This window comes from Salvia splendens, chromosome 15 (genome assembly GCF_004379255.2).
Source record: "Salvia splendens isolate huo1 chromosome 15, SspV2, whole genome shotgun sequence".
Taxonomy (NCBI): Eukaryota; Viridiplantae; Streptophyta; class Magnoliopsida; order Lamiales; family Lamiaceae; genus Salvia; species Salvia splendens.
Window position 1 is genome coordinate 8,402,287 of NC_056046.1, and position 143,210 is coordinate 8,545,496.

At 36.7% G+C, this 143,210-nt stretch overlaps 13 protein-coding genes and 1 long non-coding RNA gene across 36 annotated transcripts; 6 read left to right on the forward strand and 8 right to left on the reverse strand.

Annotated features, from left to right (window-relative positions):
• Nucleotides 1-2,046: 2,046 nt before the first annotated feature.
• LOC121766312 (RING-H2 finger protein ATL47-like) lies at nt 2,047-4,110 on the reverse strand. The gene has a single exon (XM_042162566.1). The coding sequence runs from the start codon at nt 3,732-3,734 to the stop codon at nt 2,766-2,768; it is 969 nt and encodes a 322-aa protein (XP_042018500.1). The 5' UTR covers nt 3,735-4,110; the 3' UTR covers nt 2,047-2,765.
• An 8,481-nt stretch (nt 4,111-12,591) lies between these two features.
• Nucleotides 12,592-12,998, reverse strand: LOC121768269. The gene is made up of 2 exons (XR_006043337.1): nt 12,946-12,998; nt 12,592-12,827 (listed from the first exon to the last, which is right to left on the reverse strand). It is a non-coding gene; the product is annotated as an uncharacterized LOC121768269 (long non-coding RNA).
• A 17,560-nt stretch (nt 12,999-30,558) lies between these two features.
• Nucleotides 30,559-34,279, forward strand: LOC121769428. 7 transcript variants are annotated; one of them, XR_006043555.1, is made up of 3 exons: nt 30,559-32,859; nt 33,723-33,861; nt 34,023-34,279. XR_006043555.1 is itself a non-coding variant. In XM_042166228.1 (2 exons), exons 1-2 carry the CDS (start codon nt 30,564-30,566, stop codon nt 32,820-32,822), a joined length of 468 nt encoding a protein of 155 aa, XP_042022162.1. In that variant the 5' UTR covers nt 30,559-30,563; the 3' UTR covers nt 32,823-34,279. The 7 variants fall into 7 exon arrangements, 1 of the variants encoding a protein (XP_042022162.1); XR_006043556.1 differs by having other exon boundaries at nt 33,723-33,826; XR_006043554.1 differs by having other exon boundaries at nt 30,559-32,536; nt 32,687-32,859; nt 33,723-34,279.
• Nucleotides 34,280-35,761: 1,482 nt separating this feature from the next.
• Nucleotides 35,762-39,753, forward strand: LOC121769496 (WAT1-related protein At1g70260-like). Its single transcript, XM_042166322.1, has 7 exons — nt 35,762-36,121; nt 36,236-36,298; nt 36,378-36,494; nt 38,294-38,540; nt 38,656-38,814; nt 38,891-39,042; nt 39,330-39,753. The coding sequence occupies exons 1-7, from the start codon at nt 35,913-35,915 to the stop codon at nt 39,484-39,486; spliced, it is 1,104 nt and encodes a 367-aa protein (XP_042022256.1). The 5' UTR covers nt 35,762-35,912; the 3' UTR covers nt 39,487-39,753.
• Nucleotides 39,754-39,877: 124 nt separating this feature from the next.
• Nucleotides 39,878-40,968, reverse strand: LOC121769497 (MLP-like protein 423). The gene is made up of 2 exons (XM_042166323.1): nt 40,704-40,968; nt 39,878-40,602 (listed from the first exon to the last, which is right to left on the reverse strand). The coding sequence occupies exons 1-2, from the start codon at nt 40,888-40,890 to the stop codon at nt 40,319-40,321; spliced, it is 471 nt and encodes a 156-aa protein (XP_042022257.1). The 5' UTR covers nt 40,891-40,968; the 3' UTR covers nt 39,878-40,318.
• Nucleotides 40,969-44,367: 3,399 nt separating this feature from the next.
• Nucleotides 44,368-47,269, forward strand: LOC121769436. The gene is made up of 6 exons (XM_042166237.1): nt 44,368-44,628; nt 44,750-44,915; nt 45,080-45,160; nt 46,193-46,316; nt 46,424-46,543; nt 46,831-47,269. Exons 1-5 carry the CDS (start codon nt 44,502-44,504, stop codon nt 46,469-46,471), a joined length of 546 nt encoding a protein of 181 aa, XP_042022171.1. The 5' UTR covers nt 44,368-44,501; the 3' UTR covers nt 46,472-46,543; nt 46,831-47,269.
• Nucleotides 47,270-53,205: 5,936 nt separating this feature from the next.
• Nucleotides 53,206-54,405, forward strand: LOC121766544. The gene is made up of 3 exons (XM_042162803.1): nt 53,206-53,679; nt 53,766-53,914; nt 54,108-54,405. Exons 1-3 carry the CDS (start codon nt 53,418-53,420, stop codon nt 54,216-54,218), a joined length of 522 nt encoding a protein of 173 aa, XP_042018737.1. The 5' UTR covers nt 53,206-53,417; the 3' UTR covers nt 54,219-54,405.
• Nucleotides 54,406-54,459: 54 nt separating this feature from the next.
• Nucleotides 54,460-55,530, reverse strand: LOC121766545 (protein PLASTID REDOX INSENSITIVE 2, chloroplastic-like). Its single transcript, XM_042162804.1, has 3 exons — nt 55,314-55,530; nt 55,086-55,184; nt 54,460-54,655 (listed from the first exon to the last, which is right to left on the reverse strand). Exons 1-3 carry the CDS (start codon nt 55,524-55,526, stop codon nt 54,461-54,463), a joined length of 507 nt encoding a protein of 168 aa, XP_042018738.1. The 5' UTR covers nt 55,527-55,530; the 3' UTR covers nt 54,460.
• Nucleotides 55,531-61,201: 5,671 nt separating this feature from the next.
• On the reverse strand, nt 61,202-64,740 carry LOC121767494 (cyclin-D1-1-like). 6 transcript variants are annotated; one of them, XR_006043127.1, is made up of 7 exons: nt 64,312-64,740; nt 63,981-64,070; nt 63,021-63,119; nt 62,558-62,759; nt 62,336-62,444; nt 62,185-62,256; nt 61,202-61,283 (listed from the first exon to the last, which is right to left on the reverse strand). XR_006043127.1 is itself a non-coding variant. In XM_042163771.1 (7 exons), the coding sequence occupies exons 1-7, from the start codon at nt 64,567-64,569 to the stop codon at nt 61,266-61,268; spliced, it is 870 nt and encodes a 289-aa protein (XP_042019705.1). In that variant the 5' UTR covers nt 64,570-64,740; the 3' UTR covers nt 61,202-61,265. The 6 variants fall into 6 exon arrangements, 4 of the variants coding, with proteins under 4 accessions (XP_042019705.1, XP_042019704.1, XP_042019703.1 ...); XM_042163771.1 differs by having other exon boundaries at nt 62,336-62,466; XM_042163770.1 differs by lacking the exon at nt 61,202-61,283 and adding an exon at nt 61,342-61,968 and having other exon boundaries at nt 62,336-62,466.
• Nucleotides 64,741-71,824: 7,084 nt separating this feature from the next.
• LOC121767143 lies at nt 71,825-74,786 on the forward strand. 9 transcript variants are annotated; one of them, XM_042163341.1, is made up of 10 exons: nt 71,825-71,914; nt 72,116-72,312; nt 72,402-72,763; nt 72,986-73,144; nt 73,378-73,461; nt 73,700-73,837; nt 73,913-74,056; nt 74,120-74,227; nt 74,313-74,364; nt 74,441-74,786. In XM_042163341.1, exons 2-10 carry the CDS (start codon nt 72,306-72,308, stop codon nt 74,467-74,469), a joined length of 1,083 nt encoding a protein of 360 aa, XP_042019275.1. In that variant the 5' UTR covers nt 71,825-71,914; nt 72,116-72,305; the 3' UTR covers nt 74,470-74,786. The 9 variants fall into 9 exon arrangements, with proteins under 9 accessions (XP_042019275.1, XP_042019279.1, XP_042019277.1 ...); XM_042163343.1 differs by having other exon boundaries at nt 71,837-71,914; nt 72,144-72,312; XM_042163344.1 differs by having other exon boundaries at nt 71,846-71,914; nt 72,144-72,271.
• A 2,691-nt stretch (nt 74,787-77,477) lies between these two features.
• LOC121766348 (uncharacterized protein At4g28440-like) lies at nt 77,478-79,552 on the reverse strand. 2 transcript variants are annotated; one of them, XM_042162618.1, is made up of 3 exons: nt 79,380-79,552; nt 78,557-78,805; nt 77,478-77,801 (listed from the first exon to the last, which is right to left on the reverse strand). In XM_042162618.1, the coding sequence occupies exons 2-3, from the start codon at nt 78,744-78,746 to the stop codon at nt 77,614-77,616; spliced, it is 378 nt and encodes a 125-aa protein (XP_042018552.1). In that variant the 5' UTR covers nt 78,747-78,805; nt 79,380-79,552; the 3' UTR covers nt 77,478-77,613. The 2 variants fall into 2 exon arrangements, with proteins under 2 accessions (XP_042018552.1, XP_042018551.1); XM_042162617.1 differs by having other exon boundaries at nt 78,557-78,785; nt 79,380-79,548.
• Nucleotides 79,553-94,579: 15,027 nt separating this feature from the next.
• On the reverse strand, nt 94,580-99,846 carry LOC121767867 (protein JINGUBANG-like). Its single transcript, XM_042164196.1, has 4 exons — nt 99,365-99,846; nt 99,247-99,304; nt 99,041; nt 94,580-95,254 (listed from the first exon to the last, which is right to left on the reverse strand). The coding sequence occupies exons 1-4, from the start codon at nt 99,780-99,782 to the stop codon at nt 94,580-94,582; spliced, it is 1,152 nt and encodes a 383-aa protein (XP_042020130.1). The 5' UTR covers nt 99,783-99,846.
• Nucleotides 99,847-109,713: 9,867 nt separating this feature from the next.
• LOC121769443 (two-component response regulator ARR3-like) lies at nt 109,714-111,229 on the forward strand. Its single transcript, XM_042166246.1, has 5 exons — nt 109,714-110,096; nt 110,182-110,258; nt 110,336-110,413; nt 110,584-110,654; nt 111,037-111,229. The coding sequence occupies exons 1-5, from the start codon at nt 109,973-109,975 to the stop codon at nt 111,122-111,124; spliced, it is 438 nt and encodes a 145-aa protein (XP_042022180.1). The 5' UTR covers nt 109,714-109,972; the 3' UTR covers nt 111,125-111,229.
• Nucleotides 111,230-111,530: 301 nt separating this feature from the next.
• On the reverse strand, nt 111,531-115,168 carry LOC121769441 (protein WVD2-like 7). Of its 3 annotated transcripts, none has more exons than XM_042166245.1 (9): nt 115,032-115,168; nt 114,406-114,550; nt 113,340-114,005; nt 112,897-113,250; nt 112,678-112,802; nt 112,495-112,600; nt 112,333-112,404; nt 112,086-112,190; nt 111,531-111,871 (listed from the first exon to the last, which is right to left on the reverse strand). In XM_042166245.1, the coding sequence occupies exons 2-9, from the start codon at nt 114,445-114,447 to the stop codon at nt 111,845-111,847; spliced, it is 1,497 nt and encodes a 498-aa protein (XP_042022179.1). In that variant the 5' UTR covers nt 114,448-114,550; nt 115,032-115,168; the 3' UTR covers nt 111,531-111,844. The 3 variants fall into 3 exon arrangements, with proteins under 3 accessions (XP_042022179.1, XP_042022177.1, XP_042022178.1); XM_042166243.1 differs by having other exon boundaries at nt 112,333-112,413; XM_042166244.1 differs by lacking the exon at nt 115,032-115,168 and adding an exon at nt 114,727-114,989 and having other exon boundaries at nt 112,333-112,413.
• Nucleotides 115,169-143,210: the final 28,042 nt, after the last annotated feature.

A 143,210-nucleotide genomic window follows, 5' to 3' on the forward strand; every position in this document is an offset into this window, starting at 1 on the left:
CATGTTCTCCCAATCGCCGAATGAGTTGAGATCCCACCCGCCGGAGCCGGAGCCGCCATAGTTGCCCTCGCCGTCGCCGGACATCTTGAGTTGGGTTATGAAAATTTCAGCGAAAATTTGAGAGAAAATTTAGATGATATGAAGAATAGATGTGTAGTTGTGTGTAAATGAGGATGGGTTTAGGAGTATTTATAGAGTAAAAAATTTAATAAAAAACAAAAAAAATATAAAAAAAAAACAAAAAAACGGCAATAATACCGTTACAAAAATTTTTTTATTTATTTAAATTCGATTTTTTTTTAAAAAAAAATATTTATTGCGTCAGCACGTGACGACGCCCACTCGCGGGCCGGCGAGTGGGCGTCACGCACGACGCCGGGCTGCGCCACGTCGCCGAGGCGCGTGGCGAGCCAGCTCGTCTCCTGGCTCGGCGAGACGAGTCGCGCGACGAGACGGGACGAGATGGAGGCTGCAACGCGTCTCGCCGGGGTCTCGTCTCGCTGAGACGAGACGCGAGACGCCGGCGAGTCCCGTTGTGGATGGTCTAAGAATGTAGTTGTTGAAAAAAATGGGGTACACCATTTCACATGTGTCTTCATATAATCGACCTCTCTAAAGACTACATTATTACATCCGTAGGTAGGTATCCCTTGTTTTCAGGCAATGCATTATTTAAGTAAGTTCTAGAATAACTTTTTCACGTAATTTCATCATTCAGATCTAGGATTACTAATTTGTTGTATGTGTAACTTCAGCAATATTGTCACATCACATACATATATTATAGACTATATTGTAATACTCCCTCCGTCCCGGACTACTTGCACTTATTTCCTTTATGGGCGTCCCAAGTTATTTGCATTCTTTCCATTTTTAGTAAAAATTATCACCTACAGCCGCAATTGTTGACTTTGCTATACACTCATTCCTTAATCTCCGTGCCGAAAAGGAAATGTGTGAGTAATCCGGGACGGAGGGAGTATAATCAAAAGACACAGAATTTGATTTATAATGAATAGATGCGCACGTGGTGCTTAGAAATTTGTGGAGTGTGACAATTCATCACAACCTTAGAAATGCTATGATTGCAAAAAGCTGCAACATAATTATGATTTACTTCTCTTAGTGAAATTATAGTTGTTCAATTTCACTTCATTTCCACCATCATTCACGCATGTAAACCTCTCTCTTTCTTCAGTTTCTCCAAGTTATTCTTTTTAAGGATAGTCGATTTTGTCTATTATCTGAATGTTTATTTAAAATTATCCCACTATTTAGCTAATTAATCATTTTGAACTCAGTATTTCGTTTTTAAGAATGCAATATCTCAAACAAAATTCGTCAATCAGAATATCGACGCGCAATAGCTGAAATTACACATCTATTACCCAATCAAGGTTTAATTTTTCGAATATTGCATTGATATTCTGATCGTCAGAAAGATTTTACGAAAAATTTTATTCTAAAAAATGGAAAAATGAGTACTACTACTCGTAACTTAAACGATTAAAACATTTTTAGTGAAATCACAAACAATGAGATAAAATCAATCAATTACTCTTCTTTTTATTCAAGAAATAAACACAATTAATTTAATCGAAACGCGATTTTAATAGCATGAAACACATCATATATTTTTTTACCTAGTTTGAGAACAAGATTATTCAGCAAAACTAGCGATAAAAATGCCGCCGTATTTTCATAAATCTCTATCGCTTTTTTTTCCTTCATTTTTTTTGTTTGGAAAAAGGAAGCCTTCATCTTTGGATGTTATTGAAGGAACCTTTGATATATCATGAATTTTGGTAAATCCCATTTTCACCTTACTCGTACCAATTACAATCATTTGACGCGGCAAATCGAATCATATTTCAATTCCAACAAATTTCAACTTAATGATGATGTTTGTGAATTATTAGCAAGCTCCAAATTTAATATTCAGATTTTGAGTACCAAAGCAATAAACTTTGAATAAAGACTGAATTTTTAATAGCCAAAACAGAAGAATGAAGATCTTGGAAGGACTACCAATTATGTTGGACCTACTACCGCAACTAACATCAAGATTTCTCACTAAAATATCTATTTACATCAATAAAAAACTTAATCCCACCAGTCAGTTTCAGTGCTAGACAAGAGCCAAGAACATGGGCTGCAAAATTAAATCTGATAAGGAGAGCGAGAAAAAAAATAGGGAGACCCCATCATGTTTGAGTCCCTTAAGTCAACTTTTCCAATCAAGGTTTCTAATCATCACTAGAGTGCTTTCCTACACCTTTTATTGATCCCACCACTATCAATCCTATCCCATATCACAATTTGGCAAAACACTAATGTGCCAAAGTTTCATTTCTAACAAGAAATTTCCAAGTAGCTAATGTCTATGTACCACAATCACTTCACTAATTCAGACATCTATCTTGGTACTAATCTTCACTATATATCGATTTGTGGCCGAGGATAAACTAGTAATTTCATCTTATGGTCACACTCACACAATCAACTTAGAAATGGATAGTCATCCAAAGAAAGGAGAAGTGAGCTACAAAAGACAATGTATGATGTGGAAAACAAGCATTATTCAACCTTAAATTGCATTAAAAAGAAACCAAAAACAAAAACAAAAGGCAAACACCTAAACAAGAATGCTCTGAATCTGACATACTAATCACAAATTACAGAAAGCCACAACACACTTCTCATACTCTATCTACATTAGTATTAACTAATTACCTCCCGCAAAATCAAATAAAAATCCTTTTCTTTCATGGTAAAATTGCATTAACATCATTGGAATAATGTGAATTAGGGAATTTACCTTTTTTGGACCACAGCCAAATCTTGGAAACGGAAAAGCTCTCACCTTTAACCCTACTGTTAATCTTCTTCCCATCCTCACCATCTCCTTCCCCTGCAAAATTCCAATTCTGTCCCTCTCTCCCTCTCCCCCTCCCTGCTCTCATCACATCACCAACGTTCCAATCAAGCTGTCTCCCTCTCTCTCCCCCACTAGGGCAGAAAGCAACCTGCAGCTCTGAATCAGCCACCACATACTGAAATGATCCCATTGAATAACACCTCCTCCCATCAAGATTGCTGCAGCTGGTTTCCCCCAATTCATGATTTTGATTCTCTTGCACCACAGCTCCATTACCATTACTACACCTCAATTTCCCAAGCCTTACTGAAAAAACCCTCCTACCACTCAAAGCAGAGCTACTCTCATCCCCACCCCCCTTCACATCCTCCACCTCCTTCGAATCATCAAACACGAACACCGGGTTCTCAAACGAGAACCCGGGGCTCAAGATCACACCCCTGCAGAGGGGGCATGAGGAATTAGACAGCAGCCATGTATCAATGCAGTCAATGTGGAAGGCATGGCTGCAGAGAGGAAGCAATCTCAGTTTATCCAATTCGGAAAATTCGCATAAGCATACGGCACAATCGAAGGGCTCCTTCAATCCCATTATCTCCTTGTACAAGAAGACTGGGAGGGCGTCGATTTGGAACTGATCCAAGCCGGAATCGTGGAGGTGGAAAAGCTGCTGCAGCTGCCTCTGGAAAGCGCCGGAGCCCGGAATCTCGGGGGCCTGCGGGGATCTCTGCTTGACGAGGAAGCGGATGAGGAGGTGGAGGACGGCGGCGATGAAGAAAATCACGGCGAGGAGTACGATTATGAAGAGGATTATTGGGCTGATTTTGGTCCCAAAAGCTGATTGGATCCAGGACATTGTGGATTTTGTTTCACCGCATCTGAACTGAAGCGGAGATTGGACTGAGTTTGAGTTGAAATTTGAAGTAAAAATCGAGTCTTTAAGCGGAATTGGAGATCAAATCGTCGAACAGTTGGTGGGGGGAATGGTGGGAGCCCTTTTTGAGATGCTGCGCAAATGTGATCACGAGGATGAGAGTTTGTCTGAGTTAATGATAGAGAGGAGAGAGAGAGAGAGAGTTGGTATTTGGGATTTTGTTTTGAAACTGGTGGGGAAAAGCAGTGGGGATGAAGAATTTGACACTCAAAACCATGAGGCTGCCATCTTTTTTCAGCTTCCTAGCTTTGTCGACTGCTGCTTCATACACACTGATTTTTTTAACAATGCTAATAAAAAAGAAAAATTGTGGATTCCAACGTATATATAGTTACTGGGTATAACTCGCTCGCATTTTAAAAAAGAATAATGCTATGCGGCCACGTTATGGCCAGCCATAAATTAATTAAATAATAAAAAAAATTGATTTTTTTTTCAAATTTTTGATTTAATACTACTTGATTTTACTTTTATATCATCTTCATTACATGTTGTTGCTCAACATGTTAGTATTGCTCTTTCGTAGTTTTTGCTCAACTTATTACTACTGTCATTTCTTGATTGTTGCTCAACGTATACAGTAATTCGTGATATTAATGTGTTTTACGTAATGGAATTCAAAGATAAGTATCAACTCACAAGTCCATTCACACACATATAAGTTTATATCGGTAATTCTAATTTTTTTATACATGTAAATGGACTAAATTAACTCTTTATGGCCGGCCACATTATGGCCATTTAGGCATCACTCTTTAAAAAATACTCCCTCCGTCCGACTCTACCTTCCTTTTTGGAACGTCCCAATCATTTCCTTTTTTGGTATTCTCTCTTACTATTTCTCTCTACTTTGTTAAGTCTCTTGCTTTATTCACTTTTTACTTAACTAACAAAACTCCATTTCCTTAAATCATGTGCCGAAAAGTTTGTGCTCACTTATCTTGGGACGGAGAGAGTATGTATAGATAGAAAATATTCGTGAAAGGTGAATTTCACTAATTTTATACTCCCTCCGTGACTCCGTCGCACTCTCTCTATTTCTTAAAATTAGAAATACAACTTTCTCTATTTTTTCTCTCTCTTATCTTATTATCTCTCCATCACTACATAAAATTATACGCCGAAATACAAATGCTCCAGAGGGACGGAGGAAGTATATAATGTTCTTTTTGTACTATAAATTTCTTTCATATATATCAAGCTTTTTATAAAATACTTATGTTGTCTCGACCTAAGTGAGACGTTTATATTTTGGTAAAAAAAAGAGAATGACCGGAGAGAAATTAGAGACTAGTGGTAAATGATGCATTGACGAAACACCAGAATATGTGATAAAGATAAAATAAACAAAAAGGAGTTGTTCTTTGATGGAGTAAGTATTATTTAAAGAAATGGTTGTTCATAGCATTAATAAAGTCTTGAACACGTAAAGAAGTGGATAAAAGTATGCCCTCCTTAAGTTTTGAGTGTGCCATTAATATAGCTCTTTCTAGTGAATCGTACTTACTACTATAATAAATTGGTAAATTTAAAATTCTAACAATAATGCAAAATATTCAATTTGTTTGATAAAGCTAGCTAATCACACGTGAATTCGCTTATCTGAAAACTCAAAGTATTATTGTTCAATTACTGTAAATATTCCATCTAAATATTCACCAAATATCAGTCGCTAAAACGTGCCTAATCTTAATTGGGCCTTTACCCCAGACTCAATAGCCCATTCTTCTCGGCCGCGCCCATCTCCCTTCATCGATTTCGAAGTTTTACTTTTTGATAAGTGAATTAGTATAATAATTTTTATTTTCAAATAGTATCGAGTATTTATTTTTTATTAGACAATTGGATTTGTATTTCTATTTAAACAAATTAGGGTTCGTACGATGAAGGAACATCTCTCGAGTTAGCTTTATGATATAACTTTCAAAAAATAGAAATAAACGGTTAAGGGACGGATTAGAGACTCAGAAAAATCGAGAATGTAGCTTTATCCTCTACAAAAGTAACGCAATGTATGAGATGAATAACGCAGCGAATGTAGAGGTGGATGGAAGAGCTACTTCTGCTTCACCAAACACGCTTTTATCTGCTTCCTGTAGCAGCATGCGAAGCCGAAGACGATGGCTAAGAGCAATGAACGCATATCGGGGACGAACGTACAGGCATTTTAGAGAGAGATATCTATTCGACTGAGTTTTTTTTTATTTGGTTTGATTTCATTCCATCTATTTTCTTTAAATATGTTTATGTAGGAAAATGATTAATACCAAATCCAGACCAAGTCTTGTCTTGTCCATGAGATTTGACAATCTAACACCATATCCAACAGTACTGCAAAACCTAAAATGCAGTAGAATAATACCTCCGACTGCAAAACCAATCTCATTATAGGTTTTTGAAGAAAAAATACCTATCTTTAGGTTTGCACTAAAAGTATACCAAAAACACTTTTCAAAGTTTGAATTATTGCATTCAAGTCCAAATCAATTCATATTTATCAAAGTAGAAGAAGAGAAGGAAGAGAAATTAAAATATAGAGATAGGAAAACTTACAGAAGCAGGCGGCGTGGAGTGGAGAAGAAGAAGATGTGAAAAAATAACCTAATTTAATTTTATTAATATTTGATTAGTTATTAAATAGTGCTCTAGCCCATATTAGTATTATAGGAGTATTATTCAACACAATTGGAAAATAATAATCTATTACTACTATACAAAGAGAGCCGTTATTTTATTCCAAAATACAAAATCCAATTTTATTACATAGATTAATAACTCATTGTACATATCATATTGAGTTATATTAATTAATAAATCTCATTATATTATTTAATTTAATTTAATTTAAGATATTGACAAAGTGTTATGAGGTTAGTGTATAATTTAGATAAAATATATAGGTACGATTGAAAAGTATAAAAAGTTAGTGGGTGAGGAATATTCTTTTGAGTTTGAGTTTAGTGTAAATGGTTGGAGCAAAATCAATATTTAGTGTGACATTTACACTAAAATAGGCTTGGGTTTAGTGTAATGGTTGGAGATGCTTTAATGATCAATAATTAAACAAAAATACGGAGTATCATTGTAAAGCAGTTTTATATTATATTATAAATTTTAGATTTAAGGTCACGTTATGATCATTTTATGTCATCCTTACTATAATGACCTAAAAAAAGGCTAAAATGACTTCCGTATGCTTTTTCTGTAATTTTGTATTAAGAATGAGTTTTGCATAGATCAAAACCCTATTTATGTATATCACAAATTTTTAAACGTAGCAAATGAGCATCAAAGTTTTCATTCCAACTTTATTCTTACTATTTTTTGTCATTTAATTACTGAGTAAATGCCAAAATTGGTCAGGAACATATGTTCATTTTACGATTTTGGTTCTAGACATTATCTTTTGAATTTTTGCCTCTCAAACATTTCAACTCGGATCACAATCGGTCCAAATTTAACTGTTCTGTTAAATTTTAATAGTCAACGCTTTTAATCTCGATTTTGACCAAATTAAGCTATCAAGTAAGATTTTTAATTATTTTGAAATTGAAATCTTATATTCTAAATTATTTATTCTAAATAAATGAAACAAAACACACTCCTTTGGTGCAGAATGATTTTCTTCTACCTCCTTGCAGGCGAGCTCGCCGGTTTCCCCATTAAACCTCACACACTCTTCCTTTTATATATCCACACACACAAACGCACACTACCCATGGCTATTCAGAAATTCCACAACGCCACCGGAAAAATGACTCAGCTCTACCCGAAAATCATCCACGTCAACCTCCGGTGGAGCATCGCCGAGAAAGTCACCGTCCTCCGCCGCTTCTTCCGCTTCGTCTGGGAGAGAGTCCTCGTCTGCTTCGTCAGGATGCCTAATTCTTGATACCGCTGCTTCTCCACCAGAAGAGTCCCCTCCTCTTCTTCTCCTCCAGCGCCTCCTCTCGATTCCGCCGCTACTACGTCGTCTAGCGGCGGATACGACAGCGACGGCGACGATTCCGATTTAGTCTCGTTGAAAATCAGTATACTGAGGGATTGCGAGATTGGGAAAACTAGTTTTGTGGTGAATACTCAATTAATTAAGCTCTTGTTTCTATCGATTTGTTAGCTGCTTATCGGATCACAATTTCAATTAATTTGGTTAAAATCTGGATTAAAAACGTTGATTGTTAAAATTTAACGGAACAGTTAATTTTAGACCTATTGTAATCCGAATTGAAATGTTTGGGATATAAAAATTCAAAATATAATGTCTATGATCAAAATCGTAAAATGTGCATATGTTCAGCACCAATTTTGGCTTTTATTCTTAATTATTCTAATGTTATTGTATTGAAATTTTATATACTTTCTTATGTAAATGACAATATTAATTACTAAAACTAATCATAAATATTGATTTAAAAATTAGAAAAAACGAACACAATAAAGATAATAATTCTTTCCTTTCAAAATAAAAACTCAAGATAAAAAGGTGGAACTACTATAGAACAATTAAATAATTAGAAGAATGCGAAAATAAGATAAATATTAATACTAGTAGCTAGAACTTCTTTCATCAAAAAAATTGCAACAATTATTTTCTTCTGTCCGTCAATAACAATTTAGTTACTTTAGTCACTTTTATTATGGAACGAACCGAAATAACAACACATATCAGTTCTTAACTGAATATTAGAAATTAATATGTTTTGTAACATCGATTGATATTGATGTGTAAGTGAAATGATGTGATTTTAGTTCTCAGAATTTTGACTGGAACCACCACCATATATTTCCAAATTTATAACCAAATATTTTAACCATATATCTTTGTATATTACGTTAATGTATAGTTCATTTTTTTATTTAATCAAGATCCAAATTAATTTGTTTTGGCATTCGACCCCATTTTAGATTAATTTATTGTAAATGTTATGCTATATAGTATGATGCTTTATGTAAGTATACTATATGCGAGCTCCGTACTCGTTTCATGTTAGTATTATTTATTTTATTCATTTAATTTGATTCTAATACTTTAAAAATTATTATTGATGTCATTAGTTACATAAAAATTAAAGCTTTAATTTTCTCTATAACTTCGACAAATGAATAGAAGAATAAATTGACCTTTAATTTTCATGTCATTTGGAAATTAATGACCTTTGAATATTATCACATAGTACAAAATATCCTCATGCATTGCGTGGGTGATATGCTAGTTAAAAGGACGAATAACACCAGCACCACTCATATCTCAAATATAAACAAAGAAAGAGATAATACCCCAATTATCATACCTTTTTCCTTTTAAAAGTACAAAAAAGAAAGAAGAGCGAAAACACTAAAATATCTCATAACTCATCGTTACAATATACATACATCTTAGTTATTCCAATTTAGGATGAAATAAAACAACATACGGAGTAATATTTAAAGTAATAATACCAACACCACTCATATCTCAAATACAACCAAAGAAAGGAGTTCTTTCTTTTTTTGTTAAAGCATATTAATTGAATTCCATTTTAATGAAGAAGATTAGATTTATTCCGAATAAGGGAGTGACGCACAAGGGTTATGCGTCGTTCAACGACGCATAAGGGTTATGCGTCTTACCCTAATGACGCATAACCCTTGTGCGTCACACTGGTTAGTATTCCCGCCTATCACGCGGGTGACCTAGGTTCGATCCCCGGCAACGGCGCATTTTTTAAGTGATTAGTATTTGATAAAAATGAGTTATTCTAAACATTTTTTTTTGGCAAATACATATTACTTTTTGCAATCATCAAATCAATATATATATATATATATATAGGGTAGTGATCAATATATAACTAATCTTAAGTGTATAACTAGAGAACAAATCTCAGCCACACATCTCAATACTCCAAATTAATCTCATGGCTTAGCTATTTTTACATGTTTTAAATAAAAAGTAATTAACAAGGGTATTTTGGGAAATCATATTCAACTCCAACCATCTCCTTCAATTTTCCAACTCCAATTCACACTCCATTATTTAATTCTGGCGGAGTACGGGGAGCTGGCAGACACGGCGGTGCACGGGTGGTGGTGATTGGGAGGAGTGCGATCTCCTGCAGGGGGCTTTTTTGGGTGCTGAAGCTGGTCTCGGAGCTGGGGATTAGCCGGGAGAGGAGAGCGGCGCTGGAGCGGCTGATTGGAGGGATGCTCGATCAGGCGAAGCTGGATGACCTTCTGGTGTCCGGCGGCGGAGGAGGGGTGTATGATGTGAATTTGGTGGTGAGGGTGATCAGATTGTTTGTGTATCACTCAATTTTTCCAACTCCAATTCAATTCGGAAACCATATTTGGAGTTTCTGAAAGATTAGGATAATTTCTATATACATCTATTTAATTTTTTTAATCACCTGATTTTTTTTCGTTCTTTTACAATTAATTGTGTTAATTATTCATATGAAATTAGTTGTGGTGATAATTATTCAACAAACCTAAGTCCAATGCATTCGAAGTCCACCCAACACAAACAGTGGGAATAATTGTGTTAACTCCAACAAACCCGTCTTAACCCATCTATAAAAAATATTACTCTTAATGAAATCAATTACATATTCATGTGACTGCCGGAGTAGTTTACTGAAATGGCCGGACAAGAGTAATGATTCATTAATTAATTAATTGATGTAATTAGTTGATTTATAGGTTAAATGTAATTATTTAAATGTAGTGTTTTTAATTCACTGTTGTTTACAAAACACATCACTCTTATTATGATTTTACTTCACTCTTGTTTACAAAACACATCACTCTTAGCATGATTTTACTTCACTCTTGTTTACAAAACACATCACTCTTATTATGATTTTACTTCACTCTTGTTTACAAAACACATCACTCTTAGCATGATTTTACTTCACTCTTGTTTACAAAACACATCACTCTTATTATGATTTTACTTCACTGTTGTTAACAAAACACATTACTCTTAGCATGATTTTACACCACTCTTGTTTACAAAACACATCACTCTTAGCATGATTTTACTTCACTCTTGTTTACAAAACACATCACTCTTAGCATGATTTTACTTCACTGTTGTTTACAAAACACATCACTCTTAGCATGATTTTACTTCACTATTGTTAACAAAACACATCACTCTTAGCATGATTTTACTTCACTCTTGTTTACAAAACACATCACTCTTATTATGATTTTACTTCACTCTTGTTTGCAAAACACATCACTCTTAGCATGATTTTACTTCACTCTTGTTTACAAAACACATCACTCTTAGCATGATTTTACTTCACTCTTGTTTACAAAACACATCACTCTTAGCATGATTTTACTTCACTCTTGTTTACGAATCACATCACTCTTATTACGATTTTACTTCACTGTTATTTACAAAACACATCACTCTTATTATGATTTTACTTCACTCTTGTTTACAAAACACATCACTCTTATTATGATTTTACTTCACTCTTGTTTGCAAAACACATCACTCTTATTATGATTTTACTTCACTCTTGTTTAACAAAACACATCAGTATACCACTTCTCTCATAACATCAGTGATACAATTAAATTCAAAAGTAGGAATTGGGACCTTAGGTTTATGCGGAAGATTATCAAATTAAAATTTGTATGCGTCACAAATTATTTCACTTAACTTGTATATATAAGATGTAAGTCCATGAATTTGGTCTGTAAAAGAGAAATTATATCATCTAACTTGCACAACTTGTTTAATTAATTTTGCCGTCCATCAATTTGCTAATTTATTATGCATTACTTGACTTTCTGTACTCAAAATCTCCACTTGAAGCTTTTTAAAGGAAACACATCCAATGAAATGATTAGATCTAACTTTACTATATCTTCGACTTCGAATCTGTAATTATTGATTGAATTCAACTACTCCGCCGCGTCAGAGCTGCCGTGCAGAAAACATCCGAGTTTGTCATCGGTGGGGATATGCGCTCACTGCCTCAAGGACAGGCTGGTGAAGCTGGTCTGCTCGGAATGCGGCGAGCAGCGTCTCTCTTCCTGCTCCTGCTCCGACGTCTCCTCCTCGCAACGCAACTCCTGCAGCACCATGGAGGTCGACAGCGTCGGGAGAGTCTCGTTTCTAATCGAGAACGACAAGACCGATCAGCCTCCCAAGCCTGCACGAGAGGAGAGATCGGAGCAGGTCATATTCCAGCGGTGGAGCGCCAGCAGCTGCGTCGAGGTGAAGAAGACGAACGGATTTTGGATTGAGTTTGCAATGACATAACCTAATTTTGGCTGCCAATGACCAAAATACCCTTGCTTTGTTATTATGGAGTAAATTTGTGATTGAGGGAACTAATATCTCATTAAATTTGAAAATTAATACTAGCCCTTGATTTTCTTAATCTTGTGGATGTGATTTGTTCTCTAGTTATTTGGTTAAGGGGTGTTTGCCATAGATCACTACCATATATATATACTATAACTTTTCTTGCTCAAATCAATATACTAACTTGTCTTGCTAGGCTAAGATTTTGACTTAGTAAATTTTGTACGTATTTTTTGGATTATAACTTGAGTCTAAGTCTACACACACAATCGTGAAATTACGTGAGAGACGCAAAGAGAGAGAGAGGTGAATTATTGAGGGATGAGACTATAGAATATGTGTAACACCCCTTACGCGGTTAGTTTTAACCGAGTAAGTGACGTCACCTTTCGGTACGATCGACAAACAAAACATGCCTATTTTTTTTTTCAAACACTAAAAAAACAACACTATCATAAAAGTAACTAAACCTGATAACGCAACTATTTACTACTATACATAACAAAATATCGATAACCTGTTTCGATACATATATATATACAACTCCATTAGCAAAAAGAAGGTTATAACCTTACATTTCCAACTAACTACAAACAACCAAAAGTTAGCCTAAGCATGCCACGTGAGAACTCCAACTTTACCAGCAAAAAGGGAGGGTAGTGACTTGACACGTGCTGCTGCCAACTAGCGAGCTCACTCGCTTCTATACTCTGCAAGAGGGAGAAGAAAGGGGGGTGAGCTTCGAAAAGCTCGTAGTGTAATCGCATTCCAGAATAAAACCTCTACAACTTCAATCCATATCACTATCACAAGTAAACACTTTATTACCTGGAATGTCGTACAACACATATTCCGTGGTGGAGTGATCGGAGCTGTCACGGTGGCTGATCGGAGGGAGTAGAGACTGTTGAATATTTTTACAGAGAGGAAGAGAGTGGCGTGGAGAGAGCACGAAAGAAAGAGAGGAGAAGGGTGAGTTTTTTTTTATTTTGCTTCTAATTCTTAAATCCCTTTTCTTTCCCCCTTTTCCCCAACACTACACGTATCACACCTTTCTTTTTCTTTTTCTTTTTCTTTCTCTTTTCTTTATCCTATCTTCTCTTCTATTTTCAATTTTTTTTTCTATATTATTTGAATTTTTAGTCTAATTAATAAAACATGTATAAACTACTAATTAAAAATCTAATTTCTAACTCTAAACTTCTATAAGATTGGGATATTACAATATGTGTTAATAAAAATTATGGAATTATACTGTTCCTATTAAAAGGGTGTTTATATATAGGTGGCTTTCATATTAAAATAAACATCCGATAAATTACGACAAGTATGCGATGCACACTTCATGATTGGCAATTTGAAAGTTCATATATTTAATATTTTTATTTTATTTTTACATTTTATAAATTGTGACAAGAAATACGATTGGTCTGCTAAATGATTTACAAAAACCAAACCTTTTCAACAAAGAAAAATGATAGATATAATCGTCGTTGTGCAAACAATATGCGTTCATATAAATATTTGTCAAATTGATTATCAATTATCATTGAACTATGCATGCAATTATACATATATGAAAGGTTCAATTCAGATAAAAAGAGTGGAATTTTTTTTAAAAAAATAATAGGAACTCTCCTACTTTTATATTGTGGGCATTAATTTGATAGGGCTAAAGATAAATTTTAATTATATTTATAATATGGATTGATGCATTTAATTATTTATTGAATTTAATTTTTTAAAGTTTGTGTTGATTTTAAAGTAATCGAGGGTGATAAACATAGACAATAAGAGTAATATGTATTTGCCAAAAACAAATGTTTAGAATAACTCATTTTTATCAAATACTAATCACTTAAAAAAATGCACCATTGCCGGGGATCGAACCCAGGTCACCCGCGTGATAGGCAGGAATACTAACCAGTGTGACGCACAAGGGTTATGCGTCATTAGAGTAAGACGCATAACCCTTATGCGTCGTTAAACGACGCATAACCCTTGTGCGTCATTAACCAAAGACGCATAAGGGTTGTGCGTTTCATTAATAACGACCCATAACCCTTGTGCGTCACTCCCCATTCGGAATAAATCTAATCTTCTTCATTAAAATGGAATTCAATTAACATGTTTTACTAAAAAAAAGAAAGAACTCCCAAAGAAAGTGATAAATTAAACCCCATTTATAATAGGAGTACCTTTTTCCTTTTAAAAGATGAAGAAGAAGAAGACATAAAACCCTAAATATCTCATAAATATTTTTCGTTACAACATACATACATCTTAGTAATTCCAATTAACAATCAACATAGTAATATCCAAAGTAATTATAGTAGAACAGAGTAAATTAGGTACGTTGAAGCAACATCTCTGGATAACAAAAGTAAGGCAATGTATGAGATGAATGAAGCAGTGAATGTATGAGGTATATGAAAGCAGCGATAACGGCCAAGCCACCGAGTCCGACGATAGCTGCAACGATTATGTGAACTAGTAATTTAATCTCAATAGGTGTCACAATATGCATTTTTTATTTGTTTTTCTGAATACTGAATTGAAGAGGGAGAGAGAATGACTGAGTTTTTGTTGAATGAAGTAAAATATAGTGTTTTGAAACAAGTGGGATAGTAGTTTCCATGAAAGTTTGGTTTTCTTAATTTCTTAGATAGTAGTACTAATGTTTTGGTTCAATAATCAGAAAAATAGATAGTGATGTTACCACCATTTTTGTTGGATTTTAGTGATGGTTAGCTATCAAGAGAAGGAGCCGGGTCATTCCTCGTATACCGGTTGGAAGACAAAAGACTTTTCTGCAACCAAACAATGTGAGAGTTCTTGGAACTCAACTTTTTCTACTCTATTCCATCCTTTTCTTTATTGTTTTTTAAAGAATATTTGAGTGTTAAAATAGATTTCACATAGCATATATTAAAATTATTCTAAGGAATATTTGTGTATAGTAATTTTTTATTTTAAATCAACAAAATCAGTTTAAAAATTATGTTAGTAATTAGGGTAGTGATAAAATGCAAACTCTATACATGTACAAACTCCAAACTATGATTTGGATTGCTAGAAAATGTCAACAAATGACAAAATAACAACAACAACAAATGTCAACCCATTGTCAATAGAGCATAACTGGTGACACTATGTTGACATTTTTTGTTGCTGTTATTTTGTCATCTATTGATAATTTTAATGGTTCAGATCATAGTTTGAAGACGTACAATATTTAGAGTTTACATTTGATTACATCCCTTTATTAGTTTTATATTATTTTTAAATTTTAATTTGAAGAAAATAATGAGATCTCTCAAATAACCTATATTTTTTATTTTATTTATCAACAATTAGTTATGCTTAAGAATATAATGAGATCTCCCAAATAACAATATACTCCCTCCGTCCGGCATTAGGAGTCCCGGTTGACCATTTTCATCCGTCCGGCATTAGGAGTCCCGGTTAGACATTTCCATAAAAAAGTGAAATAAAATATTATAAAATAAAACACTAAAAAGTACAAGTAAAAACACATCCAAAGAATAAAGCAAATAATAATATAAATGGGTCTCACATTCCATTATCACATACTCCAATTATTACACTCTCAAACATTTCTTAAAACCCGCACCCAACTCAACCGGCCGGACTCCTAATGCCGGACGGAGGGAGTATATTTTTTTGAAATTATTTAGTATATGAAAAATGAAAATGATAAAAATAAACCACAGGCCATTCTTATAGTATTATTATTAAATTGTTGTATATTTTTAAAAAATGAGAATTATTTAATTTCACCAAATTAAATCAGAATTGGGCCTTTAGCCCATCATTCTTGCCAGCTCGGCTCCTTCATTTTCAAGTATTATTAATATATTAGTACTAGTATTTAAACTATTTTTTCCTTTACACTATATGGACGAATTGTTTTAGACCCAGAGCCGACCCGTATCCGACCTACTCAAGTTTATTAATAACCACAATTAGTTTTAGTTATAATTATTGTTATATTTTTTAGAATAATAATTTTTATTGGAATCGTGTCTTGGCACGCTAATAGAGTTTGAATCTCAAATAAAAACTCTCGTAATAATGTTTCTAAAAGTAGTGCGTTATAATTATTTTCCTAAATAGAGTACTTAATTAACTCATACTGAGCAACATCCAAATAAATCAGGACTCCAAATCAAAAGCCAAAATCGATATAATTGTTTTAGACCTGGTATTATAAGAAAATCGTGTTTTGCCAGTTAAGTAATTATGAGATATTACTCAGTTTGCGAGAAAATAATGTATGAGTGAAAAAAAAATCGTTTAATTAAAGTAAGTTAACTCAACGTGCGTTTTATATATAATTATTCTTCCATATACGAAGACACACTAACATTGAGCATCCAATTAAATCAGAACTACAAACCACATGGAATATTTTTTAGGAGAAAGAATAAACAAATTAGAAGGTGTAATATCACCTGCATTAATTCAAATCTCATAGACAAACAAAGAAAGTGATAAAACCCTAAAATTTCTCAAAATTCATCGTCATTATAATTTATAACATACAACTTAGAAATTCAATTAATATTGCAATATCATAACCTAAGTACTATACTACTAGTAGAAATTAATAAAAATCACAAAGAAAAAAAATACAGGGACTAATTAACGTCCTCCACAAAACTAATCAACGAGACTGCATATATAATAACTCTTGTTTGTATATATATAAAAAGCAAAATATATATAAATAAAAAAGAGCGCATGAAATCAATGAAGAGAAATACTCATGGAGTATGCAACTTGGAAAGAATCTGCAAAACACTAATCTTGAGCTTGAGAAGCAATATATAATCCGCCGTTCTAACAAAAAGCTCGTCCGAATCCAACCCTTCGCCACCGGGAATGATTTTCTGCAGCTTCTTCACCTTCATTAGCAGCGCCACGCCTTCCATTTTCCGACCACCACTTCTTTTACTCGATGATGAACTCAATATTCCTCGTCCACGTCTCATGATTCTGCAAAAAAGATGAAAATCAATATGAGAATGAAAATATTGGAGGAAATTTGAGGTATAAATGAGTGTGGAGTTGGGGGGTGGGAGGGGGGAGGGGTCATGTGAGCTTATCCAAATTTGGTTATGTGACTTTTCGAACACTTGAACTGTTTCAGTTGATAAACCATTTTGTCGTTTAAATTAGGACTATTTTATTTATATTTGTTTTGAATATTTATAATACTCCATTTGTATAGTCATGGTGTCTATCTGACAGCTATATTTGTGGGATGACAACGATGTCTTAAACTGCAACTAGTTTCGGCTGTTGTAAAGCTCTGAACATGGCTGCAGCTGTTCAGATCAGCCGACGTTACAATCAGTTTCAATAGTGTCCCACACTTTAATTTCGTCGGCAATATAAACAATCAAATTTAGTGCGATTTTAAATAAAATATTAAATCATGAATTTCAATTTTTTTAAAATTATTTTACTCCATATGTATATTATGTAACCAATGTATTTAATGACGCTCAGTACAATACTAGTTGTTTAATTCAAATAAATATTTATGTCAATGAAACAACGTTGTTTTGAATATTATCAAAAAATATTCAATGAACTGAGAACAATGAAAGTTCTTGATTTAATATTCTATTTTTCAAAATTTATGGAACTAACCATAATCTAACTAAATCAAATTAAGTGATTTAAGTAGCTACTAGTATTATTCTTATAGTATGCGCATACTTTAAGGAGTATTAAATTCAAGATTGGTCATTATAAACCAATCCAGTAAATTATAAAACTATGAAAACATTATACTCACTCCGTCCCATAGAAATAGAGCATTTGGGGTTGATACGAGTTTTAATGCGTAATTGGTAAAGTAAGAGATAATGAGAAAAACTAGTTGAAATTGTGTACTGGATGATGGGCCCATAAATGATAAAGTAAAAGAGAAGGGAAAAAAAGTTAACATAAATGGATATGAGTTATCTATATGGGACAAAAGAAAAAAGAAATATGACCTATTTCTATGGACGGAGGGAGTATGATTTTATCAATCTATATTGTTAACCTATACAGATGAAATAATAGACAAACTTTTCTTTTTGAAATATTAGAATATCATCGTAAAAAAACGAGAAAAACAATTATCGGCAAGAGTGTTTATGCATTTGTCCCCTGATAAATATTGTGCGTGTGTATCATTAATATACTACTCCATATAATTTACCATCGATGCAAAGCAATAGATAGCGTTTATACAGGGGTATTCGGTTTGCAAGATTGTATCCCGTGATTAAATATGTAGTGTGTTTGGTTCATGAGATTCAATTTCATAATTCAATCATAGATGAATAATCATAGGATAATTAGTCATAGCTAACCATCTGCAACTAAATTAATCTCACAACTTAATCCTAGATTGTATGTTGGTACTATTTTATCCAGGATCGGACACCACCATAATGAACTAAATTAGAATACTAAAATTGAAAGTTAGACGACACCTTAATTTCAATAAAACATAGTCGATTTTGACTAAAAAGGCACAAAAATTTCTTAAATTTTACTCATCGATCCATTTTCAAATCACTCCTCTTTATATAGAGTGCATCGATTTGAATATACTATACCAGTTCTAAAAATGTAAAGGCAATTTTATTCCCAATACATAATTTTATTGAAAGTAAGTTGGTGGCTGATTTTCAATGTTTTAAATTGTTCCAAGAGAGATAGGGCCAATGATTTAATGTAGGTGGCCAAACCACATGTCAAAGCTAAGAGCTATGTGCGTAACAAATTTGTAATGCTATTTTTATTCTGTTTTTCAAAAGATCACATTTCTATATCACTAAGATTAATGTAGCAAATCTTGCAAATTAGCTGGCATACAAATTCGAGCTCCGAAATCCAAAATCTTGGTATATTAATCAGCAACTATTTAAATTGCACTAGATATTGCTTCTTCTTTTTTTATATATATCGAACATTAATTAGTATAGGCGCTTTAAGTAAATAGAGCAATAATACCACGTTGGCCCGTTTGTTTGCCAAGAAAGTAAAGTTGATAGGTAAAATTATTCTTGGGAATATGAATTCTGAGAATATGATTTCTGATAACTTTACTCTCCTGCTTTTGGAAACATGATAATATTTTGAATTTTAGATTTTAGTTTAAAAATAAAATTAAAAAATATAATAGTTAATTTATTATAAATATATGTTATAAATATATATTATTGACATTATTATCATGAAATTAGTTTTTATTATACGATTCTTTTGATAATGTGCTAGCATGTACAAGAAAATAACAACTTGCTCATCAACAGTTAGATTACTAGTAGGCCTTAGCAAACATGTGCACACAAACTCTATAAAATTGAAGAAGCATACTGATAGTTTTGATACCATAGCTTGACAGAAAAATTTAACCCAGAAAAAAGATGCAAGAATGAAAATATGAAATATGCCTAGCCCATACTTGACATCCAAAGCAAATATAAAAAACTGGTTTCGCAATTTGCACAACAAATAATTACAGAAAAAGAAAGGGAAAGGGAAAAGGAAAAGAAAACCAAAGCAAGAATTAATGCATCAATATGAGTAGCCACGTCAAGAAGCAGACATTCAATCAACCAAAAAAACAATTCAATAAAAAATGAACCAACCAATTACAGGTTATTACAAAAATATTTTCTTGGTGACAATATACGCACAAAGACGTGGGTGTGTGTGCTTTTTGAGTTTTTGATAGCATCAATTACAGTCAATTACACAAACTATACATTTACACATGACAATTTATACGCAGACAACTAATAATAGATCACATACACGATATTTATGAATTGAAAAAAAAATCTATGGACAACTTACTTGATAATGGAAATAACCATGAAATTGAAAGATTTAAAAGGAAAAGATAACTCGGTAGAGCTGAGAAATCGACAGAGATGAGATACGGTAGAAGAGAAATCGGCAAGAATAAGAGAGATCATATTTTTATCGTATTTTTGGGCCATTATTTTTAAAATCCTCAAATCAGGGAAAAAGAATAATAGCTTAAGGCTGAGGAATAAGAATCCTCATTTTTTCACTAACTTTCCTTGATTTTAGGAATATGATTATTTTCCTTGTTTTTTTTATTATTGTAACAAACACTGGATTTTAAAATTCCAGGAATTAAATTACTTCCTGGTTAGAATCCTGGCAAACAAACGGGGCCGTCGTGTATTCTTAAATTTTCTTATATAATTCTCTATAATCTTTTTACAACAATTTAAACATTTAATCTATATGGAGTACTATTTTTTACCTTTTTTAATAAGAAAACTTCTTATCTTAATGCGTAAGAAGCATTAACGTAAAAGAAAGTAGAGAAGTATGGTTCGTAGTTTAGTTAGTAACATAGTAATTACCCCAAGGACAATTAGAATGTTTCAACATGATGACTCATTACTGAATAAATATTGTGAGAATGAGAATAATTATTTTGTTATGGTTGATTTCCTTAATAGGCGAAAACCCTATTTTTTTAGTGCAATACGAATGCAATAACTTTATACGTATATATTCAGTATCCTAAGGTCGGATATACGAAAGAGATTAATTGCATGAATGGGAAGATGTTATGAAAGCGATGAACAACGTGGAGTGATAATAAGGAAAGAGATTGGTGATAGAGTTATGTGAGCATGTGCATGCATTGCATTGTGTGGTGAAAAATGAGAAGAAAAAGAATCAAAGATCCCCACACCAAAGAGTTGCTAGACATTCCAACACAATCCCATGTGACTCTTCATTTCAGGTTTTCATAGTTGGTCCAGCCTGTTAAGAATAATTTAATTCCATCGACTCATATAAATTCTATAAATTCACTAATGTGTACCTCATTAACACCTTAATTTTAAACTCATATACAGATAATTAAAGGTCACATGATTTTTCGAATTTTTTTATTGTACGTGTCTCTTTCCAAAAATGAAATGTCATAAAAAAAATATTGATAAATAAGTAGTGGAATATTGATGAAAGTAGGACATTTATAAAGAGTTAGGGCAAACACATTAAATGGTAACAATAGGAAAGTAGTGCGTCCATGCGTGCGTGTTTTCTATCTTAATAATTGATAAAAGCGCACCCCTCGTGAACACGTTTAATGCGTAGCGGTGACATTAATCAACACCACCACCTCATCCCAAAATAATTGGTTTATGTTTCATCCAAAATAAGAAAAAATAGTAGTTCTATATTTCAAATCACATAAAATTTTATTTATTTATATTTTCTAAGCTGGTCAAATACCGATATTTAATTGTTGATCATCATTCTTGATGTTCATAGCAATATACTATTAACTCTTAAATTGCTATACAATTAGCTCGATAAAATAAGTTAAATTTACTTAAATTTCACATACCATGATAACTATAAATTTAAAAGGAATCATATTGAAGAATGATAAGGAGTATTTGAGAAAAAAACCCTTAGCTAGACATAGGTAGTAAATAGTTTATAGTATTGAATTATTTTATTGCTTGAATCAATCACTATTATTTTTGGGATGGATTATTTGTGGGTCACAGTTTCCGCATTGCACGCACACACACTAGTTCTACTCTACTCTATATAGTGGTTATATTGATCAAACCATGTCAATTCAAATCTTGCACTAGTATATTTTATAACTCAAGATAATATAAGAAAGAGGTGCAAAGACTTCAATCTTGATTCTTGATTGATATTACAATTATGATAAATCCCTTAAAAAATTAGCCCATGCACGAACAATAATTCCTCTTCACAACTATGTATTGATTGAAGCATTTCGGAGCCGTAAGTTTGAGGTTATAAAATTTTATGTGATAGTTTCAGTCCATACAATTTTAAAGAATTCATAGTCATGACATTAATTATTCTAATTAAGGAGTTCACATTCTAATTTGTTTGTTGCTGAATTTGAATTCACTCTTTTCTTTGCATTGACCCACTATTCAATTATGTTGATTTACACCCGTCAGCCCATACCCAAGCATGTGGTATGCCAACTATCTCATCATCATACTTAAGTTCCTCAATACCAATATTTTTATACTTTGGTCCTTCAAATATAGAAATTTTTGAAACGACGAGTTTTAATACACAATCGGTAAAATAAGAGAGAGGAAAAGAAAATTGGATAAAATAAGAGAGATGAAGATAAAAAGTAGTGGTGTTAATGGATTGTGGGATCCACGTCCTAAAATATAAAGATTCAAAAGTTTCTATATTTAAGGGATGACCCAAAATGGAAATAGTTTCTACTTTTAAGGGCCGGAGGTAGTATAAATGAATCCACATAGATATTATTGAAAAGAAAATAATCCATCCGTCTCGGCTAAGGTGACACATTTTTATAGTCAAGACGAGATTTTAAAAATTGTTGGTTAATATAGTTAATTGAAGAGAGAAAAGGTGGGTGTAACTATTAAATGAAAAGAGAAAGAGAGTTGAATATTTGATTAAGAGAGAATAAGAAAAAAGAGAGTCAAAAATAAATTATATATGGTCAAAGTTGCCCTTTAACACTGCAAAATTGTAAAATGGGACATAAAGAGTCCTCAAAAATGAAAATATACTTCAAATGAATTAAAATCTTAGGCCAGAGAAAACTGATGCAATTTATTTTCATAAAATGCCATAAATATGATTGTATTTTGTTCAATAAATAACAAATTTGCATTTCACTCTTTTAACTATTGTAGTCCCCATTTTTTTTAGCAGCTATGATAATTTACATACATACATAAGGGTTTTATAACGTATGGGCCACTGCAAGATATGGTTCGCCTGTGACTAATGGGCCAATCGGTTCTATATTTTTTTTAGTTGATAGGAATTTCTGTTGCTTCATTTTTTTGTGGTATCTATAACGTCTTGATAGACAGCAACAAAAAATTAATGAACATTTGGGCCCTCGTTCATTTTTTTTTCGAATTTTGTAACCCGCAATTCTCTACTAATTTCTATATCAATTTTGTAAAAGGTAAAAAGAAATTTGATATTTGGAGTATGTTATTTTAAATAAGGCTGCAAAATGGCTGACTGCATGTCGCATCTTATATTTTTATTTATTTTTGATGCATTATTTATCTATAAATACCCATATTCTTCCTCTTATTTTACCATCTTCATTTTTATTTCTCTCGTTTTTTCTTGCTACCTTTCTCTCCCAAATGAGTTCTCTGACGGGAACAACTCTCCTTTCGTTTCGATTTCAAAAGCGAAAGAGGAATACTTGGAAAATTATATTTGGAATTATTGCAAAAGAAAAACAGAAGAGCTGTATAAGCAAATCCATCTTCTTGTGTGTGCACAAAGAGCATATTGTTGCAACCACGATATCTTTTTTATGCATTGCAAACACGTTTGCCGAACATGATTATTTTCAGGAATGGTCCGACTATTCCGAAAGGATTGGGATTGTGGAGGCGCTCCATAACCATAACCATAACCATAACCATAACCATAACCATAACCCATACTATTGAAGCCCAATCACTAATGCATTTGCATAAGAGGCGTACCACTGGTGATGCCGAATAAATCTAGGGTGTGTTCGTTTTGTCAGTTTTGGGAATTGAAAGTTACTCCCTCCGTAGGCAAATAAGAGTTCCGTTTTTCATTTTGGTACGTCCGCGAATAAGAGTTCCGGTTCATAATTACTATAAATTGTAAAGAGGCCACACATTCCACTAACTCATTCCACTTGCATACTCCCTCTGTCCCTGAAGAGTTTGTATGCACTATTTCCTTTTTCGTCCGTCCCCAAAGAGTATGAACATTCTAATTTTAGAAATCTCTTCTCTCTAATGAAGTAAGACTCATTCTCCACTATCAGTACTTAAAAAACTTTATTTATCTATCTCTCTCTTACTTTACTAATAATGCATTTAAACTCATGTCAAACATAAAGTTCAACTCTTTGGGGACACAGGGAGTATCATTTAAAACTAATCTAAGAGCATTAGCAGTGGGGCGCCCTAAAGCCCGCCTTATGCACCGCCACGTCAGCATTTTATCCTCCTACCCTTCCACCTGCAGTAGGGCGCCCTATAAGCAGCCCTAAAGGCCGCCCTATATGTTTCACTATTGTTTTATTAATTAATTTAAATGTTTTCAAATATGTCAATGCAAAATGATTAAAAAATACCACGATGGAAAGTGAATTAAAAAATTCAGCGGAATCCATTTTATAGTGTAATTTGAGTGTGGAAAGATGAATGGAAAGGTTACAAATGAAGGTGGGGTAGGAGGTATTTATATAAATAAATTTTTCAGAATTAAAAAATTAAAAATAAAAACGCGTTGCATCGTCCGCGTCGCCCACAGTGGGCGGACGATGGCGCGCCCGAGGCATTGGGCGGCCTATCATCCGCCCCATTGCGGATGCTCTAAACAAGTGAGACTCATATTCCACTAACTTTCTTTTAACCGCATTAATTAATATTTCTTAAAATTTGTGACGGAAAGAAATGAGACTCATATTCGTAGACGGAGAGAATATATAACTGGGGGCAGTTTAGAAGTGGTGAGGGCCACCACTGAGAATTCAAAGTAATCGTTTAGTAGCAATGTTTTAAAAACCGGACCGGACCGGCCGGTTCGACCGGGCGGACCGCGAACCGGTAGGTAGTCCGGTCCGGTTCACCCCTTTAAACCACCACTGCATTGAACCGCCGTGAACCGGTGGAACCGGCTGGTTGGACCGTGAACCGGAAACCGATTTTTTATTTTTTTAATTTTTTTTTTAAAATTTGTTGTTGGTAGAGGTTGAACTCATGACCTCTCTTCTAGTTAAGAAGACCTCTACCACTCTACCACATGGGCTCATTGAATAATTTGAACATTAAATATTTTTATACATTAACCATTAATTTTATCTATAAAACTAATAATTCATTTTAATTTTATTATTCTTTAATATAATTGTTAATTATAATATAGATAATTATCATCCTTTATATTTTAATGATGCTCTACTTACCACCTATATTATTATTAGTACCATATAAGATTCATTATTTACTATAAATAAATTTTTTATATTACATACTTAATTTATATACCCTAGCTATTGACATTAATGAATAATCTTATCTAAACTAATTAATAAGTATTTAATTCGTATTTAATTATATATTATTTTATGAAATAAATTTTCTTAAATTAATATAAACATTATCTATTTTAATACATGAAATATTAAAGTTTTTATCTAGACTAACTAATATTAAATATATATATCTGAATATATTTACTAAATTTTAATATTACTTATATTTATACATCACTAATTATCTGTAAGGTTTAATGTTTTGTGATATATTATTAATTGTAAATCATTTACAAAATTTAATATATTTTTATATATATTTGCAACAGTAAAACGGTTAGACCGGTGGTTCGACCGGTTGGACCGGTTGAACCGTGAACCAGTAAAGTCGCCGGTTCGCTTGTCAGTCCGGTTTTTAAAACGTTAGTAGGCAAGATTTGGGTTGAATTTGGTGAAGCTGATATTTCCACTTTTAGGTTAATGGACCAAAACACCCCTCCATCTTTTCTACATTTGGGGGAAATGAATTTAGGGGGGCAATTTTGTAAAAGACCACATCAAGTCCTGGTCAACAATTGAATGCAGATTTGAAAACCACGATCTTGGGAGATTTAATTCTTACCAAATGAGTGATGAATAGTGCGGACCTCACCTATTATTTTGGGACAACATGATTTGAATTTGGGACAATGAACAACAGATATAGCAAAGAATTAAGCCCAAATCATGGTATATCAAAAGAATTAAGCCGAAATCATGGTATATCATGGAAGGTGAACACATTCTTAGATTTATTTCAAAAAAAAATCAAAAATTACTAAGGGCTTTTTCAAGTTCTTTGCTATGAAAAAGTAACAAATAAATCTAGATGGGTTTTGGGCCTGTAGGGTCTACATATATGTCATCCATATCAAGGTGTTCAATGTTGCAAATATAGCTATTGAAGTAATCAATTTTGTATTTTATATAATATGTTTATAGGGGTCTAAAAATCATTGTGACCAAAATATCCACACTAAGACGTCTGATTTTGGGGAGAAACAAATTAGGGAGGGATAAAATTGTCAATTCATTTTCATTTCTTGGTGTGGACTTCAATGCAGCTCCATTTACCACCAAATGACTAAGAATTGATTTATGCACATATCATAGAGGAACAGTGTGGGCCTAGAATTCTAACTAAGGCTCTCCACATTAGAGACATGGAACTTGAACACTAGAATTGTGGCAGAATTGAACTCATATCTAGGTATAACATAAAACTTGAACAAGCCCTAATAACAAAACGTTAGTAAAGCTAATGTCGACTAAGACTCGATTCTACTTCTACGCATTGAAATAGATAAAATTACTACTCCCTCCGTCCCAAAAGAAGTATGAACTATTTCTTTTTTTGTCCATCCCTGAAAAGTAAGAACTTTCTAGTTTTAGAACATTTAAACAATATATTACCCAGTACATTATTTTACTTACAACTCATATCATTACCATTAACAACTTATACTATTACAATAGTGTGGACCCCACTCCCCACTAACATTATTTACACTACCGTTTCTTTCTCACTCTTATTTTTCCCCTTATTTATTAAAACTTTGGCCAAACCCATTGTTCATATTCTTTGGGAACGGAGGGAGTACTAAAAAAACTAGTACTCCTTCCCTCTTAGTTAAGATGAACCCTTTTCTTTCACATAAATTGAGAGAAAGTAGAGGAAGAGAAAAAATAATATAGAGGATACTGTAGAGGTGTTCAAATCGAACCAAATCGGCGGTTAACCACCGATTCCGATTACAAACCGTCACAACAGTTCCCTCGGTTCGGTTCAGGTTGGTAATCTATCAATATATAAAGCGAGAGTTTTTGATAGGTGATTTTGGCGGGAAAATGGTAAGGAAGAAGAAATTCGGTTGTATTCTTTTGAGATGATCCATCATTCTCTGTAAAGCTGCAAAAGTTAAAAGGGCTACTACAACTACAATGAGAGAGCTGCGTGTATAGAATTACTTGTGTTAACAAGTTTCTCTCTTCTTTTACTACAAATTTCATTTCTACTTAATGGAGAACGACAGGAACTCTCCCGACACGAGCGAGTCGCAGACTCCGCCGTTTCCCGCCGAACTGGAGGGAAACTCTAGCGGAAATGCGACAACGGTTCCGACAATGTCGGGGATTGGTGGAATGGGTAGGATGGGTGGTATGGGTGGGATGAGTGGGATGAGTGGTATGATGTCCCCTTACTGCAATATGTACAATTGAATGGGTGAGATGGGTGGTATGATGCCCAGGGCAACGGGGATGGGGGGCATGACCCCAAATATGATGGGGACGGGGATGGGGATGGGGATGGGGGGCATGACCCCAAATATGATGGGGATGGGTGGGATGATGCCGGGGATGATGCAGACCATGCCTGGGGGAGGGGGTGGCAGTGGGCCTGAACCACTAGCGGACGATGTCTATCGGCCGGTTATCGATATGTTGTCTACTGATACCCCCTCCAGTTTTGTTCCGCAGACTCAGTTCACCGGCGTGGAAACTTTCTCTTTTGAGGAGTTGGGGCTATCTCCAGTCCGGGAGACTCCCGATGATGTGGGGACAGCGGCAAGTGGCAGGGGCAAGGGCCGTGGCAGGGGCAAGGGCAAGGGGAAAGCCACGGGCTCTTCCTCGCGAACGGTGGCTGAGGATGAGGATGATGAGGAGACGGGAAAGAGGACGGTCTGGAGCGTGTGGGAAAACGTCGCGCTTTCGAAGGCTTGGGTTTCAATAGTCGAGGATCCCTATGTCGGTGCTAACCAGCATATTGACAGACTGTGGCATCGCGTCGCTGATGCCTACCTCACACACAAACCAGCTGGGGCGAAGTGTCGCGTTCCCGAACAATGCCGGAAACAGTGGGAGCGGTTGAGGCCTAAGCTTAGTCGATTTACCCGCCTCTACCAAAACAATCTCCGCCAGGCAACCAGCGGTATGTCCGAGGAGGATGTGAAGAACCGTGCCCTGGCGCAGTACCCCGACAGATCTTTGAAGTTCAAAGATTTCGACAAGTGGGAGTCCTATCTCGTGGTGAAAGATTCCCAAAAGTTTTGTGGGGGTGTCGAATCGGGCTGGCAGAAGCGGACGAAGATCAACGTTTCCGGTGAATACACCAGCAGTGCTGCTTCGCACGAGCTCCCAGAAGCCGATGAAGTGTCCCCGCTACCTCAATCAGACTCCCGCCGGCGTCGTCGCCCGATTGGGCAAAAGGCTGCGCAACGGAAGGCTAGGGGAAGCAGCAGCGGGTGGTTCGAGGTCCAATCGGAGGCCCCTGCTCCCCCAGAAGAGTTCGACCGTCTCGCCCGCGCGCAGATAACGACTAGCTTGGTCCGGACCATGCATAGGTGGCATAGCACGACAGATCCTGTGTACAAAAGGATGTTGAAAGATGTCATTGATGGATATCGGCGCGATTTGGGGATGCCACCCATTGGAGATGATGGCGCCGAGATTAGCGGCGGGGACGACGAGGGCGGCACGGGCGACGGCGAGGGCGGCACGGACGACGAGGAGTGAGCCGAGTCAAAAATTTTATTATGTAATTTTTTCTTTTTTATTATATAAATTTTTTTTATTTTTATGTAATTTTTTTTAATGAAGCATTTGCAATTTTCCCGTATTCCGTGTCAAAATTATAATTCCGTTACGTATATTTGTGAATTTGTGATTTTTTTTATTGCGGGAAGTCCTAGTGGGAAGGGCGATGGGAAGGGCGGATTGTGAAGGGGATGTCCTAGTGACATGGCAGTGAGATGGGAAGTCCTAGTGACGTGGCAGGAGGTATTTTTGGGAAGTCCTAGTGGATGTCCGAGTGAGACATCCGCCCATTGGAGATGCTCTTAGGTATCGAAAGTGGGTTGTAATGGCGATGAGGTGTAATTGGGATGCTAATGAGGTAACTTCCACCCCTTTTTTTGACTATTTGCTATAATTTTAACTAAAGCTGGGATTTTTACATTTCAGATTTTGTTTGAATTTAATTAAATAAAATTGTTGTATTTCATTGATTCTTACTTATTGAACATAAAGAATCACGTAGAAAAAAAATAACAGATTGACCATAGGAGCAAATCCCCAATTCTAAACCACTGTACTAACTCTCAATTAGATACCAACAAAGTCTGTTTGATCAGATTTTAATATGCGAGCAAATTCGTGAACCACGTTCTCCATTAACATACTTTTATAAGTTATGTTGGCTATCTCTTCTACTAACAGTTATGTAGTAAAATTCATACCGTCTCAAATATTTTTATTTTTATGGGACGGGTAGAGTATTATTATTAATATTATGTACCACTTTCTCCCTTAAAATATATATTTTGATATGTACCTTAAAAATTAGAAATTTTCTAAATTTCCTATTTTACGACGTAGATCTTACAATTCACTAACGCTACTTCTACTACTTTTTTCTTCTTCTCTCTTACTTATCAATTATGCTTTAAAATTATGCAATTCAAATGTTTATATTTTTCAAGGATGGAGGTAATGTATATTAGTAGTACTTTATCATACATATATTAATAGTTTTGTTTTTTAAGGGTCCCTTTATGTTCATGTTTTTTATATACTCTCTTTGTTTCATAAAGATGTCTCACTTTTATTTTGAGTTTGTCTCATTTATATTTTGTCGAAGAATAATTGTTCTGTTTGAAATAAGTATACATAATTGTTCTAATCATTTTATACTTTGAGTTTGTCTCATTTACACTCTGTAAGTACTTTATCATACATATATATATTAATAGTATTTGATTTTTACCGGTTGCTTTATGTTCATGTTTTTATATAGTCTCTTCGTTCAATAAAGATGTCTCGCTTTTCTTTTGAGTTTGTTTCACTTACATTTTATGGAAGCATAATTGTTATGTTTGAAATAAGTATACATACTTGTTCTAATCAACATATGTATCGTTGTCTGATCAACATATGTATGCATGTAATATTTGTGGTTTTTATTATTTCTCATTTATGTTGATTTGTTGAGAATATGTAATCAGTACGTAAAAGTTATTTGGCATGTGCATAGCACGGGTGTTAATACTAGTTTAAAGAAACCGAAACTATCGGTTCGCCGGTTCAAAGTAGGTTTCAGGCTAAGGTGTATGATTTTCAGGCATTGCAGGTATAGGGTTGCAGAAAACCGGCGGTTCAGGCCTGTTCGTACCGGTTCCGGCAGGTGAGAGGCATAAGGGAGAGTATCTTCTACATTATTCTCTCTTTTACTTTATTTTATCTTAATTTTAACTATTTATTGTCATTTAAAAAAAAAAAAAAGGAGTGCTAATAATGTTCACGTTGTATGAATGGAGTCAACGCGAGTCAACAGCAGCAGATAGTATGGCTCGCAGTCAAAATTCCGGCAGTGGAGAGCGGAGGCGCCGGAGCATTCCGTGGCGCCGTATTGGGGAATGTTGCTGGCTTCAACGGCGCAACTCTAGCTTCCGGAATGACTAATTACATCTTCGTAGCTTACTCCAATGCCCTAGCCGCCCTTATCCTTCTTCATTTATCTCTCCTCGTTCACAGTTACCTCTCTCTCTCTCAAATGCTCAGTTCTTTTATTCAGGGCTGGGTGAAAAAGGGACTTTTTTGCAGGTCATCGAATCGCCCACCGCTGACATTTGATTTTCTGTGGGTATCTTGTTAGGAGCTCTTGCATAAGTTTATTGATCCCTTATTCGCCTTAATTTGAATAAACTGATAATTCAATGAATTTATGAAGTAAGGATTGTATCTTTGATAGATTTTCTTCAAAATAGATGCATGCAGAGAGAGATTCTAGTTCAAGACTTCCATGAGTCCATCCAATTGGGAAAGAATGATGTTGTAATGAGGCTTTTGGTTTTGCATATCTCTGTTTTCAGATGACATTGTGTGTTATTTCTTGATGTGGATTGAGGTTCTAGTTTAGCGTTGTATACTTGTATTTAATTTTGATTAATTGAATTTGGGGGAAAATCTTGATTTGTGTTTATTTGTTGTGTTTTAAATAACAATGTCTAGTTTTGTTCAGCTGACTGGAAAACACTGTAATCAGTTACACTTTTGCTGAATTTTTATCAGCCGTGCTTAATCTCATTCCCGGATTTGCCTTCGTGTTTGCTGTCGTTTTCAGGCTCTTGATTATGCCAAATGTCGTGCTTAAATTGATCAGTGGCTTCTCTTTCATAAGAAGGAAATGGCAATTGCTTAAACTTTGATTGTGCGGTGTTTCGAATGGCATTGCTAAACTGTAGGAATTCAAAAACATTAGGAACGTTGGTCTTCATTTCTGGCGCGTTTGTTGCCACTCTCTACAAAGGTCCCGAGAGCCTGACTAATCTGTTGTCTCCTAAGTTGCATTATGCGTATATTGGTGTAGTAGCAGGCAAGTTGGATTTTGGGAGGGTTATTCCTTGCTGCAAACTGTGTCGTTGCTTCAGCCTACATAATCGGACAGATATAACTCCACTTAGAGAAATGAAGAGTAATTAGACAAGTTAGGAGTGTAATCTTTTCATATTTATATTCTTTTTGCAACTGTTGTTGATTCTCTAGAAATACCCAGCAGAGCTGGTTATAGTATTCTTTTACTGCTTCTCTGCTGCCATTCTGTCCAAATTCGTGTCTGTGATTTCTGATTGTAACCTTAGTGTTTGGTCGTTGCAACCTAATGCCCGACTGATTGTTGTTCTGTATTCGGTAGGTGATAGACGAGCTGTTTCATATCTAAAGTCGCAATTGATACTGAACTTCTATTTCAATGCTAGACAATGGTTGGATCAATACCAGTTTGTTACGTTGAAAACCCAGCAGAGCTGGTTATAGTATTCTTTTACGGCTTCTCTGCTGCCATTCTGTCCAAATTCGTATCTGTGATTTCTGATTGTAACCTTAGTGTTTGGTCGTTGCAACCTAATGCCCGACTGATTGTTGTTCTGTATTCGGTAGGTGATAGACGAGCTGTTTCATATCTAAAGTCGCAATTGATACTGAACTTCTATTTCAATGCTAGACAATGGCTGGATCAATACCAGTTTGTTACGTTGAAAACAATGTTTGGAAAATCACCTTACCCATATTTGGCTGTATAATTTGCACAGCTTCTCTTCTTATAGGAAGTAAATGGTTCTGCATTCCAAGTTAGTGTAACTGCATGGTGCCTGCACAAAAGGTCCCCTTTTCGTTGGAATGTTTCATCCATTGGGGATCATGATATCTGCTGTGCTTGGTATTATCTTCTTGGGCAATATTCTGTATCTTGGAAGATGGGGTGCGTTCACTTTGTTTGAAGTTAGTCAATTGAAAATGAGTTATTTCTATCACTAATTATGTCATAGCTATGACTAAAATTTTGAGGTTGCACAAAAGCTTGGATACTTTTATAGCTGTTATTATTCTTATGGTATTTGTTTGTTGTTCATAGATTTGAATGTTGTGCAGTTTGCTAGGGTCAATTAATATCGTTGTCGGGTTCTACTCAGTGATGTGGGGAAAGGCAAAAGAAGTTAAGGTGATTGAGAAAAGCAACAACCGACTCCTCTGCTGCCCATTGAGGATGAGCAGACTGTGCCGTTAGACAGAGCATGACGCCATTCACTTGCTAATATAAGGAGGTTTGTCGCTTTCTTTTGAGATAGAAGTCAATAAAAATATATTTTCTAGGTTCAAGAGCTACTACGTCTATTCAACTCCCGCCCACTACGCTGCTCAAAGATCATATTCCTATCTATTTTCTTCAATTTGTTTATTTTGCCTGGCTCTTTTATTTGACTTCCCGCTACAATTAAACTAACTGGTGCTGATAAATGTTCAATAGATGCTAAAAAACCGTTGACGCTTAGCGCATAACTTATTATCATCTGAAAAAGTCAGTCATATTTGGCTCAAGGAATGATGACCCAAGACCTATGATAGTAACTTCTAGCAAGAATTCTTTGCATATACTTTGTAGGAATCGAAAGGGCAACAATGTTCTTTGTATATTTTTATGTCTGCAAGCTTAGGCAAAACATAGAATGACCAGAATTTATAATTATGGTAGTAAATGGAAAAACAAAGTTTGTTTCTGAGACAAGTTGATAAAATTTTTGTCGTCACGATGATGATTACACAGCATACTTCGTATTGTTTCTATTGTTCTCTACATTACTTAATCCTCTATTATCGTAGTTTCCTTGTTATTATTGTGATGTTTTCTTAAATTGAGCTCAAGAAAATGTCTGAAACATTAACATTAGATGCCACAATCCTCTACTCTTAAGATCATCAAAGAGTGGTATATAATTTAATTCGACTTTTATCCTCATCAATGCCATAACTAAGACAATGAAATTAGTGTTCTTAAGGTATAATAAGATTTCCACTTTCTTCCCTTGAGAGAGGATACAATATGGTTAGAAATTAGAATATATGAAGAAATTTAGCTTCAAAGTTTGGCCTCTGGAATTTTGATTTGAAGATGAAGTTGTTCTTTTAGGCACCTCGGAAGCCACATCCATTTTCTGGCCTTTCTTGTAGAGGTCAACAGTCCAATGCTGGAAAGGGTCGACGTCTCTTTGAAGGAGGAGACATGTTTGACAAGTATCTTCCTTCCTATCCTTTCACACACATGAAGTGTACATGCCTCCTCATCCTATACTATATGTTTTTTTCTTGTACAATGTCAAATCTCACTCATTCTTTCTCTTGATTATCCGTTGACACTCGTGCATGAACTGCATCCTGTTTTATACAATATGACTATTTTTGGTGAATAGCTGACCAGTCTTGGCTGCAGGTGGAAGAAGTCAGAATAGTGAGGCATTGTCTAAACATGGGAGGCATGACCTTCAAATTCTTAGTTTTGAATGGATTCAAATGTTGTATATTATTCTTATTTTGTAAAAGACAGCACAGAAACTACTGCTGAATTTTACACACGCATATGTTATTACGTTCAAGAATACCTATGACTCTGAAAATTAAGCATTTTTGTTGATGAGAAGTTTTATCACTTCAAATGTGTGTAATGATTGGATTTTCCATCCTCTGAAATATATGTATTGTTATTGCCTGGGGCATTTTTCTTAGTTGTTTTGACTGTTCTTTTTGACAGATGGTGTTTTGTTTTTTGATATTTCACTGCAAGAGATGTCTTGTAATGGCTTGATTTACTTTATTAAGCCAGATTAGAGTGTCTGAAAATTGTGGTGAACTTTGTTGAAGAATGCCAGATCAGAATTGGAGTACATTTAATTGTTCAATTTTTATACAGTTTTCACTATTATTGAATATTTGACCAGTCACCAGTGTATTGGATGACATATGTGACATAAATTGGTTGAATGAAAACAAAATTAGAAAACATTTTAAAGCACTCTAAAATTGTAATCTATACTTACATTAGACGAAGAGCTTTAATTTGTTTTACAAAATTTAGATTTTTCTATTAGACACTTTTCAGTTTTCTAGGATCGTTTTAGTAATTAGAGATATGTGTGTGTGTGTGTGTATTATAATTTGATTCTACAAGATAAAAATGATAAGAACTACATCTTATTTTGACAGACAAATTAATTACCTAAGTGGAATACTATACGTGCGTTCTCACGTATCTTGAAAATTTAAATTCTAGACAAAATTGTGTTTAATTCGCTTAATATAAGTCTAAAGAGAGTGACTAATGAGGATATAAAGTATAATAATACTTGACGTAATTTACCAAACATGATCAAACTTTTCTTCATTAATTAAAATATTCTCCCCGTTCTATCTACAGTACTTATTATAAAAGGAATCCAAGAAAAAAGACAAAAGATTAGATCATCAAACAAACATTAAATTAAACAAAAAAACATTAAATTAAACAAAAATCCACGTACTTACTCTAACCTGATCGCCAGCCAAGGACGTGACAGGAACCAATTCTGCTGATGCAAAACAAAACAAAACAAAACAAAACAAAACAAACGGCCATAAGACTAATTAACTAATTAATTAATCAGCACTAATTAAGTCTTAAGAATTTTATTAACTAAACAATCAGATTACCAATCAAGAGGCAGAAACAAATTGCGATTGCGTACTTAGTTATTTAATTAGACACTAGATTACCCATACATGGTTGAAATTAATTAACAGTAGGAAGTTGCAATTTGTGAGACACATAATCATAATTAGAGGGACCCTTAGTATTAATTATGGTTGATGGTGGGGCCTCAATTAATATAAACCACGAAGTTGAACATCAGATTGCTCTAACGTCATTATTCATGAAAATATCTTTTTTTTATAAATATACTTACATATTTAAAAAAAAGATATTTTTACGAATAATGACGTTTATGTATGTATATACGAACAAACCCTATTTGTACTTAACATAAAAACTACCCTAGTGGGCCACACATACAAAATATTTATGACTTATAACGCATCATGTAAATATAAATGTATAGTATTTATTAAAAACATAAATAAAATGTGAATATATGTATGCATGGGGCAGCACTCGAGTTGCTTAGTCCACTATAAGTAGCTTCACACTTTCTTGAAAGGTTACGCTCCATTTTTTCTTCTCTCCCATCCTATCATTAGAAACACCAAATTTTCAATAATAAATATACAGGAATAGATCAAAAGAGACCAAAATTAATCACAAAACTATCTACAAGAGAGAGAGAGAGAGATGGGCGGCAATGGAAGCATGAAGGCGGCGATGGTGGAGGCGGCTCCTTGTGCCGCCATGGTGTTGGTGGAGGGTTCGATTATAGGATTGACGATAATGGCTAGCACCGCGATGGCTAGAGGAATGAGCCCTTTTGTGTTTGTAGTCTACACCAATATTCTTGGATCAATTCTCCTCCTCCCTTATTGCTTCTTCTATCAAAGAGAAAGGTTTCTATTTTTCATGTTCACACCAACATATGAGTTTTTTTTTTTTTTTGTAATGGCGACATTAAATTTAAAAACTGTGCCACGAAATACTGATGCTATGATTTTTTTTGGTAGATCGGAAGATGCGGTGTTTACCTTGAAGTTTATGGTGCGAGTGTTCTTGCTTGGTTTGATAGGGTTTGTTTTCTTTCTTGTGATTGTGATTATCAAAATCTCATAAATTTTCTGTAGTAATATTTATTGGTGTAATTTGCAGGATAACTATAGCTCAGAATCTAGCATTTGTTGGATTGAGTTACAGTTCTCCAATAGTGGCTTGTGGAATGGCAAACCAGATTCCTGCTTTCTCTTTCATTCTAGGAATCATCCTGAGGTTCTCTTGATTCTTCTCTCTCTCTCTCTCTCTCTCTAAAATTATAAACTTGAGATTCTTGATTTTTTCATATTATAATAATTTAAGAGTTTAGTTTTTGTTATCTTAGTCATCCCACTTGCACCAAATATATGTAGCCAGCCAACATGACAGTATGACTCAAAATGTTAAATAAATATGTATGAAATGAAATTAAAGTCCAACCAATTCATCTATGATTCATTCATTGATTCTCTATGCTTGAAATGACATATACATTATACACACTTATATTCGAAGTTTATTATTTTTGTTAATTGTATATATAAACTGATCGTCAGCTAGTGTTAAAAAATAACCAGATCTTAATGCATAATCAAGTAATCAAACATGGAGGTTATTTTTATATACTCCAGTATAGGTCAATTTTATATCATTTTACGGGTTCATAGCCCTTGTATAAATTAAAACGGTTTTAAAATGACCTTTGTGTTTTAATCGCATCCTTCCATTTTTGTCTTAATGGTTGAGAGTTGATTTCTAGTTATGCAGTTATTTTTTATCCCTACCCTAAACTCATACCTATTAAGTTTTTTAACCAATTAAATTTTTGTGTATATTATTTTCCATCTAATAAAAGGAATTAGGATCTGTAGAGTAACTTGAAGCACAAGAGGGAATCAATTTGTTATAACTCCAAATTAATTGTGTGCCACACATAAATTCTTGGGCCATGTTAGGTTGGAATCTGGTCCACTCGTATCTATTGGATCTTGGGTTTTGTATTTATTTTTAAATAAATGAATAGTACACAGCTAATATATTATATTAACGGTCCTATTTCGAACATCGGCACGTCTTAAAAATGTGAAATAGAAAATTTTTTAATTTACCACAATTCCAATATTCTACTGTTTTTGGGCTATTTCTGTAATGAGGAGCCACTAGTTGAATAATACTACTACGAATTGATTTCCAAAGGGTCCACATAATTTGATTGCAAGTTGAAAAATCTATATCTATCTTGGTTGTGGCTGCTTTTGTTTTCTTAACGTCATTACTTTTTTTAGATTTATTATACTCGACATAAATATGTGATCTGAATTGTAACGCTATTTGATTTGTTGTCACTTTCACTACGCCTGCCTCTATTAATAATTTCAATGTATGAGTTGGATATTTTTCACATAATTCATTGATGCTTGACGATTCATGTATTATTATTCCAGTATAGTAGATGTTAAAAACCCTCAGGTTTATCTGTTGTCTATTTTGTTTGGTTTACGGCTTACGCAGTTAAATTTTCTAGTTAAAAGAAGAAGAAGATAGATCGATCCTCTTTCTTTTAAGAAGTTATATCTCAAAATTAGTTATAACTCGACCAATTATTTTTATTAAAAAATTATCTTACTAAAATTAGGCTACTAAACAATCATGGATTCAGAATTAAAGGTCGTTTGACTAAGTAAATAGATTTGTATGGTGTCGGTGAGTGCGTGTGTGGAGTGGGTGTAAGAAATAAAAAATTAATTAATTTAAATATAATTATAAATGATTTGATATAGTACATTGTTTCCATCTTAAAACGGCCAGTTCTCCTTTTTCTAGACTTATATGAACTATTCTTGGAATCTTATTTTATGTCATCAATTAAATCCTTCTTCTCCTTATAAATCTGCTTTCTTGACTTCAACGTTTACTAAATGTGAAGTAGGTTTCCATTTCTATTAAAGAGAGCCAATTTACAAATTATTTCAATCCAAAACTTTTCATTGATTGATCACTTTATACTAATATGTTACTAATAAATATTTGTTCAGGACAATAAAATTCGATTGGAAAAGGTCAGGCAGCCAAGCAAGAGTAATAGGCACCTTGATATCTTTCGCCGGAGCAATTTCCGTCACTCTCTATAGGGGGCCCACCATCAGAAGCCACTCCTCCCCTTCTCTTTCGGCCGCGCCGCCGCGTCTATTCGTGTTCTTAGCACCACATGAAAACTGGGTTCTTGGCTGCGTGCTATTTGCAGCTTCTTCTTTCACTCTTGCCATTTGGAACATCCTTCAGGTACCAATATTTACTTACAAAATTATTAGGACTATTAATTTGTAAGTACTATTTTATTAAATATATATATATTGAATATTCTTTTATTTGTATTGTTATTCTATTGTTGAGTCAGGTGGGAACAGTGAAAATGTGCTCAAACGTTATGAAAATAATCTCTTTTTATAGCTTATTTGGGACGATGCAATCAGCTGTGGTTGCCCTTTTCTTCGAGAAAAATCCAAGTGCGTGGAGGCTCGACCTCAATTTTGAACTCTTAGTCATCGTGCTCACGGTAAATTTATTTATAAAATCACAAATTTTGTTATTTTGTAGTGTACACTGATAATAAATGTGTTTAAATTACATAGGCAATTTTCAGCAGTTTGATACGTACAAAAGTATTGATATGGTGCACGAGATGGAAGGGCCCTTATTTTGTGCCCGCATTCAAACCATTTGGAATTCCGTATGCAAGTACCTTCGGTTGTTTGCTCTTTGCCGACACTTTCCATATTGGGAGGTACGTTTCTCGATCCTATTTTATAATGAAATTAACTATTTACTATATCGGTACGTCAAATAAAAATTCATCATCTTTTCATTATTTCTTTTGTTTTTGACAATTTTTTTTGCCAATAAATGAACAAAAATTTAAAGGATTCAATTTTTTTTTTAAATCTTAATAAAAGGCGCCGCCTAATGGAGGGTGATTATTTATTTGTCTATTGACTCTATCTATTAACAGTAACTATATAATGCGATTTAATTGGGGGAAGTAATTGAAATTGCGGTAACTAATTAATGTAGCATGATGGGAGCATTCGTGTGTGGTATGGGGTATTACACCGTTTTATGGGGAGAGATCAAAGAGGGTGAAGCACAGCGGTTGGATGATAGACGCAATGACTCATCAACGGCCGAAAAGGTTCCTCTTCTTCAAGATAAAGATTCCGGCCAAGTATGAGAACTTTTATTCTTTTCCTTTATTTGTGAATTAATTTTCGCATAACTTTCTGTGATTGGATTGAGAAGGATTAGTTTTTTAGGATCCTCCATATTTTTATATGAAATCCTTTTGTATTGTTTTGTATGTGTATAATATCCTATCGTAAGTCTTGTTGTAGTGCTTGAAATTAATTTTTCAATCACAAGTTGTATATAGAGCTATTGTAACAAATCAGATCGACTATTTTACTTTTGAATAATATACTAAATCATTGTGAGTTGCAAAGTTATTTCATACCACTATTATATCATTATTATTATTATTATTATTATTATTATTATTATTATTATTATTATTATTATTATTATTATTATTATTATTATTATTATTATTATATCCACACATGAGAGAGAAAAACATGACAAATCTAGCAAGATTGTCCTCTACTCTTATATTATTTTCCGAAAATTCTTGTAACACAATAGCAAGGTTAATTGTCCAACACAAATTATTACTATTTCCTTTATTTTAGTAAAGCAATACATATATGGAGTGATGGGCTACACCACAATCATAAACATCTATATTGAGATAAGTAATCTACATTGGCAATTTTTAATTTAATTTTTTCTCTCTTAAATCTCATAACTTATGACCGGATCACCAAACTTACAAAATTAAAGTCTTTTTTCTCCCTCATTAATTCAAAGAGAGGAATTAAAAAGCTATAGAATAGAGTTTGATTGTAAAATTGGTGATTCTGGTCACATAATCAATGAGACAAAAGAAAAAAAAATACCAACATAAACTATATATCAACAATAGATGCTTAGCCTTAATCTTGAAGAAATCATACCTTGAGAAGATAAGCATCAACAGCCATGTAAAGTTTAACAACAAAAGCCTTGTAGATATCAAGATCAACAACCACATTTTCATTTGCCTTGTTAAACTCAGCTGTATATTTAACCAAAGCACCATCACTTTTAGGGTTGCTGCCAACATATATTACCACCTTGAAATTCTTGTAATATTCCAAGATATCACTTTCCAGGATACTATAACCCAGTATCTTCTTCTTGTCGTCAACAACCTCAATCCTCTCCTTGATGATCGAAACCACGGGGCTCATCTCTACATATAGAGGAAATCAAATAAACGACGTCGTTGATAGGGTAATTAGTTACAAAATAAGTGAACTAATAGAGTGGAGCTAGGTTGAGCTTTTTATATACCTGTGGGCTTCGAAGTAGACACATAGACTGTTCCGACCGATCTTCCATCGCCCTCGATCACATCGACCCTTTCGATTACATCGGGCATGGCTTTGGGAAAGAGTGTGACGTATTCTTTTAGGTTTCTCCATAGCTTTTCTGGAGATGTTTTCAACTCAATTTCTACCTCAAACTTGTTAGTAGCCATTGTTGCAATGCTTAATGTGATGTTTGTTGGTCATGTAGAAACATTTATACAAAGGCCAATAATCGAGTTTGGGAATTGATGAAAAATAGGTAGATGTAGATTGTTTTTATTTTCTAGCAGTACTATTTATTAATTGTTAGGTTAGACAGCTCTAACCTATTTCTAGTGCTGGCAACTTAAATTTTTTTTATTTGATCATATATAGGTGTCCCGAATCCATTTTTGGCGGAATCCGACTAATTGTGCTCGACCGGATTTGCGGATTAAGGCCGAAAGTCTCTCAGCGGGTGGCGGGGTTTGAACCTGTGACCTCAAGTCACCAGAGCTCTGCACTACCAACTACACTACAACTCTAGTTGATTTGGTAATTACTCCCTCCGTCCCCGATTAATTGTCACTCTTTGACCGGGCACGGGTTTTAAGAAATGTAAAGAAAAGTTGGTTGAAAAAGTTAGTGGAATGTGAGATCCACTTTTTTATATTGGTTTTATAATAAAATGTGAGTGAAGTGGGTTAGTAGAATGTGAGACCTACTTACCATTTATGTTAAAATGAAGTGTGACAATTATTGAGGGACGGACCGAAATGAAAAAGAATGACCATTAATCAGGGACGGAGGGAGTAATTAATAGAGATGACATCCAAAAATCCAAACTAACCCTCTCTTGTCCTAACCCTAATCCTACCCTCCTCCATCCTCTCAAACCCAAACCAACTTCCTCATTCAATGCTTCTAGAAACTTCTCCCCTACCCTAAAGGCATACCGCATTGAACTTGCCAAATCACATCCATTTCACTCTCTATCCATTATAGTCTCAAACGCAGTCTTAAATGTTTTATAGCATAATTGTGGCAATATTGACAACTCCGAACGACTTCGTTTAGTAATAAATCGCCTGAGTGTAAGAGCATCCGCAATAGTGATCTTCGCAGCGGGGTGGGTCACCGATGGATGTTGTTGTAGTGAGTTCATCGTAGAGGGCCGCCCTCCGCGGAGGACTTGTACCGGCCTAGCGGGACACGCGCCTGGGGTGACGTGGCACTCCCCAGCGCGGTGACGCCCCACTGCCCCCACCCCTCTCCTGAGTGAGCGCCGTTTTGACCATTGGGAATTTTGATTTTTCATTTTTTTAAAAAATAAAAAGAAATTGAAATAAATATAAAAAAATAAATTTTCACACTTCCTCAAATATTGCCATTTTATTACCTTTTTTTTACTTATTAATTATTTTTTATCTTCCAATTCATCCATAAATCATCTATAAATACCTCATTCATCCTCTTTTGTTACTTTAGAAAAACTATCCCACTCATTAATTCTTCTCTCCCAAAATATTTATTTAGTACTATTTCAATTATGTAATTTTGATTGTCATTTTAATCTTATGTTTAATAGTTTAATGTTATTTTTAAAATTAGTTACCTTTTTATAATTTTGAATATAATATTTAGTTGAAATTAAATTGATTGAGAAATAAAATAAAATTAAATGTGTAGGTGATTGGGTTTGTATCGGTCAAGGTTCCAGTTAAAGTAATCGCGAGATAGTTAGCTTTCCCAGCGAGTCGTTGAGTATACATTCAGCGAGTCGTTGGGACTCTTCTATATTCCATTTCGTCTTGTACATCTTCTCATCTCATTTTTCACCTATTTAAGCTTATTTTCTACACATCTCAAAAATGATATAATGACTCTACTTATTTTAACACAAGTGATACCCGCAAGTGTACGGGGCTAGTGTAGCAATTAGCAAGCAAGAGTATCGTATCCCACATAGACAAATTTATATCAACTTAACTACCACGAACAAATATTACTCCCTCCGTCCCAGATAATTCGTCTCACTTTGACCGGGCACGTGTTTTTAAGAAATGTAATGAAAAGTGAGTTAAAAAAGTTAGTGTGCGAGTCCTACTTTTAGATATTAGTTTTATAATAAAATGTGAGTAGGAATGAGTTAGTGGAATATGAGGTCCACTACCAAAAATGATAAAAAAGTGAAATGGGATAAACTATGTTGGACGGACCGAAATGGAAAAATGGGACAAATTATCTAGGACGGAAGAAGTAACTACTATCTAGACAATCGGGAAAAGTTTGGTTTGTTCTAACAATACTGAAAGCATATAAAAAGCAAGTAAACAAATAAAAATAAGTAAACACAAGTGAAGAGATAATATGGAGAAAATTGTAGAATTCAAGGATCCGATGCACAATTCCAAGCTCTTATCCAATTAAATTGTCTTGCCTTTTGGTGTCACCTAGAGTTATTAAGTCGACCACAAAAATAGATTAAACCCCCTCCCGAGGTGAGAAACCTGCAGATTAGGTGCTATGATTGAAGTCCCCTTCTAATCCTAAACCCCTAACTCCCAAAAGCTCGATATGATCGAAGACCTCACTCAAAACCTTAACTCTCTCGAGTTCTATTGTATTAAGGTGTGATTTATTCTTATTTCCAGATTAATTATTTCATCTCTCGATTAATCTTATTAACCCTACACAATCAAGTGGTGATCAAGCAATTAAAAGGAATAAACCCAAGAATAATCAAATAACTACAAGAGTAAGGTAAGAACATAAATCAATTGGATAAAAACTATGAAATTAATGCATCATCACCGAGAATTCTACAAAAAGGGTTTAATTACTCATGTTCTTCATAAAAACCATGTTTGAAATCTATGGAATACATGGATAAAAGATTAAGATACTCCCGTGAGAATGAATCTATGGAATGACAACTTCAATCTTCCGATTGGAAGTCTTCAATCTTCAATTCCCTCTCTCAAAGGTGTTCTTGGGGGTGTGTGTGAGTGTTGGAGGCGGTAGGTGTAGAATAAATCTCGTAGACTGCAACCCTAGCCTTTTTCTTCTAATCTTTTTCGACAAAAATCGTGGTTCTGATAAAAAGGCGCGTCAAATCGAAGTACCCGGCCGGGTGGGATATTTGTGCTTGAAATCCACCTGGCCGGGTGGTCAATTTCAGCCCCTCTCTGACTCTTTCACGCTGAGTGTGTGATACCCGACCGGGTGTAATTTCTGTGCTGTTAATTCACCCGGCCGGGTGCGTAGAATGGCACAGTCGCATTTTTTCCTTTTCCATCTATTTTTCCTAAAACACTCAACAAACATATAAAACTCCAAAAGATAGAATAATTGGCTGGACAAAGACAATTTCGAGTGATAAACTCGGCATTTAGCACTTCAACGGACCAATTAAACCGATAAAAATATGAGTTTGTCATATAATCATATGGATTCTTGGCCAATTAAAGGAATCCTAAGTCCTTTCTCTTCCATTTAATATGACCTTTTTTTAATGTGTCGATATTTTAATTGGAATCGTTGAGCGCGAGACATCTTGATTCTTGAATAAGGATCAATAAGCGTTATATTCTTTCATTTACTCAACAATTATTAAACGAAGGAGAAGAATATTAGCAATTGAGTTGTATTTTATTGTTGTTTGTTATTTGACGTTACAATATTCCTATTGACATTAATTATAGTGTCGCTACATCAGAGCGCTTTTCACTTCTTTCAAAACCATCATAAAGAATTAAATCTCCAAAATCATTGCAAAATAACCAGTCGTGCTCGTGCAGCAATGGAAGCTCAAGGTCAAGGCGACGAATTTGCAATTGGATGCCTACTTTCAATCAAAACGACTCTCAGCGAAGAATTCCAGTCCCAAGTCATCTCCTTTGACCGCCCTTCCAATCTCCTCATCCTTCATATCCTTGCAAGAGATCCAATCTATTTATAATAATTCACACTCCTATTTATGCATCTGTGCATTTTTTATTTCTGTCTTTAGCTTTTTGCCTTGCCAAAGTTCTTTAACTTTGAGATTACAAGAGGAATCGAAATCTGGGGCAGGCCCAAAGAGGAATATTAGGTTGCTCAAGGCTAATTACATTAAAGAATTCACTTTTTTAGGGCAAGGTGAAGACCCACTTGATGTAAACAAGTGTTTTCTCGATCTCAATACTCTTCAGTCCAAAGAAGAGTCTGCTATTAGGTAAATTTTTTAATTCAATTTTTGGGTATGCAGGTTTTGTGATTTTCTTGAATTTGGAGGTTTTTAGGGTTTGTTATGCTATGATTTGGGGGTTTTCAATTTTGATGTTGTTTTTGCTATTTTTTAAGTTTATTTTTTTGTGGGGTTGTGATTGTTCATTGTAGACAAGCTGAGGCAGAGGCAGAGAGGATTGGTGTGGGAGTTACACCACAAGCTCAAAGTCTTTTTGATGCTTTGTCCAAAACGTAATGTGCCCTTTTCCCCTCCTTTTTCAAATTCAACTTTTAATTTGCTCTATTGCTGTAGATTAGTGTGTTTCTTCAGTTGATTTCATTACCCTTTTCTTGACCAATGTTGTTATTTTTGGTTGGAATGATATCCCAATTTCTGTTATACTATTGATTTGCACACGCTGTTTATAAATGACACAGTTCCATGTAAGCACATTTGATATAGGCGGTCTGGTTATGATTGTCACTGAATTCTCTTATTTGTCGATTGTTAAGTTTTCTTGGCTGATGTAATTTGACGTAGCTACAATTTGGTATTTACATGGACGTCATCAAACCTGTATTTGATTGAGATGAGTCGCTAGTTGATATAAGATATGAACTGTTTCTTCATGTCGTTTAAGATGTCAACTGTCTGTTGCTAATTCTGCCACGGAGAAAAGTTGGTTCCCTTGTGATCTTCCTTAGCAATAGTTATTTGGGAAACAGGGAAAGTGTGTCGAGACTGTAGGTAATGGGGACCTATTTGAATATGTATAATTATAAAGAAGGAACACAATATTATCTGGGGTGGTGAGGGTATAATGAGAAATTCTGGATGAAATCGGCTCTGGTTCATTAACTGTACATGAATCTTCTTGTGGTTCACTCAAATCCGACTGATTGAGTGCAGAAGAGTGAATTTTCTCTAATCTTTAGGCCAAGTATAAACAAGCAGGATCTGTTTGTTTGCAGGCTTGTAGCTACAATCTGCTGATAGAAGAAAATACCTTATTGTTATCATTTAAAGAGAGTTTTGTGTGGTTTCAAGAAATCAAATGAAATTCTGTTGCAGCTATGTATTCTTCGTTTTCCTTTGGATGTATGGACATACACAATTTCCCCCTTATTTACTCCATGTTGATCTATGCAAGCACAACCCGAGAGATCGTATCTTGGCCCCCTTTTCTCATATAGTCACCATCAACTTCGCGCCTATCACTCTCTTATGCTATGCATATCAGTGTGTTTCTTCACGTAAGACTAATATTGTTTTTATGCATCCAGGCTCCCAGTTCGCTGGGATAAAAGCACGATTGTTGTTATGAACGAGGTGAGAGTTAGCAGCCCTTATCTCCCTGAATCTGTTACCAGAGGAACCCATGCTGCCAATGGACGTGTGCGAAAAGTGGTAAGGAGCTTTGGAATATGTTTAAATCTTGATTTTGGGAACGCCTTTTTGGTTGGTCTATGCTACATTCCATTCACCTCTCTTATCCCACATATCGTTCCATTCAGGTCGAGTTTGAGAAGAAGAGATTGCAATCTCGCTATGGTGGTCAATGAAGAAATTAGCAAAAATTTCATAGAGGTAGTTTCTTTGAACCTAATGAAGAGAGAGAGAGCATGACATATGAGGTAAGATGGTCACCTTCCTTTATAACACCTCATTGGATGAGTAAATTATAATCTCTGATACGTTAGATTTTACTTAAAAAGATTTTTCCGTACTTGTTTGTCCCGAATCAACAGTCATTGCGATTAATTGTGCATAAAATCACTCTCATTAGCTCAAACGAGATAGCTCTCGTTCCTCACTAGTAAACGGGCTGGCTGTCCTTGGCCAAGCTCGCCCAAGCAAAACTCTTGGTATTGAGGGGGAAGTCTCACAAAATTACTGATGTTAGGTTAATTCATCTTGCCAGATCAAATTTGTGCCAGCTTTTGCATTGCTGCTGATTTTAGTTTCTTGAACGCAATTGTGTTCAAGTGCTTATTCTTGCATTCTAAATCGGGATTTTTAAAGGCAGTGGGATTATTCGGGCCCAAGCCCAACGCGTTTGATCCATTGATATCTTTATGGAAACCCAAATAAGTGGACTTTGGGCCCAATGCATATCAGCCAAATCTTAAGCTTTTGCAAGAGAAATCTATTCACTTTAATGGGATTATGGGCCGTGGCGAGATGGTCTGGCCCAATTACCATGAATTCGTATGGGCCTACTAGTGTTTATGTTCATATAAATAATAGATAAGTCACGATTTATTGGGTCAAAATTTTAAGTGAAACCTCATTCTCTAATTGTATATTTGAAAGTGTAATTATCAATGTAGTTAAATATATGCCATGGAAATATTGGTTTAGATTTGAAATTTCATACACACGAAGTTCATACGCTCTCAGTCAAGATTGAAACAAAGTTGTATTCAAATTATGTTTCTCTTAATCCAAATCAAAATCCAAAGCATCCAACCATGCAATAATTGATTAAAATGGGGCGAATCAATCACAACGACACCAACTTGTTGCTTGAAAATGACGTTATGGCTACATTAGGCAAATAACAAAAATTCCATTAAATCATCCTCGTCATTTAGCAGGCAAGGAAACAGAGTGTCCACGTGTCATCGCTCAATTAGTTTTGTTCATAGTCATGTCCCTTGCCTAACCATTACTTTGGTTCCTCAAAATCACTTTTTCATCTACATGTAATTGGAATATCAATGTCACGCATCGAAAAAGTGATAAAAATGTTTGGCCGTTCAATTTTCATTATTTCATGCATTTCGTAATTTTCAATTATATCAGGTTGATCTGTACTATACTCGACTGAAAATGTTTTAATGGAGTTGGTTCCGGTGATAATTGGCTACTACAAGTTTACAAGCCAATGTTGTCGGTATGGTAATACACAACTACAAAATACAACTATATATATATATATATATATATATATATATATATATATATATATATATATATATATATATATATATATATATATCAGCATTATATGTACGATATACTCGACTTAAAAAGTGCAAGTGCTGATTGAAGCCTATGTTGTCAATGTGGAATAGTAGTGCTTTTTGAGTGGGTAAGTAGAGTAGGGTGAAAAGTTCAAAAAGAGGTGTCGAGTTGTTCCCATGCTTTTTTACACTTTTGCAAATGTGACTATGTTTTCAACATGAGCTTGTGTCTATTGCAACATACGACATGTGGATAGGTTCGTGTTGGTGTCTTATCAAGTTTGCATACATAACATGCCAATATTTCTCATCACATACAATAGATGTACAAAATTTTGATGAAAGGAAATGGGTTAATCAAGTGTGTAAAACCGTCCTAAATGGCATGACTCAAGATCCATAAAAATTACTCCATATTTATATTTTGATATATGTGAGTTTGAATACACTATGGGTGTGGTTCATAAAATTTGTTTACTTGGGATAATGATGGAGTTTTGGATCTCTTTCTCGAGCTTGTCACCTGCTAGTTAGTTGACCACTAACACAATGATTACAAAGTAATGGTTAGATAATAATTCTTACTATATCAGAAGATAATCATAACTTGGTCAAAAGAAATCGAAGAAGAATTCCATGAACATATACGATTTTATATAATTTAACTTAATTAATGGACCTAAGTCTCTTTCCAATAATTTTTCAATTATTCTATGTCACGCGAGAGATGATCCACTCAATTAAAGTTAGATTCGTTATGGATTAGTTTAAATATAAATTTTTCTCATCAGCAAGAAACAAAAAATACTGTATTTTTATATATTTCTTGGCATATGCATGGGTAATTTACGGCCAAAAATTGTAGTAGTAATTATTTTATTTTTATAAGTCAAAATTATTTACTGATTTACACGTATATATTTATCATCGGAAGCCATAATATGAAATGGGGGGGGGGGGGGGGGCTACAATTATTTTGGAAATTTTTACTATATAATTTTGTGATAATTTGGATATTTGATTATAATTAGGTATACATACATTACATTTCAAGTTTTAACTATAATTTTCATAAAAATTACCAATTAATTCCACATAAATGCATCAACAACATTTTCATACATATATACTACATAGATATATATGTATTGGTATTTATAAAGTTTGGTATGATGTCACTTTCTTGATTATGGTTATACCTTTTTGTAAAATTCCATTTGCAATTTCATTGAATTAATTAGTTAGAGTTGAGAAACTAAGATATTTATATAAAGTTAACAGAAAGCAGTTTAAATAAATATATATTGGTATTATTGTACGTCACGTATCGGAAAGAAAATAAAACCATGTTTTTACTTAGTCCAAATACACATAATATTTTCTTTTCAACAAATCCACATGATACCAAACTTCTTGTCATCTACTTTGTCGTAAACAAACAATTTGAATTTATTAATGTTTTGTGTTTGGGCATTCATTGAGATACACTGAACTAATTAATATGATTTCCGAACAAAAAGAGAAAGAATGTAAAGAAAGCTACTTTGAAACCCATCTCAAAATAACCATCAACCTCCATTTGTTAGGTGCAAGTTACAAACCATAATTATAATGTTTTTTTAAAAAATTCCACTAACTAACAAACAAACAAGTCCTAACAAATTATGTTTTCCCCATATCCGTTGGACAAAATTAGTTTGTGAGATCTTGATTACACGGGCCTCATATTCGAATCTCATCGATGTCTTTTGAGTTGAGTCTATCACGTCATATTCTCTTAATGAAAAAGTAAACAGATGAGGTTTTTTTGGGGGAATTCCTACAATTTATAATTGTGTCCCAACAGTTAGCAAAATGAGGCTCTCAGCATTTAATAAAAATTTTATGGCCATAAGAAATTAAGAATATTTCATTGAATATCAATTGTTTGTTGTCCCAATTAAGGCCATGTTTGGACCATAGATAGTCAAATTCACCATTTAATGTTTTTGGAAGTGAGATCCCAACATCCCACATGGCTTACATATTCAATATTCATCCAATTTATTTGTTAGAGTAATTGTTCACACGTGTGACTAGCACACACATACACTTTTATATATACACATACTACTTTGAGGGATTTAATTGGTAGCATGCAATCTCACTAAATTAGTGAGAGAAATCGTATCCCAACAGCATATGATCACCTTCATTTACATAGATAGTAGTCATCCATAGTTCTACATATGTGTAGAGAATATTCAGAGATATATGTTTCGTGTGTCTGTGAGAATAGTCGAAGATAACTTAATTTGATATTTCTTGGGTTTCAACTATTTGCTAGTTGAAGACAAAATAGTTGAAGATTAATTATATACATTGATATGCCGTCAGTGTCTGTGAGAATAGTCCTATATGCTAAAAATAAATTGACTTATGAATCATGATAGAAACTATTCATGGATTATTATTAAAAAACTCTAGACTTTTCTCTATAAATTGTAAGTATTTTTTTCAAAATTATATCCACTATGGATATTGCGTCTGACATAAAAAATTATTATTCAAAATATAAAACCTTATAAATATTACGTTAAATTTGACCCCATTAAATCTTATAGGTGAGTTGATAATCAACAAAAATAACAGGATTCATTTTAACGTTTGGTACAAAGCGGGGGCTAATTTGCTATACCTATTGTTAAATACTCTCTCCGTCCCAATAAATATCAAACGTTTGCTTTTCGATACGAGATTTTATGTAGTGTTGTTTTGCCGATTAATTAAGGGAGATTAAAGTAAGAGGGGGGAAGTACAAATAATGTTGTTTCATTTTTAATGGAACAAAAGGAGTACTAATTAGATAAGGATTATGTATTAATTAATATACTAGGGATAATAAACATTAGTAAAATTATACTAGTACATTTTTGTACGTTACCATCTTAACCTTTTTTTTCAACGTATAACTACATGTATAATACTACTAATATTTTTAAGTTTGCAACATAACCGTTGTAGTAATAATTTAGAGTTTGGGCTGCATATACGAAGTTTCAGCTTCTAAAAAAAGAATAAATAAATGAATAGATAATTAAAATATATCTCGATTAGTTAACACAGACAATAAACATATAATTTGTAAATTTCGAAGCTGTAGACTTTATGTGAACTCAAATAATAAAAGAGTACTCTTTATAGTTAATCCCAATTATGACAACTGCAGAGGTTTTGCTTTGCGTTTAAGCTCTCCTAAGTACTGATTTATGGCTTAATTACCTAAAAACGGACAGAGGAATTAACTGAGAATGGTGGCCGACATCAGAGTTTATTCTCCACAATATAGGCAAATTATATATTAATATTAACTCTTTAAATACTTATTCCACACATAAAAAGGAGTATTAATGGAGCATGTTAATAAAGTGAAAATCTTTTATGTTTAATACTTTTTAGTAGAGCTTCTTCTCAAAATCTATATACTGATTATATATCCCACTTTTTAGCTTATCACAGATATCACTCTAATGTTTAATTCATGTTAATTTTAGAGAATTTTAAGGAAAGAAAATGGGAAAAGCTATCGGTAGGCAATGATATTGTGAAAGTATTGAAATCTGAATTAACAATTATGCAGTGCATATACCGCTAGATGTTGCTGTTATTGGCCTACATTTGGACAGCTAAGTGTATGTCTTTTTTAATAATTGGCTCAAATAATATAAATCAAATTAATACTCCCCCAATTTAAAATTATACTACTACCTCGAATTTGATCAATTATCCTCATGCTACATGAAATCTCAATAAACTTATTAACACGGATTATACGGTAATACCAAAAAGCTGAATATGATAATACAAAATTTGACATAATACAAGTGCACTATATATTTTGTTGTAGTATAAAATTGATGTTATTTCAATGAGTAGTTGAGCCCCAATATTTGTATGTACATCCCAACAACTTGTAACTATTTATCTCTTACGTATATTTTTCAGTATTTTAAAAATATAAAAAATAACGAGTTTAAATCACATCAATGCATTTTCATTTTAAGTTAGGTGGGTAGTGAAAACAGTACATCAAAGAGTTGACTTAGTTGTTTCCAATGTCTAGAACTAAGATTTTATTATGGGAAATCAGCATTAATTATTTGAAAAAACAAAATAAACATACGTATAGAACACAACTATTAGGCCGGTTGTAAACTAATGTCAAAAAAACCCATCTCTTTAAATACAATCCAATTTGTCAACACCATGTTTTCAGCTAAATAATTTAGTATTTCCTCCATTTGCAATGGCGATAAAAATTAAATTAAAATAAAGCGAGTGGGCTTCAAAGATAGCCATTTCTTTGACTACGACTAATGTTGATGAAGCCAAGAAAGAAAGAAACTGATCCCTCAAAAATAATCCAAATTTATTAAATCAATGAGTTTTCACCTAAATCTGAATCTTGATTCTTGACCAAAACCGAGGAACCCCCTTTAAGACCGATCACCACCGTTCACGACCAGCCACGTGGCGGCCTTGCAAGAATCTTAATTAAAATCATTACCGGCGCCCATGATCATTATAGCATGTACTAATAAAATAGCATAATAACAATAATTAAAGCATTATACTACAAATTTTAAATTCTAAGTATAAAGTCGCATATATAAGTAGGGATGTCAATCGGGCCAGCTCACCGGGTTTCAGGTTAACCCTACTCAGGTTGCGGGTCAATCGGGTGCGGGCTAATCGGGTTGAGATTTTTTCGGATTATAAAAGTTCAACCCTAACCCTAAACGCTCGAGTTTCGGGCTGACCTAGCGGGTTAATCGGGTTGCTACCGATAAAATTAACATGCGATCAATCTAATAAATAATGACGAAAATTAGTTATATTTATAAAATATAAATATTTAATTATGATAAATTTGAGATATATACTTAAACTCAAACACAAACATGATCAAATACTAATATTTGAGATTTGTGTAAAATAAAACATAAATTTAAATATTTTAAAGCATGTTTTAAAACATGTTTTACAAATTTAAATATTTATTAATGAATTAGAAGTTTCTAATTTATTTATTTATTTATTATTATATTAATAAAAATTGAATATATAATTTATATATTTAATATAAAATTGAATGTTATTTTTTTAGTTATCTATATTATAAAAATAATCAATGAAAGTGTCCAATTAGGAGTCAAACAAATAGAACAACAGAAATTTTATCGGGTTTTCGGGTCTGACCCTAACGGGTTGCGGGTTAATCGGGTGCGGGCTAATCGGGTTGTAATTTTATCGGGTTAGAAATTTTCAACCCTAACCCTATAAATTTGGCGTGTTATTCGGGTCAGCCCACGGATTGCGGGCTGCATTGACATCCCTATATATAAGTCACCTATGAAGGGTTTAGAATTTGAGCAAGAACCATATTTGAAGAGTGGTGGGTGCTAAGAAAGGGACCTTTTCCTTCTGTCACTCGCTAGTTTCTCTCCCTTATCTCTCTATCTCTTCATACTTGCTCACAAACATTGCAAACTGAGAAAGAGAGATGGGGAATTGCCAAGCAGTAGATGCAGCAGCATTGGTGATACAACATCCTAGTGGGAAGCAGGAGAGGATGTACTGGCCAATCCCAGCCAGTGAAGTAATGAAGACCAACCCGGGCCACTACGTGTCTCTCATAATCCCTCTACCATCCCCCGATGAGGGTTCAGATGAGCAGAGGACTGTTAGGTATACTCGTGTTAAGCTTCTCCGCCCGACTGATACTCTAGTATTGGGCAGAGCTTACCGGCTCGTCACTACTCAAGGTTGGTTTTTTCTTGCTTTCTACATAGTTTTCGAAAATTTTGAAGTCTAGTCTCTTTTCCTAAATGTGGCAAGATTTTTGTTGCAGAGGTTGTGAAAGTGATCAGAGCAAAGAAGAACGCACGAAGCAAGAGAAACCAGTCGGATTCAGATCAAAGCACAGAGGCAAATTTAGAGAAGGATGTTACCAATTCTGAGCACGAGGAGAGAGCATCTTCAATGTCCAAGAACAATCAGGTAATCATGATTCTTGAACTCGTCCACTTCTGCAATATATCAAAGCAAAGTATATAAGCTACCGATAAAAAAAAAGTTGGACACGATAGCATTCCTCATTTTTTGACATGGGTAGATAAGAAAACACGATAACATGAATCAACTGGATTCTTATTTTTCCATCAATAACTTTTGTACATTTATACTCTTTCAGGGAAGAAGATCCGACAGACACAAACAAAGATCAGGGTCGACAAATCCTGCTGCAGGACAACCCAAATCATGGCAACCATCTCTACAGAGCATTTCTGAGTTCGGAGGCTAAAGTAATAATCCACATAAGATGAGGACACATTTCTGCAGACGCTGTCAATGATGAAATCTTGAAACCTGAAAACAATTGTGGAGCAATAATCCCTTTGTATAGCTAAAAGATACTGTTGAAGTAGAGCCTCTTTCTTGACTAGTACAGTTTAAGTAGCGAACAATTTCAACATCCCGATTCACGGTTCTTTGCATTTTCAACTAACAAAACATCATGTACCAGAAATGGGAAGATTTGCAAACTCATTTGTGCTGTTTGGAGTTCCAATCTTCCCAATCACGATCAACATAGCTCTGTGCCCACAGCATCGAGGCTCGAGCAGCCAATGCTGCTCCAGCCAGTTTTTTATCTTTGATTGCCAACATCATATCTGTGAAAGGCTCAATCAATAATGTTCCAGGTCCTCCATAATCTTTATGTAGGAATTCACTGAATATCTGATAACATGATAAACACACTACACACTGACTTCAGACAATCAACGAACGATAGCTTATACTGTTTTTATTGGCCCTAATTTGACACAAAGCATCAAAGTATAGAATCAAATGCACTAACATAAAATAAAGATGAAATCAGCCTTTTTCCAAGTTAAGGAATACAAACACCTTCTCCGATTTCACATGATCTTCTAATGCAGACTAGTGTAGCACAAAAAATCAAAAAAATACTCTTCGCCTTATACACCTAAATTTGCTAAGAAACAAAGATTGATGCCAGTTTAATGCAGCATTAGCTAGGATTTTAAAATACACTAATCAAGTGGAGTAGTAATTAATAGTGATGATTAAATCCTAAAACTTCATAATTAAGACTATTGCAATTAATAATGATCGAAAAAAAATCTCAGAAAGGCCACAAATTTACCTCTGCACAAACATCGACAACCATACGAAGATCGTTTCCGAAGGTTTCTCTTTGCTTCAGCAGTTTCTTCAGCAATTCAGCTTTGAACTTCTCCGTCTCCTATTATTTTCCCCAATCGAACGCATTCAGTTACAAAAATAGCACTCGCATTGAAAATGAGAAAATGAAAAAAATGCAATCTACGATAAAATTATTTTGAGAGAGAGAGAGGGCAATGTTTGGACTTACGGCAGCTGCGAATTCAGGGATGGGATCAGGATAGACGTAACTTTTGTGATTCTGAGATTGGATAGCTTTCCGAATAACGGAAGGAGTTTTCGTCTGCGGTGGGGTGCGTATGAAAACGGGGGTCTGGCGCAGGATAGCAGCGCAGTCGGAGACTGGTTTGATGGCGGGAAACGGCGAGGGCGGGAGGAACTGGAGACTTCCTATGGGCGCCATATGGTTTTCTGAGTTGGTTGTGGCTAAAGGCTAATGTACGCGGCGAGAGATTTTTAGTGGAGCGCATGTACTTGGGCCTCATAATGGGCTGCCTCATAATCTGATGAAGTATATTGGGCTAGATAATGGACTCTCATAATCTGGGCCTAATTTGTACTGTTGGAGTAAAATGGGCCGACTATCGATACAGCTAAGAAATTAATGTGATGAATGATGAGATATGTCTGCATTATGATTCAAAGAAGGAAATAAAAGCATTGCATTTGGAGGCTCCTCCCCATTTCTTTCTACACATTTTGCCCTTTTGATCAGCCACTTTTCATGTTTGCAAAATGGCATCCAGAGAGAAAATTGTGAGTTGGAAAGGTAATTTATTTTATTGGTATTGGGGATGAACGATGGTCACGTATATGCTAAATATTAGGCAGAAAGAAAATTAATAGTCGTATCCACTAGTTGGGATATAATGATAAATTCTTGATGGCTTATTCTATCTTTCTTGGTTAAAAATGATTAACATTTTTCTTTCACTTCACAACTTGCATTCAAAATCATCAAAGTGCCATATATAACACCATGATCTTTTGTGTGTCTACAATGTTTGTACACCCTTTTATATTTTAATAAAAAATTATTCTACTCAAAGAAAATGGGAAGTGGTTCAGAATAGATGATATGGTGTGAGGGAACGAAGGACTGTGTTGCTGTCTTGCATTCAGCATAAAATCTCAGATATATCTGCAAATTGAATTGAATGGTTCCAACTTTTGAATTCTTTACAAGTGAAGATAGGGTCCAGCCAATACTCTTTTTGGGTTTTTTTACAACACAAAAATTGGGATCAAAGGCTGAGTTCATGTGTTTCGTTTTTTTTTCTTTAGAGCACATGCCCAAAGCTGTGAAAATTGATCTTTTCTTCTGTTTCATCAATTCAAGAAATTATTTATTCCTTTTTGCCCTTCAGTAGCTAGAATTCATTCTTGAATTCATAACATATATACTCAATGGCTATAAGTGGTTTAAAAATGTGAGTGTTGTGTGTAATTATGCTCATCATATATATATACAGGAAATATGAACATGTTTGATCCATGTGTACATTATTTTCTAGCAATTGTCTGTGTTTAATTTATTCATGTAGTATTTGGTTTAAGTCCCTTTCTCTTACACACAATCGTGCAAAGCACAAGCAGAGTTACTATTCATGTACGTTGTCTCATTTTGACTTCGCAACCGCATAGGTATGTACAGGGGCGGACGCAGAAATAAATAGGAGTAGGGGCTAAAATTTTAAAATTTTATTTAAAAATAAATTTTCAAGTAATCTAGATTATCAATAGGGGCTTTTATACTATAATATGTGTAAAATATGGATACATTTTGAAACTTTATAATAGAAAATTTTAAAAAAATTAGATTCATTAGGGGCTAAAGCCCTACCCCATTTATATGTAGGTCCGCCCATGGGTATGTACGAAAAGTACATCCATAATACTCCCTCCGCCCAGTGTTACTTACACTATTTTCCTTTCTGGGCGTCCCAAGTTATTTGCACTCTTTCCATTTTTAGTAAAAATTATCACCTACAGCAGCAATTGTTGACTTTGCTAATCACTCATTCCTTAATCTCCGTGCCGAAAAGCAAACGTGCGGCTAACCCTGGACGGAGGGAGTACAAAAATGAATGATGATTGAACAATAGACAAGCAATATGATAAAGCTGATCAACCATTTTCAGTGATCGAAATTTGCCCATCTCCCTCATAACAAATTAAATCAACAACAAAACCCAAATTAATTAAGCTCCTTCACTTGGCATCTGGTCTGATTGTAAAAGACAAATGTTACTTTAATTGTTGGTTACTAATGAAACTCTTAACAAACGCAAATAATCTATTTGTTGTACCCTTAGAGCATCAGCAGCGGTGAGTGGACACCCGTCCGTCCGTTCGTGCCAGCGGCGCGGCACCGCCTGCTCGCCGCTGCGCTTTTGCCGCTGGCGCGGCGCTGCTCGATGCATCGAGCAGCTGACGTGACGCGTTCTGATTGGTCAACGGCATTTCCGTTGGAAATTCATTTTTTTTAAATAAAAAATAATACCAAAAAGTAAAAAAAATTATTTGTAGATTCCCAAAAATATGGCGGCTTTTTTACCGTTTTATGGATTTTTTTGATTTTTTATTCCCAAAATCATCTATAAATACACACATTTATCATCCATTTTTCATATCAAATCATCTCTCATTCATCTCGCATTCATATTTTTTCATACAACTTATCTACATCTTCCTCTTTCACTCAAATCCTCTCAAATGGATTTCACCAATATCATTGCGGAAGCGGAGCGTGAAGAACAAGAATACTATGAACAATATCGTACCGCCTATGTCACCGCGAATACCCCCGCCCCTCCTCCTCGACCAACTAGATCAACTCGCCGCTACATCCATCGTGACTGGGAGGGAGCCAACGAAAGGCTCGTTGCCGACTATTATTCCGACCAGCCGCGGTTTCTGGAAGATTACTTTCGGCGCCGTTTCACATGTCAAAATGCTTGTTTATGCGTATTGTCAACACATTATCCGCCCGTGTTGAATACTTTCAAACAAGTACAGACGCAACCGGTCGGCAAAGTCTCTCGGCGTTGCAGAAGTGTACGTGTGCCATCCGACAACTTGCTACTGGGCAAACGGCTGACCTCTTCGAAGAGTATTTGCATGTCTGTGAGTCAACTGGAATCCTTTGCCTTAAAAATTTTTGCGACGGAGTTCGTTCAGCTTTCAGTGAGGAATTCCTTCAGGCACCCTCACCGATGATTGCCAACGGTTGCTTCGTCTTCACGAAACAGTCCATGGTTTTCCCGGTATGCTTGGCAGCATTAACTGCATGCATTGGAGGTGGAAGAATTGCCTGACTGCTTGGAGGGGGCAACACTTAAGCGGCCACAAAGGCGGTGGCCCAACACTTATCCTTGAAGCGTTCGCCGACTACCGCGTATGGATTTGGCATGCATATTTTGGTATTGCCGGATCCAACAACGACTTGAACGTGCGCTATTCTTCACCACTCTTAAATGATGTTTTGAATGGTGTAGCACCGGCGATCGACTTCACCGTCAACGGAAATGCTTACCACATGGGTTACTATATCTCCGATGGTATCTACTCAAGGTGGTCGACTTTCGTGAAGACGCTCAGCAACCCGCAAGACCCAAGATGGGTTCTTTTTGCGTAGCGTCAAGAGTCCGCTCGGAAAGACGTCGAAAGAGCTTTTGGGGTTCTTCAAGCTCGATTCAACATTGTGAAGGCCCTGTCTCGGCTGTGGTACGTGAAAAATATCGCCGACATCATGTACACGTGTATTATCTTGCACAACATGATTATAGCTGACAAAGGACCGATGGCGGCTAGCTTTTACGACGAGGATGAAGCCGGAAGCTCAACCGCGAGGTCTCCCCCACGCCGAGGTGTGCATACGACGGTGGGCGAGAGAATCGAAACAAGGAACACAATGCGCGATACCCGAGCCCACATTGAGCTACAAGAAGACCTAATCAAATACATTTGAGCGAAATTCGGCCACGAGTAGTGAGTTTTTTTTTAAATTTTATGAATTTAATTATGTAATTTTTAATATTTAGGATTTTAATTATGTACTTTTTAATTTTTAGGATTTTAATTATGTAATTTTTAATTTTTTGTAATTTGTAATAGTATTCCAGATATTTTTAATGCATTTTAATTTTGTGGAAATGTTTTTATTTAAATTGAATGATAGAATGGTGGGACCCTTGAGCTTGTCGTTGAGGAAGAGCACGGATGTGGGTGATGTGTTCTTGCCTAAGAGCATGGAGTAAAAGTGGGTTCGGGCCCACATCCGTGCTCGTTGGCAAGAGCACGGATGGAGATGCTCTTAGAATAAGGAAACTTATTTGATTCCGTCTTAGTTAGTAGTAAACTAAATAGCTAAACAAAATTTTTTGGAGTACTATTTAATTGAAGGAAGCACATATATTTGAATATGAATATAGAATATCTTAAATGAAAAAATTATACGCTCAATAGTCGAGTCGGACTCGTAATAAACAAATTAAACTGATTAAGAATATTAGTACTTATTTCACAATCTATTTTAATCGTTTTCGAAGTGAACCAGAAAACCAGTTATTGATGTCCAAAACTCACTTGAATATGATTGGCTAATCTCCAAAGAAACTCGTAGGAGTTAAAATTCCAGCTGTTTGATGTCCAAAACTCACATGAATATGCTTGGCTAATCTTCAAAAAACTCGTACTAAAATTACAGCGATTTGTTGTGACGACACATACTAAATGACATGGGTTTTATATAAAGTATAGCACTACACTATTTAGAAAGTACCCAGTGTTTTAACTTTATATTTTGGCTTACTAGTCTCATATTAATGGGGCAAATTTCCACGTGTACATATAGAGAGTCGTATATAAATATAAAATTTTTTAACTGTTTAATGATGTTTTATGAAGCTATATTGATATACATTTTAATTAAATTGAAGTGTGTCATATTTAATTTGATAATCTTATTTATGTGTGTGATTTCATCCAATCATAATTCTTTTTAATACTATATCAATAAACTTAAGAAAAATATTACTCCATTCAATGCATTGTACAGAGCCTACTTAAATGTACTCCCTCTGTCCCATTAGAAATTAAACGTTTTCTTTTTGGTCTGTTCCATTAAAAATGAAACGTTTTTAAAAATGGAAACAATACTCACTCTACTTTTTCTTTTCTCTTACTTTACTCTCTCTTCTTTAACTCACAAAACAACATTACATAAAATCTCGTGCCGAAAAGCAAATGTTGCATATTTAATGGGACGGAGGGAGTATTAGCATAGGGAGATCATTTATAAGTAGTGGAATTTCCATTGGGTGGTAGGTCGTGTATTTCTTATCACCTTACACTTAATAAATGTATTTTGGATAACCTCGAATGTAATGAGCTTCTTGATAGTATATACTCCCTCTGTCTCACTCACTATAAGTGACACGTTTTTTTTCGACCGTTATTTTGTGAAAATGATAAATAAATAGTTAAAGTGGAGAGAAATTAAAGTAAGAAAAAAATAATATAGAAGAAGGTCGTATATACCTTATTCTCTTACTTACTTTACTTTCTCTATACTCTAACTTTATTACTATAATTTTTGCAAAACAACGTCCGAGTTAAAATGCCTCCTTAGAATAGAACAGAGGGAGTAAGCACTAAGTTTTGAATAATATAATTCCATGTTAATTAATCATGATACAGACAATTAATCAATTGTATATAATGTAGTAGTAGCTAGTAGTGATTCATCACTTTTAATTATGCAATACCATGTCCATATATAGTTGATTGAGATATGCAATACGATGCAAATCCCCCCACACAATAATTCAAAGTAGTTTAGCCTTTACTGAGGTTGGGGTGGCAATGGGTCCGTATCGCTGAGATCCTTTATTAATCACAAAACCATAGATTTCCAACGAGAACGCTTCAACTCAATCTAAATCATATATTCACACCCACTTGTATACCTAAATCTGACACCCTATCTCTATGCCGCTATGCGAGGGAGGAGGCATAACTCTCTCAAATCTATCGAAGAAATAAGAACTCACCTTCACTTCACTCATTCAATCACTCTTCACAAATTTTAATTCTTTTGTAATAAAAACAAATGGGAATGCTACAAAATCCTGAGTGTCAATCACATGCACTTGCAGTCCTGCGAATATGGGGTCTCAAACAGATTACAAGCAAATAAAATAAATGGAGTAAATTCATAAACAAAACCTATACGCATATTCATTTCAAACAATGACAAGTCGCTGTCGTCTGAAACAAAAATAAATAGAAAAGAGAAATCCAAATATGACACGGTACACGTGTACCCCGCGCCAGTCCGTGAGGACTTTGTTCAAACAAATTTCCCGCCAAAACATTCATACGTGGACGATCTTTCATACTCAACACTCACAAAAATATGGGAAAAAAAAAAAGAAAAGAGTACATTAAATTCTTCAATTAAAGGAGTTGCAGCATCCCTCAAATTTCTGGCATCTCCATTGATTCCTCACACCCATTTTTGGTTCCACCAATCTCTCTTTCAATTGCATTCAATTCATTCATACCCCATCACTCCCACCCACCAAAGTACTACTAAAACAGTTTCCTAAACTCAAACACCTTCCAATCATTTTGCTCACTCACTCACATATACTATGTCTAATTAATTTTAATTAAATTCCCATCGCTAATCATTCATGTGTAGTTGTGTACACAAATGATTGACTATTACCACCCCCCGACCAAGAAGGGGTTAGAATTAACTCTCACAAGAATTTTCAAACATCTTTTTCTTTGTACACATTAATGCAAGCTATGCACTCTTCAAACTTTCTCATCTCCCCCTGAGAAAAAAAAATACTCCATTGAGGTTTCTAGACGAATTATTTCTATTAAATTATGTGATTATGCAAGTCTTCCTATTTAACCCTCTTAATCAAAGTCTCTTCATTTTCATCTACTCCATCACTCTTTCTCTTATAAGATGGAGATGGAGAAGACAGTAATGAACTGGTGCTGTCTATACTTGCTCTGTTTGTGACTCGAAGGTCTGGGAATACCTTTGGCTGCTTCTTTGGCCTTATTTTGAAAACGTCTTGCCGAATCAGCTGTTGACAACTCATTATTTCATCCTGCATGAGTATTAATTAATTACTACCATATACTAATTTGTAGTTTTTGGTTATAATTAAGTAATCTTTTCGAAATTACTTTGTGGAGTCCATCACACCATGACTCAGCATGTTGAGCAGTGATGAGTGAGAATTTTGGCAAATCATTTGCTGCAAACAGTATTGTTGCAGCAGCAATGCAAGATGGCCTACACCCAAGGAAGCTGGTCTCTGTTAATACGGAAACACGGAATTAAAACCAATTTTCGGTTAGTACAAAATTAACTTGGGTTTAACTTGTATTACTCCTTTAAATAAATACCTTTAAATGTGGAGAAGATGATTTCTTTGGCCCTTGTAGTGAGGAAGTCGGTGTAAGTTCCAGAGGGGTCAATCTTGAGCGCGAAAAATGGGAGATAACAAAATGGGGAAATAGATCGAAGTCTCCAATCCAACACACTTAAAACTAGAAGTTCCATTCTTTGAATAGTTCTTGCTTCAAAACTAAATTTTGGGTCTTCAACCTAATAATCAAATGAATTATGATATATTCCAATAAAATTTTACTAATAATTTGAGAGTTTATAAAACAAAATTAGCTTGCAAAAAGATAAATGTATAAGTAGGAGTAGTAGTTTATATAAATCGTTAGCAAAAAAAGATAAAATTGCAATTCTAGTAATTGTCAAACATATTTTCGAGTTAATTAATAAAATTAACATTTAATCAAAAATTAAGAGTTTACAAGCTACTAGTATTATTATTTGTAAAATCAATAATAGTACCTGAAGATCCAAAAGACAAGGAACAAGCCGTTCCTCCATTTTTGCAGCTAAAGACAAGCATGCAACAGAGAGTAGTTGCAGCGGCCATCCACTCATTTTCTGCCACAAAATATAAAAGAGAAAATATAAAAAATTAGATATATCTACTAAATTTAGTTACTACTCTTACTACTTGTACTCCATAAAAGTAAATAATAGTAGTAGTAGTAGTAGTAATTAATATTGTGCACGACACATATGGGCCTTTCTACTACCGAGTCATAGACTTTGATAATATTTCTTGAAATATAGTTCTTATCGTCATCATTTAAAATTATTATCATAGGAAACAGGTTTCAAAAAGTAAAACCTTTAATGCGTCATTTCAATAGATGGATTTGGAACCGAATAACCGATAATTAGTTGGGAGATTACGTCAACTTGGTTAGGAGTAGTATACAGTGAAGAAACAATTCTCAGCGTTGAACTTGTTTTATTACTCCACCTTTACTCATTTACACCACATATTGCTTTATGGAATATTTAATGAATTGTAAATGGGTTGATAGATTATATTTATTGAGTTACCAATTAAAGCGAACGGTCTATTAATTGCCAATAAAATGATTTTTCATAATATTTTTTCCAAAAGCACACATTTAATTTAATTAAAAAGTCAAATGCAAAAAAAGTAGCAACTTCAGAATTTCGAAAGAGATTAAAACACACTTCGATATAAAACTATACTACTACCAAAGAAACTTCAACTCACTAAACGTCCTTATCGTTTGTTCTTAAAAGTCAAAATATTTCCGATAAAAATTAAGAATAAGAAACTCTAAAATCAATAATATACACTTATTAGTCTATTAAGAAGGCTGGATCTGACATGCATTTTGAGGAGATAAGCCAAGTGGAGTAGTATTTTCTAATCATGAAGAAAAAAGAGATTAAACTACTTAACGGAGACGGTGTTTTTACCGGTAGCTGATGGCAGCAGCAAACGAAACGATCAAAATAGTTGACGGAGAGATACGCCGTTAACGGCTGAAAACCGTAATATCGTTGCACCTGCACAATGAACCAAGCATCGGTCAAACAAACCATACGCAAAGGATAATATGCTCCTCGAGTGCGCAGTGCGCACTGTTCCATCGCTTCCTACGACTCGTCCCACCCGCCGGCGCATACTAGCTACATTTCTAAAAGTGCGCCGCCGCCATTTACAATCGATACCGGTTAGCCATCGGCGCACGATAGCAGGAATTGCGAACCTGAATCTGGAAAAAGGAGAATACATAGATATATATACCTTGAGAATCCATGCAACAAATTCAGCTCTAACCGACGCATCGATCGGCTGATCGATGGCGCGGCAGCTACTGATTCCGGCTAGATCTCTCTCGTCTTCCAACAGCCCGGAGATGGACTCCGCGGCGTCCGACGGCTGAGAATCGAAGTTCGATGAGTATTCCGGCGAGAAATCTCCTCCGCCGGAGGAGATTATACTACTGGAGGCCTCGCCGCAGAGGAGGTCGGAGAAGCAGTCTGAGCACGACGACAGTGACATGGCGAAATCGAGCGCCGAAGACGACTCGTCATTCTCTTCGAATCATATTTTGTAGAAATCGAGCTTTGTATCGCCCGATTGGCCGGTTTATCCGCCGGAAAACGTGAGAGAGAGAAGAGGGAAAGTGAGTGAAGAAGAAAGAGTGAGAGAGGGAAAGACTGTAGGTTTTGGTCAGTTAGACTTAGATTCACTAAACATGTGATGCTTTCAATATATAAATAGCTAAAAATTAACAATGCTATTTTTCATTTATTTTTTTAATATACGATAAGGTAGTTTCATTGACTGCATTTTTGTATGCTGAAATATCAGGAGAGAGTAGTTGAGAAAAGGCTTTTTGCGTACAAAAAATTAGTATCTCCTATATTTTCCGAATAATAAATAATTCAGACTAAACATAATGAACATAATACACCACCCTAATATTCTTAAGTAGAGTATACCACGCATTTTCGAATAATAAAATAATTACATTTTACCACTTATTTTCTTAAGTGAAGTATTTTATTTCACTTTTTTTATATAACGAAGTATGGACACAGTACATATCATCCTATTAATTTTCAAGTCATACGGTATTGATATTAAACTGTAAATAAAGGAGTATATATACTAATTACCAAATAATTTCAAAAGTTGCAATCATATATTAACACCATACCTACTTTTCTGTCTCTTCATAATTGACGTTTGAACAAAAACTGCAAAAATAGAATACAATTAATTAATTTGTTTTAGGTCCGAAGAGGATTAACTGAAGCTGCTGAAATCCCCCTAGTACACCATCAAAGTTTCAATCCATATAATTATTTTGTTTCATGTGTAAGAAATAGATCTAATAATTATGGAAAAATTAGGTTTATTTATCTACTACTCCTATATCATGTTTAAAACTTTATTAGAAATTTTTTTACGAATTAATTTGGATAGTGATTTTTTATAATCTCAACTTGTCCCTAAGTTGCGACACTACCTCTATGCTCTAGATAGTACTACTAGATAAATATAGTCAAGACAAAAGTAGAATAATTTTTTCATTATTATATTAACAGCAGCCGTAGCTTGGGGCAACTACAAAGCATATAATAGTGATATAATTAATGAAGCATACACACATATTGCTACACATTTTTGGTGGAGCGTGGACATGATTTGACTAATTGAACTCATTTCGATTAAATAAATATTTAAATATAGTTGTAAGTAGTAGTTGATCGATTGAATTGATGAAACCTTACATTTGTGTAACAATTGTTGATGTGACTTCATTCTATTAGTTAAAATCCCAACTAGCTTTATAAATCCAAAATAACCTCTCACCCATTTGACATTTCTTCCTATTTAAATTATTGAAATGTCATTTTGTAACTTTATGAATATAATGATAATCGATTATTTATTCGAGTAGAAATTTATCGTTTTCTTAATTTTTAATGCTCTACTTTAGTACTATGATATTTTTCAATGCTAGAATGTAAAAGGAAGTAGTTGTGACAAGGCGTTTGAGATCCGTCAAATGGTACTTGTATTTATATCATGATATCCAAAATTAAACCAACACTTTTTTGATTAACTCATGTAACTATACTAGATTGTCATTCATATCTATGATGTTTCGTCATATATTATCTTACTCCAAGTAAACATAGTGATGAGCCAAGAGACAAGTTAAGTAGATTACAAAAGAAGTTCAACCAAAGTTAAACAACCTCAAAATGAATTAAACTAGCAAAATCAATCAAAGTTGAAAATCAATTAAACTAGCAAAATCAACAAAAGTTGACGGATAACACCCATGACAAAGATACAAGATCTAAAATTATACAAATAAACATATCCAAATAAAAGAAAAATGCCACAAAGAACTCGATAATTCAAGAGAAACACAAGGCAAGCCAGAGTCACTTTGCAATTGGATAAAATTAAAAGCACTTGATCACTTCCACTCATTGTGGTCTGTCTCTCTTTGACTCCCTTTATTATAGTATCAAATTTCTACTTAAAAAAAGAGTATTTTTTAAGGACACAAAAATCGAGACGCAACGTTGAAAATTTTTATAAAATAAAAACAGTTTAGAACACAAAAGAAAGCGTACCTAAATTAAAGACAAATTAACTTAATTTTTGGTTTTTCAACACACTTCCATTTGAATCCTCTAATTTCAGTTGAGACACTAACAATAAAGAAGATTTTTGAAGCGTTAGTGATATATTTAGAAATACAAATAAGCGTCCTTAATTATATTAAAAAAATTTCTTAACGCTTTTTTTTATGTAGTTTTCTAATGTTGCTCAAGTTATTAAACATCTGATCCAGTTGGGCTGTAATCTTGTTCGAATGTTTCATATCGACCAGGAGACTGGGGCGGACACATGTATAATAAGGGAGGGTGGGGCTAAAGCCCTTAATAAATTTGTTTTCTAACTTTTTTTCTTTTGTAAATTTTTTTAATTTATCCAAGTTTAACACAAATTATTATGTAAAAGCCCCGATAAATATCCAAAAATAAACTTTAAAACAAAATTTAGAAATTTCAGCCCTTATCGTTATTTATTTCTGCGTCCGCCCCTACCAGAAGATAACATCGAACACAGAAATCCATAACTTCTTGTTAAAGTTTTAAAATAGAGTGTTTAACCATTATTGTATTACATTGATAGGGAGCTAAGAAGGGATATTCCATGTATCAATCACGAGAAACGTACCAGAAATTGCTGGAAATATTTCATCGTCTATGATTCTTCAATCCAGTGCTACTATTTCATCTTTCATCATTTTTATATGGTCTTGGGCGGTTGGGACTGTGTATTAATTGATTCGAATGAGATCGAATGTGCAATTGTTCTTCGGCATAATACTTGCTTTTATTGTTTTACATTTTAAAAGAGTTTTAGATTTCAACACACATAAAAGTTACTCCGTACATGAAATTGATCGTGTATGCGAAGAAATAGCGATCGTTTGGCCAAATACATATTATTAATATTAATAGTGGCCTTCCCACCAACAACTATAATTAAGTTCATGTATCAACAATCCAACTCTGAAATGTTGCCCCCTCAAATAGGTACACAATCCACAATTATTTATCATCATAAACTCCATTCATAAATAGTCAATGAAATCATTTATTTTAATTTGATGGTACAAATTACACATCTATGACAAATACATAAGAAAATAGGATCCTACTATATTGAAAATTATCTTTCATGCAAACTATAAACTAAAATAGTAATAATTATATTTTTCGTTGATGTCTGACAAATAACGTCAAATCATGAAAATCTAATGGTCTAGATTTTATTTATTTATTTTTTTTATAAGGAGGATCGACGGTGGTTCCACACCTACCCCCGAAGTGACTCGGACCCCCGGCCTAACGGTCGGAGGTGAAGCGTCTTACCAAGACGCGCTTCGTTGCCAAGGTGGGACCCAATGGGTCCACTAGCCCCGCAAGAACGGGTCCAGGATTTTTCACCTCCCCCAGCTCCTGGGTCCAGGCACGCGTACAGGCTTAATCACCTCCCGAAGCTCTGGAGTCAGGCCAATGAATCCACTAGGCCCCAGGGAAATTAATCCCCAAGATGCGCCTCAGGGGTCGAACACGCGACCTCTAGGATGACACGGTATCCTTGCCTTCCTTCTCAACCAGTTGAGCTAGGAGGCTTGCATATGGTCTAGATTTTAGTTTGTACTACTAGTTTTTAGGATAGATTTAGTTCTCAATTGATTACTTCTCTAAAAAAATATTTATAGCTTACAAATTAACCTACAAAATAGATTATGCAGTTCAAATATTTTAGTTCCTTAAGATCCGGCCTAGCCTAGTTCTTCAATTTAAACTATACACAGCGACAGAACTACATAGGGCCAAGGGGGGCTTGGCCAGCCCCAGACCCAGACTCTCCATTACATAGCCGTCCTCCGATCAGTCTCTGCCCCAAGAGCCAGCAAATACTGCCGCCCGATTTTTTTAAATTGAAAGTAGAATTAGGAAGGAGAACACAAGATTTGGGCGGCAAAGTGGAGAAGAGGCCGAGAGAAGTATGCAAAAAGAGGAATTATGGAAAGAAGGAAGAGGAATGGCGAGAAAGATGAACAGGGGAGTGCAAAAGATCTGTTTTCTTATTTTTTTTTGGATATATCTCTAGCATTGGAAGAAGGAAAAATATTTGACGCGTTAAATGGTATAAAAATTAATATGTAGTCCAACACTCCATCGTATAAAATACTTTCATCATAATTTAATTCCACCCTTAATAATTAAAATCAAATCATCAGAAACTACATAATTACTCCAAATAATGAAAAAAAGCTTAGTTCCAAATAATCTTAAATTTACTAAGATAAAGAGTACTCCCTCCGCCAACTAAAAATGACTCACTTTCCTTTTTGGTTTGTCTCATCCAAGATGACTCATTACTATAAATGGAAACTGACAAACTCGTATTTATAGTGTCGTGATTGGTATGTTGATGCGCCTAATTGTTGAGTTTTTGTGCTCAAAAGTGTGATTTTCAGCCAATTACTCTATGTTTCGGAGTTCACGTGTTTGTTGAGTGTTTCAGGCAAAAATAGGCGAAATTGGAACAAAAAAAGGGTCCACCCGGTCGGGTGAGTATATGAGGCTGAAAAGCCACCCGGCCGGGTGGAAGAGATAAGCCGGTTAAAGACCAGAAACTACCGGGCGAGAGTGACCCGGCCGGGTGAATTTCCTTTGTAATAATTCCACCCGGCCGGGTGGAAAATTTATAAGGCGGAGACTCCAGAGAGTTTCACCCGGCCGGGTGAATTTGCTGTACAATAATTCCACCTGGCCGGGTCCGATGAACTGACGATTTTTAAAGTCTCCAGACGCGATTTTTGAAGGAATAAAATGAGGCAAGAGCTAGGGCACTCGTTTTTCATTGAATAGCAGCGGCGAAAATACACAATTTCTCTCTCGGAAGCACTCTTGGAAGAAGATTGAAGATTCAAGCTTCGATTCCTCCGCCAATTGTAATCCGTATCATGAATTCCGTTGTTTTCTTTAGTTTTTATTTGTTTTCTACCTTGAACATGAGTAACTAAACACTTTATGTGGGATTCTTGGTGAAGATGCATTGACTTATAGTTTCAATCCAATTGATTTCGTTTTTATCTTGCTCTTGTAATTATTTGATTTATTCTTGTGCTTTTCCTAACAATTGCTTGATCACCAATTGGGAGTGTAGGATTTCTTAGAGTAATCGGGAGATGAAATAATTAATCTTGAAAGAAGAGTAATTCACACCTTAATTCAATAGAACTCGGGAGAGTTGAGGTTTTGAGTGGAATCCGTTATCTTATCGATCCATTGGGAGTTAGGTCTAAGAATTAGAAGGGGACTTCAATTATTACACTTAATCTACATGTTTCTCACCTCGGGAGGGAGTTTAATCTACAACTGTGATTGATTCAATAATTCGAGAGACTTTAAATGGTAAATCGATTTCAATTGGGTTAGGCTATGAGTTGTGCATCGGATCCTTGAATTCTGCATATTTCTCCACCATCTTACACAGCTTTCTTAATTGCCTTCGTGTTTAAGTGTTCTATTTTATTCTCCGAATTTACATGCTTTTAGTAGTTGTTAGTTTCAAAACCAAATTTCTGATTGTCTGGATAGTAGTTGAAGTTTGTTCGTGGTACTTAGGTTTACACTTAATTGTCTCTGTGGGATACGATATACTCTTGCTTGCTATTTGCTACGATAACCCCGTACACTTGCGGGTATTAATTGGGTAAAATAAAGTTGAGTCAGAAACACATTTTATCTCTATTTTATCCCCTCTCTCTTATTTTACTTTATCTAACACACAAAATAAAACTGCATAAAACTCTGTGTTGTCCAAGGAATGGGTCATCTTCCTTGGGACGAAGGGAGTATTTATGAAATTTATTAAAATAGATTTGTCATTGGTGGATAGAGCATATAAAATTGATAGTAACAAACTTTTTTTACTACAATTCGTCTAAGAAAATTACTCCCTTTGTAGTAGATGCGTTTCATTTGAGCACTTATTTTTTTAAAAAAAATATACTAAATAGTTAAAGTGAAGATAGAGTAAAGTAAGAGAGAAAATAATACTCCACATGTCTCATAATAGATGTCACACTTGGAAGATGACACATGATTTTAGGAGATGTTATTTTGTGTGTTGAGTGATGAGAGAAAATATAATTTTATAATGAATGTGAGATGGAACTTTTTTTCAAAAGAAGAAATGTGACCTCTTTTGTGGGACAAACTAAAAAAGAAAGTGTGACATCTACTATGGGACGGATGTAGCATAAAAAAGAGCATTCTTTATATTATTCTCACTCTTATTTTACTTTTTCTCTACTTTAATTATTTATTATCATTTTTTCAAAATGAGCCGAAAATGAAATGTCTCTATTGCAGAGGGACGGAAGGAGTATTATTTAATACTTTTTAAAATTGTAATGTTGTTATATATGAAATATTTTACTATTGTTATAGTTATTAAAATTTTCAGCCCCGGCTTATTTAAATTCCTGGTTCCGTCACTGACTATACATCTATTTGTGGGAGTGAGAGTAAAAGATTATGAAAGTTGATTAGGATTGATGATTGATTTTACATTGACTCACTCCTAGCAATCTCTATGTAATAATTAAGATTGCAGGCTCGAGGTATCTTTCTCAATATAGATGCATCATTTTTTTTCTACATACAACTAGATACATACATAAAATAAATTATGTTTTTGGATCATTATATTTTTTGGATTTAGTTTCCGTAAAATGTGATCATGTATTCTACGTATTCTACGAGTCAACCAAAACTGAACTTTCCAAAGCGACAACTCAAATAAGACTGTTTGATACCTAACTAAAGATGGCCTGTGGCTGAGTCATGTATAAATAGTGAAGAATGTTGGGTTTGAACTGTTTAAGCAAAATGTGATTTGTATTGGACTTTTTTATTAAAAAGTTTCATTAGTTTCTATACACAAAACTTAATATACAGGCATGATAAAATCTGATGCTACTCAAATAAAACTATAGTATTAAATATTGGTCGGTTCTATATCTAAATTGATATAATGCTACTTATCCAATAATAAGCTGGTGTATTATGGAACTCTAAAAAAGTTTCATTAGTTTCAATTCAGTATTAATGGGCTTGAACTCAGGCCCAATCCAAACTATCCGTCTTCATAAATTTCATAATTGGGCCAGTTTCGAGCTCAAATGAAACCCCAAAACAAAAGCCCTAAAAAGAATGGAATTGATTTGAAGAGAGATGGAGGGAGTGGAGCTAATCATCTCACAGTAGGAGGAGGAAGGGATTTCCAGGTGATTGGAGGTTTATGCTTAGTTTATGGTTTTAATTTATCATTTCTCTCCATGAATTGAGTTCTTCTGCTGAGTGCTCTTCCGTTTTCACTATTATCCAACTGAGTGGTATGTGGATGTTGTCAATGGATTTTCCATATTTTCATTCGATTATTTACATCTATGGAGTTCTACTGATTCGAATCTTACTGTGTGATATAGAATAACTGGAGTTGAACATAATCTGCAGACATTCTCTATTGCTGAATGCATTTGTTCTGTGCAATTTCACCATTTCCTCTGGCATTTTATTTGTGATGGAGCTAATGTTGGTGGATGTGATCATCGATTATGTTTGAGGAGATGTGCATTTTTTAGGTGCAGTGCGTTTTTTCACGAATGCCTCAGTTTTATGCTTTGTGAGTGTGCGTTTCTCGGCTAGTGAGAGTATATATGTAGGTATATTATCTTTTTGTGTTGATTATTGTATCGATTTCTGTCAATTCAGATTTGCCCGAAAATAGGGAGGATATTAACTCGGTAATGATCAGTTTGTTTCATGCACGTTGCTCAACACTCCTATCAAGGGCTGGCAATCTTGTTTCGCATAGCCATTCTTGCAGATATCTTGATCCTTCACGGATAGCAACCTTCCATTTTTCGGGTGTTAGAACAGTAAACTTGGTATATTTGGCGACGGGAAGTCAAGTTCAGTGCTACTCTTCGAAAAAGTCTGGGGGATCTGGCTCTCGTCGAAAAAGTAACCCTAAACTAGTGATGGACAAGGATGAGTTCTTTGTTGTCCGTAAAGGCAACCTTGTTGGTGTTTACAGAAGCTTAAGCGATTGTCAGGCTCAAGTTGGAACCTCGGTAGTCACTTGTTTCAAGTTTTGATATGTGATTTTCTTTGCATTGCTGACACAATAACTAGGTCGGCACTAGCATTTTGTTATTGATTGTATTATCTTGATTAATGCAGCAAATGTTGGTGTCAACCTTGTTATGATGTTGTGCTTATTCATAACATTTTCTCAAACTTAGTGATGGTATTGGCTAATAACGTCACTTGACTGTTGTGTTTTATCCTGGCAGATACGTGATCCTCCAGTGAGTGTGTATAAAGGCTGCTCCATGCCTAAGGATACAGAGAATTATCTCCAAACACATGGCCTAAAAAATGCCCTGTACACTATCAGAGCTTCAGATCTCACTGGTGATCTGTTTGGAACTCTTATGGCATGGCCTTTTCAGGTCATCTGTAGATTCTATACATAATTTTCATATGTGCACTTTCTGTATATATTGGTTTTAGGGTAGAAATATAGGTTAATTGTTCCCTTGTTTTGAATCTCATGATGATGGTTGTTATAGGAATGACTGATTTTGTTCATAACTAGCAATTTTCATGTGCTGTTCTATTTGATAGTTTGTTTAGCAAAAGTTAATTATGCTAGATTAGTGATAAAATTTATATTTGATGCCAGCCTTCTTCTAGAGGAGATGATGCACCTTGCCAGCCAGCAAAAAATAAATTAGACAAAGATTCACTAATACTATCAAATTATGGGGTAAGTTAATCTTTAGTCTCGTCTCTTTCATTTCGTTTGAATATAATTTTTCTCAGCAGATAGTTTCTAGATGCTTCAGAGTGATGATTAATGACATACGATGCACAAAATCGAAAATAACTTCACCTCAAGATAATTTAAGCTCAAAAAGTGAGGATGGGGATGGATTTCCTTGTATTTCCTTGTTTAGAATCATGCATCTTCAGGATTATTAATACTCCAGTACAATTTGCCGTAGGAGAATATTTCTTCTGGAACTGTGAATTATCCAAAATCTAAGGAGCGAACCTGTACTCTTGAGTTTGATGGTGCTTCAAAAGGAAATCCTGGACAAGCTGGTGCTGGAGCTATACTCCGATATGATGATGGAAGTGTGGTGAGCAACCTATCGCTATTGTTTCCTCCACCCGTAACACGAAACTATGGACTGTAATTTGTTACGCAATATCAGATTTGTAGATTGTCTGAAGGTATTGGGATAGCCACCTGTAACTTTGCCGAATACCGTGGTGTTATATTAGGATTGAGATACGCAGCTGAAAAAGGTTTTACAAGTATTCGAGTTCAAGGTGACTCCAAGCTCGTGTGCATGCAGGTACATTTCTTGGCATCTTTCCTTTTCAAAAACTATGCTTTCTGAACAACAACGACGTTGCAGATTCAGGGTCTATGGAAGGTTAAGAGCGAAAACCTCATGAATCTGTACAAGGAGGCAAAGGAATTGGTGGGTAGATTTGATTCATTCCAAATTGCGCACGTCCTCAGGGTAAACTTATCCACAGGTTAACCAAATATATCATGTGTCTCTCTTGATTTATCCGAGGCTGATTTACAGTGTTATCATGTGGAAGCACTTGAATTCCGAGGCTGATGCTCAGGCTAACATAGGCGCCCACCTTGCTGGTTAGGGCTTTTTCTCAATATTTGGTTATCAATTCTGTATACATCAACTCATCTGTATCTCTTTGCAACTCTGCAGAAGGAGAAGTTCACGAGGATTTCGACTAATAGTTGGGCGCGGTAGATTCTGAGGCTGATGAAGTTTTTGTTGTGAACCTGTATGATTCTGGGACTCTCTAAGTTAAGTATATTACTATACATTAATACGCATCTGTTAGTTCCAGCACGCCTTATATTTTGTGTTACACAATTCTTTTTAGCTGCGGAATTGGCAGGTAATATTTATACCTACTGAAATTCAAACTTGGGGATTTTTGTTACTGAATCTGGCTGTAAATTTGTACTAATTTTTTTAATTCTCGTGCTGGAAATAGTGAATTCGGATTGAGTTTTGAATGACGTACACTAATTCACCTCTTTGGCCATTTTTCTGTGTTAAGTGGCTTCCCAGTTTCGTTTCGACTAAATTCAAGTGCATTTAATCTCATATTTTATATTATACCATAAGTTATTCGAGAAATGGAATGCAGTATCTGATAAACAAACACTAAGAAATAGTACGAACCAAGGGGAACTTACAAAAGCATGAAACATGCACAAAAGATTCGACTTGTTCAATCTCAATTATCGTCCATTTTTTTTCTATTTAATATGCAGTTTGTATTTGTATTTTATATTAATAATAGTTTGAAATGTTCTATTTGTGATATATTCTACAAGTAACTGGAGTACAACAATAATTTAAATTTAAGTCTTTAAATTTCTGTCTATTTAATATAAATTCAAATCTTATTTCTGTTGTATATGACAAAGGACTCGAATATATTTAAGGAAGGAAGACATATTCAATATAAGTACTTTAAAAAAAAATCCAAATTTCAACTATGCAAAAGTCTCCATAACATAAGAGCACCCACTACGCGTCGCGCCGGAGTCCCGCGAAGCGTTGCAGCTCGCCGTCCCGTCCCGCGTCCCGTGTCGCCGAGACAAGCGACGGGCCGTCTTGCCACGCGCCTAGGCGACGTGGCGCGACCCGGCGTCGTGCGTGACGCCCACTCGCCGGCCCGCGAGTGGGCGTCGTCACGTGCTGACGCAATAAATATTTTTTTTTACAAAATTCAAATTTAAAAAAAATGGAAAAAAATTCTAACGGTAATAATACCGTTTTTTTGTTTTTTTTTATATATTTTTTTACTCTATAAATACTCATAAACTCATTCTCATTTCACACACAACTACACATCTATTCTTCCTATCATCTCAATTTCCTCTCAAATTTTCATATAACAACTCAAGATGTCCGGCGACGGCAACTACGGCGGTTCCGGCTCCGGCGTGTGGGATCTCAACGCCTTCGGCAATTGGGAGACCATGATCAACACACTGGGAGACTCAGACACACTTGTGACGGTGTAAATGACCGCCACAATGGCGGACGTTTCCCGCTACTCGCCCTCCCAATACGCGGCCTGGTGGAACGGAGTTGTGCATATGGCAGCACGACTTGGCCTTCCGACTCCCCCTCCACCTCGACCGCCTCCGGAGGATGATTCGCCTGTGGAGTAGTTTTTTTTTTTCTCCAGATTTGTATTTTAAATTATGTTGTGTATTTTTTTATGTTGTGTGTTTTTTTAATAAAGTGTGTTTGTTTTAATTGAATTGGGTTGGAAAAAAAATAAAAAATGAAATTGAATGAATAGTAATTTAAGGGACGGAGCGTTGTAGGTTCCGTCCCTTAGTTAAGGGATAGAGGAATAAAGTACAGTGGAGCCCTCAAATAGTAGTTTAAGGGACGGTTAAGGGACGGTGGGGGACAGCGTAGTGGATGCTCTAAAGAGCCCATTTGACTTTTGCACATACTAAAATTATAAAAATCTAAAGTAAACGGGACGAGGGTGCTAGTACAAGATACAACTTGATATTTGGATAGTACAATTGATAATTTAATTGGAAAAAAATGCTAATAAATATATCAATGCAACACTTGTGTCCCAAGGCAAGAAATATCGAAGAAGTGAAAAGCATATCAATTTTCAATGGCTTTTCGATTCATCACATTCTTGGCTTGCTTTGTGACCCTTCTTGCTTTTGTCGCTGCACATGAAGGCCACGACCATGGCCACGTCATGGGGCCCGGCATGGCTCCTATGGGTCCTATGGCACCGCATGACCCGTCTACACCAAACGGTGCCACATCCGGTTCTGTGCAGTCAGCGGCGGTAGCAATTGTGGCCGTGATATTTTCTTTCATGGCAGTGATGGAGAGGAGGGTTTGAGATTTGAGTTATTACTCTTCATGATTAATTTTCTTTGTTATGGTTAATTCTTTCCACTCGATTTCTGTATTTTACAACCCACTTTCTATATAATATATTGTGATCTTTGTTGTGTATTTTAATAAACGAGTACTACTTGATAAGTATTTATGAATTTTTTTTAAAAAAATTTATAATGCAAGACGTGGACGTGGGCAAAGAGTATTATTTCGATCGAGAAGATTCATGACTTTCGAGTTCTGAGTTCTGATTTAATATTATCTCTGCAGAATGTGTACTTTCTAAAGTTTTTGCAGTGCTTATAATCTGTATTAAGTAATTAACAAAAAAAAAATAGAAGGGGGGATGGTTACCAAAATTTCATGACGTAGACTTTGAACGAGTAATGAGTTCACGAAGCATGAAAAAGGCAAGCAAAACCTAATTGAAACTAATTTTATGATGATTCTCTAATAAAGTCTTAATTGGATACCAACTATATTATAAACATTGAATCTCAACATTATCACACAATGAAATGCACATCATTTCAAGTTCTGCTCAAATTATGCCAAATCTTGCGACAATCACAGGATTATCATAAGTGATTGTTGTATGAATGAATATAATTATCCTTCGCGGTTAGGATTAATCAAATTCGATTGTCATGTGACATCAATCCTAGTCATTTCAAATTTGAATATGTACACATGCCATCAAATTCAGACTATAAATCTTGCTGTATATATACCCTCCAACGAATCTGGACTCATCTCACATGCAGGTTTTTGTGTCATAAAACACCATTTATATTTAAAAAAAGAGGTAGCAATATGTAAGATTTCCTGCTACTAACAAACGTTAGCATAATGAAAACGTGTTCAATAAATATAAGCTAAAGTTTTTGAGATAGTAAAAACATGTCTCCCGCGGTACAAATTCTAGGCGAAACTGTCTTACACAAGCATAGCTTCTAGTTTGAAAGACAAACTGCTGCTCAGACGACGACATCGATCCGTTCAAACTCGATCAACGACAGGTTGTTGCTCTCATCCACAGAGAAGCTGGCGGCCACCCCCACTTCAACACGACCACTGCGGTCCACAGCCAGCCTCATCGAACCCTTGAACATGTCGATCTTTGCATTCGAGAGGACGAGAGTGTTGCCCTCTTTTGCAAGATCCACTAGCATAAATCAATGCATCAACGTAAGATGAAGCATAGTAAGAATTTTCAGTGTCCAAGTCCAACAACAATAATCATAATGCCTGAGGCCACAATGGACATGTCCATTGTTCGACTCCACCATCACAGGATCTTTAAAATTATTCACTCATTCGCCAAAAAAATAATTCACAAGAGTATTTTTAAGTGGAATGCACAACAAAATAGAGTTGCATTCAAGTCAGAATTTCATTAGCAAACACATATGAACAAAACATAGCATTATGTTAAATCAAATTTCATTAGCACAAGGGCATGGGGAGTTTATGATGTCATTGATGCGATCACATCAATGAACATGAGCAGGATCAATAATGGCCCTTATAATGATCAATCACACATTTGCTTCAAACATTGTCATCGTCGAACAAGGTTGAAATGAACAAGTTCTGAGAATACACATTTCTCCTAGTAATAAGAAGTTAAGAACCCATAACCAATCTATGCAGCTTCCAATTTACCCCCAAAGCCAACGAGCAATGAATTGTTAAAACATAAACCTAATATGAATGGCACTAGGACATGCTCCACCACTACAAAATCATGACAAGAGAGAGGATTCTCTGCTTCTGAAATTCAGATCTCAGATCCACAGTTTAATCCAGCAAGAGGAGTACAATGACTAAAATAAGCCACCACCATAGTAAAGCAATATGATAAATTTGTAATCACATAGTCTGCAAATTTACAACTCAAAATGGTGAAGAGATGTTCACCTTGATCATTTCTTGCAGAAAAAATGATGATTCCTGTCTCATCTCCAACCAAGCACTCAGAGAACCGCCCTTGATTCCGACCTCTCTGTGCCACCATCTTAGCACTGACAACCTTTACAGTTAGATTGAGCCCGGTATCCAACGGACGCAGCTGGTTAACCTTGGTGACTTGCTTCTTCTGGTCAGCCATTTCGAGTATTTTGCTTCTGATAATTTCTTGATACTAAATCTGAATAATATCCAATCACGCTAAGAATGAAACACTCAATAAAATTCTATCAAACAGAAGATCTAAAATAACAAGTCAAAATGACAAACAAAAAACTAAGAAGATTGTAGTACAAAGAGGTAAAAGATCTCCAATTTCATTTCACAGATACATCAAACAGCGTAAAAGATCAGATTCAATAATCTCGACAAGGTACCTAAAATCATCTGAATCTCTGCAATTTCACTTCACAAAGAGCATTAGAGTCCAGATTTAATTTATCTCGTCCAAATCCCTAAAATCATCAGGATCTCAAACCTAATAGCTAACAGTTCATACAGATAACATCATAGATAAAATGGCTCACCCTAAAAGTTCAAAAACGAAATCAAATGTGCTCTATATGAAAGGCCTAAATCATGTGCCCCTAAAAAAAAAAAAAAATTAACACACACGAGCCACCACAAAACCAGATCTTTACCCCAATTTGAACAAGACGGAAATCAGCTATCCAATCTATGCAAAGAACAAGCGATCCAATTCATGCAGATCAAGACATTAGCAAAGGATTAAACATTAAGAAATCGCGGAAACTTAAAAATCAGTGTGAAATACCTCAAGTCGTGCAGATCAAAGAATCTGCAGAGATTTAGAGTTTGGGAGGATTTGGTGTTGAAATTTTGGAGGGGTTTAGCTGCTAAAAGAGTCTTCAATGTGCGCCGTTAATGCCTAGGCGTGTCTCCTTCACTGTAATCCTTTTTTTAAACTGCAACTCATTTTTCAATCTTAATTTTATTGTTTGAATTTTCCTGTAAAATGTAATTTGCGTGTGTTTATTTATCCATAATATAAATATCAGTTTTTATTTATCTACAGGTAAATTCTGAGTTTATGGCGTCATAAATTCTCTTTTCCAAAACCATTTTCTATAGGGGACGAAAACTAGAAACAACTTTTAAATTTTTTATCTTTCAGATATCTATTGGGCATAGTTGATAAGGTCAAACTACTTAGGCCCATTAGAAAAAATAACTACTTAAGCCCATTGGGTTCTGCATCATTAGTGTTAAGGGTTAATGTATTTTAAAAATTTATAGGTTGATTGTGTTTGAAATTATAAAAATGATCAAAGTCTTAGTAAGAGATGTAAAATGTCTAACTAAAAGGCATGGTGTTGACTACGATAATATATTTCCAATTAAGTTTGTTGGACACACTGATTGTTTCTATTTTTATTTTAGTTTTAAATCACACACATGTACCAACCACACTATATACTTTGAACTCTCTTGTGGAAGAGGAAACATCTTATCATAATTTAAACTCTCTTATCTACTAATTGAAAAGGAAACATCTTACCACAAGGTTGTTGACTCATTAAATTCTAGGAAACTTCATTGGTATATTAATTATGAAAATAAAAGCTGGTGTTAAAATAACTATTGGTTATAGATGTGGAAGTGGAAGGGTTAGGGAATTAAAGGGGGGAGAATAAAATTAATGATATTGAAAATTAATTTGTGTTATATGAGCTAGAAAATCAACCCAACTCAAGCTCATTGATAATGCTTTTCTTTAGAATTGGCCCAGTTGAATCTTATACAACAATTAATTTATTAGCTTAAAACTTTAATTTATTCCCATAGTTGCAAAACATAATTAATTCCTATTATAGAATTAAATCTCCTCGTATCTTGTTTATTCCAGCTAGTGGTCGAATCGTAATTTTAATCACATAATCAGTGGAGGGGAGGGGAATCCATAATAAAAATTGAATACATAAAGAAAAATATAAACATTTTATAACTATATAATTACCTTTCTCCATACATTTTGAAAACAGATTCGAATAAACAAAAGATATCAACACTTTCCTTTATATTTGTCCCACAAAGGATGTCTCATTTTCTTTTTTGGAAAAAGTTCTCTCTCACATTAATATAAATATATTATTTTCTCTTCCACTTGACACACAAAACAACATTTTCTAAAATCCCGTGTCAATCCCAAGTGTGTCACCTATTATGGGACGGAGGGGAGTAATAAATAAAACTTCACAAACCTAACCCTAAATGAAGGTCTAACTCCATTCCTTTTCTATTACAAATCCTCTTTGACTCGGGTGAAGAGAGAGACAAATTCCCTCTAGAATCATCCACTTGTATAAGACTAAACATATGCTTATTATTTTGCTGCATATAATAATTATTACTAATATTATTACATTTTACATCGTACCATCTCGACTCGTGATCGTAATTCATGTCTCACCCAAAATTAATGTGAATCTCCTTGTTGTGCAAAGCAGGTTTAGACCCACAAAAATTGACAAAACTCTCACTATTTTGCTCACTAAATTTGTTGAAGATTGGATTGATGTAATAATTGAGGTTTTTGCTGGCCTTTCTTGCTTGAAGTTGGAGCTGCAGCTTTTTCTGCCTCATTCTTTCATTTTTGTGGGCATTTTGATGGCCTCCCAATGCTTGTGAGTTTGCAAACACATTGAAACAACAGGTGCACTTGAATTTCTTCGCCTCGGGTTGCGTTGGCCGAGGCGAAGAAATTCAAGTGCACCTGTTGTTTAAGGTATTTGCAAACTCTCGTCGCTTTCCTCCACCACCAAGGCTTGATCCTTCTCGTGAATTCGAGATGGATCAAGCTCGATTCCAAATAGCTTTAGCTTCTTTTCGGTGCTGGACTTTGCACTTTTTGAAATTGAAACACTATTTTCTCTCATTTTTTTCTTGAATTTTGGTGTTATTTGATGTGATACAAAGATATGTGTTGTGCCACTTCTTTATATAGAAAATTTTATTGGCCTTTTTGACTATGCATTGAAACTTATAACAAGAATAGTGGTACGATCACAAACACCATAGCTGTACCTTAGAGTCAATAAAATATTTAAATAAAAATATAGAAAGAAAACTAATTAACCTCGTGCAGTAATATTAATTTTAATTTTAAACCACCTTTAAAATGTAGAAATGTCGTGGCTGCACCAAAAATATTTCGGTATTCATCATAATCACACTCAATATCGATTATTTATCGTATTTAAGTATCATATTTTATTTCATAATATTGTAAGATCCCTATCATAATACGTGATAACGTACTATAACAAACACTAGCTATTGGAATGAGAATATAAATAAAAACAATACTTCCTCCGTCCGTAAAATACTGTCCAGTTTTGTCATTTTTTTCCGCCTGTGAAAAGTTATCCACTCTGTTTTTTTTTTCTATTTTTGGTAAATGGACCCCTTTTTCCACTAATATATAAATATGAGACCATCATTCCATTAACTTTTTCAACTCACTTTTCTTCATATTTCTTAAAACCCACGCCGAGTCAAACTTGGACAATATTTCATGGATCCGTCAAATTTATCGATTAATTAATACCGTTCTACTTGAGAAATATTAGTATAATACAAATATTCATGCTTAGAGAAGGGGGAATGTGATATGCATCATTATATATTATAATGGGGGACGATTAAAGTCAAAAGTAAAAAATTAAAAGATATGGGTGTATCTGGAATCCGAAGGAAGACGATATAATTATAAAATTCATCTTATAATTGATTTAAGAAATAATGGTTACTTTAAGTTGAATGAACCAACTATAGTGTATTTATATAAATAAAAAAGGATATCTATATTATTGTGGCCCCATCTCGTACATTTCTTTAGATCATGTTCATACAATTTTTATTTAGTCTTGTTAGAATTCTGATTAGTCTGCACTTAAATTAGAAGATTAGCCGCAATAACATGATTTACATCAAAACCCCACATTAATTATATAATTACCTTGCAAGAAAAAGAAAAATATTTATAATATATGTTATTGACCATGCTTTTGGAATTATTAAAAAACTAACTAGGGAGATTAGTTGCTAAACAACAATAATTAACAAGTGGCCAATGCAAATATACAAATTGTAATTAGGGTTTTTAATAAGATCTTAGCATATCCTCTTAAAGCAAGGATTGTGTGCCACAAAAGGTCATACTAATATATGTTGAAAGTGAAATCAAATTGAGTCACCATTTAATTTAATAAAAATTAAAAGGATCCATTTTTGGACCATTCTCAATATTTTTGTTTCACGTGATGTTCTATCTATTAGTCTAGGTCATAATTGTATAATCTAAATACTAATAAAATATTAAATTCCTACTTTTGGAACATGATTAAATGATTTGATTCCTAGGGATAGAAAACTATAAATTCACGAAATACATATTATTAAATACTACTCCACAAAATAAATTCACGAAATATAATCTACCCTCTTAAAAGAGATAAAAGGTTGTAGTAGTATTCTATTGGTCTATTCTCTCACACGTGTTGAAGTGGTGGACTATTTTCCACCATTAATTTGCTTGTTTTTCTCCATAACATTCCTATATTTAATTCTTGATTTCTACCATTATTCTTATTATTTTCTTGCTTTTGAGAAAGGATTCCAATTTTCAATTAGGCATGCTAGCTATCCTCAAACACTTCCTTTGAAAATAGTAATTTATTGATATATATTGTGGATAAACCAGGGGCACTTTGAATGGGTCTACTATACTTTGTGAAAAGTAAAAAAAATGTGCCACTAGTGATAAGTACTATATATATAATGCAATTAATTCAGATTAAAAAAAATACTCTTGTTCTATAAATTAATTAAGATCGGCATCGTTGATTTTTCTAGGATTTCCATTTATCTTAGAAAAATATAATAATACATTAAGAATATTATTGTCAATATAAAAGTTTGTTGTTTCATGTTCAAAGTATTCTCATCCATTTAATAAAAATATAAGACCGTGGTTAGTAGAAAATGATGTTTTGCACCAACATTCATCCATAAATATAATGTTAACAGTGATAAAAGGATCATTATATTGTGTACGGTTGTGTGACGAGGGTCGCTTAAAATATACTACTATTAAATATTCAAAATAAAGTGATTGGATAAGCTAAAGAGAAAGAAAAAGGAGTTGATGCCTATAGCAAAACGTGAAACTAAATTAATTCATATTATATTATTATAATCAAATGAGTTGGTGGGTGGTTTAATTAGTCCATTGATTTCTCATCAATTTAATTTCATCTTCCACCCACCATAGTCATAATAACACAACAAACTTGAGTAAATTAAAGATCAGATTTTCGATATTAACGGGAAATGACGGGAAATAGTTATTTGATCATATGTTTATATTGATAATATAATCTTAATTAGGCCAAGTAATAAAATCGATACGTAATTTAATTTTATCAAGCATGAAATCTCTAAAACCACGCTTATAAAACTATATAAATCTAACACAGAAAGCCAAATTTGACTTAATATTAGCTAAATGTACTTTTATTTGCGAAAGGTCTGCGTTGATATCGACCTTAGTTAAATAAATTATTTTATTATCATTGTTGTTGAATTGAGTGCATAATTGTTGTTGAGCTCATATTAATATGAATTAAGTCCTGCTCTTTTGTTTAATACAACTATCATATATACAATTTAAATTGTAAATAAGAATATCTGATCAAATTGAAAATTAAAATTATAAAGACCAACTGTATGTATGAGATCTTCTTCTTCCTAGACTTTTCGATAATTAAACTTGATTTGTACAATTAGGTAGAGTGTTATTTACGTTTCTACGCCCTTATTTTAATACTATTCGTCGTATTAATTTCTCTCCCCATGCGCGAATAGGAGTTCCGTTTTTTTTTGTCCGTTCGCGAATAGGAGTCTCGATTCATAATTACTATAAATGGTAAAGAGGCTCCACACTCCACTACTCATTCTACTCACTATTATTTAAAACTAATAGTACTTTAAACAAGTGATACTCATATTCCAATAACTTTCCTCCACCCACTTTTCTTATAATTTCTTAAAACTCGTGTCGGAAATAAAAAGGACTCCTATTCATGGACGGATGGAATAGATGCTATGTTAAATAAAAAATATAGTACTATTAGATGTTCCCTCCGTTCCTAAGGTAGTAGAATCGTTTTTTTTTTTACTTTTTTTGCAAAAATGATAAAAAAATATATATACTAAAGTGTAGAGAGAGTAATGCAAGAGAGAGGATAAGTAAATAGGAGTCTTCTCTATATTACCCTCTTTTCACTTTAACTATTTAGTATCATATTTATAAAACAGGTACAATAAAACGATCCAACTTTCTTGGGACGGAGAAGTATCAATTATGATTAGAATAGTCTGAATAAATTCGATCAAACTTAATAACATCCATATATATGATAAATTGTGACTCAATCGATATGTATAGCACGAGACAACTCCTTTACAATATTACTCCATTTTCTTGATAAATTATATATTTGAACTCGAATAACATTTTATAAATACAATACTATACTAGTACCAAATATGTTGCTAGAAAATAATGTAGTGCTATTAATTGCTAGCTCAAAATTGGTATTGGGTTTTTTTCTTCTTGCTATTTTTGTCTATTGTTATATACTGTATATCAAAATTTATAGATTTGCAAATGTTAAAAAATCCAATATAAATTTGAGTCATTTTATGAGTGTGGGTCGTGAAATCTAAAATAAATACTATAGTCGATGTGGTCCGAAACTGCTCGAGCAATGCAATATATTTTGACGTACTATTTTATCATTTGAATTTAATATCTAATTGCATCTGACAACAATAACAGCTCTAGATGACTTGATGCAACTAAATGAAATTTGAAATTGCAGGTATAAAATTAATACTTTTATTACCGTCTAGAAGAATTTTTTATTACAAATAACTCAACAACAGCAGCAAAAAAAACTAACCATATTTGAAGAGATTGATGAATAAAATAAAGCCGGCAACAACTGACATTAAATAAGGTTAACCGATTTCACATTGATTACAACCGTCGTGTATGCACAATGGTTATTAACATTTAGTATTGGGATTATATACCGGCGGAAAACCATGAACTGATTTTAATATGGAATCAAAAAACTCTATTAAATTTGATTGTTGTGATATTAGAGCATCTATAGTAGGGCGGACGATAGTCCGCCCGAACTGTCGTGTATGCACAATGGTTATTAACATTTAGTATTGGGATTATATATCGGCGGAAAACCATGAACCGATTTTAATATGGAATCGAAAAACTCTATTAAATTTGATTGTTATGATATTAGAGCATCTACAGTGGGGCGGACGATAGTTCGCCTGAACCGTCGTGTATGCACATTGGTTATTAACATTTAGTACTGGGATTATATATCGGCGGAAAACCATGAACCGATTTTAATATGGAATCGAAAAACTCTATTAAATTTGATTGTTGTGATATTAGAGCATCTACAGTAGTCCGCCCCATGCATCGGGCGTGCTATCGTCCGCCATTATAGCCATGCGGACGATGCCCGATGCATCGTTCGCGGACGATAGACCTCTCGACACGCATCGTCCGTTGTATCGTCCGCCCCATTACGGGTCACGCGGACGATAGAACGCGTTTTCTATTTTTTTTTAAATTTTGTTTCTTCCAAAATCTATATATATACTACAATTCAATACTTCCATTTTCACTCTCCTATATTTCACTCTTCTCTTCCTCTATTTTCAATTATGAATCCGGGTGATTTCCCAAATCCGAATAGTCCCGACGGATTGCCGATGTTCGGCGGTAGTGCACGGTGGCCGAGTACGAACCCTGACCAATACCGCTCATTCGACTCCAACACCCAGTACGATCCGGATTTCAGCACGGATTCGTACGGGCTCTCCGACATGGATCCGTCCCCCACCCACCCCTCCGCTCGCGGTCGCGCCTCCGCCGCCGGCCCCGCCTCCCTCGCAATCGCCTCGGCATCCGTGCCCAAGGAGTGGAAGGAGAGGAACAGACACCGAGCCCAGAAGTTGCCGCCTCTGGAGGTGAACGAAGAATTTTCCCCAGGGAGGACGAACTACAGCCTCGAAGAATGTGTTCTTTTGACGAAGTGTTGGGTTGATATTTCAGAGGATCCGGTGTTTACCAACAACCAAAAGCAAATCGTGTACTGGGAGCGCATCGCCGAGCACTACAACGAAGCCAATCCGGCGGCCTCGTACAAGCGCCACAGGGAGCAGCTGCGCAAGCATTGGGATCAAATCAAGAAGCAGCTCAATTTGTTCTCGGCGGAGTATACGAAGTGCTTGAGGGGGCAGGGCAGCGGCGAGAATTTGAACGATGTGCGCGATAAAGCGCTAGCGTCTTACATTTCACTGTACGGCGAGTTCAAGCACTACTCCTCCTAGCTCATCGTGAAGGATAAGCAGAAGTTCCAATGAGGGATTATGCACATATCGTCTGCGAGGAAGAGGATGAAGAACACCGCTACCAGTGATTATACGAGCAGCGACAGCGGTGCACCTCCGATGGACCTCAACCAGTCGATGTACAAGGATGAGAGCTCCGGCACACCGGTGTCCTCCCAGTGTCCCATTGGCAACAAAGCTGCGAAGAACAAGGGCAAGGCGAAGGCGACGATCTCGGCCCCGACCCCGACTCCGACCCCGGCCCCAGCCCCGACTTCGGCTGCGGCACATGCATACGGGGAATTGGTGAGGGCCGCCAACCAGAGGACGTTGTTGGACACGCACAACGCCCTCAGGCAGACGGACGACCCGGAGGAAGCCCAATACCTCAAGAAGATGATCGAGAATCTCCAGCGCCAGTTGGGAATGCTTTAGACCAGCCTCGTTTATCTGTAGTGCACTTGTTTTTTATTTCCACTTTTGTAACTTTTTTTTAAATTAAGTAAATGTAGGATTTGCCTTTAAATTGTGGTGCTTTTTATTTATTTTGTTTGACATATTTGCAAACATAAAAATTAAATACAAAATAGAAGTATTAAATGCTATAGAGCGGGCTATAAGGCATCCCACTGCAGGTGAAATGGTAGTAGAAGGATAAAATGCTGATGTGGCGGAGGATAGGGCGCCCTATAGGGTGGGCTATAGGGCGCCCCATTGTGGATGCTCTTAGAGCTTGGACGAGAACTATGGAACCACAAAGAATCTATTTTCATTGAATCTATTATGTTGTATGGTGTGTGTCGTTGTTGTGCATATTGTTGTTTGCTGAGAATCTGAGATTATCAGTTGATTTTCTGTTTTGTTATATGTTGTTTTCCTTTTCCCACCTACGGTAGATTTGTGTGTAGACTAGATGATTTTTTTTAATGTAAAAATGAATAATAATTTGATGGCCATATTATGATAGACTCGAACCCGAGACCTTTGACATTGATTATTAACCAGACTACACTAGTTTGGTTTGGGATGGTTCCTCTATATATGTTTTTGTATTTCATGTTTTAGCCCCAAACATTTTATTTATTGCAAAAAAAAAAATCTTGCTACGATGTACATTATCTGAAACCTTCTAATTGTTCCATGGACTATTCTGTTGGCAACTATTGGTATCGGCATACACAAAAAAGGGGATTCAGTATCATATTTTTTTTGTTTTTTTCTTCTATAAAATCTTCAAATTTATCTAAAACTTGTGTAAAATGTTTTACAAAATAGTACTCCTCTAGCAATGATATGAATTTATAACCGAAAAATATATTTTTACATAAAATTAAAAACATAATAAAAGGTGTGCATTCTCTTGGTGAGAAAAACTGGAAAAATATAAATTAGGCACTGTACCTGAAGAATCAAGTAACTGATTTCATTCATAAGCATGCATATCACTACTAGAAAATTGGCTTGTAATGGCACTTAAAATTGTCACTAGAAAATTACTATGCTGACACTTCATCTATAATGGCACTTGATGAAGTGCAGCGCCGGGTACCTGTAGTAAGAGGTAGTGTGTAGATAGTACATCTATGATGACACTTTTTATGTTGAAGTGCAGTAACAATATATTATAAAGTGCAGTGAAAAGCTAGTGTGTAGATAGTACATCTATGCTGGCACTTTTTATAAAGTGCGATAAAAAAAGTGTAGTGAGAAGCAATTTTTCTAGTAGTGTATTCCAAAAAACAAAATAAGTAGCATAAATATAGGAGGCGCAATCATTTCGTCGTGGAAATTTATAAGGGCACTAACTGACCCTACAACATTATCAAAGAGACGACAACATTATTAACCATTTGAACTTAATTCTCAATTTTATTTGATGCATGCTTCTAGATAACCTCGCAAAATCTGAAATAATTAAAATGAAAAAAAAACTAATAAAATCTTCTCCAGATGCATTTCAAAAAAATTGGAAAAGATGGACGGCATCATTGTTTTGCATAGTCTTAAATTTGTTTCTATATATGTTTGATTCAAATTAATTTTGCTAAATTAACACACTTTCTAAATTAGCTCACAATCTCAAGCTCTTGACTGCAGGGTGTTTTGAATTGTCAGCACAAATTAAGTTCGTAATAAATGAAGAAAACCGAAAGGAAATTGAACCCTAGCTAGCCAGATTCAAACCATAAATTAAACTCAACTAAAAAATATTTATTTCACATCATTGTGTTTAATTTCAAGATCCACAATCACATCATACAAAATTAAACTCAAATAATACATATACTATATATGACTCACAAACTTTGCATTTAAAAACAATCAAACACACATGAATTATCGGATCATATATGAAAGAAAAATACCAAAAAGAAAATCTTGATGAACTAAACTTGGATCAATGGCATGATCATCTCTGGAGCAAAGATCGGACCGTTGTGCTTCGATTCCCCGAGAGCAAGAACAAGGAAGAAGATCACATGAAATTGCAGCAAACTAGCCCCTTTTCAATGAGGAAGAAACCAGGGTTTTCTTCTTGGTTGATGAAGCTAGTAGATTGAGATTTATGTTTTTATTTTCCTTCTTTTTCTGGGTTTGATCTTGGAAATTGGTGGATAGAGAAAGAGAGCCATGTAGTGAGGTGATGATGAAGGTTAATTAAGGAGGTGAGGCAATCATCAACTTTTCTTTGGGGTTTGTTTGAGGCCACTATATCATTGCAGCAACTCTAGCTGTGTTTTATATATGCACTTCACACACGCACACACAGTGAAAAATCATTGGGTTGGCATGAAAACCGAATATGAAAATCTTCTACTTTTTCTTGTTTCGAATTTCAAGAATTAAAAAATAGTACTCCCTCCTCCGTCCCATAAAAATACGTGCATTTAAAATGACACAAAAATTAATGTATAATTAAAAAAGTAAAAGAGAGGAGAAGAAGGGTAGTTTAAAGTAGTGTTAGTGAATAGCGATACCCACATTATTATTAGTATTTAATAAATTGTAATGGCGGATCATAGTAGCATAAGTTGTAAAAAAATTGATGTATATGAGTAATCATGAGTTGGGGACAACTTTTGATAAATGAAAATAGCCATATTTTTATGGGACGGATGAAAATGAAAAGTGTACATATTTTTATGGGATAGATGGAGTATGCCATTTCTCTCTTTATTTATTTTTGAGAGTGTAAATATGCTGCAGTAGTTCTTTCTTGTGGTAATGGCTAGTTATTTTCTTGTATGGAAACATGGTTTATCATGTACTGTATTTTGATTGAAATCTTGCTATCAAAAAGTCTTTGAAAAGTTTGACCTTTTCGATTTATCCCATAAAATGTACTCCCTTTTACAGTTTTACTCTATTTCTCGGCTCCTCAAAAGTTGTCTTTTCGTCTCTAAACATTCTCTTCACTTTTTGTTTCTAATTCTCTGATAATTTTGGATAAGTGAACGTCTAAACTAGATCCCTTATTTCACATTTACTTGTTTAGAAATAGAGAAAATTATGTTTTTAAAAATAAAATAGAGAAATAAAACATTTTTATTTGTCTCTGATGATAAAATTAGGTAGAAAAATCCTAAAGTAATTCCTAGTATGATGGAATGAAGAATGGATCCGGAGTAACTAAACGATGATTTTACAATATCCACTGCATAATCTGCATTCATTTGTTTAGCACTATAGTACTTACTAGTACTATATTTTTAAAAGAATCATCATTCTTATATGAATAACAATTCTTGTATCTACTATAGGGATGTTATCAAATCAATAAGTAAAATTATGTCAAAAATCAAACAAATCTCAATCATTGGATCTTGTGATTTAACCGTTAGATTAAAGTCATATGTCATATAATAATGTAGATTGTGTAGTCTAATAATATAGTTCGGCTAATAATGTAATGCGTTTTAATCTAATAATATAGATTGTGTATTCTAATAATGTAGCTCGGCTAATAATGCAACGTTTTTTAGTCAAATAATGTAGCTCGGGTATTATTATTATAACAATCCAATGTAAGGATCCAATAACTGAGATTTGCTTTGATTTTTTTTTTACAGAATTTCACTTATTGATGCGCTCACTATACTTATATATTATGACTCCTATTAGACCTAATATGCATAACTTAACAGATACGAAGACTCAATTTTGATAAATTAAATAAAAATATTTCAGTAGTACTAGCTAGTACTATATATAGGATTCTTATTATAGCATGAAAATTCACATGACTTGATTAAATATTTTGATATTAGAATTTGATTCTCATAATATTATAAAAATATTTTTGAATAAAATCTCAAAATATTTCAAAATTATTATAGGGCCCAAATTCTAGTATGGATAAACAATACCCAGTTAAATAATGGATGTGTTATAGCGTTTTGGTTGATGTCCAATAATGTCACCGTAAATAACTTATCAAATCATATCAACACCAAAATTTTGTTGTAAACCATAACAAATCAATAGTTTATATAAATTTTAAAATTAATATAGAAAACTAGAATTTGGTAATAATTTAGAAATATTTTGACAAGTTGGACAATTTCATATGTATGTCGTGTGGGGTTTAGTGAGGAGAAAATAGTGTCACATTTTACCTATTTGTTGGGCATAAAGAGACATGATTTACAAAGCATATTTCAGATAAGATATATAGACGTCATCTCTTATGGTGAAGGTGCTATTAATCGTCATAAAAATAAACTTGCAATAGTGGTGTCTACTCAAATTCTCATTTCTCGTAAATTACATTAATATTTTATGTTGGCATTGTACTATAACTATATATTATCTTAAAAATTCATTACATTCTAAATTAATCTTTCTCATGATAGTCCATAGTTATTCATGATCACTATATAATTATAGCCACGATAAAGAAATTGTTTCGAGGGATCTCAGTTCTCACATTCAATGCATGCACGATTAATACAAAAACTATAGTACTCCTATAATGATCAAATTATAAATAAACAAATATGGAGTTCCAAGAAATACTGATTCTCTATTATCATTATTATTCCGAAAAAAAAAGAATAAGAGGAATTTATGGGGCCTGCATTTTCTCAATGATGTAAGTGGAATTTCGTTATTTTTGTTCTTTTGCAGACTGTCTATAACTATGGAATCATGTCATTTCCATACATAGTTGTCGGAGGAATCACTTTGGACTTTTTAATTTCCTTTTTTCTTTTCCATGATTTATTTCACATTTTGTAACACAGAAAATAGTGACACGAGAACTAATACATATTTATTGATAATATATTAATATTCACGAGTAATTGACAAATTAAGCTGATATTTTCCGTACTTCTAAATTATACTGTATGAGATCAATTTCATGTGATTAATCTGTTTAATTGTCTCCAGCTTGACTAATTACTTTCGACGAATTCAAAAATTGAAAATTGGGCCTTCTGTGGAGTATTGGGCCTTATGTAATGGGCTATAATTATTTTGAATATGGGCAATCGTTATGAGCCCATACATAAGGAAAGTTGTGACTATTGACCGTTTTCTAAAGAGAATCACAATGAGTGAGAAAATACCACAAATTAAAATTATGTGAGTGCGATCATGATGCATGACTTGTGCAATATCGTTGTTTATTAGATAAATATAAGTGATATGTATAAGAGCGTATTGCTTTCTTTCTTCTTTTTTCCCTAGAAAGTATTGTATTTCTCGTGCAACATGGGTATGAAGAAGTCAGATTCTTGACACAATATCGTTGTTTATTAGATAAATACTAAAAATATAATTACTAGTAGCATACTATTTTAAATTAAATATATTGCATTGTTCCTTTCCCATGAACCATAATTTACTTTTTGTCTACCAAAAATAGTCCTACATCAACGCAACGTCAATTATTCTTTAGATATAAAAGTGCCCAGGGTTAAATTGATGAAGCAATTATGCCTTTAACAAATAAAATTAATAGCCAGATAATAGATTAGGCAGCATATATATAATGGACTTTTATTAAGGGACTTTTTAACTACCATACCTTTTTTTTTCACGTGGCTACATTAACCTGATAACACGAGTCCCACAATGTAAAGAAAAGTTTAATTATCCTTATATTATGGGATTAATTTAATTTCATGAATTTGTCTTTTGTCTCCCATACTGCAATGGATATCTTAATAAAATGCTAAATATTTTGGAAACTAAATACGCGTAAAAAAAGATGACATATGTGTGAATAATATACTCCCTCTGTTCCACTTTAGGAGTCCCGGTCACTTTTGCACACCCATTTTATAATAATCATAATAAATAGTTAAAGTAGAGAAATGGTAAAGTAAGGGAGATAATAATGTAGACAAGACTCTTCGCTATATTACTTTCTCTCTTACTTTACCATTTATCCACTTTAACTATTTATTATGATTTTTATAAAACGGGTGTGCAAAAGTGACCGGAACTCTTAAAGTGGAACGGGGGGAGCAATACGGAGTTCTACTAATATATACGTGGTAGTAGTGGATAGTGGTGACTTGTGATAAGCTATGTTGGCAACCAAATTGAATTAATTAACTGAATAAAATCTAAGAAGGTAGGAATTAATTTAAAGCCAGATATCATATCATTCTACTGATTTAAGCTGACTACAATTGCCACGAGATCCAAGTGGAATTAATTTGAAAAAGTAATTTATAGAAAGCTCTAAAAAAATAAAGTAGTTTACGTATTTTATATGAACAAAATGGATTTATCATTTGTGAAATAAGGTACATTAAAACTTAAAAGTGTTTACAAATGATTAATTATGTATTTATATCCAATGCACTAGTTAGATTGTTGGATTTTGAGTTTTATATTTATGAAATAAGATTGGACGAAAATAAGATTTATTAAGTGGTCTACTTTCCAATAAGGTTTTCTTTTGTCAACTAAATAGAGAGTCAGTTGATGTAATCAAACGACCAATAGCACTCCATTAATATCGATTCTAAAAGATATTTTTAATGGTGTACAATTATTAGAAAAACTGAATTTAACCGTTGTAATTAATGTATCATTATCACTCAATCACCATTTTATTTATATTCAGTAATGGAAATATTTGATCTTCTGGTTAATTAATTGATTGTTCATTCGGAGATACTCTTCAATAATTCATCTACGGTAAATCATATCACCTTAATTATTTTCAATAAAATATAGAAAAACCTATAATCAATTTGCGTTCTTACGTTCATTAGTACAGTATAATAATACACCATATAACATAACGAATGAAAACACAATTTAAATAATAATCCACAAACAAGCCTCAAAGTCTCAAACTACACAATCAACTCTCAAATCCCTAAACCAAAAACATCATAGAAAGAATCTCAAGAAAAAGATTTCAAAAGCGCCTAATATTTCTCTCTCTGTATATATATTTACAAAAATATTTCCTCCCTACCAATAAAATTTATGAAGAAACCCAAATTTTCCAAACCTTAATATCAAAATCCAAACCACCACTATAAACAAGGTAACTACTCCCTAACTCATCCCCTCACTTTTCTTATCAACCTCACTACACCTCCCATCCAAACGCGCCACTAAACATTTCACCGGACATTTATGCCCTTCCAATACCGCCAGGCAAGAATAGCTATTTCCACTCCCTCTCCTCCACACTCTCACACTCTTATCCGCCGATCCACTGCACAACACCTCCGCCACCACCGCCAAACACAAAATCGCCTTCCTATGCCCCCTCAGCGCCCCCGCCACCGCCATTCCGCCACCTCTTCCCTTCTCCCACACGACGATCGACCGATCGCAGGCGCCGGAATAAAGCACACTCCCTTCGGTGCTCAGCGCCAGCGCATTCACGGCTGATTTATGCTTCTCCAGCGTCGCCACGACCGAGTGCCGCGACTCTCCGTCGTTGCGGCGCCGCCACACCTTGATCAGCCGGTCGGCGGAGCCAGTGTAGACGCTGCCGTCGACGGACGCCGCGACAGCGTTGATCGCGTCGTCGTGGGCGGCCTGCACCGACTCCACGCACCGGAAGTCGGTGCTCCGCCACACCTTCATGCTCCGGTCCCACGACACGGAGTAGAGGAACGCGCCGTCCGCGGAGGCGGCCAGGGCCGCCACTGCGTCGACGTGGTGGACCCACGTCTGCCTCCGGTGGCGGCGGACCTCCACGTAGCTCCCCGCCGAGAATAACTGTTAGGATTCGCACACACAAGGCTTTCACACACTCAATAAGATCACACACACACTCACTGTTGTATGAGATCACACAATGCAGAAAACACACACACTCACACTTTGAGTATTGAAGATGATAATCTTGGAGAGAAAACTGGAAAACTCTTTATTGATTAAACTCTTCTCTAAACTACATACACGGTGAGCTATTTAAAGCTCTATAATCAAGTAGCAACTGCTACTAACTAACTACAAGAAGAATCAAGAAAGCAAGAAGAATAACCGCTACATCCCAGCTAACTAACTGCTGCTCCAACGGCTAGTTCGGCTAGGTTGCTTCTTCCTTCTCGGTTCAAGACCGAACTCCTTCCTCGGTTCAAGACCGAACTCCTTCCTCGGCTTACAACCGAACTCCTTCTCAGCTTACAACCGAACTCTTCCTTCTCGGCTCATTCCAGCTCAACGCCGAGCTTCCTTACCGAGCTTCCTTACCGAGCTTCCTTACCGCTGAGCTTACCGACTTCTGCCTTCTTCTTCTCGGCTAGTTCCAGGCTAGTTCCAGCTCGGTAAGCCGAGCTTACCGAACTCCTTTCTAGCCGAGCTTCTTCCAACTGAAATGAGCACTCCATTATTACAATTCTCCACCTGAGGGCTCATCTCAGTTCTTGCACAAACATTGATCAATTTCTTGCAATGATCAAACTTGTCTCTACCTGGAGACTTTGTTAGCATGTCAGCCGGATTGTGCAAGGTGTTAATCTTAATCACCTTCACTCTCCCCTTTTCAATCTCATTCAGCTTGGATTTGTCCACCAAAATCCATGTTTTGTTCTTGAGTAAAGACTCTATTTCCTCATTCATGGCTTCAATCCATCTTTCTCTATCTTTGCTCTGCATAGCTTCTTTATATGTGAGTGGATCTGCACCATCAATACTTTCAGCTGCACACAGAGCATAATACACAACATCAGAGAACTTTGTTGGTGGCCTTGTTTCTCTTCTAACTCTGTCCCTTGCAAGCTGATAGTCTCTGATAGAGTCTGATATAGACTCACCAGCCTGGTTGCCCTGAGTTGGAGCCTCTTCTTTATCTGAATCAGACTCACTCCCTGAGTCAATAACTCCACCTGCTCCTAGGCCAACCCCCACAGGCTCCACCTTGAAGAAATCACCCTCATCTTCACTGGAGTCCAGCTTATCTTTCAGGTATGGCATCTGATCCTCCAAGAACACCACATCCCTACTCACCAAGACCTTCTGCTTACCGGGCTCAATACACCAGAGCCTATACCCCTTAACACCCCTCTGATACCCCAGCAAGATACATTTCAGAGCCCTAGCTTCAAGCTTACTTTGCCTAGCATGAGCATAGGCCACACACCCAAACACCTTGTATTTTGAGTAGTCACTATGAGCTCCATACCACATGTAATCAGGAGTTTCAGATTTCAGGGCAGTAGATGGGCATTTATTGATGAGATAGGCTGCTGTATACACAGCCTCACCCCAGAATCTGCTGCTCAAACCAGACCCAAGAAGTAGGCACCTCACCCTCTCTAGGATTGTCCTATTCATCCTTTCCACAACACCATTTTGCTGAGGATTACCAGGAACAGTCCGGTGCCTCTTCATACCCTTCTCTTTACAAAACAGATCAAACTCAGCAGACAAGAACTCTAGGCCATTGTCTGTCCTTAAGCATTTAACACTTCTACCCTTCTCTAGCTCAACCTCCTTACACCATATTTTGAACTTTGTGAGTGTTTCAGATTTTTCTTTAAGAATATATACCCACAACTTCCTTGTATAGTCATCAATGATAGCTAGATAATACTTTCCTCCACCAATTGAACACACCGGTGAAGGCCCCCAAAGATCACTATGTATGTAGTCTAAAGGGGCTGTAGAAGAGTGAATACCTGTAGGATAGGGTGCCTTCTTAGCCTTTCCAAGTATACACTGCTCACAGGGGTCCATCTTGTTGAAAACTCCAGAGATCAGACCCTTCTTGATGAGTTCTTTCAAGCTTCCTTCAGCTGGGTGGCCCAATCTCTTGTGCCATAGCATTATGGAATCATCTGACACTGCATTGCTTTCTCCATCAACAGCCTTAGCCTTCAGATAATAGAGAATATGCTCTCTGTCAGCCTCCATCATCACTGCATCTCCAGATTTCACAAACAATTTTCCTTGACTCATCAATATGGTGAACCCTTTCTGCTCCAGCATTCCCAATGAGATGAGGTTCCTCTTCACTTCTGGAATATACCTCACCCCAGTTAGGATCTTTATAGAGCCATCTTGTAGGCTTAGCTTTACCTTCCCTATTCCTTTGATCTGACAAATGTGATTATTACCAAGAACAACCGTACCCGATGCTTCTTGAAGATCATGAAACCAGCTTCTATTTGGGCACATATGGAAGCTGCACCCCGAGTCCATTATCCACCTATGACTGACCCCACTATCACTGATATTCATGAGTTGAGCCGGGGGATCAGCACTCTCCACACAATCAGATTGATTGTGTCCCTCAGAGGCCATCTTTCTCTTCCATGCATGACAATCTTTCTTCAAATGTCCAGGTTTCTTGCACCAATAGCAAGCTCTGGTTTCCTTCTGAGCATCAGAACTTGAGGGTTTAGGGCCCTCAAACTTCTTCTTGAAGTTCTGCTTCTTGAACTTCTTCACATTCAAGGCCTCTGCAGCTTGAACATTGGAGCTTGCAGAGCCTCTGTTGGCTGTCTTCTGGAGTTCTTTGACCATCAAGGCTGAATAGACTTCTGCATAGGTGATAGGTTTATCTCTTCCATAGATAATTGCATCACTTAGCTGGTCATACGAGCTAGGCAAGGCATTCAATGTGAGAATGGCCTTATCCTCATCTGAGATCTTGACATCAACAGATCCCAGGTCATCAATGATCTTGTTGAACTCCTCTAGCTGCTCAATGATGGACCTATCTCCAGAAAAACTATAGGCATACAGCCTCTTCTTGAGATACAGCCGGTTAGCCAAGGATTTGGCCAAGTAAACTTCATCTAACTTGTCCAAGATCTCCACCGCAGTCTTGGCTTCTTGAACTTCCCTCAAGACCTTATCTCCAAGGCACAGAATCACTGCAGAATGTGCCTTGAGCTGCATTTCCTCCATCTTTGCCTGAGCTTTTTCATCAAGCACTGGAGCCTTTCCTTTCTCCTCTGGTTTTGCAAGAACTGCCGCCAAGCCTTGTTGAATTAAAACCGCCTTCATCTTCATCTTCCACAGGCCATAATCATTCTTGCCTGTGAACTTTTCTGCATCAAGCCTTGCTGCCATCTCTGAAACCGTTTGATCCTCTGCAAATCAGCTTCAATATCCCTTTCCCACAGACGGCGCCACTTGTTAGGATTCGCACACACAAGGCTTTCACACACTCAATAAGATCACACACACACTCACTGTTGTATGAGATCACACAATGCAGAAAACACACACACTCACACTTTGAGTATTGAAGATGATAATCTTGGAGAGAAAACTGGAAAACTCTTTATTGATTAAACTCTTCTCTAAACTACATACACGGTGAGCTATTTAAAGCTCTATAATCAAGTAGCAACTGCTACTAACTAACTACAAGAAGAATCAAGAAAGCAAGAAGAATAACCGCTACATCTCAGCTAACTAACTGCTGCTCCAACGGCTAGTTCGGCTAGGTTGCTTCTTCCTTCTCGGTTCAAGACCGAACTCCTTCCTCGGTTCAAGACCGAACTCCTTCCTCGGCTTACAACCGAACTCCTTCTCGGCTTACAACCGAACTCTTCCTTCTCGGCTCATTCCAGCTCAACGCCGAGCTTCCTTACCGAGCTTCCTTACCGAGCTTCCTTACCGCTGAGCTTACCGACTTCTGCCTTCTTCTTCTCGGCTAGTTCCAGGCTAGTTCCAGCTCGGTAAGCCGAGCTTACCGAACTCCTTTCTAGCCGAGCTTCTTCCAACTGAAATGAGCACTCCATTATTACAATAACCGTATGCAACGGTCCACACCGGTGGGGAGTGTGGTTGTCAGTTTCAGCTTGGCGATAGCTGAAACTGATGAACTACCGTTTGATGTGACATTTGCCGACACATTGGTCTTAGCCATGCTTATGACATGGTCTTTGATCCGCCACACGTGGATCTTGCGGTCCGCGTGGGCGGTGATTAGCTTGCCGTTTATGAAGGTGATGGATTTCACGGCGGAGCCAGTCTGGGCAGCGACGTACATACTGGTTCCGCCGTGCGAGGCGGAGGCACGAATTTCTCCGTTGGAGGGGCCGCTAAAGAGGTATTTCCCGGCGAGGGAGAGGGAGAATATGTAGGAGGAGTGGCCCTTAAGGGTGACTAGGCATTGGTGGTTGGCGGCGGCGACGTGTTCGAGGGAAGGGACGGAAGGGAGGCTTAGTTGGGAAGTAAGGGATGAATTGGAAGATGACGAGTCGGAAATATGGCTGGTTTGATATATTTGAGAATATCTGTGTTTGTCGCAATTGCAAGGCATTGGGCATGGGAGAAATCTACCCATAATTTCTGATATTTTGTTTGTATTTAGAGGGAGAAACGTAGGGATTAATTTGAGGGAAATTTTGATGGGGGATGTGATGTTATTAGAGATGAAAAAATGAATTCAAACATCAAGTTTATAAAGTAGTACTCCATAGATTTCTCAACTTGTTGTGAATCAAGGCGCATGTTAGCCAACTTTTTTGCTTTACTTTTGTGTAGGGTTGTTCTTTTTAGTAGGTTCATTTTCGTATTTTTTTTTTGTATTATTTTAATTATATATATGTGATTTGTCTATTACTCCATAAGAAAACGTATGAGAAGATACAACCTCACGTTCAACGCTAATAAGATGATAATAATTGCACTATAGTTAAATACTACTACAAAGCATATATAATAACGGTTTGATTTCACTATTGTAGAAATTTTGTATTTTACTCTATGGAATATTATCGAATAGTATTAAGTGTAGTACTACTAATTAATGAATATCACTAAGAGTGGAACACGATTGCATTAACTATTCCTATAACAATATAGTAGTACTCCTCCCTCCCTATACAAGATTGATAACATTTTAATTACTGTACGTATTATTTAAATTGATATCATAATATAATTTGTAGGCTGAGTTGTGCATTTTGCAAGCCTAACTAGCTAGGGGAACAAATTTATTTAGTAAATATAGTCAGACGTTGGTAAAAAAGAATATTCTTTGATAATTTAGTTATACGTATTCGACTTTAACCCTAATTCTTATTATAACCCTATAAACATACCTTCACGAGGGAAAAAAATCAGAGGTTCCATGAAAGCACTGGATTCTACTTTAACCTTATTTAAATTTAATACTGATGAGATAAATAATTTTTTATTAGTCTTCCATCTTGTTCACATTTAATTGGCAATGAGTTAGCCATTACATGTGTTAGACCTTGACCATACCACTAGTTCTCTATAATTACCATTTTAAGTTTGATAGTTTAACCATGCTAGTTAATCTTTTCCTTTTATATTATCCCTAGGAATAATTGAGATCTTTGGTGATAATTCTAGATTAGTTAATAGTAATTAAATAAAGTAGTTTTCGGTTTCTTGTAGTTAATGTGTTGTCGGACCGCCTTAGAATTTACTTTGTCCAACATTTTGGTTTTGAATTTAACAATTTAGGATCACATATTTCTTAATTAATTTATAATTGTTGGATAAATAAACTAGAAGCATCAGATTTGGGTTTGGTATCTTTGGCAAGTATTTTTTAAAAATAAATAAATTGTCCTTGTGATGTAAGCCCGGGGCCGATGCTACATATTGTGGATAGAGTTTGATTTATATATGAAATAATTTCAACAATTATAATTCGTAGAAATTAAGAAAAAATTTAATGTAAGTGCAAATTGATGAGGTGACATGATAGATAAATTAAATTTAAAGTGCAGAAATTGATAGCAGCACGAACAGATATAGATAATCGTTACTTTTTCTTTAATCCTTTTAATTTTATGTTTATTGGAAGGAAACATAGCTCTTTGTAGTTATGAAAAATCACGTAAGCCTACAGTAGCAGGCAAAATTAAAGGGGGCAATTGTTTCCTACTAAAAAGACATTGAATGATGAATTAATATCATTCAGACTAATCCAATCAATAACTACGGTAAAATACTTATCAATAAAATACTAGATTGCAAAATTATGATGAACTTTAATTTTTATTATCTAAATTTCAATTTGTGAATACAGTGAAATAATATATAATCGACATTCAGTTAAACTCGACCTAAAATACATTCGTGGTTAGAACATAACATTAGTATAATATTATCCGTTTTCACTATTTTGGTTTTAGATCATTCTCCAATTAAAATACCTAACTCATATTAATTGAATTGAATAATCATTATATATTACTTGCAAATTTACTTATTTTCCGATGTGGCGTGGTTTGCACTCCAACAGACGCGCCCCGATGGCCCAACTACTCCATTCAATAAGGAATTTTGTTATGATATGATGTGGTCCAATTCTTGAAACTAAAAAGGCCTTGGAAGGTTCCATTTGAACAACCATTTTCCAATTTTCTGAAATAATAAGTCCAAAAGAATACCAAACATGGTGGACTAGTTACTCACAATGGCTACCTTCGGCCGAAAAAGTAGCCTTACTTCATGGAATATGAAAGGAAAATAATGCTGCACAAAACTATCTAAATTACTTTACAGCCTCACAACCAATTGATTGCGATGCTTTTTTTTAGGGTTTAAGATATTGAAAAGTATATGTGTTTTCTTTGTTTTAATAAATAGATATTTTCAGTATTTATCCTATAGTTGTCTATGGGGAATAATTAATCGATACTGATAAATATTTACCCCATTATTGGTATCAATTAGTACTATAAACAACGACACATATTGCAAAATTAATTACTAGGAGTACGTACTAATTAGTGAAAATGGATTTTATTATATGCAAATTGGGTTTGCTTTTTTGACATTTTCAATATGGTCCAAAATAATTTGGGCTTACTATTCCTGGAAATAGTTTCACTTACTCAACAACTTGACCAAACCGAGCTATAATCTAAGTCACAAACATTGCAATCTTGTAATATGGTCCCCTACCTAAACTAAATTTGTGTGTGTCACGCACAACTGTATTGATGTTTGTATCGATTTATATTTGGACTTAAATCGTCAAATATAAATGATAAAAAGTAAAAACTACTTATCCCTTCATGCTATAAATGACCTAGTCTACAAAATGAAACTTTGTGACACAAAAAAGTTAGTAGTTAACTTTAGTGGATTTTACAACTTTACCATGATACACAACTTTATTACTTATTATAGACGACCAGTTCGTATAGGTTACTAATATCGGGATGATGGCAGCTATTTTTTTATAGGTATATACAAAACTCATGATAATGAAGTGTTAAATATGTACTTGGAGAAGTAAATGCAATCAATGAATAATGATACAAGAATTGTGTTTTATCTTTAGGAAATTTGTTGTTTTTGAATTTTTCTTCATGTTAAGATTATGTGATGGGTCTCCAACTTATGACTTGGACCCTGTAATCTGCTATTGAAAATATAAAACCAAAACCCAAATTCACTCCAGAATTGGAAATTGTTGAAGGACTTGCTTTTAGACTTGAGCCCAATTTCGTTTATGAACTGGACCTGTTTTTTACTTCAAAGTATTTATTTTAAGCAGTTTTTTTGGCCCAAAAATATGACCATATTGCGCAGAAATTATTCCATTATGAATCAAATATTCATTGGAAAATTCTATGAACACTGAAATAAAATAAAACCACTAGTGAAGTGAGCCTAAATGTTATCCATTTGGCAAATAAATTATAAATAGACTTACCTAATAAAACACATGCACACACAAACAAACACTATGCGGGTTAAGCAATTACACTTTTCGATTTATAATATACATATTGATTCATCCATACTTCTTACAAAAAATTATTTTTATTGATTATCTAATAATAACACCTTTTCTATTATCAACATTGATCTCTATTATTATTTGTAGGAACATGGAGCCTAATGTATTTTAGGCCTAATATATTCCTATGTTGACCAGGAATTGTTTTCATATAATATATCAACAGTCTCACCTAAAATGTCAATCGAGTTAGCCATCGAATTTCGAACTATTTTGACTTAGATTGCTAGCTAATCGATTACGAGCTAATCGAGCTGTAATTCTATTAGATTACAAATTGTGAACGCTAACCCTTCAAATATAGGGGCTATTCACTAAGCCATTATCCCGATTTTTCTCTATTAAAAATACTTTTTTAAGGGAAAAAAATTATTTTCCTCAGTTTCAGAGATGATATTCTAGCTTGATCATTGGTCAAATTTATAACATTCCATTTCTCCAAAGGGCATCTAGAACAAATCCTGGTTGAAATCTTCTAGATCATTCTCTAAATTTTTTAATATTGGCTTGAGTGTTGGACTTGCCGAAAATGGAAGAAAACTTAAATAATTACGTGATTAATAAATCAGGATTTATGGTCAAAGATCGACCTTATTTTCATAATTAGTTTAACCAATTTTCAAACTCTCATGGATAATGTGGGTTATAAAGTAGAAATCGATTGGCCTTCCAACGACTAACAATATTGAATGGAACTTTTTGATAAATAGTCATTTTCATTCGTGTATCATATAACTTTCCTCATAAATTAAAAAATTCTTTGTTAATAACCATTTCTAATCCGTCAATTTTATCACAAGAAGATAATATTCAAACCAAAAAATGGTTCACATTAGACGGCGGAAACACGATCACATAATCCTTTCATGGAAGCTTACTTATCATTATTAAATACATAATAAAATAACTCTCTATCTCCCTACATATAATAATTATACATACACGGCTACACATATTGACTAATCAATGAGAACACCAAAATTCAATACAACAGCAACATATTCAAAGCCCCTGCATTTTCTAGAAGCCTAAAATTAGCTTAGCGCCCCCTCTCTACTTTTCTCTCATATATATAAGTCGTATTCCACCATCACAAATTCATAATCTCACCTCAAAATCATCATCCCTCTCTCGAAGAATCGAAATCGATGGCATCGAACACCTCTTACGAGACATCGTGGGCCGATCAATGGGATCCGGAGCCACTCTACAGCTATCCCGCTGCCAACACTAACTCTGGCAGCGCTGCTTCCAAATTCACCGGCAAGACCAAGGCTGCAGCCTCAACCGGCGTTAAGAAGGTCAAGACGGGAGCCGCCGCCGGGATTCATTGGATCAAGAATAAGTATCAAAAGACAAGCAAGAACTAATTAATTTGGGCATGTTTTATTTCGAACATACCGCTTTTCATTTACTAGGATCTTCTACGCATTCATTTGATTGATTTTGTACATGGTTTCAATAATTTCTTGTTTTTGAAGTATAGTTACATTTATATTGTTACATGAGTTTTCTGTTTTTTACATTGATTTCTTGTTTATGAAGTGATTAAATGCAATTGCAAAATCAACATAATTAACTACACGCGCACAAAATTTTAGGACTTAATGAAGGTTACAAATAAACAAAATCTAATGTTTATGAACTGAAAATCTAATATTCGAAAATAATTAATATTCTTACACGTTGGAAATAGTATTATCTTTAGATTCCAATTTCCCCTTCGGAAAATTATTCCACATGGAACCCAATATTGACATCTAAACATTTTTTTATTGTAAAAATGCTATATATTAAAATAAAAAATAAAAAATCGTGATAATGAAATTTCAAAGATATTTCGATTCTGTGTGTCACTAATAAATTGTAAACCTAATTAAAAATTGATTTGTTCGTGCCGCACATGGACACGCTCTCTCCCTAAGAGCATCTCCAATAGCACTGGACGTCAAATAGCCATCAAATAGCCTTCACACTGCCACATCATCAGCACTACAATTCTCCTGCCACATCAGCTTGCCACATCAACTGGACATCAAATAGCCCTCACATAGTCTTCACACTACCTATTCACATCACTAATAACAATTATATAATTTAATTTACACTCGTATCAACATACGGAATTTAATTTACGAGACAAATACGGAAATACAGATATCGCTGCTCCAATGCGTTAACAATACGCATAAATAAGTCTCGCCTCATCCTAAAACGACGCCTGAAATGGTTGGCGTCAAAACGCGGCTCCTCTGCGAAGTAATCTGTGAACAGGCGCTGATGTGCAGCTTCATGATCACGGTCGTGGGCGAGGTGCTGCCGGCTGCATATAACTCTGCATCCATCGATCAACCTCACGGCTCGTATAGGCATCTAGCTCTTCGTTCATCATACGCTCGTACTCATCCGCATCCCCACCACTACCACCGGCATTACTCATTTCTTAAATTGATCTTGAACAGAAAGTAAGGTAGAGAGAATACTCGTTAAAACAAGTGGTGCGAATGAAAATGAGGTTCAACGCGCGTATATATAGTGTTTTCGAAAAACAAAAAAAAATATTTAAATCCGACGCCGGTTTGGCGCCGATCCGGGACGCACAATGGCGCCCGTGAGGATCGGCGTCGGAACCGGCGTCAGCGCGGGAATCGGCATGGCGACGCCGATTTCGCCGACGCCGGTTCCAATGGTTCGGCGTCAAACCGGCGTCGGCGAAAAATCGGCATCGCGGTGGTGACGCCGGTTATTGGAGATGCTCTAAAAGCCAAAATCCCAAAACTTTTCCGAAATTCGGAATCAAATATTCATAGGCAAATTCTTGAGGTGCAGAATTCTCCTCCGTCTTCCAAATCGAGAATACTCCTCGAATCTTCTAAAACCACCAAACTGATTTTCCCCTCTTTTTCGCCCTAGAAAAAAAATCCGATGGCGTCGAACGGAAATTCATGGAGCGGAAGCAACGCCGCGGGAGGCGACGGAGCTCCGAAGCTGTCAAAGAAATTCAGCGAGAGTTTCGTGAAGACCAAGGAAGTGACCGCCACCGGATGCGAGAAAACTAAGGTTGTGGCGGCGGTGGGGTATGAGAAGACCAAGGTAGCGGCGAAGAAAGTGAAGGAGGGGGCAACCGTCGGCGTCAATTGGATTAAACTCAAGTACAACAAAAGCAAGCTGTTCCAGAAGAAATAGGGGGAGAATTTTGCCCTAATATTGCAGGTGGTGTTTCTAATTCGATCGATTTGTTGACTTTTCCTTGTGCTATGATTTTGTTTGAGATTTGTTGCATTAATCCAAAATTGTTGGGAAATTTTAGTGTAATCATCTGTTAGAATTGAATTCAGATTTGTTGCTGCGATTTACTAGTAATTTTTTTGTGTGTGAGCATTTTGTGCTGGACCTACAGTTTCAATAGGATTGCATGCGAGTTTAAATCTACCAGAATTCTACAGTACTTTCTTAATAATTCAGGGTTGCAATATTCTATGTATATCGTTATTAAAGTTATTTACTGTTAACTGTAACTGGAACTGGAACTGGAACTGGTTAATTGTCAGTTACAGATAATTAGCGGTTTGTCAAAGCAGCTTTGTGGGATCCTTAGTCAAATTGGGTATCCGCGGATCTGACTTCAAAAATCGGGGTATCCGAACCCGGAACATGGCTCGAACCTGACCTGATTATTATTTCGGGATTACCCTTAGTTGCAATCCATTTCTAATTCCAAATCTAATGTTTCGAACTCAAGCATAACTTTGAAATCCAACGCCAAAGTACTAGTAGTATTTCAGTTCATTCAATCAAGTTCTCGTCGTAGATGAACGTATTTTTTTTAACAAAAATTGTGACAATTGACCTAAGTCGATTTTAGGTATGCACCTAATTATGCTACTAGAGTTGGATGTGTTTTGAAACAACTTGTTTCGAACTTGTGTTTATTACATAGTGTCTACGGGCTCAACATTCAATTTTCAGATGTGATTTTTGCCTAATCATAGATTCATAGGAAAAATTGAATTTTGAGAGAATATAAACTTGAACTCCTGCGAAATGTTTGGAAGTCCGAATTTGAATATACAGAATTTTATAACTAAATCTGAAATATCCAAAAAAAGACTTCATTTCAATTACTCCTATTTGTTAATTTTTGTATGGAGTATATGTTATGATAAATATTTAAATAAAATATGTTATATAATTAAAATCTATTTGTTAAATTAATCTATATGTTAAATTAATCTATATGTTAAATTAATTAATCTATGTGTTATTTGGACTTTGAACTTATTCGATTATTCAAATTTTAGATATTTCACTCATCTCTAATTGTGGTCCTTATCGTTGGTACATTTTAATTTAATTACTGTCTTAATATTTTAGAATTGAGATATTGGTTCTTAAAAATACAAACTTTGGTCTAATTATTGTATTTTGTACAAATTTAAAATTGATTTAAAATATCACAAATTTTACATTCCATTTGTTATTACCCATTGCTAGTCCATCACCATATCCAACTAACATACATGATTTTTTTATCCTACTTGGTACAACTAAATCAACGTGGTTTTCTACGTGGTTTTTTTTATCTAGTGACGAACTTAAAAGGTGGTCCAAATATCATAAATGTTTCTTGGTTGCCCACATAGAGTAGGTTTTCACTGAAAAAATATCTTATTTAGGTCGAATTGGAAAATAACAAGCAGAATGTAAAGTTTATGATATTTTAATCCAATTAAAGTTGGTGAAAAATATCAAAATTAGACCAAACAGTATGATTTTTGGTGACTACTATCCCTTTAAAATTTAGGGTTCAATTATATGAATTACGAATATTTCACTAATCCCTAGTTGTGGTCCTTTATTATGGGTGTATTTTTTTGTTAGACCAAAAATATTCATTGGTGAATCTAGTGACTTTCATATGTGTTAATACTTGATATGTAGGCATTGTCAAGGTGAGATAACTAGCCCAAATATTAAGGCTATTCTACGGACAGTGTTAAAGAATTATGATTTGCATTTTGTTATCAAACTCTATTTAGATAAAATAAACGGGAAATGTTCTCATTACATAAACATAAATTCGAAATCTAAATTCCACGTTATAATCCAAAGCAAATATCACAAATTTTCTTAAGCTAGAAAAAGAAAATGAAGCACAAGAAATAATGGGAGGGAGGGCGGCGCCGTCCCTACTACTCATCCCAACCCTTTGGACCACCGCTTCTCCGCCAAAGTCCGCCGCCTCTCATTGATGAGCATGCGTGCAGATCAGTGTATGGACATAAAATTTTGTTTAAATAAAGGCATGCTTTATTTTGTTTTATTTCAATATAAAGCAAATTATCTATGGGACCTTTAAAGATCTTGTTCGACCCTCGTGATATTCTTTTACCCATCTCTTTATCTTTCTTATTAATAGAAACATTCCAATTCGAATTTGTGATAAAATGTTGATAGAAACTTGCATTTGAAATTGATTAAAGGATGCGTTGTTATATAATGTACAATAGTTGGTTAAAAATAGCATTGATAATTAGCTAATAATTAATACAAAATCTTTAGATGCTATACACCAAATCTAAATCATCCAAGTATATCTCAGCACGCAACTATCTATCTTGCAACAAATTAAGTTGATTATGAAAATAAAGTAGAGCTAGAAGTAGGGTGGTAACAAATTGGTTAACCTATTCCTAATTGATCCTCCATTTTTTTTCTTTACCCTATATGATAACAATATTAAAAAATTAAAAAATTGTCCTTTTCGTGTTTTGATTGGTTATCAAATGTGTGGGCGGTATTGGTTATGCTAAAAGAATAATTACAAAGATATCATTTTATTGATAACAGTTAAGTTTCGGCATACATTTGTGACATTCGACTAAAATATATTTAGAGTTACAGTAGACTTAAATTTAAAGAGGTCGGTGTATTTAGTTCAAACTTGTGACTTTTCCCTCGAAATTTTCCCTTCAACTATTATACTACCTTGAGTAACTTAGATGATTTTATTTTATAATATGGAGACGAATATATATAATATAATTAGTTAGAATAATTGATTTCAAAGGTAAATATTTTGAATATAGTACTTCCATAAATGCTAATTTAACATTGAAATTAACACAATACATTATAGTACATCAATCCACACACGTTTCATACTACGTACACAAAACAAACAATAAATCTCATAATCTTCTAGATATTGTACACTTTGATTTGAATAATGCAATCTCTTATTTCATATTTTAAAAATCATGCATGTAATATAATTAACACAATTCATTGAAGAGGTATCAAATTAATCCGGTCACATTATTTTTGACACATTTAGTAATATACTATGTCGAGCGAATTAATTATTACTAAAACAATCATAAAAAGATAGAGTTTAGACAAAAATCTCAAAAAAGTCTATTGTGATATGGAAAATCGGATCAACCAAAGCCATAATAATGATTCCAGAATCTCAGCCGTATACTTTTCAATTTCATACACTACAAAAACAGATTTTCACCAGATTTTATTTTGAAATTTTCTTGCATAATATACACACACAAATCTCACTCTTTATATGTATTGGCTCATACTTTTCTTTCATCCACTTCACGTTTTCGATTTTGTTCTTTTCTTGTTCCAACTTCCAATACTTCTTATATAACGTGCAAATAAGCTTGAAGATTCTTTGCACATAGTTTGGGTTTTGCAAATTCTATTTTCTTCTTTTTTTTGTATCGAAAATGGCCCAAAATTGTGAGTTTTCACCATGTTTGGATTCAAATGAAGTTCATGTTCTTGCCGTTGATGACAGTCTTGTTGATAGGAAAGTCATTGAAAGGTTGCTAAGAATCACTTCTTGCAAAGGTAAGATTGATAGATACAGTTTTTTTGAATAATTTTTATTCCTAAATCATGGTGATTTTTTAAAATAATTTTGAGATTTTTACAGTGACGTCAGTTGATAGTGGGAGAAGAGCTTTGCAGTATTTAGGTCTACACGAAGAGGAAGGCTCTGCTAATTATAATGTAACTTGGAAAAATATGATTTGTTTTGTTAATGATTTTGTTTATGTGGCGTTGACTGATTTTATTTTGTTTTGTAGGAGATAAAAGTGGATCTGATTATTACAGACTATTGCATGCCTGGAATGACTGGCTTTGAGTTGCTGAAAAAGATAAAGGTTAGTTAATTAATTAATAAATTAATTTCTTTAACTCATTTATTATTATTGGCTCTATAGGTGGTCGGTGAGAAATTTATTTAATTTAATTGGTCCCATTATGTTTCAATTTTGTTTTTCAATAAAATACGAGACTGAAACATGGGATAACGTATGCATGTTTCAAATAGGGTTCCTCCACTTTTAGAGAAACACCAGTAGTGATCATGTCATCAGAGAATGTTGTGGCTCGGATTGACAGGTAATTATCTCCCTAATTAAACTAGTTTAATTAATTAGTGTAATTCTCAAAGTAGTTTAATTAGCTATTAAAAATTGTTTTGGATTTCTTTATTGAAAAAAAAATACTCCAATGTGTCAAAATCACTGAATATGGGCGTTATATCCTTTAGGCAAAGTGTGAAAAGATTAATTAATTTATTAAATAAAATGTTTGGTGCAACCATGGTCCATAAATTAGTAGGAAAACAACTTCCTCTCTTCTTTTCTTTAGGTCGTTTAAAGTTTTTTGTCATTCCTTTCTTATGTGACTCCTTTGTATATAATCTATTCACAATTGTGGTTTGAAAAATGGTTTGCAATAAAGTATAATTAATATTTAATGTTAAATTTGTGTGTTATAGATGTTTGGAAGAGGGTGCCAAGGAGTTCATAGTGAAGCCTGTGAAACTATCGGACGTTGAACGACTCAAGAGCTCTATGTTCGGCTAAGCTCGAATTCAAGGATTAAATTGAAATCTTAAATACAGCTTTTTAGGAAAGTAAAGACATTTTTAGAAAGGATTTTTATTTAATTCAAATTTTTAATTTCATATAGAATGTGTGTAATGTTATAATATTAGTATACGATCATAATTACATAGAAATTCTCTCTCCAAAATGAAAAAAAAAAAGTTGTGTAGAAATCAGTGTAAGTTTAAAGGTTAAGTCACATACATACAGAATGTGATCATATGAGCAAACGTCAAGAAAAATCCAATAAGCATGAAAGAAAGGAAAATCGGATCAATAGTTTGAAATTATAGGTTACTACTTTTTTTTGTTCTATTGTTATCCACTAATAATGTTTACATCACAAAAAGTTGAGTAAGACCCTCCTATATCTCATCACAAAAACTTATCACACTAATACTAGCATAAAATTTCCATTCTGAAAAATTCACAGCTAATAACAAATGTGGTCACATAAAAACGTACTAATACTAGTACTATATATACATATGAATCTTTCAAACAATAAATCGATAAAAAAATAAAAATGTTACCACTGCAGTTTAAATGGCTATCACATGTTACAATCCTATGCAGCTTCACACACCTTCCAAAAATTGCCATAATTTTTCAGCTAGCAAAGAGCCCGATGCTTCTGGAGTAAGCTCCATGTCACCGGACATGTGGCACGAACGTTCTTTAGTCAGGCCGCGTTAGTTGCTAGTGGAGCTCCTTGTTGCGAGGATCCTACAATTTCAAGCCAGTTTCATTAGTTGCTGGTGAATCTCGTTGTTGGTAAATGTGGCACGACGTATGAGTATACACATCAACTTCTCTAAGACTATCTCATGGGTCAAATGTGGCACGACGTATGAGTATGACATAATTTTGTTGTTTTGTGAATGTCATAGTGTTCGGATTCAAGTCAGGGCCGTCAGACTGTCTGATATAAGACACGTACCTTTTCGAGGTGTGCTTTCGTTCGATCCTTATAGAAGGAAGGCAGAGGCTTGGCCTTGAAATTGAGGCTCTTTCTCAATCTTCTAATCTCAGAATCCTTTTCTTCCTAAATCAGATTTGCCTCTTTAAGTTATCACACTTCATTTGTAGATAAGCATCACTTTGATTAATGGTGGAACAATTTGAACCATTTATTATTCTTCTCAAATAACTCACACAAACAAACTACATATATACAGATTTAGTACCTTTGATTTTACACTAAGTTGAGCATTTTCTGCTGCTTTGGCCACTGATTTCGCCTCCAAATCCTTCAAAAACTGCGATAACTTCACTAAAATTACTCCAACGAGCATCCAAAAAAACACGATAAAACAGCACTAGAAAAGAAGGAAAGATCAAGAATGCACCTCTTTCCTTTTCTCAGCTCTGTCATGGCTTCTGAAGCTAATGCTAGACGAGGCAGCAGAAATGTTCGTGTTTTTCTTATCCATCACCAGACTACCTCTATACGATCTGCTATATACGAACCCAATCAACCTCACACTACCTGTTTCTCGACACCTAACCATTACTATAAAACCATAACTCACCTGGTCTCAGAAGGTTTTGATCTTGATCCAGCTTGATTCCTTCGAGCAGACGCCTTTTCAGCATCATCCCTCATTTTACGAATGGGAGGAGTTGACATCCTCGCCTCCGAAGGAGTAGATGTCACCTGCAAAGGATATAACATAAAAAATTCAACAGTTTCTAGACCAATAGGCACCAAAGAGATCAAGATATCACTATTTCAACACCATGAGGCTCACCTTCTTCACAGTGCTGGATTTGCCCTCGTTGCAAGATCCATCCACGCGATTCTGAAAAGTCTTGAATGCTCGTCCGATGATGTCCTTATCCCCCATCTTCTCCACCATCAGTGACCTCCTAGTCATGGATTGAGCAGGCAAAGAGCTCGGATCCAATATAAGAGACGTGTGCAACGACTTGGAAGCTCCTCTCGTACTTTTAGTCACTTGTGATCCATTCGCTCTCTTCATCAAGGGCTGTGAAGCGGACGTGGGAGTGGACACTGGCGCTGCCTTGAAATTCCTAGGAGTCGAAGATGGCAAAGGCTTCGCCTGAACCCTACTCGAGTTTGTGTCCCTTTTAGTCGAACTCGCCTTCAAAAACAGAAAGAAGTAACTAAAAAACTCAACAGATCATCAACATCATTGTTAAATCTGTGCAGTAAAAGAGTTCTAGTTTCTACCTTCCGAGCTACATTCGACTTAGGAGTTAATTCCTTCGCACCATTTTTCTTTCTCGGTGGTTTCTCCACCTCAGGCGAAGCAGCTTCTACAGTGGCATTAGGTCCAAGCTCGACGGCCTCACGGTTCAACTCTTCCTTACCTTCGTCAGCCAAACACCCCTCACTCACGACTCCAACATCAGAACGGTCTCTTTCCCTAATCCCATCTACGAAAACATCCAACGTGGATTCCTCCTTACTAGAATCAAAACTATCGTCATCTTTTTTCAATTCATTGGCAGAAGTTGCATTAGTAGATGCATACTCTGCCTCTGCAGCCACCTCAACTGGTCTATCACCGTTGGACAGACCTAGTTCTGCATCGATCCCACACGAACCCTCCCCACAATCATCAATGCTCCACTCATCTAAGCTACGAGCAGCAGGGACTATCGACTTTTCCTCCCCCAATTCCTCAGCTTTCCTAGCAGCAATTCTCTTGTAGTGAGCCTCAAAATAGGCCTTCTTCTGAGCTACTGATCCGGGAGTCGATAGACTCCCGACCTCCTCCAAATACCTATTCGGAGAAAACGACGACCATTTCTCCCAAGAGAGAACATCATTCTCAAATCTACCAAATGAAATAGACACATCCAGTCCAGCACTAGGCTTAAAGGACTCATCCATCTGTGTATGTCAGAAACATATCAACTTTGTTCAAGAAACTTTGCAACATATTCAAGAATACAATAGTCAAAAACTTTATTCAAGAATCTAGCTGATCAAATCAAAACTAACCATTAGACAGCAATTTCAAGAACCATAATACTACCAAATTATGAGTAACATTTCAATAATCTATTGCAACATGTGTGAAAACACTAAACTATTGACTATTGCAACATGTGTAATAATACTAAATTCAAGAACCTAACAAAAATCAAAAGCACACCACTTCCCCCAACAAGATGCCAAACAAGGAGAAATATTTTAAGAATCTATTGCCACATAACAAAACAAACAATCAGAGCAAAAAATCCAAATAAATTGGACTAAACCAACTATGTAAAGGGAAAAATCAGCATACCTTCTTCTCCAAAGTTGGCCTTTCAACCAAAGATTCACCCATTGAAGCTCCACAACAACCCAATATCAATAGGAAGGCTACCCCAGATACAACTATACATACAACATTTGAGGCAAAATGGACAGATTATGCTTGCGTAGACTAGCTGCAAAACAAGAAAGTTGTAATGAATTCAGACAAGGAGATGGTAGGAGGCTGTAGCCAATCAAAACAAGCCCATGTGCTATGTTTTAGGACACCAACAATTATCCCTAAAAGATCTTTTATTACAGCAATAATTGTCAGTTTCTGTTACTTCTGGAAAGTACTGAAAATCAATACCTTAATAATCATCACCCTGAAACAACGAATGCAGAAAGAGATGAAAAGTTGAATGAATCATAATGCAAGAAGATCAGAATGTGCAGAAAGTATGCTTTTTTTAACTTTATAATATTCAAAAAGTATAACCTTTCCAAAAGATAACAGAAAAGGGTCAGTGAAAATGCCAAAAAGATAGGATTTTTTATGATAATTTCGTTCATGCAAAAGGAGTTTTAAGCTAACGTTGAAAAAAAAATTACTGAAAATGGGTTTAGTTAACTGATGTACCTACAAATATGTGAAGTAAAACAAGAAACACTTACTAAAAGATTGAAGATAATGATGATGCTGGTTTAGATAGAGATGGTTTGAAGGCCCCCACCAGAAGAAGAGTGCATTGCATTTGCCAGTGCTGTGAAGAGATAGAGAGAGAAAGAGGGAAACATATAGTATAATGCAAGGGGTGGTGGGACACGTGTGGAGCCTTTTAAAATTGAATTCGGACGAAAATTTAGCCATGGAAATTGGAAAATACATCTATTTCAAATTTAAATCCACTCATTGAATACTAATTATGCAGTGGTATTTAATTTATTCAAAATTGTTTACTCCATTGATGATGATTGGCATTCTTTTCCGTTAGTGTTGATTCGATCTTATAACCTGTAAAAAAATTTGAGTACCCCTTATGGCTTATGATTATTTTTAAAATTCTGGTTTTTTAAGATTAAAAAGAATCAAGACTATACTTAGTGTTCTAGAAGAATCAAGACTATACTTAGTGTTCTAGAAGTTTGGTTGGTGTCTGTGTCAGTGTACACCCAGATTACGTTATGTGATCATGATCACGATAATGCTACCCTTTGTAGCTTATTAATTTATTTTATAAAAATTATTTTTTGACATAATAATCCAATACCATAACATTTACTAGTATTTTTAAATAAGAGAAAAGATAAATGTATATAAATAAATTGTACATGTACATAATATCCTTAAATTTTAAAATTTAAGTGAATTTAATTAAAAATTAATTTTGTTATTTATTGTATTATATGTAGTAATAAAAAAAAGTGATATAGACATTTTATGTCGAAAATGGCACATAAGATCGATCATAACTCACCAAATTTCACTCTCCAAAGTATCCAAGATTTTTTTTCACACTCACAGACAAGCCTTTCTAAATTATCTTATTATGGGGTCTCATTAAGCTAGGTGAAATTAAGATTTCACATATTATTTTATGAATTAAGGGGTCTTAAATGGGAACAAATATCAATTAAATATTAAGTGAATACTTAAATTATTAATAATTTAGAATGATCAGATGGAGTATTTATGGAATATACTTACTACGTCTCATTAGAAATGAAACGTTTTCCTTTTTGGATTGTCCCATTAAAAATGAAACGTTTCATAAAATAGAAATAACATCATCTCTACTTTTTCTCTCTCTTACTTTAATCTCTCTGTTAACTCACAAAACAATACTATATAAAATCTTGTATCGAAAACCAAATGTTTCATATTTATTGAGACGGGGGGACTATTAGATTTATTTTAAAAATTCGAAAATGGAATTAATCTAAAATAGTTAGAGGATAGGAAGATCTACACGCAAAAAGTTCATAAATTTTGAAATTAATCAAAAGTGAAAATATATTAAAATTTTACTAATTAAATCCTATATGGCCGAAACATTGTCTTAAAATCATGACACTTATTTTATTAAGATGAATTGCAAATCAATACATAAATTTGTACGATTTCTCCTGTGATTTAGGAAATACTACTACTAATGGAGTACAAATCTATGCACATTGAGATGTTCTTATTTTTTTGATAACATATATGATGGAGTACGGACTAAACAAGCCCAACAGCAGTGACGGCCCATCAGCCCAAAGCCCAAGGAAGAGTATGAGTTCGGCATTACCAAAGAGTTCGGCCTCAGCCTACAGCTCGGTAAAAGCCAACCAATCAAGCTCTGCTCTCAGGTCGGCATCAAGCTCTACTCTCAGATCGGCAACCAAAGCAGTTCGGTCTCAGTATTCGACCGAACAAGGAGTTAGTGGACCCATACAGGATTTCCACAACTTCCAACACACCCACTACCACGTGGTGTCAACTCAGGCCACGATCGTAGGCCATGACCTACGCTACATCCACGATCTTAGGCCATGACCTACACGACATCCACGACTTAGTGGTGATGCAAGCCACGATCTTAGTTCAATGTATAAATAGAACTTAGATCAGATAGGCTGAGGTTAAGCTCTCTAGAGATAAAATATCATATAGCAAGTTTGTATTGTAAGCTGTAGAAAACAGATCAAGCAATACAACTCTGCACTCTTTTCTTCCCGTGGACGTAGATTTACCTCAGTAAATCGAACCACGTAAATCTCTGTGTCGTAATCTGCATTTTCCTGCATTCATCACCATCAAAAATTCGTGAAATCATCACTGGCGCCGTCTGTGGGAAACGAACCCAAAATTTGTGATAAAGCGAATTTTTGACCCTTTTCCACCCCAAAAATGCGTACCAGATCACGTAACACCCGTAACACCGTTCGCGATAACCAGGAGGAAGCTAGTCCAGCCCGCAGCTCTGGGAAACAGCCTCGGGAGACTACCTCCTGTTCTCACGGTGAAGGAACTAGCCGCTCCAAAAGCCGTCACACCGAGTCTTCCCAGCAGCCCGATTTGAACGAGGCTGTCAAGCTGTTTTTGGCTGAAAAGCAGGAGGAATTCTTAACCTTCCTGCAAAAAAGCCAAAAGCAGCCGGAGACGAAAACGGCGGATTCTCCCTCTCCCTCCATACGAGACAGTCACTACCGCAGTAGTGTCATGTCTTCCAGGAGAAAGAATCCTCGGTACCGGAATCACAGGAGAACTCCATCTCCTCCATACCGAAGAAATGTCGGGTTCGCCATGTACGGAGCATTGAGGACTCCGTTCTCGGACGATATTACCCGAACTCCCCTACCACAGAACTACCGAACTCCGTCGATAACCTATGACGGACTCGTGGATCCTCATGATTTCTTGGGACGCTATCAATATAACATGGCGAACCAGGGTCTCAACGAGGTCCACATGTGCAAGCTGTTTCCCGAGCTGCTCATCGGGAACGCAAGAAGGTGGTTCGATAGCCTCCCCCAAGGCAGCATTAGATCTTACCGAGATCTAATGGATGCATTCCATAGGAGGTTCTTTCAGAAAGCGGAAGTCCGAATCACTTCGGCTCAGCTGCTTTCCATTCGTCAAGGTCGCGACGAAAAAATCAGCGACTTTATGACAAGATTCCACAAGGAATGCCTGCAAGTAGACGATCTCAACGATCTGCTTGTCATCTCGGCATTCCAAAATGGAATCCTGCCCGGAGCTCTCTACAGGAAGCTCGTTGAGTGCGGTCCGCAGACAGCTCAGGAAATGTGGGACATTGCGGACCAGTACTCCCGGGCCGATGAGGCAGACCGTCGCAAACGGTCGTTAGACAGCTCATCGTCCCGAGGAGACAGAAGGAAGCCCGATCATAGCGATCAGGGGCATCCTCGCCGGACTCCATTTGAAAGAATTCAAAGGGCTCCGGTGCAAGACAGATTGGGACCCCGTCTCAATCCCGAGAAGCCGCCCGCTCAGTTCGTACCGCTGAACAAGCCGAGAGCGGAAATTTTCGAACTGCACTCTGACCTGTTCGAAAAGCCAAAGCGGATGACGAAATCAGCCGCGCGCCGACCCCAGGATAACTACTGCTCCTACCATCAAGACCACGGTCACGATACCGAGGAGTGCAGAAACTTGGCTGCAGGTATCGATGTTCTTGTGAAGGCAGGGACATTGAAAAAATACCAAAGCAAGCAGTCAAAGAAGAATAAGAAGCAGAGAGGTGCGAACTGCGCTCCTCAGGATCCGAAAAGGCAGCCGGATCCCGAAGACGATGACGAGCCGCAATATGATGGAGTAATCCAGACTATTGACGCTCTCCCTGCCGGGAAGACCAAGTCGTCCCTGAAGTCAGAGCGCAGAGGCTCCAATCGAGAGGAGCCAACGCATAAAAGGCTGAAGCAGGACGAAGTGATTACGTTCTCGGATGCTGATCCCGTCCCGGCCATCTCTCCTCACCAAGACGCCATTGTCATCCAAGCCGGAGTGGCAAACAAACTGATCCACAGGGTGTTTGTAGATACAGGAGCGTCAGTCAGCATTCTTTTTAAAGAGTGCTTCGACAAACTAGAAGTGGACCCAGCTCGGCTCAGTCCGGCTCCGCTTCCCCTGAAGAGCTTCGCCCAGGAGGACACCCGCCCTGAAGGTATTATCAGCCTTCCGATCACGGTGGGGAAAGCGCCTACTAGCTCCAGTACGATGATTGAGTTTTTCGTGGTGAAAGCTCGGTCCCCGTACAACGTCATCCTGGGAAGAGACTGGCTCAACACAGTTCGGGCCGTTTGCTCTACTTATCACCTCACCATCAAGATTCCCACTAAAGGTGGGATAGCGGTCATCCGAGGTGATCAAAAGAGAGCAAAAGAGTGTCTGCAGATTGCGCTTAAAAGTGCCGAGCAATCAGATCGGCACCACCAAGCATAGCAATCACAGCAGCCGGAGTCAGAGGCAATGACCGAAGTCATACCGGAGCCGAATTCGATGACAGTTCAGCTGTACGAAGACGATCCATCCAGAACGGTTAAGATCGGCTTCGCGGGAACGCCTCTACTTCGGGAAAAAACCATCCAGCTCCTCAAGGAGTATAAAGACGTCTTTGCATGGTCTCCGTTGGACATGACCGGAGTGCCCCCCGAGGTAATCACTCATCGGTTAAATATTGATCCTTCGGTCCGGCCGATAAAACAGAAGCAAAGACTCTTTGCGGCAGAACGAAGTCAAGTCATCCATGACGAAGTCCGTCAATTATTGAAGGCGGATGTGTTATTCGAAGTGAAGTATCCTTCGTGGGTGGCCAATCCTGTCATGATCAAGAAAAAGGAAGGAGGATGGCGGATGTGCATAGATTTCACCGATCTAAATAAGCACTGTCCCAAAGATTGCTATCCCCTTCCGAACATAGATAAAAAAGTAGAAGCTTTGATAGGCTTTGAAATTTTTTGTTTTCTTGATCTGTACAAAGGATACCATCAAGTTTTAATGGATGAGATTGACGCTTCAAAAACGGCCTTCATTACTGATTTCGGCATTTTCGCTTATAAAAAGATGCCATTCGGTTTAAAGAATGCCGGAGCCACTTATCAAAGGATGGTAGACAAGCTTTTTCGGCACCTGATTGGAAAGGAGGTCGAAGTGTATGTTGACGATATAGTCGTCAAAAGCAAAAGCACTTCGGAGTACGAGCACAACCTCAAGTCCACTCTCAACGTGCTCAAGAAAGCCAACCTCAAACTTAATCCCCAAAAGTGTACCTTTTTGGTAGATTCGGGAAAGTTTCTGGGTTGTTGGGTTTCAAAGGACGGACTCAAGGCAAACCCCTCAAAAGTTCAAGTCGTTCAGAACATGGCAATGCCGAAGTCCATACATGACGTGCAAAGGCTAACCGGATGTCTAGCCGCACTGAATCGATTCCTTTCCCAAGCAGCCGAAAAGCAACTGCCGTTCTTCAAGGTGTTGAAAAAGGCACCAAAGTTCGAGTGGGGAGCCGAGCAGAAAAAGGCCTTTGACGAGCTCAAAAGTTATCTAGCCGAGCTTCCTATTCTCTCTGCTCCAACCGAAGCCGAAGTAATATTCTTATACTTAGCGGCATCGGATCAAACCATCAGCGCGGTGCTTGTACGAGAAGAAGGCCTAAAGCAGCTTCCCATCTATTTTACAAGCCGAGCATTAAGAGGTCCAGAAACCAGGTATCAACCTCTGGAAAAGATTGCTCTGGCATTAGTAAATGCAGCAAGGAGACTGCGGCCATACTTCTATGCTCACAAGGTATGCGTCTTAACTGATCTGCCACTTCGGCAAGTGTTGACCAAACCAGAAGCATCAGGCAGAATCGCCAAGTGGGCTATAGAGTTGGGAGAGCACACAATTGAATATCTACCTCGGAAAGCCATCAAGGGACAAGCCTTGGCAGATTTTCTTGCAGAAGCAAAGTTCGATCAAGCAATTCCTGTTATTGCCGAACAGAAGAATTCTGCCAATGCCGAACTAGCACAGCCCTTGGAATCCGAAGTAGAGCCGCCGGACTGCTGGAGCGGATTCGTAGATGGAGCTTCAAAAAAGATGGGAAGTGGAGCTGGTATTTTACTTGTCGCTCCCGACGGACACGAGGTAACCTACTCACTTCGGTTCCTATTCCCCACTACTAATAATGAAGCCGAGTACGAAGCCCTCCTGGCCGGACTCCAGTTAGCGCAAAGTCTGCTCGTCAAATCTCTCAAAGTCCATTGTGATTCACAAGTCATAGTAAATCACATGTTGGGTACAAGTGAAGCTCGTGACGAGAGAATGAAGAAGTATTTGGACAAAGCGCAAAGCATCAGCCGAAGTTTCTCCTATTTTCGGATAATCCGCATTCCCAGAGCGGAAAATAGCCGAGCAGATACCTTAAGTAAGTTGGCCTCAGATCCGAGCTCAAAGGCGGAAGAACTAATGCATCGAAGCATTGATGAAGCCGAGGTACATTCAGTATCCAGCTCGCCGAACTGGATGACGCCGATCTTGCAGTATCTGGATCAAGGACAATTGCCCGAGGATAAGAGAGAAGCTCGGAAGATCACGTGCCGAGCACTTCGGTACGAACTTCATGAAGGAGTCCTCTTTAGAAAGTCTTACCTCCAGCCGTTATTGCGGTGCGTAGGACCAGAAGAGACGGACTACATCCTCAGAGAAGTTCATGAAGGATCGTGCGGCAGCCACATCGGAGCCAGAGCTTTAGCTAAAAAAGTTCTGAGATGGGGATATTATTGGCCAACCATGGTACAAGAGGCAGTGCAGCTCGTCAAGAAGTGTACGAAGTGCCAAATTCATGCAAATGTCCCAAGGATGCCGCAGACCGATCTATACACTATGCAAAGCCCTTGGCCTTTCATGCAATGGGGCATAGACATAGTGGGACCACTTCCTCAAGCTCCTCGGCAAATGAAATTCCTTATCGTTGCCGTGGACTACTTCACGAAGTGGGTGGAGGCTGAACCATTAGCTACGATAACGAGCTCAAAGGCATTGGACTTCGTCTGGAAGAACATAGTGTGCCGATTTGGCATACCCCACATCCTCATCTCGGATAATGGGACTCAGTTCACCGACAAGACGTTCAAGAATTGGTGCCAAGAGCTGAACATTCAACAGCGGTTCACTTCGGTCTCCCATCCCCAAGCAAACGGACAAACGGAAGTAACGAACCGGATTCTGGTGAAAGGGTTAAAAGCTCGGTTAGAACAAGCCAAAGGACAATGGGTAGAAAATCTCCCTCAAGTACTATGGTCCTACCGAACTACACCCAAAACCTCCAACGGTGAAACTCCGTATAGTCTGGTGTACGGCACTGAAGCCGTAATTCCGGTGGAGATCGGCGTACCCAGTCCCCGAACTCTAAATTTCTCCTCAGAAATGAATGACGACGGACTGAGAGCAGAACTAGATCTCGCCGAAGAAAGAAGAGAATTGGCGTGCATAAAAGCAGCCAAGTATAAGGAGCAAGTAGCCCGGTATTATAACCAAAGGGTGAAAAAGCTTCAATTTCAAGTGGGAGATCTCGTCTTGAGAAACAACGAAGTAAGCCGAGCAGAAAAGCTGGGCAAACTCGAACCCACATGGGAGGGTCCATATCGGGTGTCAGAAGTCCTCGGCAAAGGGTCTTATAAATTGACTCACATGTCAGGAGAACAAGTACCCCGAACATGGCACGTCTCCAACCTCAAGAAGTTCCACTTGTAAGAGACAAAAGTCCGGTCAGTCCGTCTCGTGTCTAGTTCGGTCATAGGGGTATATGTTTTTATTTGTTTGTTTCTTACTTGTACCTTTTACTTGTCGTTTTTTAAAAAAAGTTTAAAGTTTTTTTTCTTTCATCTTTTTCATTTTTTCTCTATGTGTTTTGTCTCTATGTGCTTGTCGTCTCTTACAAATGGTACCAAGGTATATCGTTCTTTAAAGACTGATCCCCTTTTTAGATCGATTATTAAAGACTATTGTGAGTCCAAGCTTCTAAGGAGGATACAAGACCACAATTCAGCTTAACAAGCAGTCCGTCTGAAACGAACTGCAACAAGCCAACGACTGTGAGTCCAAGCTTCCAAGGAGGATACAAGACCACAATTCAGCTTAACAAGCACTTCGTCTGAAACGAACTGCAATAAGCCAACGATTGTGAGTCCAAGCTTCTCAGGAAGATACAAGACCACAATTCGGCTTAAGAAATAAGCACTTCGTCTGAAACGAACTGCAATAAGGGAAAGTCCGATCCACGCGATAAACCTCGCCGAATTAGGACGACCAAGTTCGGTCAAAGAAGTTTACCTCATAAGACCGAGGACGACCATGTCTAGTCAAAGAGGTTTACTGCATAAGACCACTTCGGTTAACTGGGAAAGTCCGATCCACGCGATAAAACTCGCCGAATTAGGACAAGGGAAAGTTCGATCCCGGCGACAAAAATCGTCAAATTAGAACACAAACCAAGTCCGGTCAAAGAAGTTTCCTTCATAAGATCAAAGACGAGTCCGGTCAAAGAAGCTTACTTCAAAGACCAAAGACGAGTCCGGTCAAAGATGTTTATTTCATCAGACCAAAGACGAGTCCGGTCAAAGATGTTTATTTCATCAGACCAAAGACGAGTCCTGTCAAAGATGTTTATTTCATCAGACCAAAGACGAGTCCGGTCAAAGATGTTTATTTCATCAGACCAAAGACGAGTCCGGTCAAAGATGTTTATTTCATCAGACCAAAGACGAGTCCGGTCAAAGATGTTTATTTCATCAGACCAAAGACGAGTCCGGTCAAAGATGTTTATTTCATCAGACCAAAGACGAGTCCGGTCAAAGATGTTTATTTCATCAGACCAAAGACCAAGTCCGGTCAAAGAAGTTTACTTCATAAGACCAAGGACCAAGTCCGGTCAAAGAAGTTTACTTCATAAGACCGAGGACAAGTACGATGAAATTTTTTCGCTAAGCTGTAAATACAGTGTTAGAAGCGAAAACAAAATTTCATTTTTCAAATCTTGTTCGGCATACAACTCCGCTACCCTACAAAATGGCGTTACGCCATTACAAAGGACTATTCTACTGTCCGGGGTTGCTAAAGTTGAGCCACCTATTCACAAAATCCTCGTGAAACCGAGTTCGGGCGTTCTCGGCAGCTGAAGAATAAGCAGGTCGACGAGATGCTCTAATCGACCTACCACCTCTTCCCTGAGCCCGGGAAGCTCTAGCACCTCGGCGGCGAAGAGTCTCTTCACGAAGCATTTGTTGATCTTGCTCACTCATAATCACAGCTCCTCTACAAACTTCAGTCCGTCCTTGTCTTGATGTTTCCGGCTGTTCCTGAGTTCGTTGCTGACTTGGAGTAAGGTTTTGAGCAAGTGAATCAGGGGTTTGAGCTGGAGTGTGACCATCTGTTGACGGGAAATGCCTAAGGAATCTCTCGATTGAGGGACGCCGGGAAAGAATGATGTCGTACCGAGAAGCCCAGCGCCGCAATGATTTCACGACTTGTTGGCAAGCCGAGCTCTCCAGCGCATTGTTCCTCCGGAGTACATGATATTCCTCCCACAGTTCGTCCCCCACGCCTGCAGATGAAATCCTCATACGCAGTCCTCTCAGCGACGGCAGTGTTCAGCTCGGCCTCCAGATCTTTCTTTTCGGACTCTAAGTCCTTATTATCGGCCTCCAGCTTCATTGAACGAGCCAAGAGTTCGTCATTCTTCATCTGGTCAGCTATAGCTCTTTTCTCAGCTTCGTCTAAAGCCGAAGAGTACAGCCGCTTCCAGTGAAGTATCTCCAGCTCCTTGAGAGTTAAGAATACAAAGCAGCTACGTCAGTTCGGCATTTCAGCTTACCGAGCAGGTAGTAAACCACAACAGGAGTAAGAGAGTACGAAAGGCTATACGAAGACACAAGAGCAGAAAGAAGAATTTTTTCATTCATAAGAAAAAAAATTTTTTACACAAGGGCTTCAAGGCCGTTTTACAAGAAGGAATAAACTAAACTAAGAGAAGGAAGACGAAATCATACTCCGCTAGCTTCGTCTCCGCCTTCTCGGTGAGGTTCAGCTTCCTTCTCCTTGTCTGCTTCAGCTTCAGCCTCGGCCTCCCTGCTCTCCCCAGCCTGCTCGGCGCCACCGTAGCCGATCTGCTGCGCCTCCTGCTCGGCCTGCTCATCGCCGGTCTGCCGCTCATGCTGCTCGGTATCACCCTCTCCATGGAAAATTGGAGCGGGTGAAACTGACCCTATGGAGGCAAAGATAGCCTCCATGTTCTCATCGCGGTCAGCTCGGCAACTACGAACTTGGTCTGCAGAAAGCAGGACCGAGGACGAAGCAAGCTCCTCAAGCACCGGCAGACTCTGAAGCCGAGCTGCTATCTCTCGGCCGTACAGCGGCAGGATGACTTCGGGACCCTGCTCGGCTTTATCGGTCATCAGTTTCAGCAGATTCGGAGAAGATTTCAAAATCATCGCACCGTTTCGAATCCCACCTTTTCAGGATTCAACGGCCGGATTTTACTGTCGCATTTAATGCAGTCACGCGCAAGGCACGTCCCCTGACGTCAGCCTCCCCCGTACCTTTATCCAGAATGCCGAAGTGACTCGCTTCGCCGAAGTGATTCACTTCGCTTTTCGGGGGGGTAGTGATGGAGTACGGACTAAACAAGCCCAACAGCAGTGACGGCCCATCAGCCCAAAGCCCAAGGAAGAGTATGAGTTCGGCATTACCAAAGAGTTCGGCCTCAGCCTACAGCTCGGTAAAAGCCAACCAATCAAGCTCTGCTCTCAGGTCGGCATCAAGCTCTACTCTCAGATCGGCAACCAAAGCAGTTCGGTCTCAGTATTCGACCGAACAAGGAGTTAGTGGACCCATACAGGATTTCCACAACTTCCAACACACCCACTACCACGTGGTGTCAACTCAGGCCACGATCGTAGGCCATGACCTACGCTACATCCACGATCTTAGGCCATGACCTACACGACATCCACGACTTAGTGGTGATGCAAGCCACGATCTTAGTTCAATGTATAAATAGAACTTAGATCAGATAGGCTGAGGTTAAGCTCTCTAGAGATAAAATATCATATAGCAAGTTTGTATTGTAAGCTGTAGAAAACAGATCAAGCAATACAACTCTGCACTCTTTTCTTCCCGTGGACGTAGATTTACCTCAGTAAATCGAACCACGTAAATCTCTGTGTCGTAATCTGCATTTTCCTGCATTCATCACCATCAAAAATTCGTGAAATCATCAATATACTACTGCTACTACTACTACTCTTGATATTGCATTAGAAAAATTCGAAAGTTTGAGGATCTCGTTGAATAGTTGCATTTGGATTTACGATTTCGTTGTTTGCACATGATTTTGCTCACGTATCACCTTCTGTATTTTAATTTATTATTCTTTTATTGATATTAAAAGTATTGAAGTAGTACACCTTTTCCATTCTCAAGAAAAATAATTGGGTTATAAAATTAAAGAATGGGGAATTGGATTGAAGATATTATCAACTTCCTATAACTGAAAATGGCCCAATATTGACTTCATAAATAAATCAGTTAATAATACTTATAGCCTATGGGCCATATCCCAGTCACATTTATTAGCAATTGTACAAATCACAATAAAATCAAGTCTTTATATCCAAACTACCCAATAAATTTTTTATAAAATGACAATTTTCTTATCATAATCATTTTGCCTTGCTTACTCCTCACCATTTGATGCCCGAAAATTACTTAAAACACTTTGAATATACTCCCTATTTTGCCACGTCAGCATTGTTTGAACCATGTTATATTATCAAATTCAACCTTAATACTATTTTTTTAGTAGCTCAACCTTAATATAGCTACCACTAATTTAAATAATTTTCATGGGCTCAAAGCTGTTGAAGCTTGATTGTGAAAGGACACCATCTTTGTTTCATTTATTTTACCTGTTTTTTCAGCTGTTTCTTATAAACAATTCAAGTTTACTTGAAAGCGGTGACTAAGATGACTTGGACAATAAATACTGGCTTATATGTGCGCAACAAATTGACATGCCAACTGCTCGTTTTGTTTTGAATTGCACACGATGTAGTAGTATTTATTTATTGACCACCTAAATCACATTATTATACATTAATAATTAGTGATAATAGTGCAAATTAACATTTCATTATAAGGATACGCCTTCAAATAAATCACGAAATTCAGTCAAATTTTGATTGATACCATATTTTTTTTAAATGGAACGGTGAAAGTTTGGAAAATTTGTAATTTTCATATATTTTTTTTATTTTGGGCAAAATTTATGTTGATGTGTCAACGAGAATATCTATGTTGACGAAACGACAAGAAAACACAACAACGTCGCCCGATGATGCTTTGTCAAATAAATCACCAAGTTTGATTAAGAGCATCCACCACGGTTGAGCGCAGCCGTCCGTCTGTCCGTGCCAGCGGAGCGGCACCCGCTGCTCGCCGCTGGCACGGCGCTGCTCGATGCATCGAGCATGTCCGTGCCAGCGAGCAGCCCACGTGTCAGCCGTCCATTGGCCAACGGCAATGCCGTTGGCAATTTGATTTTTTTTAAATCAGATTTTAATTAAAAAAAATCCGATTAAAAATAAAAAAAATATTTTCCCACTTCCCAAAAAATTATATCCGTTTTCTACCCACTTTTAATTTGTTTTTCAATTTTTTTCCCCAAAAATACACATTTTCATCTATAAATACCCTCACTTCCACACCAAAAATTCACACCACACTACACAATTCTCATCTAAATTCTCTCATTTCTATTCTTATAATTCTCAATCTTTCTTTCACTCACAACAAAAAAATGTCCGGCTCCGGCGATCACCCCTCCGGATCCCACGGTTGGAACCCCGATTGGTTTGGTTCACAACAATTTCCTAGTCTGGAAATGGAATATTCGGCCCCTCCTCAAACCCAATGTTCGCAAGTTCCGGGTGGCTACCGGCCTTACCCGATCGACGACCAAGATGCCCCCGAATGGCAATACGGGTGGACACCCGAACCACCCGTCCCTAGAGCGGGAGGGAGTGGCCGCTCTCAAACTCCTTCTCTTCCTACTCGTGGTGTCCGCACCTCGTACACTCCGGAGAGAGATGGAGCAATTATTCAAAGCGTACTTGTCAATCTCCGAAGATCCGGAGGTTGGCACGAACCAATTCGGTGACCATTATTGGTAGCGCATCTGTCGCCGGTACAATCAAAATCGGTCGGATGGAACAATCGAGCGCAACGGGAGTATGGTGTACAATGCCATATACAGAGCCAACGTAGAAATCCAAAAGTTCCAGAGGTATTACCTCCAGGAAGAGCGGTCGGCGGGGAGCTGCCGGAGCGAGCTTGACATCATCAGTTCCGCTTTGGTGACCTACCAATCCATGAACTACAAGCCGTTCAAGTACCTCAACATTTGGCAGGAGACGCGGGCGCATCCGAAGTATAGGGGAGGCGTATCATCCTCATCTAGCTCCTCCTCCAAATGGTCGAGGTCAATATCCCTATCCGATGCTGGCTCCGAGGATGTGGCTAGCCAACTTGCCGGAGCTAACTTGGGTAGCCCCGACGCCGGCCCGAGCAATTCCCAACGCCGGCACAAGGAATGAAGAAGGCGGCGGCCAACCGCCGTCGCGCCGCGACTCCATCCGCCCCCGCTCCCGCTCCCTATGTGCCACCTCAACACCCCACCAACTCGTTGTGGGGGATTTTGGCCCAACTCAATTTGGCCGATAGGTCAACTATGACCCCCGAGCAACTTCAATCGCATGTGGCGATGGTACGGGGTCTCCAAAGAACATTGGGGGTTGAGCCGAATGAATAGTCATCCACGGGGGTAATTTTTATTTTTTAGGTGTTTAATTATGTAATTTTTAATTTTTAGGATTTTAATTATGTAATTTTTAATTTTTAGTATTTTAATTATGTAATTTTTAACTTTTTTGTAATTTTTAATATTATTACGAGTATTTTTAATGCATTTTAATTTTGTGGAAATATTTTTATTTAAATTGAATAATAGACTGGTGGGACCCTTGAGCTTGTACTTGCGGAAGAGGACGGATGTGGGTGTTGTGCTCTTACCTAAGAGCAGTGAGTAAAAGTGGGACCGGGCCCACATCCGTGCTCTTGCGAAAGAGAACGGATGTGGATGCTCTAAGTTATGTTTGATCACACATTTTTCGAAAAACGGAAATGTAAATCACCAAGTTCGAAAAAATCACAATCATTATTTTGGGCAAAGTTGAGATCGTTGTTATAATAAAAAAAATATCTGTGGAAAAATAACGATGTCCGGTAACGCATTCAAAAAACCAATGTTGCAGTATTACAATAAGTTTATTTTTATCATTTCCCTTTTCTTTTATCTATTTTTAATTCAACTATAATATCTCTCTCTCACCCTTCACTTTTTTCTTTGTCGATGACGTTGGTTGGTGAGATTAGAGGGTTTGAGGTAATATAGACAAAGAAGAGAGAAGGGTATTACCAATTTTATTTGGAATAGTAATATAAATATAAAGAAAATTTACTTATTTTAATGAAATGCAGTATTTTTGTGAGTTACTAAAAGAAGTCGTTTTGTATTCAGATAAGACAATTGAGAAAATTTGAAACTTCGCTATTTTATTCTATTTTAAAAATTTTACGAGATAAATAAGAATTTGACCATATTTCGTAATTCAAATGACTACTATTAGTTGTACATCATGTATTAAAATATGTACGTATTGACCACTAACAAATTTTGGGTGTGATAGTTGTGAATTTTTTAAACTTGTTGATTTATTGTTATGTTTTTCGAAAAGTACGAAAGCGATCAAAATTTGAGCAAACTTTATGATCTAGTTGACAATTTGCCATTTTATAATGAAGATCAAGGGGTGTTAGTTTTGTATGGGTAATTTGCCTGTAAATTCATAAACTTTCGTCAAATTTTGGTGTGCTTGGGATTGATAGATATATGAAAACCCTAATGTCGTTTTATACCTAAGCATAAAAATGAAATTTTTAGCAACGGACGGGACATGGCCTACTCGACCGAGTAGCTTTTTAGGTCGGCTATGACTCAACCAAGTAGGGGCTTCTGGATGAGTATGGATTGGCTTGACTCGACTGAGTGCCTTGAGACTCCATATGTGACTCGCCCCAGTAGAGTCTTTTGACTGGACACCGAGGTTGTCACTCAACCAAGTGGCTTTAAGAGCCAATCTCCACTTAGCCAAGTAAGTTGGTTCACTTTTTTCGCCCGGTGACCGTTTCTTCATTACTTCCGTTTGTTTCCACATGTTATCTTGTGCATTCTTGACAAACTCATTAAATTTCCAAGTTGATATATAGTAATTCACTGCAAACTCATGATTCGAGCTATAAAACCTGATATTAAACACATAAAACAACTAGTCAATTAAGCCTATATAACTAGGAGTTTATCATTGAAGAATCAAGAATTAAAAAAAAGGACTATTTTTTTGGACGAAAATATTATTATTTAAAAACTTAAGATTATAAATTTAAACTGCATTACATAAATAGCATTGGATTTATTTAATTAAAACTTCCTAAAGAAGTCGTCTCAAATATCAAGAAAATTGCAAAATTGTCAAGTTGATTAATATTTAATCCAAGCAGCAAAACCAAAATAATTATAAACAAAGTGTGGGTAAATAATTAAACCTCTGACATTTAATTCATAGTCCAATAATAAGAACTTAAAAAGGGAATTTTATATCAAGACAAACGACACCGTCTGACATGTTTCCTAAATTATTTCCAAAAAGAGTACTCGTCTGAGTAATTTAGGGCCAATTGCATTTTATCAGCATCCACGGGGGCACATTATTAGTTAAATGGAATTATTTAGAGAATCCTATGCAACTTACAAATATGCTGGCATGCTGCTGCTCTGATTCTTATTCATTAATTTATCATTTTGCAGTTACCTACTTTGGATTAATATAATTGGTTTTAAATAGTACTCATTCCGTTTCTTTATAATTGAGGCGAAATTTTTTGTCACGGAGTTTTAGAAAGAAATGTTGGGTGTGTTAAATAAATAGATAAAAAAAGTAAAAGAACTGAATAAAGTTGAGAGAGTAAAGTAAGAGAGAGAAAAAAATTACCATATATGGAAATGACTCAACTATGAAGGAACGGAGGGAGTACTCCATTTGTTAACGAGTCTAAAATATTTTCAATAAAGAGTTTTAAAATTCGTATTAGTAATTTGTTTAAGATTTTGATTTGGATCTTTTTTGTTATAAGAAAAGTTAAAGAGAATCATGAGATCCTAAAATTTGGGAGCATGTAGTAGTAATGAAAAAAAATGAATTGCACTATTTGTGTTTCGTAGAATTGACTTTGCGTGTTTATAGGACTTATAATTATAATTAGATTTGTCAAAGATCTATGTACAAAATAATGATCATTTACTTGGTCCTAATATTTCCTCACCAATCAAATAAAGCCGATTTGAAACAATCAACATAAGGTTTTACCTAAATTTACGCAATGCAACTATATTTCTTACCATTGTCGTGTAATATAGAGTAGTGTAGTACAAGATTTAGTTTATTTTTGTAGGGAAATCCGCAGTAACTTTAAGCTTTATACAAGAAATAACACCTCAAATTAAAAGCCCTAGTGAAGTGATGTAAGGTTTTGTAATAGATTGACGAATTCTTTTCCCTAAGCACCATCAATCATATTTTCTACTCCTATATTTCGTTCCATTTAATACTAATTTGAGTATTTTACCACTGTCACCAAAATTTGAGTATTTTCAATTTTATAATAGCTCGTTTTATAAACAATAGTTATATTTTTTCTTTGTAGTTATGATAATGTGAGTGATGGGGTACGTACTAAACAAGCCCAATAGCAGTGACGGCCCATCAGCCCAAAGCCCAAGGAAGAGTATCAGTTCGGCATTACCAAAGAGTTCGGCCCCAGCCTACAGCTCGGTAAAAGCCGACCAATCAAGCTCTACTCTCAGATCGGCAAAAGCTGCTCGACAATAGTTCAAAAGTTCGGTCTCAGTATTCGACCGAACTGGGAGATAGTGGACTCATGCAGAACCTCCACGACCTCCACTACACGATCTATTTAGTGGTGTCAACTCATGCAGGATCTCATGCAGGATAGCGGACCAAACAAAGAGATAGTGGACCCATGCAGGATCTCATGACCTCCACGACATCCACTACCTAGTTAGTGGTGATGCAAGCCACGACCTAGTTAGTGGTGATGCAAGCCACGATCTTAGTTCAATGTATAAATAGAACTTAGATCAGATAGAGGTGGGGCTCTGGACAGAAAAATAACATATAGCAAGTCTGTATTTGTAAGCTGTAAACCAGATCAAGCAATACAATCTTGCCCTCCTTTCTTCCCGTGGACGTAGATTTACTTCAGTAAATCGAACCACGTAATTCCTTGTGTCGTGATCTATATTCATTACCTGCATTTACTACCATCAAAAATTCGCCCAACCATCACTGGCGCCGTCTGTGGGAAGCAGAGAACCAAATTTGTGATAAAGCGAATTTTTGACCCTTTTTCCACCCCAAAAAAAAAAAAAAATGCATACCAGATCACATAACACCCATAATACCGTTCGTGATAACCCTGAGGAAGCTAGTCCAGCCCGCAGGTCTGGAAAACAGCCTCGGGAGAAATCTACTTCCAGTTCTCACGGAGAAGGAACAAGCCGCTCAAAGACTCATCGCACCGAGTCTTCCCAGCAGCCTGATTTGAACGAGGCTGTCAAATTGTTTTTGGCCGAGAAGCAGGAAGAGTTCTTAATTTTCCTGCAAAAGAGTCAAAAGCCGGAGACGAAAACGGTGGATTCACCCTCCTCATCCAGACATGAAAGTCACTACCGCAGTAGTGCTGTGTCTTCCAGGAAGAAGAATCCTCAACCCCGACATGTTCCTGTTCCTCCTCGGTACCGGAATCACAGGAGAACTCCATCTCCTCCATACCGAAGAGATGTCGGGTTCGCCATGTACGGAGCATTGAAGACTCCGTTCTCGGACGATATCACCCGAACTCCCTTGCCACAGAACTACCGAACTCCGTCGATGACTTATGACGGGTTAGAGAATCCTCATGACTTCCTGGGACGCTATCAGTATAACATGGCGAACCAGGGTCTCAATGAGGTCCATATGTGCAAGCTGTTTCCCGAGCTGCTTATCGGGAACGCAAGAAGGTGGTTCGATAGCCTCCCCCAAGGCAGCATTAGATCTTACCGAGATCTAATGGATGCTTTCCACAGGAGGTTCTTTCAGAAAGCGGAAGCCCGAATCACTTCGGCTCAGCTGCTTTCTATACGTCAAAGTCGCGACGAAAAGATCAGCGACTTTATGACGAGATTCCACAAGGAATGCCTACAAGTAGATGATCTCAATGATCTACTTGTCATTTCGGCATTCCAAAATGGAATCCTGCCCGGAGCTCTCTACAGAAAGCTCGTGGAATGCAGTCCGCAAACAGCTCAAGAGATGTGGGACATTGCGGACCAGTTCTCTCGTGCCGATGAGGCAGACCGTCGCAAACGGTCTTTAGACAGCTCATCCCGAGGAGACAGGAGGAAGCCCGATCATAGCGATCAGGGACATCCTCGCCGAACTCCTTTTGGCGATCAGGGACATCCTCGCCGAACTCCTTTTGAAAGGATTCAAAGGGCTCCGGTGCAAGACCGATTGGGGCCACGTCTCAATCCTGAGAAGCCGCCCGCTCAGTTCGTACCATTGAACAAGTCGAGAGCGGAAATTTTCGAACTGCATTCCGATATGTTCGAAAAACCAAAGCGGATGACGAAATCGGCCGCGCGTCGACCTCAGGATCAATATTGCTCCTTCCATCAAGACCACGGTCACGATACCGAGGAGTGCCGACATTTGGCTGCAGGTATTGATGCTCTTGTGAAAGCAGGGACGTTAAAAAAATACCAAAGCAAGCAGCCGAAAAAGAACAAAAAGCAGAGAGGTGCGAACTGCGCTCCTCAGGATCCGAAAAAGCAACAGGACCCCGAAGACGATGACGAGCTGCAATATGATGGAGTAATCCTGACTATTGATGCTCTCCCTGCCGGGAAGACTAAATCTTCCTTGAAGTCAGAGCGCAGAGGCTTCAATCGAGAGGAGCCAACGCATAAAAGGCTGAAGCAGGACGAAGTGATTACATTTTCAGATGCAGATCCCGTCCCGGCCATCTCTCCTCATCAAGACGCTATTTTCATCCAAGCCGGAGTGGCAAACAAACTGATCCACAGAGTGTTTGTGGATACCGGAGCGTCAGTCAGCATTCTTTTTAAAGAATGTTTCGATAAACTAGAAGTGGATCCAGCTCGGCTCAGTCCGGCTCCACTTCATCTGAAAAGTTTCGCCCAGGAGGACACCCGCCCTGAAGGTATTATCAGCCTTCCGATCACGGTGGGAAAAGCGCCTACAAGCTCCAGTACGATGATCGAGTTCTTTGTGGTAAAAGCTCGGTCCCCGTACAACATCATCTTGGGAAGAGACTGGCTCAACGCAGTTCGGGCCGTTTGCTCTACTTATCACCTCACCATCAAGATTCCCACTAAAGGTGGGATAGCGGTCATCCGAGGTGATCAAAAGAGAGCAAAAGAGTGTCTGCAGATTGCGCTTAAAAGTGCCGAGCAATCAGATCGGCATCATCAAGCATAGCAATCACAGCAGCCGGAGTCCGAGGCAAGCGAAATGACCGAAGTCACACCAGAGTCGAACTCAATGACCGTTCAGTTATACGAAGATGATCCATCCAGAACGGTCAAGATCGGTTTCGCGGGAACGCCCCTACTCCGGGAAAAGACCATCCAGCTCCTCAAGGAGTACAAAGATGTCTTTGCATGGTCTCCGTTGGACATGACCGGAGTACCCCCTGAGGTAATCACTCATCGGTTAAATATTGATCCTTCAGTCCGGCCTATAAAACAGAAGCAAAGACTCTTTGCGGCAGAAAGAAATCAAGTCATCCATGACGAAGTCCGCCAATTACTGAAAGCGGATGTATTATTCGAGGTGAAATATCCTTCTTGGGTGGCCAATCCTGTGATGATCAAGAAAAAAGAAGGAGGATGGCGGATGTGCATAGATTTTACCGATCTAAACAAGCACTGTCCTAAAGATTGCTATCCCCTTCCGAACATAGATAAAAAAGTAGAAGCTTTGATCGGCTTCGAAATTTTCTGTTTTCTTGATTTATACAAAGGCTACCACCAAGTTTTAATGGATGAGAATGATGCTTCAAAAACGGCTTTCATTACTGACTTCGGCATCTTTGCTTATAAAAAGATGCCATTCGGTTTAAAGAATGCCGGAGCCACATATCAAAGGATGGTAGATAAGCTCTTTCGGCATTTGATCGGAAAAGAGGTTGAAGTGTATGTTGACGACATAGTCGTCAAAAGCAGAAGCACTTCGGAGTACGAAGACAACCTCAAATCCACCCTCGACGTGCTCAAAAAAGCCAACCTCAAACTCAATCCCCAAAAATGTACCTTTTTGGTAGATTCGGGAAAGTTTCTGGGTTGTTGGGTTTCAAGGGACGGACTCAAGGCAAATCCCTCAAAAGTTCAAGTTGTTCAGAACATGGCGATGCCGAAGTCCATACATGATGTGCAAAGACTAACTGGATGTCTAGCCGCACTGAATAGATTCCTTTCCCAAGCAGCCGAAAAGCAACTACCGTTCTTCAAAGTGTTGAAAAAGGCACCAAAGTTTGAGTGGGGAGCCGAGCAGAAAAAGGCTTTTGACGAGCTCAAAAGTTATTTAGCCAAGCTTCCAATTCTCTCTGCTCCAACAGATGCCGAAGTGATATTCTTATACTTAGCGGCATCAGATCAAACCATTAGCGCGGTGCTCGTACGAGAAGAAGGCCTAAAGCAGCTTCCCATCTACTTTACAAGCCGAGCATTAAGAGGTCCAGAAACAAGGTATCAACCTCTGGAAAAAATTGCTCTGGCGTTAGTAAATGCAGCAAGGAGACTGCGGCCATACTTCTATGCTCACAAGGTATGCGTCTTAACCGATCTGCCACTTCGGCAAGTTTTGACCAAGCCAGAAGCATCAGGCAGAATCGCCAAATGGGCCATAGAGTTGGGAGAACACTCAATAGAATATCTACCTCGGAAAGCCATCAAGGGACAAGCCTTGGCAGATTTTCTTGCAGAAGCAAAGTTCGATCAAGCAATCCCTGTTATTGCCGAACAGAAAAATCCTGCCAATGACGAACTAACACAGCCCCAAGAATCCGAAGTAGAACCGCCGGACTGCTGGAGTGGATTCGTAGATGGAGCTTCGAATAAGACGGGAAGTGGAGCTGGTATTCTACTTATCGCTCCCGACGGACACGAGGTAACTTATTCACTTCGGTTCTTATTCCCAACTACTAATAACGAAGCCGAATACGAAGCCCTCCTTGCCGGACTTCAATTAGCGCAAAGTCTATTTGTCAAATCTCTCAAAATCCATTGTGATTCACAAGTCATAGTGAATCACATGCTGGGTACAAGTGAAGCCCGAGATGAGAGGATGAAAAAATACTTGGACAAAGCGCAAAGCATTAGCCGAAGTTTCTCTTATTTTCGGATAATCCGCATTCCCAGAGCGGAAAACAGCCGAGCAGATACTTTAAGTAAGTTGGCCTCATATCCGAGCTCAAAGGTGGAGGAATTACTACACCGAAGCATTGATGAAGCTGAGGTACATTCAGTAACCAGCTCGCCGAACTGGATGACGCCGATCTTACAGTATCTAGATCAAGGACAACTGCCCGAGGATAAGAGAGAAGCTCGGAAAATCACATGCCGAGCACTTCGGTATGAACTTCATGAAGGAGTCCTATACAGAAAGTCCTACCTTCAACCGTTATTGCGATGTGTAGGACCAGAAGAGACGGACTACATCCTTAGAGAAGTTCATGAAGGATCTTGCGGTAGCCACATCGGAGCTAGAGCTTTAGCTAAAAAAGTTCTGAGATGGGGATATTATTGGCCAACTTTGGTACAAGAAGCAGTGCAGCTCGTCAAGACATGTACGAAGTGCCAAATTCATGCAAATATCCCAAGGATGCCGCAGACCGATCTATGTGCTATGCAAAGCCCTTGGCCTTTTATGCAATGGGGCATAGACATAGTAGGACCACTACCACAAGCTCCTCGGCAAATGAAATTCCTTATCGTTGCCGTGGATTACTTCACGAAGTGGGTGGAGGCTGAACCATTAGCTACGATAACGAGCTCGAAGGCATTGGATTTCGTCTGGAAGAACATAGTGTGCCGATTTGGCATACCCCACATCCTCATTTCGGATAATGGGACTCAGTTCACCGACAAGACATTCAAGAATTGGTGCCAAGAGCTGAATATTCAACAGCGGTTCACTTCGGTCTCCCACCCACAAGCAAACGGACAAACGGAGGTAACAAACCGTATCTTGGTGAAAGGGTTAAAAGCTCGGTTAGAACAAGCCAAAGGACAATGGGTAGAAAATCTCCCTCAAGTCCTATGGTCCTACCGAACTACACCCAAAACCTCCAACGGTGAAACTCCGTACAGTCTGGTGTACGGCACTGAAGCCGTGATTCCGGTTGAGATCGGCGTACCCAGTCCCCGAACTCTAAATTTCTCCTCAGAAATGAATGATGACGGACTAAGAGCCGAACTAGATCTGGCCAAAGAAAGAAGAGAATTGGCCTGCATAAAAGCAGCCAAGTACAAGGAGCAAGTAGCCCGGTATTATAACCAAAGGGTGAAAAAGCTGCAATTTCAAGTGGGAGATCTCGTCTTGAGAAACAATGAAGTAAGCCGAGCAGAAAAGCTGGGCAAACTCGAACCCACATGGGAAGGTCCATATCGGGTGTCAGAAGTCCTCGGCAAAGGGTCTTACAAATTGACTCACATGTCAGGAGAACAAGTACCCCGAACATGGTACATTTCCAACCTCAAGAAGTTCCATTTGTAAGAGACAGTCCGGTCAGTCAGTCTTGTGTCTAGTTCGGTCCTAGGGGTATGTGCTTTCTTTGTTTTTTACTTGTTTTTCATGTTTGTCTATGTGCGTTTTGTTCGTCTATGTGCGTTTTGTCTGTCTATATGCGTGTCGTCTCTTACAAATGTTACTGAGGTATCTTGTTCTTCGAAGGCTGATCCCCTTTTTAGAACATATATAAGCCAACGATTGTGAGTCCAAGCTTCTAAGGAGGATACAAGACCACAATTCAGCTTAAGAAACAAGCAGTTCGTCTGAAACGAACTGCAACAAAGGGAAAGTCCGATCCACGCGATAAAACTCGCCGAACTAGGACAAGGGAAAGTCCGATCCACGCGATAAAACTCGCCGAATTAGGACAAGGGAAAGTCCGATCCCCAAATTAGGACAAGGGAAAGTCCGATCCGAGCGATAAAACTCGCCAAATTAGGACACAAGCTTAGTCCGGTCAAAGAAATTTACTTCATAAGACCAAAGACGAGTCCGGTCAAAGAAGTTTACTTCATAAGACCAAAGACGAGTCCGGTCAAAGAAGTTTATTTCATAAGACCGAGGACCAAGTCGGTCAAAGAAGTTTACTTCATAAGACCAAAGACGAGTCCGGTCAAAGGAGCTTACTTCATAAGACCGAGGACGAGTCCGGTCAAAGAAGTTTACTTCATAAGACCGAGGACGAGCACGATGAAATTTTTTCGCTGAGCTGTAAATACGCAGTGATAGAAGCGAAATGAAGATTTCATTTATTAAAACTTGTTCGGCATACAACTCCGCTGCCCTACGAGAAGGCGTTACGCTATTACAAAGGACTATTCTACTGTCCACGGTTGCTAAAGTTGAGCCACCTATTCAAAAAATCCTCGTGAAGCCGAGTTCGGGCGTTCCGGGCAGCTGAAGAATAAGCAGGTCGACGAGATGCTCTGATCGACCTACCGCCTCTTCCTTGAGTCCGGGAAGTTCTGGCACCTCGGCGGCGAAGAGTCTCTTCACGAAGCATTTGTTGATCTTGCTCACTCATAATCACAGCTCCTCTACGAACTTCAGTCCGTCCTTGTCTTGACGTTTCCGGTTGCTCCTGAGTTCGTTCTCGTCTTGACGTTTCCGGTTGCTCCTGAGTTCGTTGCTGATTTGGAGTAGGATTTTGAGCAAGTGGATCAGAGGTTTGAGCTGGAGTATGAGCATCTGTTGGCGGGAAATGCCTAAGGAATCTCTCGATTGAAGGACGCCGGGAAAGAACGATGTCGTACCGAGAAGCCCAGCGCCGCAATGATTTCACAACTTGTTGGCAAGCCGAGCTCTCCAGCGCATTGTTCCTCCGGAGTACATGATATTCCTCCCACAGTTCGTCAACTCGTTCCTGAACTTCAGAGATGGTCATTCCCCCGCGCCTGCAGATGAAATCCTCATACGCAGTCCTCTCAGCGACGGCAGTATTCAGCTCGGCCTCCAGATCTTTCTTTTCGGACTCTAAGTCCTTATTGTCGGCTTCCAGCTTCACTAAACAAGCCAAGAGTTCGTCATTCTTCATCTGGTCAGCTATGGCTTTTTTCTCAGCTTCGTCTAAAGCGGAAGAGTACAGCCGCTTCCAGTGAAGTACCTCCAGCTCCTTAAGAGTTAAGAATACAAAGCAGCCTATGTCAGTTCGGCATTTCAGTTTACTGAGCAGGTAGTAAACCACAACAGGAGTAAAAGAGAGTACGAAAAGCTATACGAAGACACAAGTGCAGAAAGAAGAATTTTTTCATTCATAAGAAAAAAAAAATTTTTACACGAGGGCTTCAAGGCCATTTTACAAGAAGGAAGAAACTAAACTAAGAGAAGGGAGACGAAATCATACTCCGCCAGCTTCGTCTCCGGCTCCTCGGTGAGGTTCAGCTTCCTTCTCCTTGTCTGCCTCAGCTTCAGCCTCGGCCTCCCTGCTCCCCCCAGCCTGCTCGGTGCCCCCATCACCGATCAGCAGCACCTCTTGCTCGGTCTGCCTGTCTCCGGTCTGCTGATCAAGCTGCTCGGTCTCACCCTCTCCGTGGAAAATTGGAGCGGGTGAAACTGGCCCTAAGGAGGCAAAGATAGCCTCCATATTCTCTCCCGGTCAGCTCGGCAACTACGAACTCGGTCAGCAGAAAGCAGGACCGAGGACGAAGCAAGCTCCTCAAGGAGCGGCAGACTCTGGAGACGAGCTGCTATCTCTCGGCCGTACAGCGGCAGAACGACTTCGGGCCCCTGCTCGGCATTATCGGTCATCAGTTTCAGCAGATCACCGACAAAGGCCGAAAATTGATTGCTCAGAAAGAGTTTCTCCGCGAAAGCACGGAGAACCTCCCCTTGGGCAACCACGGCGGCAGCATCCCTCCGTTTCGTCTGCTCTCGCTGGATGACGAGCTGGTTTTTGGCAAACTGGGCTTCATCCTGGGCCGAGATCCTAGCAGCTCTGGCCTTCTCAAAGTCTGCCTTAGCCTGTTCGGCCTGGTGACGAGCAGCCGCCAACTTCCTCTGCATCTCAGCATAATCGTTGGACGCTTTGGAGAGTTCAACGGCGACGAGCTTGGAGAGCATATCGTTCCTCTGAAAATGGAAAAAGGAAAAAGTCAACCTAGGGGCCACAAAAAATACAGGAAAAAAGCAAGGCCAGAAAATCAAGAAGAGAATTCACCTCGGCGAAGTCCGTGGGCCATAAAAATGGCTCACAGATATGTTCCGAAGGAGGCGCCAAGACCACGTCTTTCTCTGGCGCTCTTGGGGGCTTCTGGGTCTTCCCCTTCCCCTTTGCCGAAGTGGACTCCGGCTTTTTTGGATCCGAAAGAAGAGGTCTTTTGCCTCTTCGGATTCTTCTCGGCATCAGGCGCCGAGCTGGTAGCCTTCTGTTTCTCCGACTCCTTAAGCTCGGAGGATTTGCGGCTAATCTTATTTAGCAAGTTCACTGCCAAAAAGCAAGAAAGCAAGGTTAGTTTTCGCCACAAAAGCAGTAAGGCACAAAAAAGAAGTCCTCACCCTCAGTCTCTTCGTCCGAAGACGAGGAGTCGAACACGAAGTCGCCCTTGACGAGCTCAGACTCCAGGTACTGCTTCCTAATCATAGGAATCTTATTGAGCTCGCCCTCGAGCTCGTTCAACGGTTCTAACCGAGGATGAGGAATCACGGACTTCGGCCCTCTCCAGGGAAAGCCCGGAGCCGCTGTCCTATTATAAAAAAAGAAGCGATGTTGCCACTTTGGCCACTTGGTTTTGCAGAAGGCCCTAAAAGGCTGTAAAGGGATCAAGTAAAACCAAGATCCTTTCCTCTTAAACTGGAAAGAAATTAAGGATTGCCCTCAGAGACAGATCCTTATCTAGCCTACGCAGTTCGGCAGCAAAGGCCGATAAGTGCCTCCAAGAGTTCGGAGTCACCTGACCTAAAGGGAGTTGAAAAAAATCTAGCAGCTCTACAAAGGCAGGGGGAAGAGGGAAACGAAGCCCGCATTCCAAGCCGGCTTCATAAACGGTGGCGTAACCCTCCGGCGGCGAGTCAGCCCTATGAAGGTCGTCGGGAATCGCAACCTTCCCCCAGGAAAAAAATATTTTTTCGTGTAAGGATATCACAGTATCCTTACTCAAGATGCTGTGAAAATACTCTACGGTCTTCTCCCCGGATTCTTTCCGGCTAGAAGACCCCTTATCCCCTTTCCTACCGCTACCTGACTCAGAAGAAGAAGAAGAAGACATGGTTCTTACTCTTTGAAAGTCTGAAGAAATTCTGAAGAAATTCTCGAAAGCGGAAGGAAATTTTTACGCAAAAGAGAGAGATTGCAGAAGAAGCAATAGCAAAAGTGTTCAACTGATGAAGAAAGGACGTATTTATCAGATTCGGAGAAGATTTCAAAATCATCGCACCGTTTCGAATCCCACCTTTTCAGGATTCAACGGCCGGATTTTACTGTCGCATTTAATGCAGTCACGCGCAAGGCACGTCCCCTGACGTCCCACCTTTAGTAATTTGTTTAAGATTTTGATTTGGATCTTTTTTGTTATAAGAAAAGTTAAAGAGAATCATGAGATCCTAAAATTTGGGAGCATGTAGTAGTAATGAAAAAAAATGAATTGCACTATTTGTGTTTCGTAGAATTGACTTTGCGTGTTTATAGGACTTATAATTATAATTAGATTTGTCAAAGATCTATGTACAAAATAATGATCATTTACTTGGTCCTAATATTTCCTCACCAATCAAATAAAGCCGATTTGAAACAATCAACATAAGGTTTTACCTAAATTTACGCAATGCAACTATATTTCTTACCATTGTCGTGTAATATAGAGTAGTGTAGTACAAGATTTAGTTTATTTTTGTAGGGAAATCCGCAGTAACTTTAAGCTTTATACAAGAAATAACACCTCAAATTAAAAGCCCTAGTGAAGTGATGTAAGGTTTTGTAATAGATTGACGAATTCTTTTCCCTAAGCACCATCAATCATATTTTCTACTCCTATATTTCGTTCCATTTAATACTAATTTGAGTATTTTACCACTGTCACCAAAATTTGAGTATTTTCAATTTTATAATAGCTCGTTTTATAAACAATAGTTATATTTTTCTTTGTAGTTATGATAATGTGAGTGATGGGGTACGTACTAAACAAGCCCAATAGCAGTGACGGCCCATCAGCCCAAAGCCCAAGGAAGAGTATCAGTTCGGCATTACCAAAGAGTTCGGCCCCAGCCTACAGCTCGGTAAAAGCCGACCAATCAAGCTCTACTCTCAGATCGGCAAAAGCTGCTCGGCAATAGTTCAAAAGTTCGGTCTCAGTATTCGACCGAACTGGGAGATAGTGGACTCATGCAGAACCTCCACGACCTCCACTACACGATCTATTTAGTGGTGTCAACTCATGCAGGATCTCATGCAGGATAGCGGACCAAACAAAGAGATAGTGGACCCATGCAGGATCTCATGACCTCCACGACATCCACTACCTAGTTAGTGGTGATGCAAGCCACGACCTAGTTAGTGGTGATGCAAGCCACGATCTTAGTTCAATGTATAAATAGAACTTAGATCAGATAGAGGTGGGGCTCTGGACAGAAAAATAACATATAGCAAGTCTGTATTTGTAAGCTGTAAACCAGATCAAGCAATACAATCTTGCCCCTCCTTTCTTCCCGTGGACGTAGATTTACTTCAGTAAATCGAACCACGTAATTCCTTGTGTCGTGATCTATATTCATTACCTGCATTTACTACCATCAAAAATTCGCCCAACCATCAGTGAGTTATATTCTTCAATCTTCACTAAATTATTAGAACTATTTTTCCTTTATTTCTCGTTCCTATCTTTTTAATTT

Coding starts and splice junctions, on each gene's coding strand:
- LOC121766312 (XM_042162566.1), bottom strand. CDS start 3,734: ATGTCCTGGATCCAATCAGCTTTTGGGACCAAAATCAGCCCAATAATC.
- LOC121766545 (XM_042162804.1), bottom strand. CDS start 55,526: ATGGCGCCCATAGGAAGTCTCCAGTTCCTCCCGCCCTCGCCGTTTCCC. Junction 55,185..55,313: donor TCCCTGAATTCGCAGCTGCC/GTAAGTCCAAAC, acceptor GGAAAATAATAG/GAGACGGAGAAGTTCAAAGC. Junction 54,656..55,085: donor TTGTCGATGTTTGTGCAGAG/GTAAATTTGTGG, acceptor TCATGTTATCAG/ATATTCAGTGAATTCCTACA.
- LOC121769441 (XM_042166243.1), bottom strand. CDS start 114,447: ATGGGTGAATCTTTGGTTGAAAGGCCAACTTTGGAGAAGAAG. Junction 112,414..112,494: donor GAGCTGAGAAAAGGAAAGAG/GTGCATTCTTGA, acceptor ATTTTAGTGAAG/TTATCGCAGTTTTTGAAGGA. Junction 111,872..112,085: donor CGAAAGCACACCTCGAAAAG/GTACGTGTCTTA, acceptor TTGAAATTGTAG/GATCCTCGCAACAAGGAGCT.
- LOC121767494 (XM_042163769.1), bottom strand. CDS start 64,569: ATGTCACTGTCGTCGTGCTCAGACTGCTTCTCCGACCTCCTCTGCGGC. Junction 64,071..64,311: donor TTGTTGCATGGATTCTCAAG/GTATATATATCT, acceptor TTCATTGTGCAG/GTGCAACGATATTACGGTTT. Junction 63,120..63,980: donor GCTGCTGCCATCAGCTACCG/GTAAAAACACCG, acceptor ATTTTGTGGCAG/AAAATGAGTGGATGGCCGCT.
- LOC121766544 (XM_042162803.1), top strand. CDS start 53,418: ATGGGGAATTGCCAAGCAGTAGATGCAGCAGCATTGGTGATACAACAT. Junction 53,680..53,765: donor CCGGCTCGTCACTACTCAAG/GTTGGTTTTTTC, acceptor TTTTTGTTGCAG/AGGTTGTGAAAGTGATCAGA. Junction 53,915..54,107: donor CAATGTCCAAGAACAATCAG/GTAATCATGATT, acceptor ATACTCTTTCAG/GGAAGAAGATCCGACAGACA.
- LOC121766348 (XM_042162618.1), bottom strand. CDS start 78,746: ATGGCTGACCAGAAGAAGCAAGTCACCAAGGTTAACCAGCTGCGTCCG. Junction 77,802..78,556: donor TTCTGCAAGAAATGATCAAG/GTGAACATCTCT, acceptor GATTTATGCTAG/TGGATCTTGCAAAAGAGGGC.
- LOC121769436 (XM_042166237.1), top strand. CDS start 44,502: ATGGAAGCTCAAGGTCAAGGCGACGAATTTGCAATTGGATGCCTACTT. Junction 45,161..46,192: donor TTTGATGCTTTGTCCAAAAC/GTAATGTGCCCT, acceptor TTATGCATCCAG/GCTCCCAGTTCGCTGGGATA. Junction 46,317..46,423: donor ATGGACGTGTGCGAAAAGTG/GTAAGGAGCTTT, acceptor CGTTCCATTCAG/GTCGAGTTTGAGAAGAAGAG.
- LOC121767867 (XM_042164196.1), bottom strand. CDS start 99,782: ATGGGTAGATTTCTCCCATGCCCAATGCCTTGCAATTGCGACAAACAC. Junction 99,305..99,364: donor GATCAAAGACCATGTCATAA/GCATGGCTAAGA, acceptor CATCAGTTTCAG/CTATCGCCAAGCTGAAACTG.
- LOC121769428 (XM_042166228.1), top strand. CDS start 30,564: ATGAATGGAGTCAACGCGAGTCAACAGCAGCAGATAGTATGGCTCGCA. Junction 30,896..32,686: donor CCGCTGACATTTGATTTTCT/GTGGGTATCTTG, acceptor AATGTTGTGCAG/TTTGCTAGGGTCAATTAATA.
- LOC121767143 (XM_042163341.1), top strand. Junction 73,145..73,377: donor TTATGGCATGGCCTTTTCAG/GTCATCTGTAGA, acceptor ATTTGATGCCAG/CCTTCTTCTAGAGGAGATGA. Junction 74,057..74,119: donor CCAAGCTCGTGTGCATGCAG/GTACATTTCTTG, acceptor ACGACGTTGCAG/ATTCAGGGTCTATGGAAGGT.
- LOC121769497 (XM_042166323.1), bottom strand. CDS start 40,890: ATGGCTACTAACAAGTTTGAGGTAGAAATTGAGTTGAAAACATCTCCA. Junction 40,603..40,703: donor GTCTACTTCGAAGCCCACAG/GTATATAAAAAG, acceptor CTCTATATGTAG/AGATGAGCCCCGTGGTTTCG.
- LOC121769443 (XM_042166246.1), top strand. CDS start 109,973: ATGGCCCAAAATTGTGAGTTTTCACCATGTTTGGATTCAAATGAAGTT. Junction 110,097..110,181: donor AAGAATCACTTCTTGCAAAG/GTAAGATTGATA, acceptor AGATTTTTACAG/TGACGTCAGTTGATAGTGGG. Junction 110,414..110,583: donor AGTTGCTGAAAAAGATAAAG/GTTAGTTAATTA, acceptor TGTTTCAAATAG/GGTTCCTCCACTTTTAGAGA.
- LOC121769496 (XM_042166322.1), top strand. CDS start 35,913: ATGGGCGGCAATGGAAGCATGAAGGCGGCGATGGTGGAGGCGGCTCCT. Junction 38,815..38,890: donor TCTTAGTCATCGTGCTCACG/GTAAATTTATTT, acceptor TAAATTACATAG/GCAATTTTCAGCAGTTTGAT. Junction 39,043..39,329: donor GACACTTTCCATATTGGGAG/GTACGTTTCTCG, acceptor TAATTAATGTAG/CATGATGGGAGCATTCGTGT.